This window comes from Sphaerodactylus townsendi, linkage group LG08 (assembly GCF_021028975.2).
Source record: "Sphaerodactylus townsendi isolate TG3544 linkage group LG08, MPM_Stown_v2.3, whole genome shotgun sequence".
In the NCBI taxonomy this organism is placed as follows: domain Eukaryota; kingdom Metazoa; phylum Chordata; class Lepidosauria; order Squamata; family Sphaerodactylidae; genus Sphaerodactylus; species Sphaerodactylus townsendi.
This window is the reverse complement of record NC_059432.1, coordinates 41,360,264-41,504,442: the sequence shown is the minus strand read 5'-3', so window position 1 is coordinate 41,504,442 and position 144,179 is coordinate 41,360,264.

Below are 144,179 nucleotides of genomic sequence, written 5' to 3'. Positions count from 1 at the left end.
GAAAAGAGAGCTATAGAATTGGTGTCATCAGTAGGGATGCCAGCCTCCAGGTAAGACCAGGAGATCCCCCCAGAGCTATGGTTCATCTCCAGGCTACAGAGATCAGTTCCTCTGGAGAAAATTGATTCTTTGGAGGGTGGACTCAGAGGCATTGCACCTCTCTGAATACCTTCCCACACTCTGTCCTGGAGCAATTTTTTCTTGGCCCTGTCATATAATGAGGTAAGGTAGGCGCACCCAGTAAGATTGGTCTCCTCTCACCTGTACACCTCTTTCATTAGACTCCTGCTTTCTATGTGGATGTAACATAAATGCAACAAAAATGACTGTTGAGTTAGTTTGTTTCTACTATGCCTCTTTATTGCCTGATGATATGAGGATAGATGAGCAAAATCTTGTAAAACATGTGTTACAGTAAAAAGGAGTATTAAAAATGATAATTCATTTAGTTAATGTCTTCTGTTTTGTGAACAACAGTGGTTACAAATACACTGTTCTTATCTTTCTCATCCCCACCCACACATCCCTCCAGCACCCCCGGAACTCCATAAATGAGAGTGATAAAATCTATTGAAATAAACTATATTCCTTGAAGAACATATAGATTCCAGTTTCACATAAATGGGGGAAAAGATGAGATACTGAAAGGCTAAGCCATGGATATCATGGGTTGTCTAAGGTTATCCTGCAGTAGGAGCAATTTAAATCCCTTTTTCCTCAGTATGTCTCTTGGGTTGGGCTCTTCAGATCCTGGTTGGAAAGGTAGTACTAGCAAAGTGAGTAGCAGACCGCTTGCTTTATGAGCAAGAAAAATATCTGCTTGTCAGGAGAGACAGGCTAGACAGAGATCCAGAGAACAAATCAATTTTAACACCTCTGAAATCTATGTCTGCAATAAGTGCATTGGTGAGCAAGACCCTGACATACACTGAGCCATCAGGAAGAGCTGCAATGAGGGAAGAGCCTATTACATTGCTAACTCTCTGTTCACAAAAACAGAAAAGTCTTTCATATTTGCATTTTAGAGCTGTTGACTCAAGATTTTTCTCAGATCCATGTTTTGCCCTTGCATTAACTAAGCTGTTGTTTACAATGGGGATATGTATCAGTTAGGATAGCAAAAATTGCACAGTCATAGTACCAATATAATGCAAAAAGGTAAAACTTATTTGTTGAAGTAGATTCAATGCACTTCCTTGTTGCAGTGGAAAGGAGATAGAAGCCTTATCTAAGGAATGTTATTCCCTATTGCAAGTGGCTGACAAATGCAATATCATATGTGTGCAAATAAAATGGCACAACTTTTATAGGCAACACTTGTAGGTGTGTCCTACTCCTTGGAGGTTCAGAAGAAAAGAGAAAAAACAAAGGGCACAAAAAGTAGAGGAGGAGTCAGAAAGAAGCTCCCAGGTTAAACAATAGCATTTTCCGCACAAACTATTCAAAATGTTTGCCAAATGTTTTGAAAATAATAATTTTTGTAGGTTTTGTCTGCATAGCCCAGATGAAAATGGTTGTTTTAAAACACATATACACACACATGTGGCTTTGATGCTACAAAGACTCGATCTCCTAAGCCTCGCCAATTTTGATGTTGAATCCACGTAGCATCGAATTCACAACACAAACACAAAAAGGAAAAAGGCATGTTTGCATAATTGACAGGCAATAATGAATTTATTATTTTACAGCAATGAGAGAAATGGTGGGCAGCCACGATGCCAGATGAGAAAGCGTCTGCAGGACAGCCAGAGAATCTCTGAAGCAGCAGAAAATGGTGGATGGCCAGAAAATGAAAGTAGCTGAGTTGAGTGGGGCATGGGACTTCAAATTCGGGCAGAAGAAATTAATAAAGTCCTGGAGATTTTTGGGGGAAAGAGCCTGAGGAGGGCAGAGTTTAGAGATGGAAGGGATTACAGAGAAGTATAATGCCATAAAATCCACCCTCCAAAGCAGTCATTTTCTCCAGGGGAACCTATCTCTGTTATCTGGGGAACAGTCATAATTTGGGAGGATTGCTGGATTCTGCTCAGAGGTTGGTAATGCTACAAAAATGCCCCTCCCCTAGCAACACCTTCCAACCCTCCCACCACCCAAAGCCTTACCTTTCAACCCTCCCCTCTCCACCCCACCCCTCACCTTGCCACCCTGTCTCATGCAAACACTAAGATGCTAACCCTTCCCACCCTCATGCTCTCCTACAACCATCCCACACACCTAGCCACATCTTCCATCCACCACCACCCTAAAACTTACCTTTCAACCTTCCCCATGCCTCACCTTGCCACCCTGCCCCACCAGAACCCTTACCTTTCTTACCTCCCCCACCTGAAACCTCCCAAGCTTTTGTCGCAGGAAGACCAGCAGAGCAAGAACAAAGTCCTTCACATTTTGGAATATTATGATATCTACCTTTTGTATAGGCAGTTGGTAAAACGTTCAGTCAGGCTAACATGAAATATCGGTGAAGAGAAGGTGAAGCCAGATTGCTCATGTATTTTGGTATTAAGCCCGGCAAGGGTGTCTGGATGCCATCGTGCATTGGGGAGCAGATTCTCCTGGCACCTGCCGTCAGCATCTGGCCTTCTATGTCCAGGGTTTGCTGTTTCAAGACCCTGAATGCTTGGCCTTCATCTAGCAGAAGCAGTGTTTAATCTATGCATTTTTATCAGTGGTCTGAGTTTATCAGTGGTCTGAGTTTCCCCGTTTTCATATGACTGTCAGGAACTACACTTTCAGCAGATTGTTGTTTCTGAGGCACATTTGCCAAGGTGCTATCAAAAACCTGGGCTGTACAATCACTCCTCTTTCTAGCTTCAATTTGTTGTGAATAAGGAAAGGTGTTTCTCCTGTTATTAAAAAAAAGCCTGCAAGATTTAGAGGGATATGTTTGAGGCAGAGAAAAGAAGGCAGTTGCTGGAAAACTCTTTTTTAAAATCGCAACTAGATCAGGTCAGCATTCATTATCTCCTGAAAGAACTCTGACTCTTCTGAGGGGCTAGTTGCAAGGTTCTTCCTGTTCACATGATAAGTGAGAACAGAGGATCCATCAGGGTAATTGCTTTCTTGTTATATACCGAGACTAGCTAAACAGTATTAAGACAGCACAAGGGGGTTACAGAGCTGTAATTTTATACACTGTGTTGATCGCTGTGGCACATTCTGGCTGAACTCTGAGCAGATTGGCCCTAATTTGTTTTAAAAAGGCTTGTGTGCCCTGTGCTAAATCCTTGTGCAACATGCCTTAATTCTTCTGAAAGAATTACTTAACATTTGGACTTTTGAATGCAGTTCATCTGATATGAAAAAATTAAGAAGAAAAAAGTGAAGACAAAACTATGCTCTTTCAGCTTGTAGACCTGGGTAAATCAGGGACAGGCAGCCCAATCCACAGCCCAAGGCTGCTGTGCCACTCCACTGCTCAGAGGGCTTTCCAGTAGCATGAGGAGGCATGGAAAATGAGAAAAAAAACCACTGCCAGAAAGCACTCCACAGGGTCAAATGATGTAACTCCAATCCCTGTGCCACGATGTTCCTGGCTGCAAAGCCCAGGTGGAAGCTGGCTAATATTAGCTCCATCCCTTAGAATACCCCATCCCCCACACCTGTGTTGGCATCCAGTGTTACTCCATGGTGCCCTGACTTCTGGGATTCACTGCTGCGGAGGTGAGAAGCTGCCCAATGCTGGTGCGTCTGCTCCCTGCACTGGCGAGGTTGCCCTTTACACCAGTGGAGGGGGCAAATGCAGTGGCGCAAGGCTGCTCCACTCCCTGGAACAATTTGAGCCACCCTCTGGATTGGGTCATTAGAAGAGGTGAGTTGTGACTCACAGAAGCTCATATCCTACTTGAAATGTTGTTAGTCTTGAAGGCTACTGAACTCTTGCTCTTTTCTACCACTCTCAGGGACTTAGGATACCTTATCATCTTCACAAGTTACTCTATGATGCAGTTATAGTGGTGGATTTTGTCTCTCCTTGTCCTTCCCTTAGCAATTCTTGAATCCTAAAAGTCAATTCTCTTTGTGCTAATTGAGAGCTGGCTTTCTTGTTCTTCCTTTTCTAGGGACTACGCGGTGGGTGACTTTGCCCAGTTTTCCTTTCTGATTGACTTCCTGAGGAGTGTTAATGAATTGGTTGAAAGGCGAGAAAGTGTCTTGCATTTGTAGTTGATAGGATATACTTCAGTCTTCCCTCCATCCCTAAACAAGACCAAAATCCTGAAGACTTGTACAAGGGTGGATATGTGTGTGTTTGTGTGTTCTCAGCTGTAGTAATGAACTGAAAATTTTAAAATCCATACTGAGCATAACAAATTGATTGTTATCAGATGACTGTTTACTCTCTGGGAAGGATCCTGACTAACCTGTTGGGTGGAAGGGGAAGATTTTGCCCCCTTCATGAGTTCGCATCCCCCGGAAGCATCATTCTGAGCTGTGACAGAAAAGAGAGTGTGTAAAAAATTCATTCTCTGGTGGCAGGAATCCTTCCATCAATGGTATTTTTTGGTGGGTTCTGAACTTCTATCTTTAGCACAGTGGTACAAATATGGTCTCCACTGAAGTAAATTACCAGCTTGCACTGGATATATTTTCCCTGAACCTTTTAGGCAGATTCAATAGCTAGAAAACCTATACATAATAGCCATATGCACCCTACTATCTAAAAATGAAGAAACTATCTGTGAGAATGTAGAAAAATGGCAGTTTCAAGCTAAAGAAGCATAGTGTGTAGTAGTTACAGTGAAAGATTAGGATTTGGGAATCCCAGGTTTGAATACCCACTCTGATGTGGAAACTCGCCTGGGGACTGTGGGTTAGTTATGCTTTCTTAGTAAAAAACCAGGCTGTATGTATCTAAAAACATTATCTAAACACTACAGTGTCATGTTGGAAATGCTCATGTTTATTGTTGATGAGCCCCAACCTGGACTGCCCAGGCTAGCCTGATCTTGTCAGATCTCAAAAGCTAAGCAGGGCCAGCTCTGGTTAGCACTTGGATGGGAGACCATCAGAAGTCCAGAATTTCTATGCAGACTCAGGCAATGGCAAACCCATCTCTGAATATATCTTGCCTTGAAAGCCTTATGGGGTCACTATGAGTCAGCTGTGACTTGATGGCCCTTTCCCTACCAGTGCTGCTGATGGTATTGGGCTTATTATGTATGACTGACATAAAGTGCTTTTCAAGTCACTCCTCTAGGGACTAGTTTACAATTCTAGCAAAAAGTGCACCTGGACTCACCCGGGGCGCCATTGCGGCAAGGGAGGATCGAGCGGCTACTCTCCTTCCCCTTATGCCTCGGACGGTGGTCATGTGACAAGGGAGTTGGGCAGGCTATATAAGCTGGTGCCCGGCTCGGCTTGGCCTCTTCACGAGGCTGCGAGTATTGTGTATGTTATTTAATGTTATGCTTTTTGTCGCAGTCTGAGCGGTTTTTTGGGGCATAGGGGCAAATCCTTATCGGGTAGGCAGGCTTGCATGGCAGACCTCCCAGCGGCGAGGGCCTCAATAAGAGGTCTGGGGGTAGTGGAAGGCTTGTCGGTGCAGGCCTGGAGGTCCTGTTTCGAGCTCGCTACCCCCGGCAGGAGGGGGATCACAAAATGGATATGCGCCCAAGTGGCATCTAGTAACCTCCTGCCCCGATCCCCTTGGGGGACGGTGCCAGGTTCAGCGGTTCGCTGCCTGAAGGGCCAGGGGTCAGCCGGGGGGCTTACCATGACAAGGTTCAGCGGTACGCTGCCTGGTGGCCAGGATGTGTCCCGTTTATGCTCATCCAGCTTCCTACATATATTGTTATTAATAAACCAGGCTGCGGCCATTTCTATTCCAACAAATAAGAGTTATCTCGTCATTACTGGGCAAAGCGAAGTCCACACATCTGCACGCAACAGTGTTTTCTCTTAGAAAGCAGACAAATTGATACAGTGTCTTGCAACCTGCTTTCCACCCTGCTCCATACAACATGAACATTAAAAGAAATCTTTTAAAAGCAAATGCGCTGTGTTCACCATTAGACTATATTTAGCATTGCTACTCCATTTGAAGACTGCTGATTAGCTGAACTTGATGTGATATTGGTCACAGCGTCAGGTTCCTATTAATTAGTTCCTAAATGCTACTTCTTAGACTTGAGTTTAATTTTTAAGCAACCCTTTCACTGATAGTGTGAAGTATCACACACTGTTAGCGTGAGCAGCACAGTATTCAAAATCACGGGATTTTCTTAAAATATGCTTTTAATCTTCAAAACATCTAATATAGATTTAATTGCACGTCATGGATATCAATAAGCATACTTAACTTTGTGTTAGATTGTGGTTTGCACTAGGTTGAATTGTACGTGGTAACACAACAAAAAAGGATATTGTTGACGTGTTGATGAGAACAGAACTCTGCTTGAAACTGTAATGGAAAACCCAGCTTCAAAACTTAAAAAAAAATTTAAATAGCAATTTATTTACCTTTCAGCAAGGTTGATTATTGGTTTATAGTTCTCATGCGTTCCCACATCCCCACAGAGCTTCAGGCTTCTAATTTCCAAGCCAAGATGGTGATTGTCTGGACAGGTGTGACTGATTGCTACCCAAACCAAACTGAGCAGTTGCTGATGCTGTTCCACCAGCTGATGGCCATCTTAAGAAAACAGTTTTTGGTTTGTTTGTTTTTTTATCTCAGTTGAGAATAGACATAAAATGGAAGTCCTAGAACTTCAGACTAATTTTTACCTCTAACAGCTTTTCTATTCTATATAAGTGAAACCCAAATATTTTACTAGATCTTTGCAATGAGAGAATACCCTTTATTTCAAATGTAGGGCTGTTGTGTGTGTGTGTGTGTGTGTGGGGGGGGGGTTACGTCTTTTAATGTTGATTGTTTCTAAATTTAGATTACTGTATGAGTTTTTGGCGTATCCTTTGAGATATTTTTTTAAAAAAACTATTTATGATGTTATTCTACAGAATCACAGGGTCTCAACAATATAAGCTTCCATAAATCCATTAAGTGGAATGAGGGCAGTGATAACTATTTTAAAGCAATTAAACAATGAGCATAGATGGAAATCTATAGTCATCTGCACTTCTCAATTTGTTTTGTTTAGGGCAAGGAGCTCTTATCATAGGACAGAGATCCAGAACAGTGGATAATGCATCAGACCAATTTCTCCTTGTGCTACCTAACTTTCACCATCCAGTACAGTGCAACAGTACAGCTTTGTGATGGTTACGATTTATATATTATGAAATGATGTTATTGGATTTAGGTTGTTGTGCTGTTTGCTGTTGGAATACTATTATTTTATATTGACATTGTTATTGTATTACGGTAATGTCGTAATGGATTGTTATGCTGTTGTTGTTATGTTGCTGTTATGCCCTGTGGTGGAATATTATGCTGTTGTTATGCTGTTGCTGCTGTATATTTATTAATTTGTTATAAGTCTATTAACCTGATATAGAATTTATTGTTGAAGGCTTTCACGGCCGGATTCAACTGGTTGTAGTGGGTTTTCTGGGCTGTGCGGCCATGGTCTGGTGAATCTTGTTCCTAACATTTTGCCTGCATCTGTGGCTGGCATCTTCAGAGGCGTATCGCAGAGGGAAGTCTGTTGGGTGTAACAGACTTAGGTTTCATTGTATAACCCTTTTTGGCTCTCTGCCACTGCTCTCCGCTATGTTCAGTTTAGAAGAAGAAGAGTTTGGATTTATATCCCCACTTCTCTCCTGTAGGAGACTCAAAGGGGCTTACAATCTCCTTGCCCTTCACCCCTCACAACAAATACCCTCTGAGGTGGGTGGGGCTGAGAGAGCTCCGAAAAGCTGTGACTAGCCCAAGGTCACCCAGCTGGTGTGTGTGGGAGTGTACAGGCTAATCTGAATCCCCCAGATAAGACTCCACGACTCAAGTGGCAGAGCTGGGAATCAAACCCAGTTCCTCCAGATCAGAGTGCACCTGCTCTTAGCCACTATGCCACTGCTGCTTATTTGTGCAATGCCTTTGAAGTCTCCTTTTCCTTTTTGGGTTTTGAAGTAAGGCGATCTTGCGCCTTCTCTCCACTTCCCTCTGTATTTTCTCCCCATTTCAGTAATCTCTGGTAATCTCCAACACGAATCAGCAAGGGTCTTACAGCTAAGTTGTTTAAGTCTTTGTATATTTTGGCTTAGTTTATTTCTGTAGGACCTTAGTGTTTTAAGTTTGCTTCATTATTTTTTCTTCATATGTTGCATGGTTTTTTGGTCCAGACATGCCTCCCTCACTTCATCACCAGGATCAAGCTGTTCAGCAGGGGTTTCCCTTAGATTTTCCTGGCGAATGCTGTTATCTTTGTTCCTGCTCCACCAAAAGGACACTGGACTTTCGCCCCCTTCAGCTCTGGGGGTTCTGATTCTTGGTGTGTAATGTCCGTTGTATGTTCAGGAACCTGTGGCTGTGTCCGTGACCAGACCGGAAGTTATAATCATAGTCAATTAGTGATCACACTCATTAACCAAATTTTCCCTAAGAACATCACAGCCCTGTTTCATCATTGCCTCACTAGAAGCTACTTCCAATGGGATAATGAATTCTATGAACAGAGAGATGCGGTAGCCAAGGGTAGTCCTCTTAGCCCTATAATAGCAAATGTTTACATGGAACACTTTGAAAAACAAGTCCTGGAAACAGCATCAAAAAAGCCTGCTATATGGTTCAGTTTTGTGGCTGACACGTTCACAATTTGAAGCCATGGAGAAGAAGAAATAAACAAATTTCTGGACCATATTAACAATATCCACCCTAACATCCAATTTACTATGGGAAAAGAAAATTAGAGAAAACTACAATTTCTAGATGTCTTAGTCATCTGCAAATCCAACCAACAATTGGGCCACACAGTCTACAGAAAACCTACACACACTGATAGATGTCTACATAAAAACTCCAATCATTACCCAGGACAAAAAAGGAGCACAATAAAAACTCTGAGATCGTGCAAAAAGAATACATGAACCCAGATCAAGGAGGATCAAGATTGGTTAGTGAACACCATCCAGACACAGGATGTCTCTCTGCAGGAAACAATTAAATGGATTAAAATGCCAGGCAACTGTTATGCAGATGCCCTCACTAATTGATTATGCAACTTCAGTGTTACATACATATGCTAAATTGGGTGGATTCCACTTAACACATGCAAATTACACTTGCAAATTGCACCCTTAACACTTTTAACCAATGCAAATGGTTTCTTCCCCCACCCTGGACATTCCACAGGTATATATACTCCATTTGCTTTACTACCATCAGATCCTCTGAAGATTCCAGCCACAGATGCAGATGAAACGTCAGGAGAAAATGCTACTGGAACACGGCCATACAACCCAGAAAACCCACAACATCCCAGTGATTCTGGCTGTGAAAGCCTTCAACAATATTCAACATTCTTTTTCATGTCAGAACATTATGAAACTCATGGGCCTTTTTATCTCTACTACATTTCTTAATGACTTTTCTAACAATTAAACACTCAAAATAACATTAAAAAATATGAAAACTGCCAACATCCAGACAGCAAAGGTATCAGAGGGGAAAAGAAGCTGTTTCCCGCTTGACTATTTTTTCTCTCTGGTCATTTTTACCGTCCTCTTTCACCCAACATTTTATGTGCTGGTGAAGAGATTCTCCCTACTGCCATTTGCTGAAGACTGCCCCAGAACGTTTGCTCGAGGCTCCAATTCTGGGTTCCTTTTCAGGCCCAAAAGTACATAGTTGTACTCAGCTGGCCTTTCGATTCTGGCATATATAGTTTTAAAACTATAATTCAAACTATTTTTTTAAAAATTTTTCAGTGAGCTATCTCCATAGCAGTGCAGACACAAATATGAGAATCTTGGCCACTTGGAAGACCCATTTGCCTCCCGCTGAGAAGCACTGAGTTGGCTTGCCCTCTGTGGACTGAGTCGATCTGCGGAGGGAAGATCTACCCAGTGTTTTACCTCCAGATTCCTCATTTTGCATTGTGGTGTGATAGAATATTTTGATGAAAGTAAAAACAGATGATATCTAAATTAGTGCCAGGATACAACACACATGTAGGGCATATGATCTAAGTAGTTGCTGCTAGATTAAGTGCTGACATGTTGGACTCTTACAGGCTCTTCGGCAGTCACTGTCATGTTCACAAATCATGTGCAATACATTTCATGAGAACTGACTTCAATAGCTTCATACAAAGGAACGCTTCTCACTATCTTCAGATTTCTGTTTCAACTGCATTGCACGCACACATAAGCTTGTTTTGTTGGCTGCTTTGTTGAACACTGATGAAAGAATCAGAGATAAATCAGAGAGGTAGCTATAAAATAAGTGTGAAAAGCAATTTTAAAGGAGCACATTGTCCTCTGATGTCTCAAATAAGAAGTCCATTTTTTCCCTCCTGAGACCCACAAATGTCAAAGTGGATTTGGATGATACTGTATTAGCTGTAAACTCTATTGGAACGAAGATGCATAGAACGTGGTTGTGACTGGTGTAGAATTTCAGTTTTGGCAACCGTTTGTACAGTCTTTTAGAAGTTGAAGGGACACTGGAGATTTCAGACATAGTCATGAAATATTTTCTTATTTGCAAATAAAGGTTGATCAGGTGTTTAAAAAGTAAAAACAGCATGGAATACTAGCATAAGTTTCAAATTTGTCCAAGATGTGAGAAAGTTAATTTTGTTGTCAACTACACAATGTACACAGAATGAGAATCTCCTTCCCTTTCACTACTATTAGTCAGTAGTCATTTTATGGACAGCCCTATTGTAAATGCTTTGTTTCTTCAGTTAATGAGTTTCATTAACCTGAGTGAACCAGGAGGCTCTATCCTGCACAAAAGAAGAGGCATTATTGCAAGGTAGTTTGCTCAGTAATTGCATTAAAATAGCGGCACCCAAGGTAAAGTAGAATTGTCTTTCTGAGATACACATTTCTGTTGCCAAGAGCATGTTCATGTTCCCCATAAGATGCTGCAGATAGTGGATGTAAATGTGGCTCTAACTTCTGCAGTTAATAGAAAATAGACCTGATATTCAGTATTTCTGTTGCTTTAATGAATGCAGTGCTTAGAGTTACTTTTCTTCCTTTCAGGTTCAAATGTAATACACACGAACTACAGAACAGAGAAAAGTAATGTTCCTAGTTTCTTGGATGAACATAAGCTGATTCTTTAGCAGTACATTCTAAGCTTCATATGATGAAATATGACACAAATCCAGGGATACTTATACACATCAGTGGTATGTATGACTTTAATGAAATCGATGTTTATAGTAACTCTTCTGATTGATGAATTATGCTCCAGTGTTTTTAGTGTTCCTCTGATCAGTTATTACAATCTGTAGAATTCCCCTAGTAAAACACTACTCCATCATCAAAACTAATCTTTTGACAGAACCAAGTCAAGTTTGTTTAACAATTTTTTACTGAGATTTGCTTCCTGTAGTTTCTAAAACTTTTCATTGGCTTCCTTTCAGAAAATATCTTACCTCATTGATTTGAAAAAGTTGTTTATCGTTTTTAGTAGTAAGCAAGAAGTTAAATGTTGGTGCATGGAGTACATTTTTCCCAGAGATGCTCATATGAAGACATAATTGTTTTGCCCAGCAATCATCTAATATATTTGAAATAAAAATATAGATTAAGTAGTTTTAGATGACTTGCATCAGAATCTTACGATTGAACAATTACACTGGCAACATGACAGAGAGGAACCCTTGTGTAGAATGAGCCATGAATTCTGAGGAGGGCATTCTGTAATGGAAATTTGGCAGAACTTCTAGCAAGATTTTTAAAAAATCTGGAAGTTCTTGGTGGCTTATTATAAAACACTATGCAGACATTAATTGTGAATTAAAAAATAAATGGCAAGTAACTATTATGATAATTGGACATGTGGAAATAATGAGTGGGGCCAAAACGCCATTGGTAAGAATGCTACGCCACATCTGTACTATGTAAAATGATTTCTCTATCAAGTAAGGACTATATAAGGCTTTGGTGAGGTTTATTGTTTTCTGCATATGTTGCAGGGGGAGAAAGAAACCAAGACCATTTGAATCTAACAATGTAGGAAGGAAAAGGAATTTAGGAATGAAAGATTTAATGATCTCTCAAAGATAGTAGGTGGTATGCTGTCAGTCAAGGGCTTTGAGGGAGAAAAAACTTGTATGTCAGATAATTGCTATAAATTAAACATCTTCTGACAGATTGGTGAGGCAAGCACTTGTTATTAAAGTAAATTTTATGGAGTGTTGTGGAGCAAATGTCACCCATGACAAAATATTACTGTAAAAACAGCAAAACCACAGACAATCTAGGTTTAGTTGATTTAGGTGCATTTCAAAATACTGTGGGGAGTTGCTTCGATATGCCATATATCACATCTTATAGGTAAGAGTTTCTGGAACAAATGAACTGTACAGCAGAGAGAGTTAGTAATGGATGGTCTGAAGAAGGATACTTTTTTTTAAATAAAGTTTTTCTCCCCTGAAACCATGATAATATTTAGGAGGTATATATTATATGGTGCTGTGTGATTTACCTGTTATCTGTCAAAGATCAATGCAGTTATGTTTAGTGAGCTGTCGTGATTGTTGTCATGTTTCCAGTAATCCCATTTCGGCATGTTTTCTCTGAGTAATATGATTTCTCTTTGATATGAATTCTTTAGGCTGAAATGTTTTTAAAATGGCTTCACTTGCATTGCGACCAGTCTCTTCAAGACTTTTTACATAAGACTTTTTACACTTTTAACTTCTTCGTTGGTGGCATTTTCTGAGCTCACTCTCTGTTACCCCTCACCTGTTTTTTAGACCATTTCTGTGATTTTATTTTAAAAATTGGGGGGTATAGAGGGTTGAGAAAGAATTCGGGGGAGGGTTCTTGGAAGTTGGCTGTGCTGGGAGCCTTTTTTCTCTCCTGCTGAATGCTGGTTCTGTGGGATGGTTGTAATAACTGGTTAGGCCACAACCAGTTTGCAGAAATAGCAATAGGGTTGTTCTGGATAGGTGGGATTCATTGGCAAGCACCCCGAGAAATCTATGTGATGGAGGATATGTCCAAAACAGGCTTTCACATGCCTTGCTGCTGGGTGTCCTGTGAAGGAGCATCCTTGGAGCTGAGCGAAATCTTTTGAACCTTGTAGTAGCCTTGTGACACACAAGGGGAATGGGTTAAAACTGGGCATCTCTCTGCATCTCTCTCCCCACCCTCAAAATCTTCTGCTTAATGAAATAAGCATTGATGTAAATCAGCTATTTAGATAAACTGAATACAGTTACATAAACTAGTTAAGCCAGTGCTCAGTATCTCATATCTTTATTTGGGGGGATCTGGGGCAAATGAAATCAGTAGTACATTAGAGTGGAAGGATAAGCAACAGCTCAGATGTTATTTATGTGAAGATATCCTCCATCTTAACACATAGGAAAATATGTCTATGCCATATTTCCTTTTCTTTACATTTCTGCACATGAACTGGTTATCCAATCACATAACTAGTACATGCCATAGTTCTGAATCAACTTCTAGGTAATTTGTTTTTCAGCACTGATCAATATTTTTATGTTGTGTATATTCCTTTGACTTTCAGTTCTGAAAATACAGCTATCTTGTTTCCTGTTCTTGTTCTTCACTGGAACTATACCAATTAATTATGGTTTGAGCAGCTTCCTGTTTTTGTGATTGATAAACTCCTACAGTTTACTTGTTAGTCTTCAAAGTTGACCCACTTCACTGAAATCCTTAGGGAGAATGCTTAATTTAAGCCTCTCCAAAGGCCTACATTCGATGTTCTGCTGAAGATCAATGATAATTGAAGGACAAATTTGAAAAACTACTATTGGTTCTTAAAGCATAGTGCAGATACTCTGTTTTACAAATAGTGTGTGGAATCCAGGTTGAAAAATTTGAACCTTGAGGTCAAAGTTTCCACCAGTGGTTTTTTGGTAAAGCCAGGGCTGATGGAAATGTTCAGAAACTGGGAATTTTTGCTGCCTTTCAGGATCTGATTTGCACCACCTCTCTAATTGTGTAGTTGAAAATCCACTTTCCATAAGAAACTCCTTATGGGCTTGATAGGAAATGCGAAGGAGAGTGAGTCAGATTCTGCATGTGAGGATCAGTCTCCCACTTACATTTCTCAAGCCCTGCAGGTGTGCTGGTGGGGAAAGTTCTCTTCCCCTATCATTTCCCCCCACAGGGGGGAGGGGAAGAACTGAAAAAAATTATCCTGAATATTTTCAATAACAGCTAGAACAGAACTCTATGTGGCTTTACTGAGTTAAAAAAAACCCCCAAACCTGAAATTTACCAATAGTTTCTATTGGTGCTCAAGCCTACAGCAGAACAGTGAATGTATCTTTTTTTTGCAGTCCCTCTCAACTCACTTAGCCTTTCTTCAGACATTGTTGGGAAAATATTATTAATCACTTTTATTATTTCTTTAAAACATTTTATGTGATGTTTTCACCTGATCATGGTCCACAAGGCAGCAAACATTAAAAAAATTTAAACAATAAAAACACAGTTAAAATTATCAAATAATTCAATTAAAACACATTAAAAAACACTAGAAGGAGGGCCAGTAACTGTTTTTTTGGGTATGGTCGACAAAGCAAAAAAGCCTTCACCTATTTGTGAAAGACAGCAATAGAGGGAGACAGACAAATCTCCTCAGGGAGGGAGTTCCAAAATGTTGGTGTCAAGGCCAATAAGGTCTTTTGCCCAGCAAGACTTGCCTGGCCACTGGAAATCTGATTATCTGTCAAGAGTTGTTAAAAGTTGCTTCAGCAGCAGCTGCCATCACAGCACAGGAATCTTCATTGTGTGATTGAAGGCAAACTATGTGTATGCAAAAAAAATGTTTACACAACATATTCAGTTTAAAAACCAACCTGTTAAATGCAGCTTCTGCCTTAAACATTGAACAGTTACAGAGTTCTGCAAAACCTCAGTCTCTCACATGTTGCAGTTACATCTGCTGCCCTTTCTCAAAATTCCAGTGGTGCCTGAAGGACCAAAAAGATTGGGGGGGGGGGGGCTGTTCCAGGACATGCCAATCTCTTATACCATTAATCGGTCTCGTTTATTGACTATTTTGACTGATAGCGGCTTTCCTAGCTGTGTTAACTGGTGATGCCTGGGATTGATACAGGACCGTCTGCATTCACACATGTGTCCAGAATACTGAGTAATGAACATCCTTAACTTCTACTCTAGTCTAGAGTGTATGTGAATTAATACTTGAATGATAAGTTATAAGTGGTGCATTTTTGTTGCTTTTTTCTGCTGCAGGAGTGGAGAATAATCTAATATAGTACATTTTAAAATATGTTCAGTAATATAATAGGATTTTCCACTGTTCTTATTAGCCTATTGCCTGAGAAACCTTCACCTTTCTTCACCCTGGATTCACTTTGGTGGACATTAAATTGGCTGTTTTTTTTTCATAAAGGAAAGCTACATAAATGAGAAGTCAGTACTTTCCTATCAATTATTTATCTCTCAATAGATCAGGAGTGCTTCCCTTCATACTGATGCTCTTTTCTCTGTCCATTTTGTGGTGTGCCTTGCCAGCAAAATCACTTTGCATTGATAGCTGACAAGGAGGAATAATTTTGGAGCACCTAGCAAATATGACCTTTTGTGTTCACACTCCACAAGTGTAGACTGCCTGGGAGGCAATTGAACCTTTTACCTTTTGCTGCATACAAGGAACCTGGCGGAGTTCCCTGTCATAAAATTAGTGAGATGCTACAGGAGCCTTTTCTGCTTCTTGATAATCATGCATCATTCAGTCCCATCAGCAGAGACCTGCTCTATAGAAAAAGTTTCATGTGGGTTATCAAGTAGCCATTGGTATTGATCTGGATGGTATTGATCTGGATGGTCTGGTATATTCACCGACTGTCTAGGGGAAAAAAAAACCTGGGGGGGAAATGTCCTGCATTTCTTCAGTGATTTTTTCTGAATAGTCTGGGTCAACTGATAACCTCACCAAGGCCAAACAGTATGAAACAGTATGAAAAAGTATGAAACAGTATCTTTGGCCTGGGAAGAGGCATTGCACTTTGCAAGCCCGACTGGAAAGCAGCAGCTTAGACTCAGTGTGTCTGGTACCCTTGCTCAAAAAGCTCTGCACATTTCATACCCTTCACATCTTTTTCATAGTCTTGAGCTTCAAAGCAGTTCCTCGGTTTTCAGATCACTTCCCACTGGTGAGCTGTAAAACAGTTAAGCAGGTTCTTTTTTGAGGGAGACCCTCAAACGACTTTCTTTCCTGCAGGCATTTGAGGCAAGAGCTTTTTGCTAAAAACATGCCGAAGAAGGGTGGCCAGACTGAAGGACAGTGTTTGTATGACACCAATGTGAGAATTGGAAGCAATACTGAATGTAATATTTTCACAATTCTCAGCATTTCTCTTTCAAAGTGAAAAAGAGAACAAAAGAGACACATAATGATCAGCTTTGACTAGATGATTTACATTGTAAACTTCATATCTTTCTCCAACAGATTGTTTGGGGTACAGTAGCAGAAATTTTTGCTGAGATCACTTATCCCTTTTCCACAAATCAGAACCTTTGTTAATATTTTTCTCCTTTCATGCCATCCAAATCTTTTATTCATTAAATCAGACATTGCAACCAGTTAAATAGACCAAATTGTTGGAAGGCAAATGTAATAATGATTAAATTTACCATTGCTGATTAATGGAGGACTCATTAACAATTCTAGTGTTACTGGTTGTGCAACAGTCATATTAACATAAGAAGCTGCCTTATGTGAAGTATTTGCCTATATAACTTTGTATTGTCTCTCTGATTAGCAGAATGTAAGCAGTGCGTTTCTCTCATTGCTGAATAAGCAGTCTTGTCTCTCCAGGGTCTTAGGCACAGAAAGATCATTCCCAGCACCTGATTTTTTAGGTTATTTATTTACTTCATTTGCAGCCTACTTTTATCCCAAATCGGGGAACCTAAAGCAGCTTACAGTGCTCTCTCCTTCTCCATTTTATCCTCATAACAAAACCTTGTAAGGTAGATTCATAGATTCATAGTATCATAGAGTTGGAAGAGGGGTGGGGCAAACCTTAACTCCTTCCTTGCTCACTTGCTGCCTACCTCTGGGCCAGGCCAGGCTGTGCCAAGTGCTCCAAGGCTGAGGAGGGCTGCCTGGGGGAAGAAGGAGCGGTGTGGGGGGCGATTTTCTGCCCCCCCCACATGACTAAATGGTGGCTGCTCGGGAACATTTGATCCCATAAGTCCCTCTGGTTGGTACACCCCTAGTCTTGAGCTGTGGTGGCAGCTGCTGCCACAGCAACATTAAAAAAATATTCTCAGCCAGTCATAAGCTTTGCTGGGGAAAGCCCTACATGGCCCTGCCCACTTCCCCAAAACACTTGCTGAACACTAGGAGAGGTGTCAGCAGGCACCTTGGAGTCTATGGATTAGACTGACTTAGTAAAATAAAGTAGCCTATAATTTTATAGCATATTGGTCTTCCACATTTGCAGGTACTTGTTTCCTTCTTATTATAATCTTGTTTCAGTGATAGGAATTTCCCTCCCTCGAACATTTCAACATCATACCAAAGAACAGTTGATTTATTAAAAGTCTGCCTAATGAATTTTTAGCTGATTTTTGTGCAGAGTTGTGATAGACAGAGCACAATATCAGCCAGCACTTGGGCAGTGACAAGGTAAATATAGACTTAAGATAAGCATTTAAAATGAGTTGTTTTGTAGAAGTTGAAATGTATGACACTAGTATTCAGAGGTATCATTAAAGTTAATTAAGGATCTTATAGTACTTTTAATGTGAACCTTTACCTTGTGGACCTGATTGCTTTGCAATATGTAAGAACTTAGGTATAGCCCTAAGCAAACTCCTGTAAAACAAAGTCACAGCTTCAAGCTTAGGAAAAAGATTATGGTACTGCTGTTTGAGGGGTATGAAGCACTTTAGTGAGGCCATTTATACACCTGTGGTCTTCTTTGCATTGAGTGTACATTTCCTTGCAGTTTGATTCTTGGTTATGATCACTGCTTCCCCTCTTTGGCAGTCACCCCAACTTTAGATCAGAAAATAACCTTGGTTTCCGAAAGCTCTGAAAATGAAAGCAGGGAAAGCAAAAAAGATCAGTATGCATTCAGCTTTCTTCAAATTTTACCTGTCCTCTCTGCCTTCCTTCGCACACACCACTGCAGTTCCTTCCACTCTTTGGACCACCATTTCAGAAGGATCAGAAGGTATTTTTAAAAATTCATGCTGAAATTGACGAGAAATTGACATGGGCCCACCATGCATGGACCACTTCCTTTGGGGCTCTTCATTCTGTAATGGGTCATAGTGTGATCTCCTCATGTTTCTCTGTTTACATGCGAGGTGCCACAATTCCTTCCTGGCGTACCTGCCCTCACTTTAGGGTCACTTCTAATACTTGCAAGATTGCCAGTATTGTTTTCAAAGCCCTTTAAATGTTCATATAATTACTGCTGAGTTATATTGATATTTCGTTGCTATCTCAATATTGTAGTATTATTTCTGAGTTATATTGATATTGTAGTGGTTTGGTGGGAACAGGAGGGGAATTACCAGGAGATGCCAGGGGGTGGAGACTTGGGAGGGTGGAGTTTGAAGAGCTGGAGAGACCTGAGCGAGGCATAATGCCACAGGCAACACCCTTCAAAATAGCCATTTCTTCTAGGGGAACTTTGGTTGCCAACTTCCAGGTGGAAACTGGAGATCATTTGAAATTACAACTGATCTACAGAAGAGAGAGATTAACTCTCTTGGAGAAAATGTCTTCTTTGGAATTGGCTTCTGTGGCATTATGCTCTTCTGAGGCTGCTTCCCTCTTCAAACATTGCCTCCCTAGGCTCTACCCCCAAATCTCCAGAAATTTTCCAACAGGGAGCTAACAACCCTAATAAGATGTCAACATCAATGCAGGATGTGGGGAATCTCCCAGAATTACAAACTCATCTCCATACTGTATAGATCAATTCCCCTCCCCTTGCCCCATAAATGATTGCTTTGGAGATTAACTATATGGCATTTTACCAGTGTCACAGTGGAGCTGGCCAACCTAGGAGGGAACTGATGTCTGTAGTTGGGAGATTCCAGGAGATCTCCAGGCCCCACCTGGAATTTTGTAACCCTAGAAGGAGAGAACAAAGCAGAAAAAGGGGAGAGGCTATGGGGCTTTCAGAAAAGTGAAAGAGGGGGAAATGAGATGCCTCCAACGAGTCCCCCAGGCCCCTTTGTGTGTGTGTGTATGTATATGATTCTATATATCTTTAATTATTCTAAAATTCAAGATGTATTTGTTTCAAAATGTATAACTTACCTTTCTGCCCTTATCAGCACCACCAAAGGTGGATAACGGGTTGAAAACAAACTCTTAAGATTCAGATGCAACAACATAAAATCAACAATTGAAACAAAATTGTGTAGACCTAGCCACTTAGTCCTATTTTTAGGGACATCAGGTCTCAGTCTTGCAAATGGTTTCAGAGAATCTCACTATTTGACAACTCTGTGAAGAATTAATGAGCCAGTCTATCTGAAAACAAGTTGTGTTTCCTAAACCACATTCTCTAACATTATATAGATGGTGTGTGTGTGTGTGTGTGTGTGTGTGTGTGTGTGTGTGTGTGTGTGTGTGTGTGTGTGTGTCTGGGAGATTGAAGCTAGTCATGCAGGCTTACTACTCCGATTTCTTGTGTATTTTCTTTGGCACAGATAAACTCTTGATCAATCAGGTAAGACTCTTCAAAGTGCATCCCCTGCTAAGTTTTTTAATCAAAATGCAAGGTGGAGAGACAAATGAGAGAGAGAGAGAGAGAGAGAGAGAGAGAGACAGAGAGAGAGAGAGAGAGAGAGAGAGAGATAGAGATTCATTATCAAGTAATCCAGAATTGATTTTCCATTTTTCCTGTGTTCCTTCCGAACTTTTTCCAGCCCAAAGTTCCCACTTAAGTGTACACTTTACAGTCTAATATGTTTTTAACAGTTGGCATTATGACTAGTGAACAATTTTATACATTAATATTAGCCATATACAAATCAGCAGCATCATGTGAATTATATTCACATTTCCTCACATGAGTGCAATTGAAATCAAGGTGTGCTGAGTAGATAACCAAACTTTTATGGGCATGAACTATAACAACTTTAGTCCAGCTGAACTGGAACCAAACCAAATAATATAATGTTTTGGTTTTTTGGCTGCTGTCCAGTAGAGCAGTAGGTCTTGATTTATCACAAAGTCTCTGAATTCCTTGGTTAAAAATCTCTAGCAGGCCCTTAAATTCTGCTTTTTTTCTTGACAAGAATGAATGCTGCCCAGCATGTGTTCTTTTCCCCCACAAAGACAACTGCTAAGTAAACATGAATTAAGGGGGAGCTGTATGACTATGCTTGGGTACACACTTGGGGCATTTGTCAATAGTAGCAGAGTGTGGGGTAGTGGAAAAGGAATGCAGGGCCAGCGGGTTGGAGTGGGTTCAAGACCTCTGAACTTGATTGGAACTCAGGTGGCTTATCCACATCCTAGAGGCAGCTAAAGATTTAGACCACACTTAGCATTGTATTCAGGAGAGGAAAAAATATACTCCATGAATATGCTATGTAGGGTTTTGAACAACAGAAAAAATATATATCCCAGAATACACTGAATTCCTGCTCTTCGACTGCCCCTGACATTAATCTCTGCATAATGAGCTTTCATGCCCCAAATCAGCTCTAAATCAATAAACTAAATGAGTTATCCATGTCCCAGTACTGAAGTAGCCGACTCTCGTTCAATTTGTCCAGCGGTTAGAAGTTTTTGTATTCTGTTTATGATGAGTGTTCCATTTAGAAAAGGGTTTTGTTTTTTAGAACTAAAGAAAGGGAGAAGTGTAAGAAGTTGCAGTTTGTCAGTTTTTGTGAATCAGAGTTAGAAAGTGGAGTATGTGATTTAGCTAATTCTTCTGAAGGAATAAAATGCTGGAGAAATAGGAGGCGAGAGGAGAGTGGATGGCTCTTACATTAAAAACCCCCTGTGCAAAAATTGAAAGACTGTTTCTTTGAAAAGGGCCATTTTCTGTGCATTTATGTCATTTTTCACTCTGTTGCCATTTTGATAATTTGTTTCTCTAATACAGTAATACTGAAAATGGGATTCTTTTTCTTAAATCAAAACTGCTGTGAAGAAATCAATGCAGTTATGACAGCTTATTACCTTTACTTTTCAGGTCTTGATGAATTTGTATATGAAAGTCAATTATAACAAAGAATATCGGTTTGGAAAGTATTTTTCTGAAATTCAACAGAATGCAACATTAGATTTCATTGCAACAAACCTTTTCATAAAACGGAAAAGCCCTTTTTTTGTAGGCAACATATATGGGATAACAGTCTAAGGATTCCTGAGAACTCTGGGGAATAGGTTGGCGCTCCTGTCAAGGCTTTGGTCTCGCTTTGGAATAGTGGGATCAAGAGGACCATCAATATGATTACTCCTGAGATCCTTGCCCCTCTGACAGTCCTTTGGGCCCCATGGTTTACTGGGGATCTGTATTTCTCCACCCTCAGTGTGTCTGCAAGTAGCCAACTAGAAGAGTTATTTAGGGTAGTTAACAGCTGTCCTCCACTTGGACGACTTCAGCTAGGGTGATCTCTAGTATCTGCTGTGATGATTTTGCTGCACACTTTTGTGATAAAGTTGCTCAGATCTGCATGAGATTGGACTCCACCATTGAACAGCATCCTAAGGAGGTGTCTGGAGCACTGTCTGGTCCAGTTGTATTGGATCCATTTCAGGTGTTGAGGTCTCAGTTTGTGGCCGACTGTTAGTTCCCTGAACCCTTGTCTATCCTGGCCAATAGAAGCTAGCAAGTGGAGGCTGGCCCAGTGGGTTCAGGAGGTGGTAAATGCCTTTTAATGGAGGGGGTAGTGCCAGCACTTCTGAAAGAGGCAGTGGTCTGCCCCCTTTTGAAGGGGCACTGTTTGAACCCTATGGTGCTGGGTAATTATTGCCCTGTGGCCAATATCCCATTTTGGTTCAAGGCACTGGAGAAGGTGGTGGTGGCTCAACTGCAGGCTTACTTTGAAGAAACTGATTTTCTGAACTCATGTCAATCTGATTTCGGGTGGAGTTATTGCACAGAAATGGCCTTGGATACACTGATGGACTACCTTTATTGAGAGACATGGGGGAATACTACCATGTTGGTTCTCCTTGATCTCTAAGTGGCTTTTGATTCCATAGACCATGGTATTTTGCTGGACTGGCTCCAGAGAATAGGGTCGGGGGACATTGTGTTACTGTGGTTCTCCTCCCACCTTCAGGGTTGGTTCCAGAAGATAGCATTGGGGGACTTGTACTCACAGCCCTGGGGGCTCCCTTATGGGGTTCTCCAGGGCTTGGTTTTATCCCCTATGCTATTCAATATCTTCATGAAAGTTGTCAAGAGATTTTGAGTCAAGTGTCATCAATATGTGGATGACACCCAGCTCTATCTCTCCATTTCATCAGAGTCATGAGAGGCACTCTGTGTGCTGGATCATTGCTTGAAAGCAGTTATGGGCTGGATGAGTGTCAACAAACCTGAGACTGAATTCAGACAGGATGGAAGTTCTGTGTGTTTCAGGCTCCATGAGATCATGGTTCTGAATGGAATTGTATTGCCCCAGAAGGACCGGGTGTGAGAACTAGGGATGCTCCTGGATTTATCGCTGTCCTTTGAGGTTCAGGTGATGGAAGTAGTCATGAGGGTCTTCTAGCAGCTCCATCTGGTTCACCAGCTGCACCTGTTTTTGGACAAAGGGGATCTGCCACAGTGTTAAGTAACTTATTGTCAGGTGCTCTATGTGGGGCTATCCTTGAAGATAGTCTGATTACTGGATCTGGTGTAGCATGCAGCAACTAGACTTTTAAATGGTACATCTGGCCAGACACACATCACATTCTTAGGGAACTGAACTTGATCCCAATTCACTCCCAGATCCAATTCAGTTTGTTGACGTTGACATATAAAGCCCTAGACAGCTTGGATCCTGCATATTTGAAGGAGCACCTGAGCTTGTATGTACTTGCCTGTGCACTGAGTTCACAGGATAAGGCACTCTTAGTGGTACCTCCTCCTGCCAATGTACAGGGGGTGAAGGCACATGGGAGGACTTTCTCTGTGATTGCTCCGAAACTCTGAAATCCTCTGGAGATTCACCATATGCATTTATCTGCTGCCAGAGCAGACTGTAGCCTGGAAATGTAGCAGGTAAAGGCCATTTTAATTGGAAAAATGCATATGAGTGGATCACATCACTGAAAGAAACTGCACATCAGGGACTGGAAAAACAAAGCATATCGTTACTTGGTTAAAAAGAAGTTGTACCAGGGAAAAAATTATTGAGTAGTAGAGTTCAAATTTATTAACATTTTGGAATTCTACTAAATACACATGGAATGGTGGTGCTCTAATGGGACAGCCCTTTTCTAATGAACTGACCATTGGAAGGTGAAAACTGATGCTTTAACAATGAGCTAGCTGTACACGGCCTTCTTTCATGCTGGCAATCCACTTTTATGGAACTCTCCATCATCCTTGTGCATCTGTTAGGATCCTCAATGACGGAAAGAAACATTCAGCTTTTATAAAGCTGGATCCAACCAGCTTTTTCATTCATTTTGACATCATTCCTTTCCATACTGTATTCATGGCTATATGATAGCACATGGCTTGGTTCTCAGCATAACCATGGAGGATGCCTCCTTCCTTTTTTTTAACCAAAAGACAGATGGTTGGATCCAACCCATGATTTTTACAGTGCAATCCTGAACAGAGCTATACCCCTTTCAATCCACTGAGGTCTTTAGACTTCTTAGATTTGCACTGTTAATCTTCTTTCCTCACTAAAATTCAGAGCAGGCAAACAACTGTATGTAAAAGATAAAGAACCAGTAAATAAAACTAGCAGAAACCACCTATCATTTCACTAAGTAATGCAGTGCAGGCAAAACAGGAGGCTTGTCATGTCTTCAGTAACAGAGGATGACATTTAGAGTGCAACACAGCAAATATGCTTCCTCTACTACAAGCTTATTCTAAGAGTTACTTCTTCAATATGAAGCTTATATCCCTTGGTGCCTTACTGGATAAGAAATTGTAACAAGCTGTCTGTTAGAATATATTTTTCACTAGCATATGTTCTTGGAGTGTATAGGAAATAGACACAGCACTCAGTAAATTGCAGTGGAAAACACAGGAGCAATTACCTCAGAAAGCACTGACAGAAATCACTTAAGGTTTCCCCCCTCCTTCCTCTTATATGGCTCCCTTTTTCAAAAGAGCAGAAAACTGTTCCCATGCCTTAGGGATATATGCTTCTGCTCTGCTTGCCTTTTGCATAGCTGACTTCATAAAATCCAGTTGTTTATTTACATTTAGCAATCTATTACTAGATTTTAGCGCTTTTTAAAAGGAGGTAGCGTGGTGCAGTCTGGTGTAACAATATATTATAAATACTGTTGTAAGATTTCATACAAGTTAAAAAGTGTCCCTTTTTGTTTAATACATTAGCTGAATAATTTTTTTTAGGATGGTTGTGTATTATCATAAAATGTATGTGTGTAATGCAGCTAAACATTGGCATTTATTAGTGAGAGCACAGCTAAGGCCAAATTACACGAACATTCAGGATCTGAAAGTAGGGTTGCTAAGTCCCCTCTGGTGAGGGGGCAGGGTTGCTAGGCATGGGTTTGGATACTTCTTGAGATTTGAAGATTGAGTCTGGGGAGGACAGGGACCTCAGTGGGGTAGAATGCCATAGAATCCACCCTTACAGTTGTTAAACCAGGGGCACTTTTGCACATGCAGAATAATGCATTTCCAGTTCACTTTCACAATTGTTTTTGTGGATTTTGCTATTCCGCACAGTAAAATCCAGCTGCAAAGTGCATTGAAAGTGGATTGAAAGCGCATTATTCTTCATGTGCGAAAGTGCCCCAGAGTGCAGGATACCACATCTAACCAGGTGGCTTCCCTGTTTCTAAAGCTTATTCCCCACTCTGAAATGTAAACAATGACTTCTGACAGATCTACACTTAACCTCACATGTTCTATGAAGTCCATCACAGGAGTTTCACCATTCTTTTGGGTGGTGTAAGTTCTGAACCCTGGCTGCGGTGTCTACAGGCTGAGCTGAAGTCAACTAAAGTTGGACAATTAAAGTTGTCCTGGTCTGCCCCCCCCCCTGCACCAGTGACCAATTAGGCACCTGTGTTGCTCTGCAGCAGCACCCACTTCTGAGTTTGGCTGCCACTGAGCTGTGGAGTGCCTGGCCACTGGCACCTATGCCCTCTCCACCAGTGGAGGTGCTTCTTAAGCTAGGGCAGAGGGCACAGCCCTTTGCAACTCCCTATGCCCCTTCATCTCCCATCCGGATTTGACTGCCTGTCTATGTGTGTAAATTCCAGTGAGAGTAGGACATGCAATCTAAATTCCCTTCCAAAAAGATGGATTGCATGAGTGGGACTGGTTCCTATTCAAAGTTCTACACAAGGTCAGACAAGTCCAAGTCAAGCTCTGACATAATATGCTTCTTATTGCCAATCCCAGTAGGGCTGAAAATGACTGGGGGATTTAGCATGCAATCCTGTGGAAACTGGATTCAAACATGACTGTAGTAATGTGGAGTCACAACTGTGTAGAAATTATTTTTGGCAGCCTCACTGAAATAATGTCTAAATCTACCCTCAGAGCATCTGTAATGGATTCATAATAACCCGAAGTTCAGTAAGTACTTAGATAAAGCTTTTTATAAGTATTAAACATTATTGCTCTGTTTTGTGTAATGAAATGAGGTGGGAGAAAGGTGCTGAATGCTGATACTAATATTGTTCTCAAAATGACTTTCAGCAATGAAAATGAAGAGGGAAGAACAAGAAATTTAAAGTTAGCTTTCATATTTCACCATTCTAAATCATTCAAAAACCCTACTTTACATTTGGAATCTAATTACTGTTCCATTGCTTGTGTTTTGATGAAGAGGTCTGTGCCCTGCTCATTATAAAAAGAAAATCAGAAATGTACTTGCCATTTTAAAAAAGGAAGAGTTCCAAAAATATTTAAAGATAAGATGGAAAATGTACAAATATTCATATCTACTGGTGTTAGATATAAACAGAAGTGGGGGTCTAAAGTTTACATGCTTTGCAGTCTTTCTTTATTCAAGGAATCATCCAAAAATAAAGCCTCTTTCGAACAAGGAAGCAGGAGCCGTATCTGGAAACACCTAGAGAGTACCAGGAGACAACATGTTTTAAATCTTCTGGTTGTGCATTACCAACTCACTTAGGAATATGCTGAGGGTCTTCTTAAGTAAATACAGTATAACTTTATTCAGAATAAAGAAAGAAAGAAATATTAGGCTTACCAGAGTGCTTCATAGCAGCTCACCTAGCCAGTTTACCCATAATCATAAGTAAAACCTGGTCTGAAATTGCTCCAGGTTCTGGTACATTCTAATGGAATATGAAATACTGGCTTTTGATTATTGCATCTATCTTTTATTCCTGCAAAACAAAATCTTAGTTTAGTTCCTTTACTGTAGCTAAGAAGCTTACCAAATAAGCTGTTGTCATACATTTAACTATTCTAGACAACAAGCAAATGTGAGCCAGAGGGCAGAGCAGAGTCAACCCAGAGCTGTGAAGGCAAAGTAGTAATTTGAAGCTCCACTACAAGATTGGATATAGCCATGGTACCCACATTTGCATCAGTGCTCTTAGGTTGCATCAGTGTCACAGAGGCATTCCCAGGGGTGTAGCCAACCTTATTTGATTTGCACTGCCTGTTTAGTCCCCTAGCACCAGTGGAGCTGGCCTTAGAGATATGTCACAAAATAGTGGCATACCTCTGCTTTCCCGTATGGGGGATTCTTGAGGTTTTGTTTTTTAAACAATTTTTTGAACTTCCTGCATTGCAGGAAAGCCTTTTGGAGGGTGTGGGGCACTGCCAGAGTAGTGCCATCTCTGCCCACCTAACAGCTCTGAATTGGGCTGTCAGCTACCTTATTGCATGTCAAATGCAATGCCTGGAGACATGCTTGATTAAAATTGAGGCCAAGGTTTGCCTTGCATCTATCAAACTTTGGTGTAACTGGAATTTTGCTCTTCAAGGTTTAATATAATTGATTATTAAAGATAGCTTTCAATCCTCATGGCTTGTGTTACGGCCTTAACAGGGGTAAGGATTTTATTAAAGGGATTCTCCACCATCTGCTAAAAATATAACAGCACAAAAGTAGCAAAGGGGAATGAGCTCTCACGTTGGCAGCGAGAGGGGCCGAGAGGGGATCTTTTAGACTGTATCTACGGGGAAGGAATTCTGGCAATGAATATTCCACAGGGAAGCAAGAGTCCAAATTGAATTTTTATATAAATTTGTTTAAAAATGTTTATATAAATTTGAATGTTTATATAAATTGTTTATATAAAATGTTTATATAAATTGAATGTTTATATAAATTTGTTTAAAAATACACACACAGTGAGACATAAGAGCGCATACATTCAAGTTCCTAAGATATAAAAAAGGTTTTAAAGATAGATTGGATGATGATAGAAATGGAGGGGTTTTTTTGTGGGGTAATACATTACCTACTTGATTCTTAGAAGAGTAGAAGTGGAAGGCAGAGGAGTTCCATGCCAGCACAGGGAATAATGAAGGACCAATTCAGGTGTGTCTCAAACTGACCAGACCAAGGAAGGTACAAAAGGCTAGTAAGAGCACATGTGTTGGGAATTTGAATTGATCTTTTTTTATACTCTTTTGCCCAGGAAGAGGCTGGGGAACAAGAGAGTTTAAAGTTTCCTTTTTTCCTAGAGATTCTCTGGAATTTCCCATGCTGGAGCTTGCTGGGTGAGCTAATTAGCGACTCTTCTATTGTTCTACACCTTGGGACAATGGGAGTCAGTTGGTCCTAGATTAAGTCCAGGAAGCACAGACTGGCTTTATACAGAAGTAGCTCTTACAGTCTCTACCTTAGCCAGTATTCAGATTTGAATGAGGCTTGATTGATTCAGGATGAGGTGGTGGTTTAAGGACAGTCATGACAAAAGGGAAGGAGAAATGCAAAGAAGCAACCCTTTGTTGCTAACTTGGTTTCCACAAGAGAATGGGGAGATACAGTACTTGATAGCCAGTTGGCTTTCCATATTCTTTGTCTGTAACAGTCTCTATAGCAAGGTGTGGTAATCAAGATCCTTACAAACAGAAATGGGAGCCTCCAGGATATGCTGGGGTAATTCATTAACTCAGCTTTTGTTAAAGTAGTTTTGACCTTTTGGCTGTGGTCTGCCTTCAGCTTGGACACTCTGCTAACCACACAAAAATATGAGAGGTGGCTTCTGCCTATGTAGTTTAACAGGAAAATATTATGAAATAATATATATATATATTATAGGATTGGTCAGAGGGCTTACACTTGAGACCATTCAATATAAGCTGGTGAGCCACGGCTTTTCTTCACATTTGGTCTTAGAAATGGAGTATGAGCAAGTGAAACCAGTCCTTAAGCATCAGGTGATGTGAAGATGATGTAGTAGGGCAGTGGTGGCGAACCTTTGCTCTCAGATGTTATGGTTATGAATTCCCATCAGCCCCTGTACAGTAATTGGCCATGCTGGCAGGGCTGATATTAACAATCCATAACTATCTAGTGCAAAAGGTTCTCCTGACAATAGAGGATCTTGCTTTTTTTTGTCTGTGAATAAATTTCCACATGCAGTCTTTCCCTACAGTCTGTCGTTTTCAGCAGGAGATCTCTAATCATGGGAAGCCATTTTCACTTGCCAGAAGTAATGCTCTTCCTTCTGCAGTTATGGACAGTTGTTATAAAAACATTAATTTTGTGGAAAGGTTGCGTCCCTGTGAATTGAGGGAGATTGAATGTACAGAACATGTTTTACTCTGCTGCCCCTTTTGCCAGAAGGTTTGCTTAAGGATGGTTAAGTCTGTGCAAAAATTTTTTCCAAGACATTGTGATTCAGACTTTATTGAACTGTTTCTTATAGATGAAAAACTATTGCATACAGTAAAGGCTGCACAGTTTTGTGTGACCATGTATAAAATCAGTCATTCATTGGTGAGTTAATACATTTTTATGCAAGGGAATTTTACTGATGTTTTAAACATTTTTCATGCTTCTTGTTTTACCTCATGCAATGTTTTGCTTGTATATGACTGTATTAATAAACTGAGTACTGATGATAGGGTATAGCAGTTCTAGTTTCTCACAGCAGCAGGTTTGTCAGTTCCTGCTGGATTCCCCAAAATACTTTAAAATGGCTTGGTGATTGGATGTGGAATTGTCAGTAGTTGGGAGAAAAACATTCTACTGTCCATCTGAATTGTAACTACATTCTGTAAACAGGGATCTCTTGCGCCTCTCTCTAGTGTAATGCTCTTCCTTCCTTTGTGAATTCATGAGTTGTAAGGAAAAATACACAAACTGCTACAGGTTCTATGGTAGTATGAATGACTGAAGCCTGAGTGCAAGGATATCTTAAAAAATAATCTAGTTGCCCTTGCTAGGATAATACATCAGTGTGAAATCATATCCCTGGAGCAGCAGCATCCAGTGTTCACTATGAGCAGGTGGTTGGAATGAAACTCTGGTGAAGACAGTGGGTTGTGATCAGTAATATAATTAAATGATGCCTATACAGGAACAAGAGTCAGAGGGTCAGACTAAGATCTGGGAGAGCCAGGTTGGAATCCTTACTCTGCCATGGCTACCTGCAGGGTGATCTAGGCTAGTGACGCACTCTCAACCCAACCAACTTCATAGGGTTATTTTGAGTATAAAATAGAGGACAGAATGATGTAAAATGGAGGGTAGGAGAATGTGGGTCCACACTGGGGAGAAAGATGGGACGTAAATGAAAGAAGTCAATAAATCTATTCAAATGAAAATGTAAAGAACCTCACACAACAGTCAAATCTTCACGTTGTATTTGTAAATAGCAACATTCAACTGCTGAGAGTGCTTTACAAGCAAGTATTAAGGTTAGGGTTGAAATACTTGGAGATTTTGGGGGTGGATCCTCAGGAGGGTGGGGTTTGGTGAAGGGTAGGACATCAGTGGGACATTATGCAATAGAATCCACCTTCCAAAGCAGCTATTTTCTTCACATGAACTGATCCTACGACTACCTGGAGGTTGGCAACTCTAATTAGGTTGAATACATGCCCACTAAAAAATTGGAATACTTCCAAGCCCCACTAGGCTGCTATCTGCTATAATTTCAGTGTTTTTCTAGAGATCAAAATATGCCATTGCTGAATTACCAGAAAGGATGGAGAGATTATCCGGCTTCCTGATGTTTAGTCATGCACTTCCTTGCTTTATTTTTGCTGGTGATGGGAAAGTGACCCCCAAGAGACCCTCTTCCAATAAAAACATGCAAACTAAGGAGGAAAGGGAAAAATATAAAGAATGAAGTGTTTTGCTGTTTGCTTATTTTTAGAACAAGTTGCCCTACATTGCAAGATTTATAATCTTACAGAATGTTCATGTACTAAACCATAACAGATAATAAAGCTTGAGGCTAACCAGACTCACTGGTACTAAAAGTTCTCCTTAAAGATAATAGAATGTTCTGCATTTTGTTCTGCATTTTGTAACCCATGGAAGCTGGCTGCTGACACCAGGAAAGGATTAACACATGGAAGCAGTTATTCCCTTTGGAGAAAATATACAGAACTAGCGGGCCCGGCCATGCGTTGCTGTGGCAATTGTCCTTCTCATCACACTCCGCAACCCACACAGATGTTCATGCAGGTCCAATGATCTACCCAGTATATAGCCTTTTGGGGTGGTCAAATGGAATCCCTCTTTCCCTTTTCAATGCACATTGTTATATGGTGCTGTCTTTTTTTTTAGTATAAGGTAACCCTTCCCATTCCACAGTGGAACTGTCAAGAAGTGTGAATCCCCGCTGTCCATGAGGCTGGTTGACATGCACAGTCCTGGCTTGGGTAAGGCAGAACTGAGGCAAGCAGGCTATCCCAGTCAGGCAGCAGAGGCAGGGTGGTGAGGTGCTCAGATTGATGTATGATGTAACATTGTCACTTTATGGCTTGGTTGGGCGATCACATCTCCATAGACTCTAATTTTTCTGGGTTGTTTGGGTTTGAAAGAATCCACAACCAGAAAAGACCCATGGGACTGCCTACTGAATGACACCAGAGTTTCTGAAGAATCCCAGTTCTTTTTCACACTTGGTTTTCACACTTTGAATAACGCAGGTATCACAGTGCTATCAGTGGCCCATTATATATGGAACACTTACCTCTGATGTCTTAGCTGTGCAGTGGGGCTGTAGTGTGGTCTCCTTGTGTTTCTCTGTTTACATGTGAGGAAGCAGCCCAGTGCCTGCCCTGCTGCTGCTTGCTGAGGCCTTTGCTTTCCTGGTTCCCTTAACCAAACCCATCACTTCCCTCTTGAAGGCACAGATCTAGTCACACCCGGTAGTTGCAAGATGAAAGGCTTTGTTAAAGTCCTTTAAATTGCAATTATATTAATATATCTTTCCACCACCACCCCCCCATGAAAGAGGCAAAGCAATTATTTGGACTACACCAGCGGTAGGGAACCTGCGGCTCTCCAGATGTTCAGGAACTACAATTCCCATCAGCCCCTGTCAGCATGGCATTGGCCATGCTGGTAGGGGCTGATGGAATTGTGAACCTAATTTATCACGTCCCTAATGAACTTTAGCTGCTGAAGAAGGGAACAATGTCTTAGAGCTGGTATTCTCCGCCCTTCCCTTCCCTTCCCTCCCCCCCGCCCTCCTGCCATTGCTGAGAAGAATATTGCTGAGGAGGAATATTGCAGTCCAATATTGCAGACCATATGAATAAGATTCAGTGGATAGGTGAGAAGGTTATCGCTGCTGTCTTCTGCAACTAAGAAAGTAGCTGCAGCCTGGAAGACTTAAAAATGTAGCTACATTATATGGAGACAAGTATTTTGACACATTGTGTATTTGGACATCTTGTCTCTGTGCCAGTGGCATGTAGTAGGGGTGAGCTCATTGTTTTAGAGGTTTTACAACTATTTCTGCTCCTTTTGAAAAGCAGTGTGGGTTTCCATTGTCTATGGATTTGTGTCTCTGCTATTTCATAGGCACAAACTGTGTCTAAGCACATAACTGTCCATCTATGCTGCTGAATTCACAGGATACATCTAGGTGTCTCAAACAGTCATGACATTCATCCATGCATTCTCCCTTTTTCTATTATACATTTCAAGATCAGTATTCTTCTTTGGGGTGCCTCTTCAACTTTGATGTCATTTTCTTTACCTTTGCCTTCTTAAGAGTCCACCTTCTAAAGCATCCATTTTCTACAGGGGAACTGATTTCTATAATCTGGAGATGAGTTATAATTCCAGGATATTGCCAGGTCCCACCTGGAGGCTGGCATACCTATTGTTCTGTGAAGTGGCTGCAAGCAGGTAGACCATAAAAAAACAGCCACTCCTAAGGAATGAAAACCAAGTACCTATGAATGACCAGAGCTACTGATTTGACAGAGACAAGCTATTGACAATTTTGATTGTTTGGCTGAAAAGGGAGGATTTTCTCAGAAAACTTAACACTTACATAGCATATTACTTAAAGAAAAAAAGACTTCTAGGTTGCAGAGGTGTGAATCAGACACACAGACATACAGCACTCACATATCAGTAAATAGCTTCATTTAAACTAGTAAGCGAGAAAGGCTTGGTTGAGGTGTGTAAACAAAGTGCAGATAACGGAATGTTTTCAATTCAGCTTGTAAAAAGTTGGGATTTTGTTATTAATAGTCTATATAATTCTGTAGAGACAATATGACAATATGCTGTCCCATAAAACTGCAATAGAATTTAAATGGGTGCATGAGAGAGACAGAATACACAACAAGCTATAGAAGACTATAATAAGAATTAATAGGCAATTGCATTTCATTTCCAGGCAGAACATATCTCATACCATAGCCTTGTTTACACATGTGAATAGAAAATGCTAGCTTTATCATAGCAAAACAAAGAAGGTTTAAGCCATCAGCAGAAGAAGAATTCTTCCAGAAGAATAGAATGGGAAAAAATCAATTAAGTAGTTAGATTACTTTCTTCGCTGTTTTCTTACAAGAAAATTAATAAAGTAAATACTAAGCCTGCCAACTATCGGGCAGAAATGTTGTATTATTACTGTATGTTGATACCATAGAGAACTTACATTGTGCAGTTGAGCAGCCAATAGTGTGATTTCCTTTGCAGACAGAAATAAATTTCTTTAACATTTCTGGATGTGTTAGCACTCTGGCCCTATTAATATGTAAAGGTGTCTACCTTATGCTGATAGTTGGAACTGGTATGGGTCAGTGGCTGACTGCATTCAGGTATCACAAACAAACATGTATTATTGATAGTGGGCGCAAACCAAGCTTGTTTCTGTGATAGCATGCTCCCTTCCTCTTTCTTTTGTGCACAGAGCATGATTGAAGATTTTATGGTTTTCAAAGCCTTGAATCAAACCAGTGGTGGAGCTACAAGGGGACAGGAGGGTGCGCTGTGCACTGGGCGCACGCCTGGAGGGTGCAGAAAACAGTTAGCCCTATGAGATCAGCATTGGTAGTGTCGCTGTTTTAGCATACTATTCACTAAGGCCCCTTCCGCACACGCAAAATAATGTGTTTTCAAACCATTTTCACAACTGTTTGCAAGTGGATTTTGCCATTCCGCACAGCTTCAAAGAGCACTGAAAGCAGTTTGAAAGTGCATTATTCTGCATGTGCGGAATGAGCCTAAGAGATGACACAGCCAAGAACAGGAACCTAAGTTGAACTGACCTCCATGTAATGGGACTCCAGTGAGGCTGTCTTTGGAAGCCAGTAAGCAGAAGACCAGTCTTATTTAGGAATCAACCCAACAAAACTCATTTATTTGGCTGCAAATTCTGACATGCATAGGACTCAAATAATACTTCACAGCTTATGAGAGTGTACCTCTGTGAACACTTTTGCAAATCCCCCCCAAACTGCTTCTATGAAAAATAGCTGTGCTTAAGAGTCTTTTTCACTCAGCAGAAATACATCGTCTGGATGACATTGTAAAAATCATTTTAGGGAAGAAGTTCTCACATCTCTCTCCCACAAAATGCGTTCAGAATGTTATATTTCTCTCAACCTGGGTTTTTCAAAAATTGCTAAACTACTGATCTTTTACCCCCCTGAAAATGGGTTGAAGACATCTCCTGCTTGTTTTTGCAAACAAATATGAGAAAATGAACAAGCATGTAGATAACAGTGACATTATATACTTGGATTTTCAAAAGGCTTTGAATAGGTAACTTACCAGAAGCTCCTGAGCAAATTTGGCAGTCATAGGATTAGAGGATGGGTTCTTTTATGGATTAAAAATTGGTTCAATGATAGAAAGCATGGAGTTGGAATAAATGGACAGTTCTCACAAGGAAGGGGAATAAGCAAGGCATGGGGTGCCACAAGGATCAGTACTGGGGCCAGTACTATTTAATTCGTTCATAAATAATTTGGAACTAGAGGTGAGCAGTATAGTGGCCATATTTGCAAAAGGCACACAATTATTCCTGATGGAAAAAACCAAGGATGACTATGAAGAGCTCCAGGAGGAGCTCCACAAACTGGGTCTTGGGAAACAATATGGCAAATGACATTCAGTGTTGGTAAGTGGCATCTTCAGAGGTGTATCACAGAGGGAAGTCTGTTGCACACTGTGTAACAGACACAGTGTGCAACAGTGTGTGACAGATGTATTGTCGAAGGCTTTCACGGCCGGAATCACTTGGGTGCTGTGTGGTTTCCGGGCTGTATGGCCGTGTTCTAGCAGCATTCTCTCCTGACGTTTCGCCTGCATCTGTGGCTGGCATCTTCAGAGGGTCGTCTGAAGATGCCAGCCACAGATGCAGGCGAAACGTCAGGAGAGAATGCTGCTAGAACACGGCCATACAGCCCGGAAACCACACAGCACCCAAGTGTGTGACAGACTTCCCTCTGTGATACACCTCTGAAGATGCCAGCCACAGATGCAGGCGAAACGTTAGGAACAAGATCCACCAGACCACAGCCACACAGCCCAGAAAACTCACCAGAACCAGGTGAATCCGACTGTGAAAGCCTTTGACAATACATTTCTAAAATATTTTCAGTTCCCCTTATAATGATGCATGTCTTCACTCGCCCCCTCAAAACGATTACATGATTCCCCCCTTTTTTGAGTTCTCTGTCCAATTGATGCTTCAGTGTTTTACAGATACAAAGATTTCCCCCACCCCCCATAAAATTCAGAGAAATGCTGTAAATAAACAGGCAATGGGGAACTGAATGAGCTCAGAAAATGGCACCGAGGAAGAAGTTCAGGGAAGCAGAGAAGCATGGGTAACAAAATAAATAGATCACACAGCAACTGAAGACATTTTGAAAATGTTTAAACTACAGAAACTTTTTACAAGGGGCTTCATTTAAACCATGTTGAGACTGGAAATAAAATGTTTGGGGGTAAAAACGATATGGAACTCCATGGAGAAAATGTTTTTTTCCTGCCTCAAAATGTTTTAAAAGGTTTGTGTGGAAGGGGACATTGTTTTTTTCAGGCCTTAGTCAAATGCACGGTTTGATCACCTACACTACACTGACTCTTGGAATAATTTCAAAAATAAACCACCAAGTAGATTTACCATTGATTTATATCATTCTACATTTATTTATTTATTTATTTATTTATTTATTTATTTATTTATTTATTTATTTATTTATTTATTTATTTATTTAATATACCGCCCTATTCCCTAAGGGTGTTGGTGAACCATGTATAGCTTTCATAAAGGAGTTGGCCTTAATATGGTTTTGTTTCATTTTCATCATGCTGTTTCTATGTTCAAGAGTGTGTATCATTCCTGTAATGTAATGAGGGATGTTGGTGATTATGAATGAATTAACATTAAATTATGATACCATAGTAGTGAAATGACATAATCTAGTTTACAGTACCAGCAAGATGCTATATATTATTCTGGAGCCATAATACTTGTGTCAGCCCATTAATTGACTTATTAATGTGGTGAGTTACAGGAAGGCTATTAATTATTTTCTTTTGTTCTTTCCTTGCAAACTTCATGAATTATGGCATCCCCACTGAACTCATTTGATCTCATACCATTGAGCAGTGTGGTACTGCAGCTTTCTCTGCCCTCCTGCATTTACAACTCTGAAAAGACTCTACAAAGGTTATTGTTGTATAATGGCTATATGAAACTAGGGTGCCCCCATCTTCCACTGAAAACAGTTGAAAACTCCATTGTATAGATGGGGTCATGCTCTTTAAGGCCTCAAAAAATTTGACTCCCTGGCCCAAACTTTACCAAAAGCATGGGTTCTTCTAAGGAGAGTCACTTACAGATATGCTGCAAATTTTGTTTGTCTACCTTGAAAAACAGCCATCCAGAGCTGCAAAAAATGTCCCAAATACATTGAGACCCCACATACTTTTAAATACCCAAAATTCCCACATACTTTAAAATACCTATCCCACCCCCATTTACCGTATATACTCACATACAAGTCGACCTGTGTACAAGTCGAGGCACCTAATTCTACCACAAAAAACTGGGAAAACTTAATTGACTCGTGTATAAGTCGAGGGTGGGAAATGCAGCAGCTTCTGGTAAATTTCAAAAATAAATACCAATAAAATTACATTAATTGAGGCATCAGTAGGTTAAATGGTTTTGAATATTTATTTCAAAGAAAAACAGTAAACTAGCTCTGTAAGTGGAAAAGAGGTATCAACAGTAACTTTAAAAGCACAAAAACCTTAGCTCAATCAGCAACCAAGCTAAAACCCAAGAGTTAAAATCCTTCACAACTGGATTCCTCCTCCTCATCTGCATGTCCAAATGTAACCCAACTCAGATTTTAAGAGGGATATTATCAGACATGTTAAAGGAGTTCAGGTCTTTGACAGTGTGATCCCACCTTGTGACCCTGAACATTCACCAGACTTACAACAAAAGAAACTATAAATCTGTTTTCTGTTTCAGAAACAGTAGTGTGCAGTATAACAATTAAATATGGCAAACCAATACAGAAACCATAATAGCTCTGGCCTGCTATGCCAAACAGACCAGTATGGTCTCAGTCCTGCGGTTCTCTCTAGCTGTGTCCAAAACCAAAATACAAACGAATAGTCAATCAATATAAACACAATATCCCCTTCTCAACAATTAATACAAACATTCTCATACCTGAAATATGTAAATACAGTTCATAACAACTGAACTCTGTGAAGTTGAGGCCTGTTAGCAGTTATGAAGCCTATTCTTCCTTAGAGGAAATGGAGCCTTCTTCCTTATATGGAAAATCTGAGCTCTTTAGCTCCCCCTAATGGACCCTGGGTTACACAAACAGAGCTTAAGCCATAGAGAACAATGGAATAGAATTACCGTATTTCCCAGCGTATGACCCACATATAAGTCGAGGGAGGCTTTTTCAGCCTAAAAAAAGGGCTGAAAAACTCGACTTAAACACGAGTATATATGGTACTTGAGTTTTTTCATCTTTTGAAAAAAATCTTCATATCTAATAAACCTGAATCCATATAAATACAAAAAATGTGCTAACCCCAGTTTACTCTAGTTTTGCCCAAGCTGAAGAGGTGTGACTGATCACATTTAAGCATTTCTACCTAATATTATTATAGCAACATGCTGATAGCTATGAAAAGCATGCAAACTCCAGAGCACTCTGGGGGGTGGGCAGTATAAAAGTTAAACTGACCAACCGACCGACTGACTGACTGTTGGAAGATGGAACATGTAGTTTAATATTATACAATTTTAATTTGCTTTCAGTTGATTTCCAGGCAAAATTCAAAGTTCTGATACTTATCTTAAAACTTCTAAGTGGATTGGACTAATATGAAACTACTTGCATTCATGTCCACACTTTAGGCTCTACCTTTTTTCATAACCAATATTATGGGAGTGTAGATATAAGGGATAAGGCATCCATACTGCAACATTCAATTTCCAGGGAAAGCCTTTTTGCTTTTCTCATTTATTAGTTTCTGTCAAATATTTACAGCATTGCATTTCCAGACCATATATGACTAATAAATTATATATTTGGAAATCACAGGTATGTGTGTGTGTTGTATATTATATTTATTTTAAATTTTATGATCAAGTGTTTTGCTTTCTACCCTTTCATTATCTGCCTTATATGTCCAAGGCCGTTTCCGCACGGGCAAAATATGACGTCGTCGCAACGGAAAAAGAAGCGTCAGAGCGAGAGCGTTCGCACGCGCAGCGGCGGAGGTGCGCAGTCGCGCCGTCGCGAAAACGCTAAACCGGCGCGAAGACGGTGTATTCAGAGAACGCTTAAAACCACTCTTTTTCCCCATGGCAGCGCGTCGACGCCGCTTTCGATGCGAACAGCCATCCCGCGGAGCTGTATGGTCAAAAGTAGGCGTCGGTTGCACGGCTTCGCCAAGTGCGCGGAAGCGCCCAACATCGTGAGACGCCGCTTCCGCAGCGCTTCCGTGCGAACCGTCACATTTCTGCGGGGCTGCGGACGCCCGCAGCTCCGCCTGTCTGTGTGAACGCTTTTTTTGGGATGCGTCGCAATTTGCGAAGATCATCGCTGTCGCTAACAGCCGTGCGAGGAAAGCGGTATTTAGAGTGAGAGAGAAGCAGAGTGAAAATAATTTCATTAATCAATAATTAAGATAGAACACATATGGGAAATCTTAACCCATTGTGTTGGCAAAATTAGTCTTTTGGATATTCAAAAAAACTTCAGCAAGATGCAGTAGTACCTGAGCTCAAACACATTTTATTTGAGCTGCTAGGATAAAGGCTTTGAGATAAGCAGCTTGGGTTTTCTTTATGTTAAATAATGGATGACAAACAGCTTCTTTCATATTATTAAATATTTATTCATATGAATGTAAATATGATAAATAGTTTCTTGAAGATCTGATTCTCTATGAAAAGAACAGGATAAGAAATATTAGTTTATTAAGTTCATTTAAGTCTTGATTGACCTATAGCTATTTGGTGCAGAGGGGCATTTGTTATATACCACTTGAAGGTTAGTAACCTTAAGCCTAAACCATATACCACTTAAGCCAAAGCAACAAAATGGAACCAAAGTTGATTTTGTTCCACTAGTTTCTGAGCGACCAAATTTAAGTAAAATACTTCAGTTTAACTTAATTCTGTGTCAGGCATATGATTTTCCCTCAATCTTAGCAACCAGAGGGGTGGAAGGAAAAGGGGAAAAGTGCTGAATCAGAGACATGATATCACTGCTGGAGAATACCAGAACTGTCATTATACAAGCACCAGGAGATGTTCTAGGATTTGTACAGAACTCTATCGTAAAAGTATGATTCCCCTCCCCCTATTGTTAGCCCTCAGTAGGTTTTCAAGCAAGGAATAGGGGGACTGGGAGGTCTCCTGCTGAAGCAAGAGACCTGGTCTCTTTAGTGGAGGTGGGACAGGGTGGTGAGTTGAGTGACAGACAGAATGATGGGTTATATTTTTGAGATGCATTGCAATTGTCAAGTTTGCAAATTCAATTTTAAAATTATTCATGAAAGTGTACACATTCTAGTATGTAGTTTGCTGGGTTCTTGCAATAAAATGGCAGCTGTCAATTGATCTAATGTATCCTTATTGTAAAAATCAGTACAAAAATCAATCCCAAAGGAAATGAATTTATTACAGACCCTCCTTTCCATTACTATATTGTTTTTCTTTAAAAAATTATCTTGCATTTTAACACTATTTTTTAGTAACATGTTAAAAAAGGTTTTGCTGTATTCCAGTGATTCTGTGGTATAAAATAATATTGGATTGCACACCAAAATGGAAAGCTGTGTTTAGTCTTACATTTGCTAGGAAACAATATAAAGTCCACCATTTTGAAAAGAAATACAGAAAAAAAAGAAATGTACCATTTTGAAAAGAAATACCTCGTGTCAAAATTCAGAATGGATTGTACTCTGGATAAAAGTAAATTCACAAATTCAAAGGCTTTCATGGGCTTGTTTCTTACTTCTCTTAATCACAGGGGGGTTGTTTCAGTCCCTTGCATAAAACACTATCATTGTTTGGTACAATCCTTTTCTGAAGGTCCTAATTCTCTGCCCCACCTCCCCACCCCACACTTTTCCTCTATATAAAATTTCCTCCCAGAGAAACAGCCTGTTACTGTTGTTGTTTGTTTAAAGTTAATGATACCTTACAATTACTCATTTTTCAAGGCCATTTATGTCATAACTAGCGGACCCAGCCACACGTTGCTGTGGCAGTTGTCCTTCTCATCACAGTCCACAACCCACACATATGTCCATGCAGGTCCAATGATCCCCAGCATAGCCTTTTGGGGTGGTCAAATGGAATCCCTCTTTCCGGTTTAAATGGCTCATGTGTGTTGTCTGACAGCAGGAGGTACATAAGAACACAGTTGGGGGAATGAGTGAAATTTTCTGTGAAATTTTCAGAGCGTTTGGGCCAGCAGGTGCGGGGTTATTCTCGAAGCAACAAACACACGGTTCAATTTTTATATATATAGATATATTGCCCACTGTACAATATATATATATTTCCCACTGTAATTATATATATTACAGTGGGCAATTAAGGAAGCTAACCACGGCTGCCCCTGCTGAGTGTTTCAATGAGTGACCTGCAAGGAATACCAGGGTTGTGAGGCAGGCAATGGCAGACCATTTCTGAACATCTCTTGCCTGAAAACCCCACCAGGGATTGCCATTAGTCAGATGTGATTTGACAGCATATGCACGTGTCACCCAGCAAACTTTGTGGCAGAATGGGGATTCAAGCTTGAGTCTCCTAGATCCAAATCCAATATCCTTACTATAGTTGTCTAATATCCAATGACAGGTTTTGTGTTTACTGAACATATTTTAGTGCTTTTTCCACCTATTTGTCCCTTCCCAAACTGTAGGCTCTATCCCTTCATTTTTCAAATCATGCAGTTATTTTTTAAAAATTGGAAAGCAGATATCTTCCTTTTTATGAACACTTTCTATCAATTTGAACACTCAATCAATTTATTCCAACTGCAGAATCTAGTGGTTTCTAAATCTCCAATGTAAAGAATGCTGTGAGATATTATAGACTTCTTCCATTTAGACAGTGCAGGAGGTTCCTACTGAAAATGAATGCTGTGAACAGTTGCAATGATTTCACCCTGCCATTTGCTTCTGAATAAAACGGATACTCTGATATACTCTGATAAGGCTAGAAAAGGTTGTCTGTTACATTATAAAGCATTTTAACATGTAACTCTAGTTATTTCTTGCTTTTGGCATGCATGCGTAGAGTTTGAAATATTCTGATGAGGCCATCTGAGGTCTGTCTTTGCTTCTAGCAGAAATTCTGCGGCGTTCTTGTTTATCAGAGCTACCCTTGCCTCTTGTTCAAAGTAATATATTTAATCTTGCTGGCAAATTGCCACAGACTCATATTCAGCACAGTGAAACAATTCAAGCTCTAAGAAATAATTATGTATTTCTAGCAATCTTTGTCTCCTTGAGTCTTTACCTGCATATTGCAGGAATAAACTATGTAAGAATCCTTTTTTATTTTTAAAAGAACCGTAGTTTCCCCACTGTTGTATGTTTAGAGCATGAAGAACAAGGCATGTGAAACAGCTGAAATGAATTTGCAGGCGCATGAAGAGAGAAATCAGAGTGTAATATAGAGAAATATGCTTGAACCTTAACATCTATGCAGTCAGATTTGAATTACTGTATCTAATTCCTTGTCCTCATTAATTTACTCAAGCCCAGTAGCACAGCAAAACATGTTTTCCCATTACATTTCATGTTTGACTCTGTTTTTTATTTAAAAACTATATGAAGATTACACTATTTAAAAACTATATGAAGATTACATCATAAATGTGCACACTTTAACCTTCTATGCCCATTTCAAACAGCATGCCATTTAACATCTTCAGAGCTTCTTATGATATATTTTAAACTTGCAAGATGTATCTGAACAGCTACTCCTCTTTTTGAGATTAATTGCCAACCTGTTGTTTCAATGAACAAGGCAAATGGTTTGGTGCCTCTACCTTTAGAAATGTGCAGCCTGCTTGCACACACCCAGAAATGTCCCACTGGCTGCAATGGAGCCAGGCCAGTTCAAAAGAAGAATCTGGGGAAATTTCTGGTGGGGAGTGGGGGATGGGTGTCAGCGGTGCATTTTTTCAGATAGCACCAAAATTACATGTCTTCAGGAGACTCTTTTGATGATACCACCCAGGTTTGGTGAAGTTTGGTTCAACGGTTTTACGGACTCTCAAAGTGGTAGCCCCCATCTCCTATTAGCTGAAACATTGGGAGATGGGGCACCCCATTTTGTGGATCCATAAAATTGGACCCCTTGAACCATACCTGGAGGATATCACCCAGAAAGTCTCCTGAAGACACCCTGCAAGTTTGGCGCAGCTAGCTTAAAACATGTGCCCCCTACAGGCCAAAAACCATAAAACACCAACAATACCTAAAAATTCAAATCGACCTGGATTTTTTTAGGATTTTTAAGGAAAATCCTAAAATATTCAGGTTTATTGAATCAGATATTCAGGGATTTTTTTGGGTTTTAACAATAATTTTAAGCCAAATAAAGCTTAATCTGAATTTTAACGATTTTTTCAGTATTGTTCAAGCTTAGTCAGAATGAGATCTTAGTTACCATTTTATCATTCCTCTCCTCCAAACTCAAGGTGGAGAACACCTTCCAATTGGTTATCCAGGGAACTTTGATTACTCTGAAGCTGATAGATACTGTCATTTCAATGGACTTCTATGCAGTTGGGATGTTGCTATTTGGCTGCATTTCTGAAGTGTTGCTTAGTTTCCCAAATCCTCTCAAATGAAATTACATTTTTAAAGCTCATACATGGGTATGCCTTAACGTTCCTTGGAAACTGTAGCATTAGGCTGCACTGTAGCTTCTAGGCATGAGATCACCTGCTTTGAGATAAAATAAAATAACACAGTGCTTAGTTTTATTGCAAATAACATGTAAATTACTTAAATACATATATAATAGGATTGTTGTTTTGCTAGAGTGAAGCTGATCAAACAAATTCAGGATTAGGAATAATTACTTTGGCGCTAGAGTTACTTCCCTATTCATGACATGCTTGCAGCTTTGAAAGTCAGGAGCAGTTTGAATAGTGAATATCCTTCCAATGAGAAAAGAAGCACTTAAATGAATTAACTGAAACAGAAATTATGAGGAACTTTTAGGGTGCCTTCTTTAGCAGAGTTATACCCCTCTAAGCCTAGTGAAGTCAAAGGACACAGAGAGGTGCAATTTAGCCAACAACTCTGACCAACTCATGTGTTAGGCACAATTCACAAATCAATCAATCAATCAATCAATCAATCAATCAATCAATCAATCAATCAATCAATCAATCAATCAATCAATCAATCAATCAATCAATCAATCAATCAATCAATTTCCATTAATGGAATTTGTGCATATTGATCAGCATTTTACACTTCAGTTCTTGATTTTGATGATGCACCTTGAGTAAATCCTATAAATCAGCATACAGATTTTCTGAAAATCATAAATTCAGAACTTGGGGGTATAACAGTTTGAAATGCTCCAATTGCTCCCCAAAATTGATCATTGCCGCAATGCTCATAACACTACAAGTTCCAGAGGCAAATATATTTGCATATCTATATTCACAAAATATACTCCTTGCTGCATGTTATCGGTGACCCTGGGCTCATTCATGTCTTCTCCCAAAATTGGATTACTCTCAGCAGTATGTGGAATGGCCTCATTGCTACCTGGAAGCTGGAAAAAATGGGGGGAAAGGAGAATGAAATATAAAGTTGAGGCACAGCAGACACATGTACCCATATCTATAAGCATGGAACACGTATGTCTTTGTGGTTGATGGTCAGTGGATTGTGGGTGAATAGTTCTTTGATGCACCTATGCACTCCATGGAGAGCCTTTATTCCTCTGTCATCACTTGCAGATTACAGCTTCTGGCCATGCGCTTCAACATAATGCTGATTCCCTCTGAGAATGCAATGAAACTCTTTGTAGAAAAGGTAGGTAGCTAGTGAATATCTGGATCAGTTACAATGTGCTGCAACCTGCTTGTATTGTTGCCATAGGACTTTGTTTTTAGTATGGCACTCCATGGAGCGCTTCTGTCCTCTGGCCTTCAACTGCTCTGCAGTCCTCTCAAAGAGATCTGTGCTTTATTCAAGACCTCCTGCTGTTTCTCCTCACCCCACACTAAGAGCAGATCCGGCATCTCTTTCTCATGCCAGGAGACTCCACAGTCACTGTTTGCCTTTTGGTTGCTGCCGTTGTGTAAAAGCTAGCAAGGATTGAATGAAACAGGAAAATCACAATTTGAACATGGCACTTCTCAGCAGCTTGTAAAGCATTCTTCTCCCATGCTCAAAGCTCAAAGCTACTACCCTCAGCCAAAGCAGTTTCTATCAGATAGGTACCCCTGCCACTGGACTGGCTGAACAGTGAGAAACTGATAGTTCCAGTTATTGTTCTATTGCTAGTTTTATGAAAAAAATCTATGTAAAAGAAAAAAATGGTGAAAGAACTGAGCCGAAAAAATGGAGGGGGAAAACCTGAAACAGTTGAGGACTGGAACTGATGAAACCACATGTGCTAAAAAGCTCACAGACACAAGGACCCAGATTTGAGTCTAGTAGCACCATAAAGTCTAGTAGCACAAGATTTGTAAGGTATAAACTTTTGAGAGTGAAGCTCCCTTCATTAGATACATGAGATGGATCCACAGGACCATGAGCAGAGGTCTGATCACATACTGATCACTACTTATTCCCTTCCTGCTGTAGCTCCCTGAACTCCCACAAAAGTGTTTCTGGGAATTACAGGACTTAGCAGTGGAAAAGGAGAGTTAACGAAGCTCTCTACTTCTGCATGAGCTGAGGTTCCCAATAGCCATACTGGTCCAAAGCAATGTCTAGAAAAACAGCCATCCAATAACAACCAAAATGTCACAAAACTCTGTGCAAGTTTTGAGTTCTCAAAAGCTGTCCATCAGGCTGGATGTAAAAAAATGAGGGTCGATTTTGCAGGCCATGGTTGTAAGGCTTTTAGTATGTTCCTGTTTGGAGATTCTGCAGAATTAGGAAGCAAAGGTGGGATTTGGATCTGACCCTTGAACCCAAGGCTACGCAGATAGATCTTAAAAAGCCTCTTAGTGGCTGTCAGTGTGTGCCAAAGAACAAATGATGACTATTTGGTTAATTTAAATTGCTAGGTTGTCCCCATATTTTTAAGTATCAATATTTTACTAGACCACTGATCTTCAACTCTTCCAGATTCAGAACTGACCTTTCATCCCTGTATGGTGGCATGGAATCTACTGAAGTAATGTGTCTGGAAGGACAGAAACCTGAGTTATAACTTCACTGGAAGGCGTGCTGAGCAGGGATAAGAAGGGAAAGCAAAGTTCTTGTGGGGAGAAAAGGGGACCTGTATTAAAAAGGAATGTTTTACCTTATCTTGCCTTGCCAACTTGTTCTTCATCTCATTTAAAAAGGTACCCTTGCTTTCTGTGCCTGTACAGGTTCTTCAGAAAGCCTCGTAAGGTCAATGTGAATAGAAACTGGTTTGAATAGATGTATTTTTAAATGACACAATAAATCAGCTTTTAGGTACGCTTCAAGCCACCCACTTTGATAGAGAATGAATTTGCTTACTCTAATCATTGCACCTTGGGCTATGTGTGTATCAGATTTCTGATTTTTAGTTCATGCAAAGTACTCTTTGATAATTTTAAATTTTTCCTCCATGAGTGTGTAAGCCCCAAGCATCTTTACATATGCAATGTGTTATAAGATTTATTATTACCTGCCCAGAGCTTTGAAGATGAGGTGGCCTACAAATCTAGATACATGATTTGAAAAATAAGAGAGAAAAAGTGAAAAATGTATTACTTTTGTGTGTGTGTGTGTGGAGCATACTAAGCACCTGGGACTTCAAAATGTTTATGAACTTGGATGTATATTTACGCCTGATCAATAACTAAAGAGTAGCAATGTCCCCTTTTACTGTGATTTTTCCCCACTGCATACTTTCTGACCTACTTGCAACATAATTCCATGCAGAGTTACTATATTCCAGGCTCTTTGAAAACAGTGGATGTAAACTTGAGTAACTCGGCATAGGATTGCCCTGTCAGAGGCCTATCTGAGAAAACCACCAGTACCTTCTCAACAACCTTAACATTGCTTTTATCTATGTGGCATGCCTGCTCTTGACAGTTTCCTAGACCATTCAAAATACACTGCAATACATTCTGGAGTTTTATGATCCTTTTTTTGTGTGAAATCACAGATGTCCATGTATTTTTGGCGAGTTGCATCTTATGGAAATTAGGTAGCACAGTTTTTATCTTTAAAATATGCCACTGAGGGGAACGATCAAACAGTAAATTATTTGCTTTCCCCAAACAAATACAATTCTTTTTTAATTTGCCAGTTTCTGGAAAATTAACAGCTTAGTAGATGTGCACAGGAACACAGAGATGCTGCCTTATTCTATACCACCTACACAACTGAAGACCCTTAGTTTGCATGTCTTGGGAAATGATAGCTTCTTGCTCATGCAATCTGATGAGAAAGCAAAATGCACTATTGGTCTTCTCCCAAGCAAGTCTGGCTAGAAAGGAAGCCTATTGTGTAATTCAAAAGGTTCCTTTTCAATTATTGGGTTTTAAATATACAGTAAACGTGTTACAGCTCCATTTTGCCAGTAGGGAAAGAAGAGTAAGTTGACAGTTTTGTATTCATTGGGAGTCCTTGGAAGAGCTATGATAATGAAGTGCAGGGCTCTGATTACAAGAACATAGATTAATAATTTACCATGCTGCTGCATTTCTGTCTACTGTTGTTGTCGCAAAGAATTAACTTTCTGTACGAAGCAAGTACTTGTGTTTTTATTTGCTGATATTTTGTTTCAAATAACAGACTGTTGGGTTACCGGCAAAGCCATCTTAGGGGGAGAGGCTACAGAAAAGACATCTTTTATCCACGATGTCTTTCAGAAGGTGTTACTTTCTCTCTGCTAACTAATTTGCATAATCAGTTATTAATCGCTGATAATCATGGGGGCTGTTTAAATAAATTAGTATATCACCACATATACACACACAAACACACACAATCCTGCTCATAATGAATCAGTCCTTGAATTCCAACACAGCAGCTTCATTTAGGAGTTCCCTATGTTTGTTAAACATTCAAGCAGGCTTGGATCAATAAGGTCTGGGAGAAGGGTTACCAACCTCCATGCAGGTCTTGGAGTTCTGGAATTACAACTGATATCCAGGTTGCAGAGATCAGCTCTCTTGGATAAAATGGCAGCTTTGCAGGGTGGAGGGTATGGTATCACATCCCTGCTGCATTCCCTCCTGTTCTCAAACTCTGCCCATCCTGAACACCATCCCCAAATCTCCAGGAATTTCCCAAGCCATAGTTGGTAACCCTAGCTGTGGGTTCATAACTCACTACCCTGTATGGCATTAATTGTCACTCTTTAGAACTTTTCTGGACACTATTCATTTTGCATTGCCAACTCATCATGAATTGTGAATGCTACTCATCTATTCTGATTGGGGAATTTGTTGTTGTTTTTAAATTGAATCTGCTATCATCTCTTTTTGGTGTAGCACTGAGAACATTCTGTCTTCATTCTATAATAACTTTCCCCTTCTGTTTGTGTTCTTGTGTTTTTTTAACTGAAAGTAATACTTCATGCATCGGATGAGATGAGCTCATAAAACTTATGACAAAGTTAATGTGTTAGTCTTTAAGGCCCACAAAAACTTGTTCACTGCATGAGGTATTAGGTTATTTAACAGATACTGTGAATTTGGATTGCTTGAACACTTGTATTGAGTGGTCAGGGCTTTTACCAAAGAATGCTGCTTATGGTTCTGGATGGTCTCAGGAGTGGACATTTTACCTTTAAGACTGGAATCTGAGTCCAGTGCTTTGCAGACGTATGTCTGAAAATCAGCAACAGGCAGTTTAATACAGAGGAGAAAAGCAAGAGAAGGATGGGAGCTCTGAGTGTGAGTAAACTAGAATGGGAAGGGTGATATTTAAGATGCCTTCCTGCCTGAGGAAGGAAAATATACCATGCCTTATTTTCTAACCTGCCTTGCTTTCATATCTTTAAAGCAAATATAACAAAGATGCCGCAAGATTCCAGTACTCATCTGCCCCTGGAATCTTTCACTGCTTGGCAGTGGGATGCATTACTGAATAAAACATTTTCACGTGGATTAATATTTAATCTAATGTAGAAGAAAAATGACCAAACAGAAAAACAGAAATAGTAAAATGACCAAATAGAAATCCTAGCCTCTAAATGCTTGCTTTTCCAACTCAGGACACTGTTGCTCTTAAATTGGCCCCCTAGGGAGCTTACAAACATTGCTTCTTCAATCAGTTACTTTGGTTACTGCATGTGAATGTTGAAAGATACCCAAAAGTTAGAAAACTATTTGAGGCTTAGTAGGGGAACCTGCCAACTACACCACAGCAATCATTATATTTCTTATATAGGTAAAGCAAAATTTAGATGTTATGCTTGCATTCAATGAACTGCCAATAGTGCAAGCTCACAGAATGGAATTTCCCCCCTTCTCTTGGAGCATCCCAAAATTTTGGTCCCTTATCTGAGGAGCAGGATGTGTTCAAGATGGGGGTGGAAGGCTGGACGTGTTCAAGATGGGGGTGGAAGGTTCCCATTGATTGAAAAAAATTACAAGATGCAAGCAATTTTTTTTAAAAAAACTATAAGATGTTTCTATGTTACCTCTTCAACATCCTTCTTGATGTGTCTTAATTAAAACCATGTCACAATATTAAAATCAAACAATTGTGCATGAATAGCATGAAAGACTCCATAGAACAAACCATTAAACGCTTGAGTAAAAAAGATCAATTTTGGCTAGAGGTCTAAAAGAAAATAGGGTAGACTCCAATCAATATTGGCGATGATCCATAGCAGAGGGTTTTCTGCGGTCGCTCGCTCCGGCCACCCGTCAAGCATATGAAGGGGCGCACACTCAGATTATTTAAAACCTATTATTTAAGTCATTGGAGCAGCTCACTCACCCCACACCCCCTTACTCCATCTGTAGCACACAGTCTTTACCAGATCCCTCTGCTAACAACGACAAGAAAGGATACCCCTCCCCAAACAGTCTCCAAATGGGTCCACAACAGGCAGCGCCCTTATGCCTCTGCCACCCTTATGCTGCCATTCTTATGCCTTGGGCTGCTGTTGTGGCTGAAGTAACTGTCAGGCCCCACCCCTTGTAGGTGTTTCCACTGAGGTGGGAGGGACTGCCACTCCCTCTGGCTGCAGACCCCTGCTCACCAGGTGCTGCTCTCAATTCTCCTGATGGCACAAGGCAGAGTACTCTAGCAGGCAGGCTGGCTCCACTGTAGGCAGGACTGACAAATTAAGATGTTGCCCCTTTTTAAGACATCACCCCAACATCTTATTTGTGCAGAATGCGTAGAATGGATCAATGTTTCCTTTCCAGAGTTTCCTCCATAAGCCCTAATAAAAAGGCCTCTTGTCTCATTTGTACATTAAACTTTAAAATCTTTTGGATTGTTGAATGATTTATTCTCCAGAATTCTCTAGCCCTGTCATGGTCCACCATAGCTGATAGAAAGTCCCATTATGGTGCTCACATTTCCAACATTTGAGACATTTTTATATATTTTTGCTAATATATGTGGGGTCATATACCATCTATATGCCGTTTTATAAAAATTCTCTTTCCGATTAGAGCTTAATGTATATTTAAGACCCGTTGAGTACATATTTTCCTATTGAATGAATGTTATATACAAAATTCATAGCCCATTTTATCATATGCTCCTTTACTTGTTCTCCTTCTGATTCTATTATTAACAATAATTTATGTATTTTGGCAATGATGTGTTTGTATACAATTCAACCTCAAATTCCATCGCAACATCATCAAAGCCATTTATCTTTTTATCTGTTTTAAATATCTCAATTGTAAAGAAGTAAACCAGTCACAGGAGATACCTTTCAACTGCTCTCTTGCTTTCAATTCCCATCCTCCTTACACATGATCTAAAATATTGCGATATACAATCCATTTCTTTTCAAAATCCATTTCATTTCTAAAAATTGCCTCCTGTTGTGAAAGCCACTTTGGTGCTTTTTTTTTTCTTGACAAATTTTAGGTTTGAATTTATCCCATATTGTCAGAATGGCTCGTCTAGTATAATGATTCTTAAAATCCTTATTAACTTTAGCTTTATTCTACCCTAAATAGGCCTGCTAAAATGCCTCAATTAAAATTAAATTTAAAAAGACATACTGGTTGTTCAGCCTCTGATATCTTGTGTTTCTTTGATCCACTTCTTTGTCTATAGATCAATCACAGACATTTTTAGAGCAGGTTTGTTGAAACATTGAGAGTTTGGCTAAGTATTATTTCACATTAACTGAACAGTTTTTGTTTTGTTCTATATTAATTCATACCAGAGAATGATTGCTTTATGTGAACTTGTATATTTTTAAAATGAACAAAGATATGTGTATTTGGATTGTGGTAAAGGCTAAGACTGCCTTGCACATGTTACTTTTCTGATATCTTTCCAGTGGGTATTTGAATGTATGTTTATCTCTGTATTTAATTACTGTACAAGACTAAAGAAGAGTCTTGTGACAAAAAGACCAAGACCTACAAAACATTCTTCCAGTGTGAGTTTTGTGGTCTTCAGTCTACTTTTCAGGCACAGTGTGGCATTCTGGTGTCTGCCAGTTCTTGTTTACTGCTGTCTCCATCCTGCCAGGGCTCTTGTTTCCCATTGGCAGCCTCAGACTTGACAGGGCAATTGGAGCTGCACTTCTTTAGTGCTCACTTGTCCTAGGCCTTTGCCTATCTTTTCTCTGTGGCATAGACCTTCTGTCTGTACCTCCTGGTTGGGCCTTTCCTCACCCTTTTATTATCCACCATGACTCCACCCCCTTCTTCCTCTCAAGTCCCACCTCTTCTGCATTTAGTGAATTTAGATGGGTTTCCTATTTCACTGGGTCCCACCATTCCTGAGGATGGGGCTGGGCTTACCCACTGCCTCCCAGTTTACTCTGTAGGAGCCCTGCTGATTGCGGACTCTATCCCAGTTCCACTTGTGTCAGCTGCCTTCTTGGTTCTAGGAAGGCATTCTGACACCAGCTCTACTCCCCACCTGACAGCCTTTGAGTTTTGGAGTCTGTGGATTTGCTGAAGTCTGGACGGATGGGTTATCTGAACTGCCACAAGGGCTGGGTCCACATCCCTGTCACCCCTGCTGACCTGTCATTTTCTGGAAACTTCATTCCAGGTAAGTTGCAGGTCTGGTGGTGGGGAAAAGACTTAGTTGTTTATCTGTGTCAGTGGCAGGCTTGGTTGCTGCTGGAGGCCCAGGTGGCTTTCTAGGCAGGGTTCCCCCATGTCATGATGGTCATTGGTCCTTTTTACCAGCTCCCAGATTCTTCCCTCCCTTAACTGTTTGGTAGTTTGGCCACTGGGAAGGGTAGTTGGGCTATGGCTGAGCATGATTTGGGAGGGGTGGGGTGATGTGGTATGTTCCATATCCCCTCACAGCCTTATAGACAGTGGTGGGATTCATCAGGTTCACACCACTTTGGCGGAACCGGCTGTTAAAATGGTGCTTGTAAACAACCAGTTGTTGAATTATTTGAATCCCACCACCAGAACCGGTTGTTAAATTATTTGAATCCCACCAGTGCTCATAGACCCTCGAGAAAGTCATCAGGAACAGGCCTTGCTGGGAGGCTCCTGTCTGGGCTGGACCCTGACACAATGAATTGATCCTCACATTGTCTTCATAGGAAGGATCTACTCAGTACATCTGAATCTAGTTCACAACAGCTCATACTAGAATAAAATTTTGTTAGTCTTACAATACAGGCAAACACCTCTTCATTTCTGCAACATGTCTGTAAGACTAGTGGCATGAATGTGTCTTGTAGTCATTAAACACAATAAGTATGAGGTAATATAAGGATATATTAACGTTATGTGATGGCTCATTAGCTCATTTATTATTCGATGTCAAGGAGTGAACAGATATGCTTGAATCAACCCCTGTTTATGGGGTAAATCTCTTGTATGAATGAAACTATCCCATGAATTCTAATCATCTAATTAATTAACTCAAGGCATGGAACCTTGCTGAAAATAATCCAGAATGGCATGGAGACCATCTAAGATTCTGATGTAAGTCGGATATAATATAATTTGAAATTCATTAAGCTAATCAGATTTTTTTGCTATGTTGCAAGCCTGCTGTCATTTTTGTAAGTTGATTGCCAAAAATATTACCTCAATTAATGAAGATGTTCCTTAGGTTCTTTTTACATTAAGCATAATTTTTCAAATAAACTACTGATATTATGTTAGTGTCATTATATCAGTAGATGTAGTAGAAAATGTACACAATGATGACTCCATGGAATAGATTTTGGAATGTAAAAAACAAAGTCTAGCTTGATGGTATTTGGCTTCATTTCCCTTTCTTTCAAGAGTGGTTTTGGAGGAGGACATTAAACAATCAGCATGGCAGCTTAAATTATCCTTAAATCGTACTTCAGATGAAAAGTTAACTCATCACTCTTAACAGCATTTTAATACCAACATCTGTAGGTGTCCATACTTCCTGCATTAAATTGAACACTTTGCTTGGCATCACAAATCAATGACTCTGTGTGAATTTTATTTAGTAATGTAAACAAATTGCCTCACTGCTGTTAGCTTCCTTGTGCCTTTGGGCAGCAAAACCCATCCAAAGAGCAGGGAAATGCCTGCTTGAAGCTGGGAACTTTTTTGTTGATTGATTTTGGAACTCTGCCTTCTCTTTAATTAACACAACACCTTGCAACATGAGGGATGATCCTGTATGGCAATAGGTCACAAATGGGATAGGATGGACGATTTCCTAATTCTTTAGGAAGAAGGCAAGCAAGAAAATTTTTGATTTGTCACTGCCTTGCCTCTTCTTCAGTGCCCTACTTGTTTTGAGTCTTTATTTGCTCCTGTTCCCCTCCCCTGACTGCTGTACAGTTCTGGTTACTGAATTCCTGAATTTAAACTCCACTGGGAAATATTCCAATACTAAGTGTAAACATGAGCCACCGGTTAAGTATAACTTACATTTCTTCATGGCATTCTCTCAAAGTACTCAGAACATGGGAACTACTATTTCACCCACATCCTTACAGATAAAGTGTACTGGTCCATACTGGATTACTTTCACCACTGACATGACCAAACAGTTGTAGCTTACCAGCAAAACACCAAGTTCTCAAAAATATTACATATGTTTTCAACACCATTAGAAAACTACTTCTTAGGGGTAAATTCTCAATCCAGACCACAGCCACACAGCCTGGAAAACCCACCAGAACCAACTGTTTCAATTACTTTCCACCCGCATGAAAATCAAACCACTGATTTTTTCACACCATTTTCTACATCCCTGTACCAAACTTCCTCTATAAAATGTACATATTTTTTGTTGTTGTCTGTACATTGATAAAAATGTTGCTACTCTAGACAGTGCTCATATCTGCCAAAAGAAAGGTACTTTGCATAGGCTTAGAGGCAATAGTTAAAGACTAGATCCTGGTTGTAAAATAGCACAGGGTCAAATTATTAATCTGACATAACATGCAACAAAATCAATTTAAAAGTCTGCTTTTAAGACCACAGATGGTTTGCGACAATTTGCTGAACCTGTATGTGAGTGCACATGTTTTCCTCCCTATCACTAGAAGCAAAGAAAAGCAAGAGTGTGAGCATTATATAGGCTCAGAGGGGCAGTAAGAGTGAATATGGATGCACACACCTTCTGGCTAGTCGCTCTTGCACTTTTGATGAAAAGTGGCTGCAACAGCTCTCCTCCAGACTTCCTCTTCTGTTTCCATGAAGCTGTATAACTGTCATAAGCTCTTTTTTTCTTACTGCTGGATGCTTTTTATGGTTTTTCACAGCAAAGTAAATTTTACATGGTATCATAGGGTGTATTGCATTAACTGAAGGTAGAAAGGCCATCACTGCTTTGTATGATGCTGCCTATAAAACGTTATCTGTCTTACAGATGGTCAACTTGCTTCTGTCTTTCAATTTTAAATTAGATCCCAGGGGACAACATGGCACAAATGATCTAAAAATCATACCATAATGTATTTTCTATGCTACCATTGCTCATTAAGGTTTGCCAGGGTACTGAAATGCTAACATTAATTAATATATCTGGGATCAGCACCAATGGCCAATTCAAATGATTAGTTAATATTTTCCTGCAGAAATAATAACATCTCCCACTGATAGCTATTGCTCAGTTGTAATTGAAAGGCCACCATTTGATGGGCTGGCTTGCAATAGAAAACCAGCCACATTATGAATACAGTTCTCGTGTGAACTACCCAAAGGCGTGCATTTTCTAATGGCCTGTGAGTATCTCATTAGGGAAGTAAGCCCCATTGAATAGGCATAAGTAGGGTTTTGAACAGACATGCTTAGGATTGCTATCAGTTGATAGGTTTTGAGTGAAAGAACTGTGCAGAGGATTGGACTGTTAATCCTGTTTCTGCAGGATTGGCTAACAGGTCATACATATAATCTTTGGAGAGTCATATCCATCTATTATCAGATAATGAGGTTAGGAGTGTGTGAAAGCATGATGCTGGACAGGATGCTGAACTTTACACAGTGGTTTTTGAGGTGGTGACCATGACTTCATTTTCACATGGGCAGATAATTGAATGAAATGGGTAATATTTTAACACTATCACTATGATTTATTGATTTAAGATGTGCAGGTCACTATACGTTTTAAACTACAGTACAAAATCCTAAAATTTAAAAAAGCAAAAATATTTTAGTCAGTGCTAAACCAGAAAAAAGTTAGCAAAACTCAGAGCTGATATACTGAAATGAGCCTTTGAAAATAGCATGATCTTCTCTTGACATCTAAAGTGCTGCAGCGAACTGGACTTGAAAGATAACTCTACATTCTGAATGCATCCTGTGAAAACAGCCTGTTTCAAGCTATCTTTGGGTGATACATTTACTTTCAGATTATGGATAGTACTTTTCCAAGTATTGTTGAAACATAGTACTGTGAACTCAAGCTAATAACTTGCTTTAGTAAAAAGTTCCTTTCATCAAATTGTTTTTCGACAGAGATTATTTAATTAGAAATCCCTTGTGATCTGTTCATTCTGCTCGTGTTCTTGCTGGGCATGCTAGATTACATGTGAGGTCTTGCATGTGGTTTTCTTGCAGTGCAATTCCTTGTAGAGGCAATGCTGCAGGATAATTATGATCAAGAAGTAGATGGCAACACTTTCTTTCTCAGGGGATGGGTATGAGAGTTACAAGAGCTTGAAATCCTAGATCTCTGAAAAATAGGAAAGGATGCCTAAAAAAAGCTTGATTGAACATTTATTTATTTTAAAAATTTATGCTCTGCCTTTTAATCCATGATGATCTACAAATGTGCAAAAAAATTTTTTTGCCACATTTGTGGTTCAAAACAATACACAAAACCCAGCACTACACAGAGCATGGCTCTAGCTTGGAGATATCTTGAAATGGAATGACAATTGGACTGACTTCCTAATACTACCACCTTTACTTCTGATATTAAAGAGTCCAACTCAAGGCTTTAAAACATACTAATTAAAATCTCATCTTAAAAGTCATTAACTGTGCAGTCCAAAGGGACTGGGGGCTGAAACTGCATTGGACGCAGTGGGAATCCTAAGCTGACGTCTGTGCCCACTGCACCATGGACACTGGTGTTGGGTCACTTACCTCAGCGCTGGACTGCCATGAAGTTGAATGAAAGCCAAACCTGGGAGCTGGCACCTGTGGTGGTGGGCCTCTGCCACAAATGTTCACAAAGACATCATGAAGGGGGAGTATTCTGAGAGTATTCCCATAGGCAGCATACTTTCAGCTTGTACTTTCAGCTTGAGAATGCCCCCTCCCAGAGGCACAGACTTGCACCACCAAAAAGTGTGGCATAAGCACTCTCTGCTATGGACTTTTTCCTTTCTCCCCCAGTGTCCATGCCACTGATTGCCTCTTTGGCATCCCTGTTCCTTGCTGCTCTACTTCCCCCTCCTTTGGATTGGACTGCAAAGCCAATACATAGTGTAGCAAATTAAAATCAATGATTTAAATGATGCAAAGATTAAAAGCAGCAATAAAAACATGCCATTTATATAAATGATTAAATTAGTGCAGTCTAATGGATATTTTGTTGGACTTACTTGGACTGGGAGGAGGGCTTGGGCTAATTTTAGACATGATCTCTCTCTCTCTCTCTCTTGAAGAAGAGTTTGGATTTATATGCCCCCTTTCTCTCCTGTTGGAGACTCAAAGGGGTTTACAATCTCCTTGCCCTTCCCACCTCACAACAAACACCCTGTGAGGTGGCTGGGCTGAGAGCACTCTGAAAAGCTGTGACTAGCCCAAGGTCGCTCAGCTGGCATGTGTGGGAGTGCGCAAGCTAATCTGAATTCCCCAGATAAGTCTCCACAACTCAAGCGGCAGAGCGGGGAATCAAACCCAGCTCCTCCAGAGTAGAACGTACCTGCTCTTAACCACTACGCCACTGCTGCTCTCTGACTTCCTGTCTTATGTTAAAGATGGGAATAGGAAGATATGATGATGGTATGGTGCTGAACTAGCTATAAGGATTCCAGAACATTTCCAACATTTTAAAAATTCTTTGGAAATGGTCAGAATGAATTAATGCAAATTCAGTTTCTGTTTAGAACTGTCAAACTATTTAAAAATCATCTATACAGAGTAAAAACAGACCACAACAACAGTTTTTAAAAAGAAAATTATTCCAAAAATGTCCCCCAAGCTGACTGTGTGTATGTGTGTGTATTACCTGCCATCAACTCATTTCTGACCTATGGTGACCCTAGGAATCAATAACCTCCAAAACATCCTATAGTTAACAACTTTGCTATGTCTTGGAGAGTGAGGGCTATAGTTTCCATGTAGAGTTAATCCATCTGGTGTTGGGTCTTTCTTTTTTCCTGCTACCTTTAACTTTTCCTTGTCTTTTTCAGTAAATTTTGTCTTCTCATAATGTGACCAAAGTATGATCGCCTCAGTTTAGTCATTTTAGATTCTAGGGTAAGTTCAAGCTTGATTGGATTTAGAACTCACTTATTTGTCTTTTTAGTGGTCTATAGTATCCACCAACACCAGATTTCAAAGGAAAACTGATAATGGTTTATAGCAAAATGCTAACATTTCATTGGTTCCTGGTTTAGTTCAGAACTATAGTCTATAAAGTATTTCTGACTTTTCCTCCTCCCATGTTATATGAAATGTGGATATTTACTCAGTTAAAAGGAACAGAGCAAGAAGTTGTTTAGCCATCTTTCAGTTTATGGAAGCCAGATTCAAAGGCAGAGGAAAGAGAGGTGGCAAAGGAAAGCAAGCAGGGTCAGTGGTTAAAACTAGCACACTTGGAACAGCTACATTTATTGAAATACTGAAACAATGAAAGTTGCATTTCTTTGGAAAGGACCTGTCATCTTTGGCTCTTATTGGTAACGGTAAGCAGGACTTCTGTTCAGCATGACCTGGCTTTATTAAGTCAGAAAAGAGCAGACTTTAGAATTGTTTGAATGCCCTTGAGGGTAATTCTAAGGAGATCAATAGCTTGCTTATTTATTTGTTTGTTTGTTTGTTTGTTTGTTGAATTATGATCCTGCATTTTCACCAAGGAATTTCTCCTTTATCCTCTCAACAATCTGTGAAGTAGGTGAAGCAGAGAGACAATACTTGGCCCAGAGTCACCTGGTAAGATAACAAATTAACCTGGATCTTCCAAGGATTAGTACAGCACTTTAAATGCTACATCATATTGTGTCTAATGGGGTCCCTGAACCCATGACAAATTGTTTATTTTCCCAAGAAGGGAGAGTCAGGAAAACAAGAACTTTGGTTCAGCCATTTGCGCCTTCCTGCCAAAGGGATCTGATGGATGTGCATTATAAAATTCAATCAGAGAGAGAGGCGGGGGAGGGGGGAGAGGAGGGCTACGGGCTAGGGGACCCCATTGGCAGAGAACCCAGCAGCTGCAATGAGGGGCAAGATTTCTAATTCTGGACTGTGGGGAGGAGAGGCGTTCACCTTAGCAGGTAGAAGTGTTAAAAGGTGAACTCTTCCCTTGTTCTGTGTTCAAACACTGCTCATATGTGATGACCAGGGATACATTTGCTCCATCTGAAGGTAACTATCATAATGTACAGTTAAATATATGCTTTCTTTTTATTTCCATAGATCACTATTTTCCTACGATTATAGCAATTTTCCATGTATCTGCTCTAGTTTAATATTTTGTAATAAAGTTTCTTTCCTGTTTAAGAAAGCAGCCTGTGTCTGAAATCTCACCCAGATGCCATGACCACTCATATGTGCTAAAGAAATGCATTCACAGGAGGAGCTAAAGTAAGTGGCAGTTCTGCGTTTTGTACTTGCTCAGAGACAGCCTCACCAGCATAGCCCAAAGTGCTGATTACTCTGAGGCTGGAATTTATATCTTGGGGTGGTGGCAAGAAGAAGAAACATGATTTTACATGCCAGCAACATGCAACATACATGTGAGAACATACAGACCCAGGGCAGGAATGTGACATTTTATACTTAACTGCATGTGATATCTTTCTGGCTAGAAATACAGTGGAGTGCAATCTAAAATCAACCAGAGTCTTAGAAGGGTGTAATTCTGCTTAGAATTGCACTGTTAGTTAATTCTATGAGGTCTTTTAAGGGTGGGAAGGAGCAAGTATAAATACCAAAATGATTAGTAGAAGCTTTGGCTTGATCTTAAGTGACAGAATGCATCAATCTTCATTAGCAAGTCACTTGTAAGACTTGCAATATGAACAATGAATTTTATTCGTTGCTTGAGGCTGAAATAAATAGGATACTACTGCTATAAAAGACTATGAAATTCAGGGCAGGGGTGGGGTATGAAGTGTTGCAACAGGCACACACAGAGAGATGACTTATGGAAAAAGATAGCACAATGTGGCAAGTACGGTAGTCATGACTGCTGGTGCATATGATATGTTTGGTAGTGCACCAAGGTGCTATGTTGCACTGTTAAGGCTGTGTTAATGCATGTTTATGTGCATGTACAAGTTTATGTACCAGTCATTTGCTGCAGGGTACCTACCGGGGTCTGCACTTTGATAGATCAATCCAACTCTGTCCCATCCGGCCTGATCGGGGAGAAATGTTCACAAATAATAGGTATTCAAGCCTTTTCTCAAGTAACAACAGAACACCAAAACATTGATGGAATTCTTTAATTCCCTGTCCTCTAACATAAATATCAGTTCCCTGCAACCTCCAGCTATCAATATTACTCAGGTACTATGAAGGGATAGGAGGGTTTCATCCTGTCCCCCCTCCTTATGTACTGGATTTCCAGGGTTCTCATCTGTTCTCTGGTCTGCTGGCCTCTGTCTGGGCTGTGATTCTCCCATCTAATGTCTGCTTTTGAGACTTGCCTGTTACCTGCTGGCTGTCCTCTTTCCTTCTGTTCAGCCAATATATATAGTGAGTTAACCCCCACAACCTGCTCCAGGTTCCCGTCCTCTGTCTCCAGGCTTCCATGGGCGTTTTCCCACTTACCAGTAGCTGCGCGGTACTGTAGGCAAAGAGCACGGGGTCCCCCGGCACTCCCCACTACAAGGTTGGCGACAACGCAGCTGCCCTGATGCTGCCGCTGTCGCGCCCCCTCAGTGCGCATCATTCCTGACACTTTTCCAAACGGCGCCTTTTGATGATCCCACGTAGAACGCAGGGTCATGGAGAAGCCCGGGCGCGAGCCAGAAATGACACGCGCTGAGAGCAGCGTGCGGCATAGGGGGGTCATGGCAAATGGAGAAACGCCCCATGTCAGCCTGACAGCTTCTGTCTTGATGTGGTGGCTCATGCTGGTGCTGCAGGATGTGTTTCTGTCACCTGGGACCTCCATTCTTCTTTTCCCTGTAGTGGCTTTACCTATCTGAGGCTCAGCATCTGGGGCAGGGGGCTTCCTACTGAACAACAACATGCTAACAACATGTTGGTCTGTGGTGGGAGTTGTCTCTTCAGTGGTTCAGTCACAAATACTATTGCTGCAAAAGCCCAATAGGTGACTGCTTGACATAGGCTGAAACAGCTATAAGATAATATGGCTCTGTTTATGCATTATGAAGTTGTGTTAATTAGGGAACAACATATGGCCTTTGCATCAGGTGAGTGACAGGAGAGTTGTACCTCCTAGATGCACACCAGTTCTTTCTGTCTGCAACCACAACATGCAGAAAGAAAAGGTTTTAGTCTTAAAGTTGCCAACCTCCAGGGGGTGGCTTGAGATATCCTGGGATTACAACTGATCTTCAGGTGACAGAGATCAGTTAACCTGGAGAAAACAACCACTTTGGAAGATGGACTCTATAGCATTATAACTTCATGAAGTGCTTCCCTTCCCCTCTCCAACCCCACTCCACCCAGGATCCACCCCCAAATCAACAGTCATTTCCCAACTTGGAGCTGGCAACTCTGTTTAATCTCCCCCTCCCCATTTTCACATCTGCGAACCTCTCCACTAAGCTGGATCCATTGTAAAAAAACTATTCACATGGCTACAATTAAGTTTCACAATGGAGCTAACAGCGACTACATGGGGCAGTCTGCAGTCATGAAAACAGAGTGGGTGGAAACTGAAGCCTTTGGAGAATCACACTCAGTAGATAGGCGCTGAGATTCACTCTTTTGGGAAATCATGTGGGTGAGATCTTCACTGAGCTGTTCGCTTGGATAGGCTGATGATACACTGCAGGGTTAGCTTATAATTCAGCACTTTGCCAAATCCTTTTTTAAAATAAAAAAGTCTTTAGAAATAATTATTTTGGAGGTCAACTTCAAAAGTGTGATCTGCTCTTGAATAACATTTGAGTTACTACTCTTTTTTATAATTTTTTATCGATATTTTGGATCATTACATGCTTATGCTATACATCATTATATTCCATCCTCCATATCCTTTCCCCCCCTTTTCCCCCACCCCACCCCACCCCCTTCTTCTTCTTCTCTTCTTTAAATGTGCAGCAGCAGGTTCATTCTTTCTAATCTTCTTTTCCAGTTTTCTTCTGTGATTCCAATTTCATTTAACCAATCTTTGAATTCAGTCCAGATCCACAACATATCCTTCTGTTTTTCTTGCCATATTTGATTTCTTGACATTATATCGAAAATTTCTAATTGTATTTGTTCCCATATATATTCCATCCATTTCTGTATAGTCCAGGTTGTTTTATCTTTCCAGCCCAATGCTATTAATGCATGAGCCGCTCTGATCATAAATTTTAATAACATTATCTTTCTTTGGTCTATTATTGTATACTCCATTATACCTATGAATAATAGATCTATGTTTATTTTTACTTTCACATATTTTTCGATATACAATATGACATTATTCCACAATTGTTTTACCTCTGGACATTCCAGCCACATATGGATATACATTGCGTTTTTATCCCCACAATGCCAACACTTCGGACTGAATCCTCTAATTATATATGCCAATTGTTTCGGTGTTCTGTACCATTTTAGCATTAGTTTCTTCTCCAATTCAGCATATTTTTCAATTTTTATCTTATTTAAATTTTCTATTGTTTTATAGAATCTATGGCTGATTCTTCAAGGGCCAAAAACAGCGGTGTGAAAATGGTGTGAAAGCAGTATAAACCCTTTTACCCCGTTTTAAACCCTTTTACACCATTTTCACATCGTTTTCACACTGCTGTTTTTGGTCCATGTGGAATCAGCCTATGTCTTTTACTCCATCTTGTTGCCATTTTTCCATCACCACTCTTTCCATAAATGCTTGATCTTCAATCATATGTTTATATAAAACCCCTAATATTTTCCCTTTCATTTCATCATATATTTTTATACAATTCTTCATTATACATTCACCTTTAATCCGGGATGTTTTTATCTTCTCCCAAATGCCTCTTAATACCAACCAGTTCTCGGTACCTCCTTTTTCCATAAAATTTGGGAACGTAATCAAATCCCCTCTTTCATTATACAAATGTGCTACTTTATGTATTTTTTATGTACTCTTAAGTCAGTGACTTCTTGTCCCTTTCCCCCCTCCTCTATTGCTATCCACTGCTAGAGGGGATTTTCATAATGGTATTTTTTTAAAGCATTCATTTCACTGAAAGAAAGAAAATGTTTTAAATTATATTGTTGAGATATTTAATGTGATTCCCCACTCCCAATTTTATAGGCACCTCCAATTGACATCAGTGGAAACACTTTTGTATGAGGAGTTTTTAACACAGTTGGTGATGTGTTGCAAAAGTTTATCTGGCAGAATATAATCAGACTGCAGAAGTTCATCCAAGATCTGAGGAAACGGCGGGTGTCCACCCAGATGGAGAATCGATTCAAGAGCTTGCTTTTTCAAAAATTTGAATTGGCAACCCACAGGCTAGAGAGGTGGAGAAAGCACTAATTTTGTACTTTAGATGCTATTCTTTTGCACAGGAAAATTTTGCTCTATTGAAGAGATTCAGTCTTCAAAGTGCTTTTTGGATCTAAATTTGTCTCCATCCTGGAGGATCATTTTATCTGACAAGCTGTGAGTTAAAGGAAAGATATTCTTCTTATGATGGAGCATGTCATTGCCTCTCTAGACAGGGCTGATAATATGGTACAGGTTTTTGTGTTTTATTTTTGCAAAAAAAATTCAAAAACACTGAGCTGGCACTGCTCTATCTCAGGAGGCAGCTATCAAATTATATCTCCCATCATTTCAGTGCTAAATAATTGCTCTGATCTAGTTATTGTACGGTAAGAAGAACTAAAGGTTGTTTAAAGGTGAGAATCAGGGACTCAGGAGCTTTATTACAAACAAGATAAAGCTCACTTGAGCACAGGAATGTGACCATCCTGTGCTCAAGTGATACACAAACCAGAGCCATATGAAAAACTAGTTTCATATGCTAAGCCATAATGTATGTCCCACAAACTTTTTTTTCTGCATGGAGCACATTCAGAGCAGTGACAGATATTCTTATCTCTGTCCACACTACTGTAACGGGACATTTGTTCGGGTAATATGGTTAAGCTTGTGTTTTTGTTTTTCCCCATAATAAGCGTGAGATGGCACTATATCTTTTTCAACATAAAGATGACACCAGATTTAAGAATTAATTTGCCATTTCCTGGACTATAATTGTTCTAGAATGCTTGCCTTGGGTTCTAGCACCTTGGGGACAGAGTTAAATAGGAACCAGAACAGGGGTGGAGAGAGCGGAAAGTGCGCTGAGCCCCTGCTGCAATGCCACCTTGCCCTAGACCCTTGAATGAACTGAACCACTTCAGACAGCAAGGTGTGTGTGTGGGAGGGAGGGAATTTATATTTTAAAATTCCTTCCTATGTAAAATGCCCCCGCTGTGGCCCAGCCATGCCCCCGATGCAGTTTTGCCCAGGGCGTCGTGCCCCCCCTGTCCCATTGGCGCTATGCCGCTGACCAGGAACCAAATGGAGCACTCTAGAACAAAGACAGTCCAGAAATGGTGGATGGGTTCTCAAATCTGGTGTCATCTTTATGTTGAAAAAGGTATAACCAGCATGAGCCATTGTACACATGTACAAATACAGCAAGAAAAGACAGTAGAATGATGAGACCCTTGAATGAATTGAACCACTTCAGACAGCAAGGTGTGTGTGTGGGAGGGAGGGAATTTACATTTTAAAATTCCTTCCTATGTAAAATACTTCTTGCAAATAGAAAACAAGAGAAAAAGGCAAAGATTTGGCCTAGAACTTGGGCTAGTTTACTATTTTCAGAAGAAAATTCAGAAGGGGCATATTTTACCACTGCATGAAATGACATAGTCTACTACATTGCCTGCGCCTTTTGATACCTTCTTCCACCTTATTTCTCTGCACCTAAAGAGCCAGCCATAGTTTCATCTAGTGCCTGTACCAAATGGCACTCACAAATTCTCAAGCAAACAGGTGATCAAGCTTGTTGTGCTGCCCCAAGGTGCTCCTTGTTTGACTTGAACAGAGAACTGACCCTGACAGGCTGTTTCAATTATCTTTCTAGGAGCACAGATTGACAGTCTGCTTTCAATGAGCTGTATTAGCTCTCCATATAAGTGGCAAAGGGATTTACACAATGTGCACATTACTTCCGCTCAGATAAAAAGACTACAAGGAATGCCAAACAAACTCAGTTTGTGGTTATATAATTAGGTCCTCTGTGTAAGGAGAACATGTTAGTGAAAAGAGCAAATAAAGTCTGGCAGTCAAACTTTTTTGTCATCTTGGGACATAGTATACAGTCTGAAGCATCAATGTCAATAATTGGTTGCATCCCCTGGTGCTAACAACTTATAGTTGGCTCCTGTATTGTTCAAGTTCCATTGACAACAATATATATAAAATTGATCCATTTTCACATACTAAATTGACATTATGAAATTGAGAAAAAAATTTTTTGCGGAAAGCTTGGAATGACAAGGAGATTTTTTTTTACATTGCACCAATTGACAGCTTGTGCCGATGAGTTCTTGTCATTTTCTCAGAGGAGGTCTAGATACAATGTGTTGCCATCTGTAGAATGGCAATACTTACAACTGCCTACATTTGTTGGTATCTGAATTCAGCTGCCTGACTTTAAGTGTCTCAGGATCCACTTTGCTCCTTGAAATTCTAAGTGAATCAAGGACAGAAAATGAAACCTTTGCCAGTTGACATCCAGAGGCAAAGTAAATATCTTGGCAACCAGTTCTTGCTCAAGTTCTTGCCTAAAATTGGTGGAATGTCAAAATGTTACAGTAAAAATTTTTTTTTGGGGGGGGGGTTGGCAACGATATGAGGAGGAAACTGGAACGAACTATTTTTATTTTGAATTATAAGCCAGAAAAAGTAGCAGGCTAAACATCTGAAAGATTATCTGATTTTTTGGAACTAGAAGGTGGTCCATTATCGTCCAGGTAAAACTAGATATGTAGAAGCTGAATGAAGCATCACAACTGTTTGCTAAATCTGCATTTTAATTGCATATATTAGAATACTAAAACTACTGACTTTACACCCACTCTTTTGTTTTGTGATTAGAATTCTAAATCCTCTTGACTCATTTTGAGCTACTTGCTCAATGAAAATTTCTCACTAGTTCTGATGTAGGTCGCTTAACTTGTTCTGCTACTTTAACCTTTATTTGATCTTCACTAGCTTTAAAGATTATGATGAAGGCTGTGTAGCTGGAATGAGTCACAGTGCTACTGCATCAATGCTTGTAGGGCTGGAAAAGGAACAAACATTTCCCCCTCTCTCTATAAAATCCTAAATGACAGCACTGCCTGCTGCAGTGCTCAGATCAAGATACATCCACATCTCATTAAACTGGCTTCGAATGGGGGAGTTCCGGGTCCTAATTTCACTTTACGCAGAGCTAATAAATGTGGGGAGGAGATGATGCTGGTAATATCAGCAACTGGCTGCCAGGTGACTGTGTAATAGTAAGCTTACATAATAGTGAATGCTTTTATTTTATTTCATTGTAAAAAAAGGAAGTGCAAGCTACACATCTTGAAAACCTCTGGGTTCTTTCTGTAAGTGCAAATAATTGGTTATTCTACAAAAGCAGGGGAAAGTACAGTGTACAATCTCTTCAGAATGCAGATGTGGGGATTACATGGTTTAGGGAGCAATCCTAAGTGTCTCTGCTCAGGAGTAAGCTTTATTCATTGGGGCTTACTCCAATGAAAGCAAGATTTGCTTTCCCCTTGCTTTCTGTCTTCAAACATTCCCTGTTCGATAGCAGGATTAGACCAAGAGTGTAGGGTCTGGCTTTCTATGCACGTATTCCAATGTGGGCTGGGTGGAAGTCCAAATATGGGCATACTTGCTGAGGCAAAAGGGAACAGCAGTCAGGATACAGAATGATATTGGCAGACTGGAAAATTGAACTAAAACTAATAAAATGAATTTCAGTGGCCATAGGTGTAAAGTTCTACATTTAGGTAGGCAAAATTGAGTATATTGTAGGATCAGGAAGACTTGTCTCAGAAGTAGTATGTGTGAAAAAATCTAGTGATCTAAGTGGACCATACACTGAGCATGAGTAAAGCCATGTAATGTAATAGGTAAAAAGACAAATGCAGTTGTGGGAAGTACCAAAAGGAGTTTAGTGTCAGGATCACACGAAGCAATGGTAATGCTTTACTCTGCTCTGGAGTATTGTATTCAGTTTTGAGCAACACAGCTGAAAAGAAGAGGGCGACAAAGATTTGAGGGATCTGGAGGAAAGGTTGAAGGAGCTTGGTGCATTGATCCTGGAGAGGTGCCAACTGAGAGGTGACATGAAAAACCATCTTCAAGTATTTGAAGGGCTGTCATACAGAAGATGGTGCGGAGTTGTTTTCTGGTGCCTCGGAACCAACAGGTTTAAATTAAATCAAAAGGGTTTTCAGCTAAACATGAGGAAGACTTTCTTGGCAATTGGGGATTTTCTGGACTATGTGGCTGGTGATTTTAGCTTCAAACATTTCACCCGCATCTGTGGCTGGCTTCTTCAGAAGCATGCCACAGTAAGATATGTTTTTCTCTGTGGCACAATATGGAGTGATTTGTGTGGTGGGAGTCTGTTTTGTCTTCCTCTCAGGTGGGAGGGAATGAGGTACATTTGAAAGTATCCAAGTAGAGTTCATTTGCAGTTGCCTTTGTATATGTCCTGGTGGGTGAGGCACAGGTGGCAGTGGCATACTGCTAATGGGGACATGGGGTATCCCATGTCCCTGGGCGCATGCCATGTGATCATGGGGGGGGGGCGGGTACCAGCAGCTCCCTCAGTGCTGCTCAGGTGAGCGCCTTGGCTGCAGGCTGGCTCCTGCACTCCCCAGCCTCCCTGCTGACAGGGAGTCTGGCTGCGGCCGCAGTGCCCACCTGAGTTGCCCGCCGCCGAACCTGGCCATGTCAGGAGGCAGCCAGTGACTCAGATGGGTGCCTGATGCTGGCTCCTGCATTCCCTGGCCTCCCTGCTGACAGGGAGGCCAGCTGTAGCCATGGCGCCTGCCTGAGCCACCTGCTGATGAGCCATGGCTGCAGGTTGGTTCCTGCTCAAGATCTGACTTCCCTGTCAGCAAGAAGGCAGGGTAGGGCAGGAGCCAGCCTCAAGTGCCCACCTGAGCTGCAAGCTGATGAACCACGGTCGCAGGCTGACTCTTGCCTGAGAGCCAGACTCCCTGTCAGCAGGGAGGCCAGGGAGGCAGGAGCTGGCTTCAGGTGCCTGCCTGAGTTGTGAGCCTCGGCCATAGGTTGGGTCTCGGGCAGCAGCTGGCCCATGGCTGTGACTCAGTGGTGAGTGGCTCAGGAGGTCAGCTCCTGCCCTCTTCAACCTGTCTGCTGAAAGGGAGGCCTGCTATCAGGGAGGAGCTGGCCTGCAGCCATTGTGCCCACATTAGCCACCTGCCACCAGGCCCGTCCCCACTGGCTAAAGTAAGTGGGAGGTGGGGACGGGAAGGCACCTTGAGCAGGTGTTGCCCCCAGGCACCATTTCCCCCTGGTATGCTTCTGCCAAGTGGAATTCATTCACAGTTGCATTTGTATTTTTCCTGGTGGTATGAATGTGTATGATTCATCTTAGAAACTGATGTGTGGTGAGACGATGGTGGGGTGGGGAGGAGGAAAGGAGTTTGTAGTATCTGGTGGATTGCTGAATGATATTTGAAAAGTCTCCTGGTTTTTGATTTTTGTGTTTTTTAGTACAGGTATCCATAGAATCATAGAACCGTAGAATCATAAAGTTGGAAGAGACCACAAGGACCATCAAGTCCAACCCCTTGCCATGTAGGAATACACAGTCAAAGCACTTCTGACAGATAGCCATGCAGCCTCTGTTTAAAAACCTCCAAAGCAGGAGACTCCGTCTTCATCATGCTCTGAGGCAGTGTATTCCACTGTCAAACAGCTCTTACCATCAGGACGTTCTTCCTAATGTTTAAGTGGAATCACTTTTTTTGTATCTTGAATGCATTAGTTCTTGTCCTAGTCTCTGGAGCAGTTGAAAACAAGCTTGCTCCCTCATCAACATTATATCCCTTCAAATATTTAAACATAGCTATCATGTTACCTCGTAATCTTCTCTTCTCCAGACTAAACATACCCAGCTCTCAAAGGCCCTTTCCGCACGGGCCAAAAACGGTGGCCTGGGGACGGCAAAAACACCGCCCCCAGGCCGCCGTTCGCACAGGCGCAGCAGCGCCAACCTGGCTCCCCTTCCCCTCCCTTCTTCACTAGCTTTAAAGATTTAAAGGGTTTTTTTTGAGAAAACAGCGTGTTCCCTGAGGCGCGGTGCGAACGGCACCGCTGGGAACACGCTGTTTCCCCCGTCCCTCTCTTACTTGCCTCGTCGCCGTCGTCACCCTGTTGTCTTCCTAAGCCCCGCCCATGCTGTCCACCGACCCCTGGGGGTCAGAGGGCAGCGTGGGCGGGGCTTAGGAAGACAGCAGGGCGACGACGGTGACAAGGCAAGTAAGAGAGCGACGGGGAAGAGGCGGCTCCGCATGGGGGGCGGAGGAAGAGGCGGCTCTGCTGGGGCCGCTCGCACGCTTGCGTGCGAACGGCCTCCACCCCCACGCCGGCAGAATTCTTGCCGGCGTGAGGGCGCCCGGAGGCCTGTGCGGAAAGGGCCTAAGTCTCTCCTCGTAGAGCATGAATTCTAGAGTTTTTATCACGGTCCTCTGGACTCATTCCAGCTTGTCAATATCCTTCCTGAATTGCTGTTCCCAGGACTGGTCACAGAATAGAGAGGTACTATTACATTCCTCAATCTAGACACTATACTCCTATTGATGAAGACCAGAATTGCATTGGCTTTATTGGCCGCTGCATCACACCAGTGACTCTTGTTTTGTTTGTGGTCTACTAAGACTCCCAGGTCCCTTTCTGGGAGGTTTTGTGTATGTTCAGACTTTTTTCTTTTGTTGAACCCGTCTCAGCATTTGAGGATTTCAATAGGTTCCCAGTGCAGTCTGACATAGTAGCTGGCAGAGTTGCTAAGAACTGCTGTGCCTGAGTAGGGCATAATGTTTAATGTATCTGGATAACCAGAAACAAATAGGAATCTGTATTTCTCATGCTTTTGGTAAAGTGGATATCGCATCCATTTATCTCCTACACACTCTAGTCTGTATCCCACACTGAGTGCTCGAAACTGTGAGCAGCAAATAATAACTTTGTGGGGAATCTATATCTACTCTGTATGATGGTAATTGCTTTATGTTGCTGCAGACACATAACACTAGCCATTAGATTTGAATCTGATTGCATGCTAATTCATGTTTACTGCAGTCAGTGGGCTTTCTAGGGAAAGTTGATCCATTCTGGGGAAAGTTGATCCAAATATTTGGTGCCATAACTGAGAAAGCCCTGTCTCAGTTCTATTGATTTGGGCATATGGAGCAGGCCACCTGGCAGATCTTTATACATGAGCGTATGGATCGATGCAACCTTTTAGGTATCTGCAATCCTCAGCTTTAAGGTCATTATTTTATTTTATTGTGTTTTATTTACACTCCACATTTCTCCATAGTCAGGACCCTATCATTTTCCTCTTTTCCATTTTATCCTCATAGCAACTCTGTGAGGTAGGTTAAGCTGAGATTATGTGGCTGACTCAAGGCCACCCAGCAAGCTTCCATGGCACAGCAGAGATTTGGACTGGGGTCTTGCAGACTACACCACACTGACTTTCTTATCAGCAGTATGAATTAGATTAAGCAGCAAAAGTTTAAATGAAACAGTGGCATAATGTGCTTCGCTTGGTGGTCGCTTGTTGCAATGCTTGCAACCACATTCTAATCATTTTTTTCAAAGGCAGCAGTAAATTTGGATGTCACCAAGGCAAGTGTAACTATGATAGATTCGACAGGTCTGAACCTTTCCGCTTTATCAAGCTACATGGGTGTTTTTTTCCCGTTCATGCAGTAAGTTAAATTTTGTTTAAAAAATACAACATGTTGTCAAATCAACATGATACATCAGCAAGTGGCGGTGTCTGTCAATACTTTTAGCCATTTGTTGTATCATAAATCCAGCTTTACGAATAGTTCTTAGAAGCCAGTATGCTATCACGGAATAAAATAAATGATATACAAACTTCATACTGTAAAGAACTCATTATTTCTCCTCAACTGGAATGACTGCCTGCAGCTTTATTTTACTTTCCAAATGTTGGAAATACTGGACATTGCTGTTAGCTATAATACTGCATTAGAGAGCTGAGTGAATCTCATGTGTAGGCTTTAGACAAAAACCTTGACTTGCAATTGATGGCTTGGAAGGTTGTATATCACCTGTCAGTGACAAAGAATCTGGTTTACAGCCATAATCTGCATTATCCCCAAGTGCCTGTGATATAAATAAATATTATATTGCTTCCTTTGCTTTCTTGTTTATACCTCAATGAAAATTTTAATTCTCAGCAGAGGGCTGATTCAGAGGCAATCTATATAGGCTGTTGCTCATCTTTTTATGCAAACAACTGGACCCCTTGGCTTTAAATTGTGATTTTGGATTTCAAATGTGTGTCTGCTGCTATTCTGGGATGCAGTCAAGTCTTGCAGGCTGGAGATTTATATGAACAGTAAATGAAACAGAACACTTGTTTTCCATCTTTGTCAGGGGCAGTTTTGTTACAGCCAGCATGTATTGTGTATGACCTACTCTCAGTTTTTTTCCTGAGCTCAGTTATCCACCCATTATTCACCTTTCACTTAAATGTTGCTTCCACTTCTAGTGTCATGCCTGTTTTTAAGTTGCAGTAGCCTTTGGCAGAATTGTAAGAACTGACAAATGTGGGCATATAAAACCAATTTGCCCATGGATGATATATCTTTCCTTTAGTCAAAACATTACTCAGAGAAATTCAGAGTGCCATTACTTTCCTGCAATGTCCAATTTGGAAAGTTTAGAACTCATTAGAGGGAAATGAAGCACACAAGCTGACAGCAAGTTTGTTTTGCTTTCTGTGGTATAAATGACACACAGATAATGCACAAATGAACCAGCCAACCAAGTTTTGATTAATATTTTTGATATAGGTGCTCAGAGGGGGAAAATGGTTTTGATTAATTCGGCGTTGTTTCTAATGAGTATACAGACTTTGACAGTTCTGATTACATTGGTGGATCTATTAAATGGATGTTAGTTAGAAATGGGATGAAGTGCAGACAGCAAGCTGGACACTAATATATGTTGGAAAAACTTTGCCATAAATCCCTTTTCATGAGTGACCAGCTAACTTACCAGGCAGGTTCCATTATGGTTACCATTGCACCTTAACAGCTGGCTTCATGCTGGCAGGACCCAAAAGGATTACTAAAGGAGGGAAGGAAGAAGATATAGCGTATCCCATCTATCATCTCATAAATGTGACAGATATTACTCTCGTTTAACACAATTTAATTTTGGGGAATGTAGGACCTTGGAGGGGGTGGGGCTGATTGATCCATGCCTATATTTGGAAGGTGCTAGGATGTGTCTCCTCTGTGCTACTGCCCCTCTCCATTGAAGTGTATGCAGTTAGCTAAAAATACCCCCCCCCCCTCTCCAGGTGAGGCTGCCTTTGTCTCCCAGAAAGTTATTTTGGGAAGCTGGCAGCTTCAAGCTGGCAACTCCCCCCCCCCTCCGCCTTGCTTCTCATGTATTAGATGGTGTAGGGAAGGCAGGAAGGTGTTGGTTGGACTTAGTGACAGTGGTGTTTATCTCTGTTGAACAGGCTGCAATTTGACTCTCCCCACTTCCCACTAATTACAGAAGCAGGGGTTCGGCTTTCCTACCACCAAAGGTTATATTGCTGGAAGCTGTTGAAAGCAGTTGGACGCAAACCCATCTCTCTAATCCCCAAGCTCCCTGCACCACTGGAAAGCCTTACTGGAGGTGATGGAGTGGTGCTGCAGTGACACTGTGTCCTGCCGCCTCCAGGTTTGGATGGGGCTACCCTTTGTTTAGTGTTCAACCTAACAGTGCAAACGCTGCTAACTTTAGTTTCTGGATTTACAAAATGTTTTGTTCCCAGCTCATATACAGTCTCCACCCTTATCTATTTCTTGTTAATTGCTAGTTTTCTCTGAAGTAAAACAGAAGTGTTTCAGTGTCCAGTAACTTATGCTGTTTCATTAAAGAGAGCCTAAAGCAAAGACGCTGAGATGCTTGGGTACTTTAATTAAGCCATGCTTCAGACATGTCATTTGGTCTGCTGTACAAACAGTGAACATGTTATTTAAAACAACATTTGATAGACCTGCCAAACTATACAATTGCAATTCAGGTTGCAGATTACTCGCTTGGTATAATATTTTTTTCTATTTTCTTGTATCTGCCTTTCTACACATTTTTAAACATAAAGCTCTAATATGCTATGTCAGTACTTGATCTGATGAGGAACACTCTGGACATTATCCTGGGTGTTTTTATGTATAACAATTTCATGAGCTAATGAGATAGATCATGTAAAAATAAATTACAGAATTTTCTTCTTTTTTTAATCCCCAGACCAGGCTGTTGCTTTTAATGGCTTTCTTTTGATCAACTTTAGATGGAGCAGAACTTTTATGTTTTCTGGATGGGTGGCAAATAACGGAACTGATCCAAAATCCCACAGGAAGAAGCAACTGCTTCTTTATTATGAAGAAAAATAACATCACAGGGAATAATCCCAAAATGTATTACAAAAAGTACCTATAGGTGATGTGCATTGGAATATTGGATAACAGTCTATGTGTCCAGAAAGAAAGGCATATAGTTGAGATATTTCAAAAGCTATGTTGTATGATATTTTTTATCAGAACCAGTAAAAATATCACAAAACAGTGTAAAGTCTTTCAAGTTCTGTTGAGGTCTACATCAGGTAATGATTTCTAGAGAACTCACAAACTTGAACATTGTTTTGTGATATTTTGATTGGTCCTGATAAATACCCATGTTGAGAACTTCAAAACAAGCACAATCACCTAGTGATTTTACCTTGCTCAATTTTCATTGATAACATGCAAGGCAAGCTCCCAGTTGGGTCACCTTGAATATTCTCTGGGAAAAATCTTCTTGATCAAAGTACCTTAATGAACCACTTTTTGTTTGTGTAGTAGACAGTTGTACCACAGGGACAATTATTTACAACTAAATCAGAAAGAAGGCAGTATCACTTATAGTCATGACTAAGTCATTAGTTTGAATATCTTCTATTGCAGAACACTTGCATTTTATTCCTTTATATCTGCACTGTCAGTAATGTTTTGGTCATTCTTTAAATAAACAAAATTGGTAGATTCCATTTTCTGCTTCTTCAGAGTCGGCAGCATTTATTTGAGAAGTAAAAATGGATTTCAAGATTTGCTGTGTTCATGGGCGGGCACTGAAGGCCCACACAACCACCTAAGTAGCAAGTGTCAATTCATAAGTCCAAAGTAGTTTTTTTCCTTACTGTGTACTTTTTAAAATTTTAACAGCAAAAAACACAATGAAGGCTAAAGAGTTAAGAAACACTGCATGCAAAGATGTAGCTAAAAAAGGTTGTGCCCTGATCACAAAAACTACCTATTATATTCCATGACAAATTTTTGTATCAATAAATATTGTATGCATAACACCATAGAAGTACTTATATATGGAAAATACTTCTCAACAACAGTAAAACAGAACCAGCATGTGAGATGTAAAATGAATCCATATTTTAAAGGAATACATCTTACAGTTTAACAACAAAATGTGGCAGCAAGATTTTGAAGCAGGGGGTGGCAGGGAGTGGTTTCTGTGGAAAGAACACAATATAATTATGTTCATTTCACATATCTGACGGCTTAGATGCATCTAAACAGCTCACTGAATCATTAGTTCCCTGCTTGTGATTGGTGATCAGGACATGAGCCAAGCTGGCAGGTGATTGAACTTAACTGCTGATAAAAGATATATGACACCATGTTTATTTTTGGAATTTTTCTTTGGACCAAAGCAGCTACTTTCAATCTTCCTCTATAATGAACAGCAGAACAGACACTGATACTAAACCATGTTGATAGATGATGGTTACATCCTAATAACTGCGTGCCTTTTATTTATTTATGATGGCAAAGTGGTTTACCTCAAAATCCTGTAATCTGACTCTTATGATTACGGTTTCAAGGATACATAAAGGAAAGAACAGCAGGAACTGGGGGGAAAGAGAAGGACTGCAGTAACTGGGAGAAAAGGAAGAGAGAGACCCTTGTAAACTAGGGCTGTGTCCTCTTGGTTTGAAACAGTCTATAATAATGTGTTCCAAATGCTAGTATTTGAATCACTGTTATACTTGGGGAGCAAGAGCTGAAAGTCATGATGTGATGACCATAGTGGAGGTACAGAGGAAAGGATTAATGCCATAACACTCAAAAAGGAGGAACAAAATGTTGTGAAGCTCTTTGAGGGTGATCACTGGAAAAATCACTTCTCCGGTGGTGTGTTAAATGTCTTAGGGTAGCTTCCAACTTATCACAACCCTATGAATTAATGACCTCCTAAATGACCTATCATTAACAGCCTAACTCATGTTGAGTCTTCCTCTTTTCCTTCTGCTGTCATTTTTTTCTAGATTATTGGCTTTTCCAGTGTTTTCTCATAATATGAGAAGTATAACCTAAGCCCTTTCGGGGAGGGCAGCATATAAATTGAAACAAACAAACAATAAATATAGCTTCTACATTGGTTTTTTCACACAACTCATTCAGTTGGTACATTCCAGTAGGCGTATCACAGAGATCACTACCACATAGTGGCAGGAGGTTTATCTTCTGCTTGATTCTGGAGCAGCAGGCTATTAGAGCAGGCTCTGAATGTAGCTCTCTTGCAGCCGTTAATAAGTCCCTTGATTATGTTCAATCAAAATTCTAATGTAAAATTATGGGGATGATGAAATGTGCTCCATATGCAGCTCTTTGAATTGAAACTGGTTAGAGTAGGTTGGAAATTGTAGCGTGGCTTAAAACATTTAAATATTGACTATGAATTCACTACAGAATCCAAACTTTCTAACTGGTTAGCCTCTATTGAAATAAGAATTAGCTCCATAGGTTTACACACTGATTCATAAGATGAGGTTTCTGCTACTGAGGCCATTAAAGCCATCCAGGGCTTTTTCCGCACGGGCCAAATACAGCGTCCTGGGGACAGCAAAAACGCCGTCCCCAGGGAGCTGTTCGCATGGGGGGCACAGCTGTTTCACAGCCGTGCCGCCCTTGCTCCTCCCCAGCGGCGCAAAGCCGCTGTTTCCCAACTTCGCTCCCCGAGCGAGGTTTTTGAGAAACAGCGGCTCCCAAACGCTGCTGTGCGAACGGCAGCGGCTGGAAGACGCCATCCCTCCCCCCTTTCCCAATCGACTTACCTTCCCTGCGACCGTCTGGCGCATTGCCGAGGCCTGGGGACATCCCTCCTGCCCTGCGACTCCGGAGCGGTTGCGCAGGGTAAGGGGGCATGTCCCCTGGCCTCGACAACATGCCGGATAGTCTCAGGGAAGGTAAGTTGATCGGGCGATGGCGCAGCGCGGCACCATCTTCCCGGTAGTTTTTGGGACCATTCGCACGAACGGTCCCGGGGGGGTTGGGTTGGCGGGGGGGGGGTTAACTTCATGCAATGTTGTATTGTATGATATCTTTTATTTATTTTAAACAACAAAAACCTTGGATAAAAATTTTAAAAAATAATTTAGCTTCTGTCAGGCCAGACCCTTATAAAGACTGGTAAGGAAATAATACCAAAAATCAGGCTTTAAACAAAAAGATTTGTTTTTACTGTGCAGAATTGGATCTCTGACAGGGTGCTCTCTAAGAGAGGCACCCCCACCAGACAAAGACATTAATCTTTTATAGATACAAAAATACATATGTCATAATTCATAATCATACCAGCATACATAACCCATATAATCATATTTCTCCCACATAGGCTATCTTCCTTAGCATTAAAATTAAATTGGCTTGTCTGTTTCTTTACACACAAGCTGAAAATTTCCCTTCTCTCTGCCCATATGCAAGGGGCAGCAATAAACTGAATTCTGGTTTTCTGGTTTTCAATCAAGATAACCAGTTCCCAACATTCCTAAAGATCGGTAAGAATCAGAAAACTCCCTCTCACAGGGTAAAAGATTTCACATATAACTTACCGGTATTCACTTTAAAAGGTTAAAAATGATTTTGACAATTATAGAAATTGAAGAAATAAAATAAATAAATAAATAAATAATTTGTGATTCTTATAGAATACATGTTATATATGTGTACTTTTCATATATTTCACTATTGTTTCAATGTTCATAATATAGAAAAATACATTTTCAATCATCTGACCAGATTCCTCTCTCTTTTTAACCTTTGATCTTTTCATTTCTGTGTTTTTTCACATAGCCCATCCTATACAGCTAGTAATGCCAAATAGGTCTATTAGATATGCTCTCTCTCACATCTCTAAACCTGTCCCGTTATGTTATACATTTCTTAGTGATAAAATCTTCTCTCCTGTGTAACTGCAGACCAGCTGGCCTTTATAGAGAAAACCCTCTTGAATCCTTGGTTTTATAAATCCCTTATTCTTTAATATAAAATACAACTTTTAGGTCTATTTTCCTGTTCCACACTTCTATGGAGAGTTCAGGCTTGATTTAATTTAGAACCCACTCATTTGTTTTTTGGCAGTTCATGGTATCTGTAAAAATCTCCTCCAACACCATATTACAATGAAAACTTACTTTTTGTCAGCTTTCTTCATAGTCTGATTTTCACACCCATATATAGTAATGGGGACTACAATGATATGAATTAGCTGCAGGTAACACATCCTTACAGTTAAGGATTTTTGTAACTCCTTCATGGCTGTCCTTACCTGACTTAATCTCCTTCTGATTTCTTAATTGCAGTCTCAATTTTGGTTGATGGATCCAAGGAATCGAAAATTTTGGACAATTTCAATTTCTGGCTAAAACTGCCGCCTCCAGGGCCGCTTATTCAAGGCATTAGGGTGGCATGCAGCTGCCAGATCGCGAGCCGCTGGGCCGCTTCAAGTCTCACCCGAAGTCAGCATTTCCCCAGAGCTCGGAAGCACTTTGTTGGGAACAAGCCGAAGAGTGAAGCCGCTTGCCGAAGCTGAATGGCAGCGGCTTTCACGATGCCTCCCCACCCGCACTATTACCTTATTTGTCCCCGGGCTCTCTCGGGCGTAGTCGTTGAGGTTTGGGACACGCCTCGCCCTGCCCCAAGCGCCGGGCTGGAGCAGGCGTGCAGAGCCAGGGGGCGTGTCCCCAGACCTCGGCGATGCGCCGGAAGCCCGGGGACATGCCGGGTTGGCTGGGCGCCGGTGCTCTGGCGCTACCGCTGCTCCGGCTGTTTTCAGTGGGACCAGCCCTGTGTGGACGGGTCCCAGTGTCGCGTCGGGTCGGGTCAGCGTAAATGGGTAACCGGGACCTAGCGGTTTCCGCCTCCGTGCAGAAGCGGCCTCTGTTCCCTAGAAATATCTGTAATAGTGGGAGGTTTCTAACTACCACCTAACCAATCAGGCTCCATCCCTGAAGACTGGAAGATGGCCAATGTCACACCAATCTTTAAGAAAGGATCTAGGGGGACCTGGGAAATTACAGGCCAGTCAGTTTGACATCTGTTCCTGGTAAATTAATAGTAGAATCTATCATTAGCAAGATAAAATTATAAAACATGTAGAAAGAAGCAAGACCTGCTGAGAAAGAGTCAGCATGGCTTTTGCAGAGAGGCAAATCCTGTCTTACAAACTTACTAGAGTTCTTTGAGGGTGTAAACAGGCATGTGGGACAGGGTGAACCGGGTGGACATTGTCTACTTCTTGGATTTCCTAAAAGTTGCTTTTGACAAAAGTTCCTCACCAGAGACTGGGTTGGAGAAAAACTCCAGCAATGAAGGAATAAGAGGGGAAGTCCCTCCCATGGATCAAAAAACTGGTTGAGAAACAGGGAATCAAAGAGTGGGTGTAAAATGGGAAGTTCTCTACAAATGGGAGAGATGTTGGGAGTGGTGTCCCCTAAGGATCCGTTTTGGGACTCGCCAGTGCTCTTTTAACCTATTCATAAAATGACCTGGAAGTAGGGTGGGTAGCTGTGGTGGCCGAAGTTCTTGCAGGATGATACCAAATTAAGTGGTAGGGTGGTGGAGAACCACAAAGGATTGCTAAGAGCCTCCAAGCCGGACCTTGATAAATTAGGGGTGAGTGGGCTCCAGAAATGGTAATGCAGTTCAATGTAGCAAAATGTAAAGTGATGCACATAGGGGCAAAAAAATCCAAACTTCACATACACGCTACAGGGGTCAGTGTGCTATCAGTCACAGACCAGGAAAGGGATTTAGGAAGGCCTTAGTTGGATAGTCTCCAATGGGAATGTCAACTCAATGCAATGGCAGCTGTAAAAAAAGCAAACTCTATGCTGGGGATCATTAGGAAAAGGGAATTGGAGAATAAAACTGCAAAGATTGTCACATGCCCCTTATATAAAGTGCTAAGTGGTGGCGACCAAGCACTTGAGTACTGTGGGTCCAGTTCTGGTCGCCACATCTTAAAAAAAGGATATTGAGGAGATAGAAAAAAGTGCAGAGAAGGGCAACAAGGATGATTGAGGGACTGGAGCACCTTCCCTATGAGGGAGAGAGGCTGCAGCCAGCTTTGGGACTCCTCTTTAGTTTTTTAGCTTGGAGAGGAGGCTGGGCTGAGGGGGGATAAGGATTGAAGTCTACCAAAATTATGCACGGGTAGAAAATGTGTTGACAGAGAGAAATTTTTCTCTCTTTCTCACAATACTAGAACCAGGGGGCATACATTGAAAATGCTGGGGGGAAGAATTAGAACTAATCAAAGGAAACACTTCTTCACGCAACGTGTGATTGGTGTTTGGAATATGATGCCACAGGAGGTGGTGATGGCCACTAACCTGGATAGCTTTAAAAGGGGCTTGGACAGATTTATGGAGGAGAAGTCGATTTATGGCTACCAATCTTGATCCTCCTTGATCTGAGATTGCAAATGCCTTAACAGACCAGGTGATCGGGAGCAACAGCCGCAGAAGGCCATTGCGTTCACATCCTACATGTGAGCTCCCCAAGGCACCTGGTGGGCCACTGCGAGTAGCAGAGAGCTGGACTAGATGGACTTTGGTCTGATCCAGCTGGCTTGTTCTTATGTTCTTATGTTCTTACCTGTAGGAAGGCAACACTATTTGCAGAACAGCAGGCAAGCAGGGAACTACAGTCTACAAGGGAATATTTGGCACAGCAGCATAGGAATTGGGCGTAGAATGGAAGTCAGTCCTACCATTGTCTTCAGGAATGAAATATCTCACACGTGTATAATCCTGACTATACTTTGCAATCAGTCAAGAAAGCTCAGCACCTCTCCTTGCTCCTTCAGTTAAAGAACACAAATTATGCTCCTAAGCTTGCTGCCTTTAAAACTGAAGCCAGTAGAGTCAGAGAAAGACAAGACTACAATAATGAAAGAGAAAAGAAAGAAAATTGTATCTTATCTCTTTATAAGCTGTTTCATTTTCAAATTAATTACAGTTTTATTAATTACAATAGTTATGAGCCATGCCTTCAGTGTTAACCTGTATCAAGCAAGCAAAGATGGATAAAACTAGGAGAACAATCCAACTCTAGGTGGAGATTCTCAGCAGTGGCCACTAAAGTGTTTTCAGGCCTGAATGGTGTTGGGGCTGTCCTTCCCTGGCTTGCTGAATCATTGCACATAAGCATTGTTGCCAAATTCCTGCTCTCATTAGTGGTTTTAGTACCACTACAGGAGACAAATGGTCAGCACCTAATTTTCCTTAACATGCTGTGGATTTATTTAAGAGGTGGGTTTTACTATCTCTGCCAAGTACAATTCACTCAAATTCCACTGGATGCCATAAACGTCGCCTAAATGCAAGAATAATTTGCAAGAGCAAGGGCAGTAAAATGAGCTCCATGTAGTAATAATTAAAATGGACTCTATTTCACTAAATCATTGCTGGGCTAAAACAGATGTTGGAGGAAGTAAACTGTCATATGCTGTGCCATCTCTGTTTTTTTATATCCATGATGCTAACATACAAGCTGTAGATCACCTCTAAATATCTAAACACCATGCAAATAGCTTTAAGGCATAGGAAAACAAATGCTCTTAATTGTATTCCCAGGCAACCACAAGTACATTAAAGACGCACTTTGTATTCTAGATGAAAAACACCTTGGGACATACCAGTAATGTTGGCTAACAGCTGTGAATGTGCACACAATAAAAGAAAGGTCACAATTTTATAGGCAGCACTTTCATTCTGAGTGGAAGAATTAACTTTTTTTCCACCAGTATAATACCTGCAAACACCGACATATGGTTTCATGTTGAATGTATGAACAGATTTTAAGCCAGTAGGCATTTACAGTTCCAGTTTGAATGTACTGCTCAAGAAAACCAAAAATACATTTTTAAAAAACATGCATCTAGGTTTTTTTTAGGTTTTTGAAAAGTAATGCATAGTTTCATTAAGGGTTAAAATACATATTTCCGCTGTGGAGTTTAAATGCAACTTGTTTGGTACAGAGAATCACATTACGTAAAAGCTGGATGAACATGATGGCTTCAAGGCCATTGATGGTGGATGAATTTGTAAAGTCTGCAGGATTTTTGACTGGCAACACCTAGGTTTTTCATCTCTTCTTAACAATGTTCTAGATGCCATGTGGGAGAGTGGTGAGCTGTATTCCAGCAGTCCAAGCTCTGCCGATGCCCTGAGTTTGATCCTGATAAAAGTCATTTCAAGTAACCAGCTCAAAGTTGACTTCTGAGGTTGGTAAAATGAGTACCCAGCTTGTTGGGGGTAAAATTTAGATGACTGAGGAAGACAATGGCAAACCATCCTGTAAACATAGTCTGCCTCGTAAATGTCATGGTGTGACATCACTCCATGGGTTAGTAATGATCTGGTGCTTGTGCAGGAGATTACCTTTTGTTTTACCTAGTTGCCATACTTGGCACACATGCTTATAACAGAAGTTATTTCTCACATTAAGCAGAACTGAACCTGAGTTTGCCACTGAATACACTTCCAAAGTTGAACATCAGCTGATTGCAGCTCATCCATGTATATAGTGAAAGTATTTTCAAATTTGCCTTGTCTCGTTGACAAACTGCATTACTAGGTATGCATTTAATGTGAAGGCATATATCTTCCCTCCCAAAAATGAAGCAACCTATTCTCAATTGAAAAGAGTACTTACTAGAAGATCAAAATAATCCTGCTCTTGGAAAACTCTTATGAAATGCTTAGGGCTGAATGGCAAATGATGTAGAACAAAAATTTTGCAAATATTTATGTTGGGACTTGTTTCCATCACTCCTGATTATTTTACACAGAATAAGCAAAGGATGCTTTGTAGAAAGCCATTGTGGTTCTACTGTCCACTAAAGTGTCTAATGGGAACTGATTAATCTAGATATGTACATGCTCACAATTAATGAGAAAATTAAAATGAGAGCTGTTATTAGATTAGCAGAAGGAATGGACTGGCTTGGGACAACATGAATTAGCAACATACTGAATCTAAAGAAAATGGTGTATAGAGAAATGAAGCCTCCAGCTGGTTATGGTGCCTTGTACATTGTGTGTTATTTCCAGTGGTCTCTGTAGTGATGGATAACTGTAACAAGAATAAAGCAAAAGCAGCTCAATGATAAACAGAAATATATGGGATATTTTTAATGTCCTGGTTTGTTTTGTACATTTTACTTCCTGTGAATTTTTCCAGACTGAAACCAGCACATTGCCATACATACATACATAGTGGCCATTGCCTATAGCAATTTATTTTCGCGAATACTGTATTAACTTTGTCATCTTAGTGGTGAATAGTCTTCATGTTCAATAGTAACTTTTGAAGAAACTGCAGTGGATTGTTGGCAATCCCTTCACAAGAAAGAAGGCTATCTCTTTGCACTGCTGAACAGCAGAGCCCCCACCACTGGATTTTAGTTGAGATTAAAAAAAAATGGTTGTGATCATTTCTGCTTATCTTCATTGTACATTCAGGGCAGGTTTGGAAATTAATATGTTTTTGATTATACAAAGTTGTCGATCCAGTTCTTTCCCCTGGAAGGCTTAAAATGAATCTGCATATGTTGTAAGGGTTATATTGTCACAATTAAAATATTGTAGTCTTGTAACTAGCCCCTTGGCTAGATCTCTGATTGAAGGATTGTGAAGGGTAAAACTAATTAAACTTTATGATGGTTTTCTTAACAAGATTTTGGGTTGGAGAACAATTGGAACCAAGGCTTTTGGCTTCTCATCCCCCGCCCCCTCCGGTTAGCTTCCATTTAATAAAATAATCTTCCCTCTTTGATGTGTGCTTGGCTTGTACAATAACATTTAGATCATTTATTTATATTTCTTATTATAGGCATGCTGTTGTACACTCTTGGGAACGGTGCCAAAAATATCTGAACTGCAACCACATTAGCATTTATTTTTAAACATGATGTCTGATACAGTATCTTCCAGAGTTATGCTCACGTTTAAGGAGGTTATAGGTAGATACACTGACACAAAGAAAAATCCAAAGATACAAGTCATGTAACACCTTTTATTACCGTATATACTCGCGTATAAGCTGAGTTTTTCAGCCCTGTTTTAAGGCTGAAAAATGCCTCCTCAGCCTATACACGTGTAAGTCACTGCTTTTCACCTCAGTTTGGTCCTCTGGGCTACAGGGGCCCTCTGCTGAGGTTTGGGGCGTAAAGGCCGGGACGACATCTTCCTGTTGCTGCAAGGCGCTAGTTCTCCTCCTTGGTTGCTGCCCCCCCTCGAGGGGGGTGAAGGGGGAACCCTGGCTGGGCTTCCTCAAACTTTCGGAGGCAGAGGGAGCTCCTTATTTGGGCAGTGACTTCCCCTGATGTCATTGCCCAAATAAGGAGCTCCCTCCACCTCCTGGTTGCCTGGGCTTCCTCAAACCCACCAGGAGGTGGAGGGAGCTCCTTATTTGGGCAATGACATCAGGGTGAGTCACTGCCCAATTAAGGAGCTCCCTCTGCCTCCCGGCTTCCCACCTTCGGCTTATATGCGAGTCAATACGTTTTCCCAGGTTTTGGTAGTAAAATTAGGTGCCTCGGCTTATACACGAGTCGGCTTATACACGAATTTATACTGTAATTAGGACCTAGAAAAATGACACAGAACAGTTTGCAAACCTTTGAGGGGGGTAAGCCATACAGTCCATGAGGGGTAAGCCATACAGTCCATGAGGGGTAAGCCATACAGTCCATCCATGAGGGGTAAGCCATACAGTCCATATATATATGAGGGGGGTAAGCCATACAGTCCATGAGGGGTAAGCCATACAGTCCATCTTCTGTAATCCCAGAACCCCTCATGGAACACTTATCTCAGGACTGGCAGATATGTGGTGGGGCTGAAGTGTGATTTCCTCATATTTCTTTGCCCAGTGCCTTCCTTGCAGCTACTTGTTAGTCTCAACCAGCCTTTCCTTTTGCTGCTTCTCTTGATTTTGCCCATCACTGGTTCTCTGAACTGCACTGTTATACTGTCCCCTTCCCTTCCCCCACACACTCTCTCTTTGTGTGTCTCTCTCTGCTGCTGCAAGAAAAAGAGAGAGTAAAGGAGGCTTGTTTTTTAAAACAAATAAAGTTATAAAAAGGTCATGCTGATCATCAGGGAGGACAGAAACGGAGCAGGGTGAGGTGAGATGGAGCCAGAAAGAGACTGATTTATATCAAAATCTCATATAAGCACTTAAGAGAAACAGCAAGGAGCTGCCAACATGGAGTGGGGGTGAGGGGAAGGCAGTGCGAGGGAATGAAAAGGGTGGACTGGCCATGGCTGAGAGAAGAAGTCCAGGGTAACTGGTCATGGGCTGAGGGAAGAGGTCCAGGGTAACTTGCCAGACTAATCTTATCTCTCTTTTTTGATAGAGTGACAACTTTGGTAGACATAGGGAATGTTGTGGATGTAGCATATCTTGAGTTTAGTGAGGCCTTTGACAAGGTGTCCCATGGTATTCTTGACAGAAAGCTACTAAAATGTGGGCTAGATTATACTACAGTTAGATGGATTTGTAATTGGTTGACTGACTGAACCCAAAGGGTGCTCACTAATGGCTCATCTTCATTCTGGAGAGAAATGACTAGTGGGGTGCGCAGGGTACTGCTCTGAGTCCAGTGCTATTCAGTATTTCTAACAATGACTTGGATGATGGAATAGAGGAAATGCTAATCAGATTTGCAGACAACACTAAATTAAAATGGGTAACAAATACCCCAAGGACAGGTCAGAATTCAAAATGACTTGAACAGATTAGAGAGATGGGCCAAAACTAACAAAGTGAATTTCAACAAATATAAATGTAAGATACTACACTTAGGCTGAAAAAATGAAATGCACTGATATCGGATGGGTGACACCTGGCTTGACAATAGTACACGTGAAAGGGATCTGGAAGTCTTAGTAGACCACAAACTGAACAGTGTGATGCAGCAGCTGAGAAAGCCAATGCAATTCTGGGCTGCATCAATAAGAACAGGGGTCCGCAAACTACGGCCCGGGGGCCAAATGTGGCCCCCTGAAGGCATTTATCTGGCCCGCCAGGCATGGTGGCGATGGCTCCATTCATGTGCAGTGGGGGCTCGAGGGAGAGGAGGAACCGGCCCCAACGGCTGTTGATTGCAGTTACATGATGGCACCCCCAAATCTCCATGAATTTTCTGACCCAGAGTTGGAAACCTTACATGTGGCTACAACGCTTCGCTCCGCCTCTTCCCTCCTCAGCTACTCCATGCTGTTAGCTCTCTAGGCTTTCTGTTCATGCACCTACCACTCCCTCTGTTGGCATCAGCCAGGCTGGCAAATCGCTTGCTGGCTGCTAGGGAGGAAAGAACCCAGGAAGATACCTGATCCTGGGTTAGATGGAATGTTTCATTGGGAAAGTTCTGCTTTTTTTTTTTTTTACAGGGGAAGGTATTCCACAGCCTCCCCAACAATATTTGGAGTCCACCCTGTACTTGACATACTTGGCCACTGTTCTAAAAATAGACCATGACAGAAAGGCTGAAAGGTGAAATCAAACATTTTACAATCATTTGTGCATAGGAATTTGTTCATAGTTTTTTTTTAGTCCGGCCCTCCAACAGTCTGAGGGACAGTGAACTGGCCCCCTGTTTAAAAAGTTTGGGGACCCCTGAATAAGAATATTGTATCTAGATCGGTGGATTTAATAGTACCTCTCTATTCTGCATTGGTCAGACCTCACTGTCGGTGTCCAAACATTGTGTCCAGTTCTGGGAACAGCAGAATATGGACAAGCTGGAATGGGTCCAGAGGATGGTCTTAAAAGGTCTAGAATCCATGCCCTCGGAGGAGAGACTTAGAGAGCTGTGTATGTTTAATCTGGAGAAAAACAGATTAAGGAGTGACATGATAGCCATGTTTAAATATTTGAAGGCATGTAATGTTAATGAGGGAGCAAGCTTGTTTTCTGCTGCTCCAGAGACCAGGACAAGAAGTAATGGATTCAAGGTACAGGAAAGGAGATTTCACCTAAACATTAGGAAGAACTTCCTGATGGTAAGGACTGTTTGACAGTGCAATACACTGTCTAAGAATGTGGTAGAGTCTTCTTCTTTGGAGGTTTTTAAACAGAGGCTGCATGGTTATCTGTCAGAAGTGCTTTGATTGTGTATTCCTGTATGGCAGGGGTTGGACTTGATGACCCTTGTTGTCTCTTCCAATTCTAACCATCTAAAGTATTGTGTTAATGCCAGGTAGTATTATTATTGCTCTTTTGTGTGTAGTATAAAAAAAATAACATTCTAACTTATGAACAAGTCTCTAAAAATTAACCTCCTGCTGTCATTGTCTAAAGGGGGTAACATGCTGTTCAAATGTGTTCCAACTTACAAGGGTTAAAAGGCATTTAGTATTTACAAGGCTTGCATACTGCTAACAGTAAATTTGTGCAAATGGTAGACCCGGTTTACTGATCCCTGCCCTGAAGCTGTAGGATTTTTCTGTATCCCACAGGAGGCACTTCTAAAGCTTTTAGGTTTTCTAATAAGTGGATGAGAGATTATGATTTTCTTAGCTGCTGGGAAAATATATACAGGGACCCTGTGATACAGGAAACACTTGAGGAAATGCTAATAAGTGGACAAAAAGTGTTTGTCAGGAGAGAAGGAAAAAGCATAAAAGTATAGTGTATTCACAAATATTTATACCATTTCATAGGCGGCCACATCAGCAGGTGGCATTCAATCATCATGACAAAAAGATGCTTTTGATCAAGATGTAATTAACACACCTTGGCTCATTCCGCACATGCAGAATAATGCACTTTCAAACTGCTTTCAGTGCTCTTTGAAGCTGTGCGGAATAGCAAAATCCACTTGCAAACAGTTGTGAAAGTGGTTTGAAAACGCATTATTTTGCATGTGCAGAAGGGGCCCTTGTTGTTTCTGCCTCATCTCATGCCAACACACAACTGAAAGATTCTGGGTTTTGGAAACCTTGAATCAAACTCCTATTCACCATGATATCTAAATGCAGCTGCCTGGTTGAACTAAGGTAGGCAGCCAGCAGCTGGTACCAAGTCAAAGGTCATTGTCACATCAAAGGCATGACATCACTTCCAAGTTTGTCCCAGAAATGACATCACACTGGTGTTTTATCTTCAAGTGGCAGTAGGATTTGTAAGGCTCCTGCTATAATGGGAGACCTGACAACCCTAAGGAAAACTGAAATGTATTCCTTTCCCACAAACCAGTATTCTAAACATTATTGTAATAATGTTTTGAATCAGTTTGTGTGGAGGAAATAAGTCCAGCTTTCCCCAATACCTGCATGCGTTTGTTATTGATAACTGAAGCTTCATTCAAGATTTCATAAACCCAGAAACCCTCAATTTATTCCATAGGAAGCAAATGAGCATGGTGACAGGCTGTATTTGTGCCTGTCATAGACAAACCTGTTTACTGTGATGTCTGACTATGTTTAATTCTCCATAGGCTAAAGTGGAACCAATTTTTTTTTTCAGGTTTCTTAGTACAGATGTTTGAGGGGATTTTTTGGCTTTACCAATTATTGGCTTTATCAATAATTTTAAAGCAAAAAAACCTGAACTCGAGTTTTACTGAATTTTTTTTTGCTTTTGCTGAAGCCTTTTTGACAAGGTGTTTACTCAAATGCATGCAAAATTGTCGAGAGAAGCATTATGCTGGATTTCATACTAGACGCTGTAGGCTATCTTTAAGCAAACGGAAGAAATGGTCTTTCAAATTATAAATAAATTATCACGGCTATCTTGAGATCCAAGACTATTTGAATAACTTAAAGAGACCTCTTTGCTAATAACAAACCAATATCTAAAGATATTGTCTATATATAGAATGTGAATTCCTCTGATGACCTAAGCAGTTGTGACAAGGAGTAGCTTTTGAATTTTCCTAGCACTTATTCATTGTATGAGTTGATTGGCAATGCTCAGCACCTCTAGGCTCTTCATCTATAAAACTCCATTTTAAATAAAAAATAAAGCAAAACATTTTGCTACAACATGTCCCTTATGCTCTCAATTTAGTATTCTCTCATTGTTGTCACAGAGACTGCTGAGGGAAACATAATTTATTACTTGCCCTTGTGGAATGTCTGTTTAAACATCCATCAGAGAAGCCTTTTAAGAACCTTGATTTCTCCAGTGATTCCCATCCTAAGCAGTTCTGCTGGATATAATTTAATTATTAATATCACAAGCAGTAAGTGAGACATGCCAAGGATGAAGACTAACACCCTACTTTTGCAACAAAAAAATGTACATTTCTAAATAATAAAACAGTTCTGGGTTTTTCCATCCCTGAGGAGAATTCTTTTATGCTTGTGAAGTTGGGTGTAGTTTAAATCTAGGTAATGGTGCTGCTATACTGACAGCTGATTCATACCAGCTTGGTTACCACCTGATGAATGCAACTAATCTCTCATCTTGTTGTGCCTCCAGTTCCTCCCTTTCCCCACCTGCTTGTCCTTTCCACCTTCCTACGATGTAACATACCCACTCACATGGCAGTTCTTCTCCCAGAAGCTTACCTACCCACCCAATGTTTATTCCTTACCCAAATTGCTACTTCTTTGGACATTATCCTCCCATCTACTGTTTTTCCTTTCCCATTTCTGTGGATTAGGTGGCCACTTGTCTATTGTACCAGTTAGCCACCATGACTATAGTTTTGTATGGCGTATTGAATTGCAAGGCAATCCAAAATGGTACCCTGGCATTTTTCTGTTTATCTTTTGGAACTTGTTTTCCCCCTCCCCCCTTTTTGTATATTTTCTGGAAACCTATAGATTTTTCTGGTTATCAAAGTTACCTTCAGTGCTGTGTGCCTCTCACCCCCAATAGATATTTTAATCTACACTGGGCTATATGATGGTAGCAATCGTGTTTGCTTATATTTGTATCCATTTCATTTTTAAAGGTGAAGCAGGATCTAATTTTAATATCAAAATGGGTACACTCTTGACCTGAACAAAACTCTTCACTACTTCTGCTTCCTCTCAATTGTTAACTGATGCTGGATCCAGGCTCCTTTTCTCAAGTGCTTCAGTTTCAAGTTCAAGTTCTGACTCCAGTACTCAATAAATAACATTTTGTTGTTGCCAAAATGTGATTCTTTCCAGTTCTAGTAATGTATCCTCTTTCTATGACATATATGTATAACATTGTGCCATTATCTCTGTGGAAGAATTTGTGATACAGTTTCATAAAGAGATATACGTGGTTGATACTTGAAATGGCCAATTATGTGGAAACACTTCTTAAAATCTGTACCTGCAGTCAGTTGTTTACTTAGATTAACTAATGTGGACTTCATTGATATTTGGTGCAAAACATTATTGACTTCATTGCAGGATCCCCGGAGCCCTTCGGGGATCGGGCGGTATAAAAGCCGAATTAATAAATAAAATAAATAAATAAATAAAAAACATTCTAGTGTTCTTTAAGTTCTCAGTTTGTTAAAGCTTTCTTGCCTGAGAAAACTGGAAAACTGAATGGCTGAGTACATGCTAGAAACTTTCTATGACACAATAGAAGTTAACTGCTTTATCTGACCATTGAATTTTATTATCTGTAATGGCAGAAACAACACTTTAACAATGTGAAAAAGAAAAGAAAAGGCTGTCCCCCATGCCTGGATTAGACATTCGTTCATATGATAACAGTGCATCACTGGCATGACAGAATGTAGAAGACCTGTTAGGTAATTATCAAGGAGAAAACTGTATAGCTTCAAATGTTTTGTCAAGTAGCAAATGGTGATCTGGCAAATGAATGTTCTACTTCTTCTACTATATTTTCGCTGAGATTGTGCAGCAGATTGTCTGTAATTGTTCATTGCTCTCCATTAGTGTAACACCCTCCTGGCAACATGCTAATAGTTTACATCTCTTGGGGCTTAAAATAACTATTTTAATTAAAGCAATTTGTTTCAAATGGGTATTCCAAATCCCAGTATGATGTTTCAAGAGCCTGGGGCAAAGAAATGAAAGAAAGAGGAAAGTGAAAAGCCGCAATTGTTGCAAGACCTATTGTAAAGCTTGAATACACATGTTGATTTAACAAATAGAGGGACCTGTGTGGACAGCACAGAGCAAAATTAGAATTTTACTTCTACTTACTATGTTTGCTTCAACTAAGTTTTTGAGTTTAGATCTGATGGAGCTTCTGCTTGTTCAAATGTTTTGTATACCTGTGTACAACCTGAGGATGCAGATAGGATCCTTGGAGAGCTGAGATCTACCACTTGTACGTTTCACCTTTGCCCAGTCTGGCTTGTTGGAGCTGCCAGAAGGAAATGGGTGACTGGTTGAGAAAAGAATTAATACCCCCTTAAAGTAAGCTGAGGGAAGACCTACCAAAATACTTTCAGCATGTCAACTGTCCCACCAGAGGCAAGAATATCTTAGACCACTGCTATACAACACTGAAAGATGCTTATCGGTCTTTACCACGAGCAGCTGTAGGCCATTCTGATCATGCAATGATCTTCACCTTGTACCCAAGCTTTTACAAACAAAGATTTAAAGCCACAAAACCAATAACTAAATCAGTGAGAACTTGGACTGAAGAGGCAAAGTTAAAGCTGCAGGCTTGCCTTGACTGTACAGATTGGAATATTTTTAAAGACACCTCTGCAGATTTGGATGAACTCACAGATACTTCGTAACATCATATGTCAGCTTCTGTAGAAGATCTTTGTATACCAACCAGGAACTTCATGCGTATATATAGTGAACAACAAAACCTTGGTTCACAGCTAAACTTAAGCAGTTACTGCTGGATTTCCAAAAGAAGAGAGGCCTATAGAAAAGGTGTGATAGAATGCTGTACAATCAGGGCCAGTGAAATGTTTCTTAACAGGGGAAGGAGATCAGAGCAGCAAGAAAAGAAACTCACTCTGAAAAGCTAAAAAATCAGTTTTCACCAAACGAAAACAGCAAACATGTGGAAAAACTCTCAAAAATATCACCGGGTTACAGCAAACCACCTTCCCAAGCTGAAGGAGAATCAGCAATTGGCAGACGACCTGAATGTGTTCTACTGTAGGTTTTGAAAAAACAATCTACAGTCACCTTCTTCTCCACACAACCTCTATTTCAGATGCACCAACAATAGCCAAACTTCCTACAACTGGAACTCCATTTCCACTGGGTTTACAAACCCCAGGTGATCTCCTTGTGAAAAGGAAGTGCAAGATCTATTTTCACAGACAGAAGCCTGGAAAAAGCACCAGGCCCAGACAAGATAACAACACCTTCCTTTGGCTTAAAAAAAGTCTGTGCTGTCCATTGATTGGCCCCTCTATCTTCACCCAAATCTTTAACAAATCACTAGAGATGTGCTTAGTGTTCCTTTCCCTGCTCTTCAAACACTCCACTCATCGTCCCAGTGCCGAGAAGAAGCGCTTCCATCAAAGGAACTGAACGACTACAGACCAGTTGCTCTTAACATCTGTAGTTATGAAAACTTTTGAAAGCGCTAGTGGGATGTACCATTTGAAAACCATCAATGGATCCACTTGTTGGACCCCTTTGCAATTTGCATACCGAGCAAAATAGGATCGAGCAGATGATGCTGTTAATATGGTTTCTTTGCACTCATATCCTACTAAAAGCATCTTTGAATCGCTTTCAAAGAACCTATGCAAAGGGTCCTCTTTGTTGACTTTAGTTCAGCATTCAATACTATCAGACCGGACGATCTCTTTCTAACCAAACTAAAACCAGCTAGCAAGTACCTGGAGCATATTTGTAAGTGGATCGCCAAGCTTCCTAACAGATAGGAAAGCAGCAGGTGAAGCTAGGAAAAATTACATCAGACACCTGTAAAATGAGCACAGGGGCCGCCTCTAAGGCTGTGTGTACTTTTCAACCACTCTCTGCTTCTCTCTGTATACCTTAAATGACTGCATCTCAAACGATCCATCTGTTAAAATATGCTGGAAATTTTGCAGATGATACTTAACAGTGATTGGTCTCATCTTCCGAGACAACGATGAAACCGCATACAGACGGGAGGTTGAACAACTAGCCTCGTGGTGCCACTGGGAACAATCTAAGAACTGAACACACTTAAAACTGTAGAAATGGTGGTAGGATTTCAGGAGAAACCTCCTCCCATCCTACCTCCCTCTCACACAATACTAGATACAACACAGGTATCGTAATAACAATAGTAGAGACCTTTAAATTTCTAGGCTCATCATCATATCTCATATGACCTAAAAGTGGTCACCCAACATCATCAAAAATGTCATCAAAAAAAGCACAACAAAGAATGTTCTTTTCTAAGTGCCTAACTCAGGAAGCTCAAACTGCCCAAGGAGCTGCAGTTGATACAGTTCTAAAGAGGAATCATTGAGTCTGGTCATCTGCACCTCTATAACTGTGTGGTTTGGTTCCCTGCAACTCAACAAGATCGGCTACACACAGACTTTCAAGAGAATAATCAGGAACTCGCAGAAAAACAATTGCTGCTAACCTGCCTTCCATTGAGGACCTGTATATTGCACGGGTCAAAAAAAGGGCTGTGAAAATATTTACTGACCCCTCGCATCCTGGACATAAACTGTTTCAACTCTTACCCTCTAAACGTCGCTACAGAGCACTGCACACCAAGACAACTAGACATAAGAACAGTTTTTTCCCGAATGCCATCACTCTGCTAAACAAATAATTCCCTCGATAATGTCAAACTATTTATTATATATTTATTATATAATTACTGCACTACTTTTTCATCATTCCTATTATCTATCTCCTCCCACTTATGACTGTATGACTATAGCCTGTGCTGACATTTCATTTTATTTTATGATTTTACATTTTATGTTTTCATTACTATTGATTGTTTCCTGATTGCTTACTAGACCTATATGACAATCATTAAGTGTTGTACCTTATGATTCTTGACAAATGTATTTTTCTTTTATGTACACTGAGAACATATGCACCGGAGACAAATTCCTTGTGTGTCCAATCACACTTGGCCAATAAAGATTCTATTCTATTCTAAGGTAGGATGAGGATCCCCAGGCACTTGAAGACAGATGCTTGGAGGTAATTATTTAAGAAGCCCTTGAACCATCCAATCAGTTTGACAGATTTCTACTCTGTATCTAATATTCTGTCCTTGAGCAAAGTGAGTGTATATTAAAAGTACAATTCTAGAGATTTCTGGATGATACAAAATATTGAGATCCATTTTAATCTAGAATCTACCTGGCTTTTCTAATGAGCTTGCTTGGTCATCAGGGTAGTTGATCTTAGCTGAGAGGTGAATAAGAAGACTATATTTTTGTTGGATCATTAAATGGGTTTGATATATTCAATGATAATGATAATATCCTTCTGGATCATGAGCTACATTGCAGCTGGTTGGCATTGCCTTTAGTTGTTCCAGCAGCGTAGTTCTAAGAAAAACAGTGCTGAGAGACCACTGTTCTGCCCTGGGGCCATTTGATGGCAAGCTATCACAAAGTTCCACTATTTTTCCTTAAAACAAACAAATAAAAAAATTATGTGAAACCATTCTGGGAAGTTGTCTGGAGATTTGGCTTCATAGTCATTAGTGTATATGCAACACTAATCCCCACCCCCCCTCTCTCTGGACATGCATTTTCCATTCAATCATGGGAAGGCAGTTGAAGTTCTGTATGGATGAAGAATGAAATGATCTGGATGAAAACTAAAGAACTGAAACTTAATGCAACCATGTCATAGGGACTTTAGGTTGGAAATATAATGGGGGTAGCAGATGTTGTTCATGTTGTACCTTTACTAAGTAGTTTAGTTAAGTAATTTTAGCTCATGGATATAATAGCCCTGTTAAATGGCAGTCTACACTTTAACTGTGAGGCTACAGTTAACTTTTGGGGTCCCCTCCTGACCTCATAAGCTAGGGCCCAGGACATCCAATCCAAATCTGCCCCCAACAGCACCATTGCCTTCATTGATCAGGCTTGCACTCTACTTGAAAATAGAAGTCTGCACTATGGGAATGCCTCTGGATCTATGGCTGATCCTGGATAATTAGGAGGCAGTTGCAGTCAAAAGACATTTAACATCTTGAGTTATATAGGAAGAGACCACTGTTACTCATGCCTTGGTGGCATCCTCACTAGATTTCTGTTATATGGGATTGTCTTTGATTAGTGTGTGAAGCGAAGAATGTTGCGACAGGCTCAAATGTGGCTGCCAGATTGCAAGTACGGGTAAGCTACTGATAGCATATTATTCTCATTCAATTTAAACTATACTTCCTGCTAATCAGGGCTGGTTGTAATCTTTCAAAGCCTAAACAGTCTGGAATAACACTATCCAGATTATTGGGAACACCCGCAGAGGCTGAGGCCTGGCAATTTCTTCAACAGCAGCGGGGCTGTATTGTTATTTAACTTTTTATTAGCTTTGTTTTATCTTGTGGGATTTGAGGGTCAGCTGGCATTTGGGTAAGAGGGGGACTGCCTCCATGGGTCCCCTAGCCATCTTTCTGCTTGTGAGTGGGATAGAGCTCCTGGGGTGTGGTGGGAGGATGCCCTGGTCAGAAGATCCCTATTTGGAGTGAGAGTCCATTCACCATGGGGTCTTTCCATCGCTCTCCCTCAGAGTGAGAGACAGAGGACCCACTCCCAAGGGCATAGTTGGGGACATAGAAAATTAATAGGGGGCAAGGTCACCTGGGGGGATGTGCCTGGGTGAGGGGAAGGGCAGAGAGGCTGGGGCGATTCCAGTGCTTATGGGCAAGGACCTTATGGTGTTGGGGGTCAGAAGAGAATGGTTCTCAGGAGGCACTTTGGATGTCTTTAGGCCATTGCTCCTTCTGCTCCCCTTCAAAAGGGAGGTATGGAGGTCAGTCATCCTGGCCACTGGCCTGGTGCTGCTGCTTTTGAATGGTAGGTCAGCCCTGAACAAGGTAGCCCTCATTCAGGATTTGATTCTGGATGAGGGGGCCGACCTGGCTTGTATGACAGAAACCTGGGCAGGTGGGCTTAGGGAGGAGGGTTAAAACTGACCAAGCTTAGCCCCCCCAGCTATCAGATGCAGCACCATCTAGACTAGGGGTGCGGGGTGGTGGTGTAGCCATAGTCTACAAGGAGTCATACACATTCACTAGATGTCCCTCTCATCCTGTGTCCGGAGTTGAGAGTTTGTGTTTGGCGATTGGCCAGAGATAAGTTGGGAATGTTTCTGGTGTACCATTCACCCCACTGCCCAGCAGCCTCCCTGCCTGAGCTGGCAAAGGCAGTCTCAGAGGGGGTGATGGACTCCCCTAGGACTGTTGTTCTGGGAGACTTCAACTACCACACTGAACATGTCTCTGATGGACTGGCTCGTGACCTCATGGGCACCATGGCAACTATGGGTCTATCTCAGTTTGTGTTTGGACCAACCCATGTAGTGGGGGATACTCTTGATCCAGTGTTTGCAACAGGGGGAGTGGGGATTGACCCATTGATTGGTAGGCTGGTTACCTGCCCATTGTCATGGACGGATCATTACCTGGTGAAGTTTGGACTGTTGGCTGCTGCTTCCTACTGCAGGGGTTATGTCCCAATTACAATGGACTGCCCCTGGAGAAAAATGGAGTCTGATGGATTCCTGAAAGCTCAGGGGGAGTTTCCAGGCAACATGGCTGGTGCTGCTGTCAAAGCCCTGGTTTCATTGTGGAATGAAACAGCACTAGGGGTTTGGAGCTCGTTTCCAAGTTTCATATCTTAACAACTTTGCTGATGTTCTATGAAAGGCTTAAGACTGAACTTTTGCAGGCAATACTCTAATTGTTTTGGATTAGATCCAGATTTGTATTGATTGTGGTTATATTTGTTGTCCAGTGTGGTAGAAAGGTACGACAGAAATACATATTTGAATATATTACTCTTGGTTTTAATAGTGTTGTATAAATGCAGGAAATTTTATAAATCTTATTGACAAGAACTGTTTTCCAATATGCTTTTAAAAAAAGAAAAACTGTGGTAGTCGCATCTGCTAAATATCATGTGTAGAAATCAGCTCATCTTCATTTGGGGGGCCTTTTGTTTCTAAAAACCCCATGTGAAAAACTGAACAGTTACAACAGTACAAAAAGAATCGCTAGTTTTCAAACATTTTCTCTTATGTGGTCATTTTCTGGTTTATCAGTGAGAGAGATGTTTTATCAAATGACTCCCTACATGAAAATGGAATGTTTGCTAGCTTAAAAATAAACATGCAAATTGGCCCTTAGAGATACAAAATGTCCAATTGAGCATATATCAACAGGCTGCTGCAGCTGTCGAAATGTGTTGCACTGGAATTGCTTGGAAATGGCTCTCTACAAACTCTAGCTGAAGTGAAAGGGTAATAGTAATGGAGGAATTGGTAGTTTGAGTCCTTTGAGGCACAGGTGATTAGTGGAAAGGATGCAGCAGCAGAATAAAGGAACATTATTGAGGAGTGAGTGAATGCAAGAAAAACCCAATGATAACAGAAATGTTTCTGCATTCTTCATTCTACTTTGTTGGACATGGCAACTTTCTTCTTCTTTATCAACCTCTTTGTCTGTGTATGTAAAATGTTTAGAGATGGATATAAAATCTTCTCACTATTCCCAACAACTTATTTTCAGGATTTAATTTCAGTTTTTAAGCTTGAATTTAATTGTTGTGCATTTCCTGACACAAAATGCCTGTGATTTACAATTCATGTTGAGGGTGCAATGAATCATGATGACTGCTGATAAGAGCCCTACATATTTTTTATCAAATGATAAAGGCAATTATCACATGAGTAATGTGGCATGTGAATTTGACTTTAGGCTCTTTACAGTTCGAATCATAGGGGGAAAAGGACTTCCATAGTATCTACCTACTTTTCCTCTTTCCTTAATTGCTTGCATCACATTTTGCTCCATACATTTTAGATGTTCAATTTCTATCAACTAATTCAGTGTGAATAGGCTTGGAGATTTGGCATGGCCAATTTGCAAAAACAGCCGAATTGGGCCGAAGCGGCCAATTTGTCTTGTATTCAGGCTGAATTCAAGTTGCCCGAATAAAAGCCAAATCTGAATCCATTTGAATGCGTGATCCGAATCACAATTTGGGCATTTAAATAGATTTGGGAGGGGGGGGTTTAAACAACTTGAAGGTTTTTTCTCCTTAAATTGGGCTTGGCTGTGGATTGGGGGGGGATTTAAAGGGAGCCTGCCTAACATCTTGCTAAAGAATCCCCTCAGAGAATCCCCCCAATATTTACCTTGCATTGTTGTCTGTGTTGGGGGGGGGGCTTTCTGGTGTGATCTGGGGTAGCAGCCTGAAGTAGCAAAGGTGTCTGTTATGGGGAGAAGAAGGGAAGGAAGCTTGTAAGCCCTTCTGAGTCTCCTTAGACCTGCAAAGGAACAGGACAGACAGAGGAGGAAGTGCAAAACTAACCAAGACTGGGATGATTTTCAAGTTCCATTTGGGCTGCTTGCCTATCTGGCCAAATATATAAATTGCAGTGCTGGACTGGTTCTTACCCAGCCCATTCTGTGCCTGAGACTCTAGACATAGAGAGACAGTTCAAGAGAGCCTTGAACTTGTCCTCCCTCTATCTGGTGACTGGCCAGAGCCTGCCTTCGTGGGACTAGCCCTGCAGAAGAGACCTGCTTGGAGAGGAAAGGACACTGAAGGGGTTAATTTTAACCAACTAAGTTTCACTTTACGAAAACATTTGGTTTTACTAACAGTTGAAAGTTTATTGCTTTCCTGTTGTTGTTTGGGGATGGGGTGATGGTGGGGTGTTGAAGGAAGGGGTTAAGGACATAGGCCCTAAAGACCCAGGGTTTTAGAGTTCAGGCTGTGATTTCTTCAATTGTTTTACTGTTATGTGCTGCTAGCATTTTCTTTGTTTCACTTCAGGTGGTCTTTTGGGTGCACATGTGTGTGTGTGTGGGGGGGAGGGGTTAGGCCAAAGCCACACAGCCTTACTTAAGCAAAGACTGTGATTTTGTGATTCTTCTTGTTTTACTGTTGTTAAATTGCTGCTAGAAACATTTTCTTTGTTTCACTTCAGGTTTTTCATTTTCTGTGTATATGTGTGTGTGTGTGTGTGTGCGGGGGGGTGGGTGGGTTTAGACCTTAGGCCTAGACCACACAGTCCTTCCTTACTTAAGCAAAGACTGTGATTTTCCCTTGTTTACTGTTGTTAAATTGCTTTCATTTCAAACTGTTTAGAAGAAGGAGAAGGAGCAGGAGAGGAGGAGTAGGAGCTTGGATTTATTACCCCTCCCCTTTCTCTCCTGTAAGGAGACTCAGCAGGGCTTACAAGCTCATTTCCCTTCCTCTCCCCACAATAGACACCTTGTCAGCCATGTGGGCCTGAGAGAGTTCTGAGACAACTGTGACTCGCCCAAGGTCAACCAACAGGAATGTAGGAGTTTATCTTGTAGGTCTGTCTTTTCTGTAGGAGTGGTTTCTGTTAGTTTCTGTTTGTTTTACTGGTAAGTGTTGCTGTGAACTGGGCAGGTCTGTGGTCTCCCCACTTTAGTTTACAGGTTTTTTTTGGGGGGGGGTGATGGTGTTGTATTTCTGTTGCTGTGATGTAGTGCTTTAAATAGTTTAATAGGAGTTAGGGCTGGCAAATGTGCCTTCTGGATTGATGTGTTGTGCCTGTGCTACTGGATGCTGCCTGGGTAGTTTAAGGTTGCTGTGGTGTATCTAGTTCATTAGGTTTTGTTATTCTACAGTGGCTTCATTTTAAGAGATGGAGGTGTTGCTGAGGGTGTAGAAGGCATTAGTGAAGGGAGAGCATGCCACTGCTGTTCTTCTGGAGGGAAAATGCTGCTTTCCCCCCGCATTTGAAACAGTGGGACGGCTTGTGGCCGTCAATAATCACTGGTGGGGGTGTCTCCGATGGGTTGCGCCAGGCATCCGAATCTGGAGCCCGCTTGAATAAGCTAGAATGAAACACAGGATGAATGTTACTCAACGAGTTGGGTAATTCTAAACGAGCAGTCACATAATTGATCACGTGTGTAATCCGAAAGGGCCCTATAAATTTCTTGCCCAGCTTGGAATATTTGTGCACATCTCTGAGATTCTTTGTGGACAAATAAACCCATGCCCCGACATGTAGAGGAAACTCAGATCGATGTTTGTCTGCCTGAGTGTTTTGCGCTTCTTGCGCTTGTGCAAGTGAGGATGACACCAACTTCCATCCCTCAGATAGTGACCGGATCCAGTCGCCAAACTCCGGTGGCTGCAACGCCTGATCTGGCAGATGGGGCAAGGGAGGGAAGGAGTGTCCCGACACCACTTCAAATGGAGTTTTGTTGGTACTACTGTGAACTGCATTATTATAGGCGTATTCAGCAAAAGGCAATAATTCAAACCAGTTATCCTGATGATAGTTGGTGTAGCAACGTAAATATTGTTCTAGTGTTCTGTTGGTCTGTTCCGACTGGCCGTCGCTTTGCACGTGGTACGGGGCAGCGACTGCTGAGGTGGTTCCCAGAAGCTCCAGGAACGCCTTCCAAAATTTTGATATGAACTGGGGGCCACGGTCGAAAATTACCTTCTCAGGCGAGGAGTGCAAACGGTAGATATGTTGAATAAACAACTTGGCTAATTTAGGGGCCGAGGGAATGGTGGGGCATGGAATAAAATGTGCCTGTTTCGAAAAAAGATCCACCACCACCCACAAAACAGTGTTCCCATGGCTTTCCGGGAGATCCGTAATGAAATCCATGGAAATCATTTGCCAGGGCTTGGAAGCTTATGGGATGGGTTGTAATAATCCATGAGGCTTGCCAGGGATAGATTTGGCCTCAGCACACGTCGGACAGCCTTTTATATATGCTTCAATGTCTTTGCGCATGGTGCGCCACCAAAACTGATGTCGGAGCAAGTGCAGCGTTTTTAAAAATCCGAAATGTCCCGCTTGCCTGGCATCATGGCCAGCGAAAAGGACCTGCTTGCGTAGCGTCGGCGGGACGTACCAACATTCACCCCTTCTCCAGACCCCCCTTTCAATTGTAGGAGGGGATCTGAATCTTCCGTTGGGACGTCTCGCCGCCTCCGACAACAATTCCGTAGTCTTTTCAGGTTCCTTACATTATGCAGACTCTACATTATGCAGACCCTCCGACAACAATTCCTCCGTGATGTTACAGTCCAGGATAAGGTGATGGAACAGTCCAGGCTCGACCTCCAACATCAGTGGGAAAGCTTGAAAGCCCTTCACACCCAGGGTGAGGTCGACTCTGCGATGCATCAGGCCGAACATGTAAGATTACAACGTGAAAGAGACGCCCTGGATTACAGATGGAATGCCCTCGCACGTAAGGAGAGGGAACTTGCAGAAATGGAAAGAGTGCTCCAGATGGACAGGTTGGCAACCCGGTCCGCCCCAACTCGAGCAGACGCTGCAACGAGGGCTCGATCCCCCGTCGCCCCAACTCGAGCAGAAGCTGCAACGAGGTCTCGATCCCCCGTCGCCGCAGCCCCTCGAGCCGCATTGGTGGGTCCACCTCGTACAGCAGGCCCCCAGCCACAACCCAGGGTTATTCACCCCCCGGCACCAGCTCCACCGCTGGCCCCAGCACCTACTCCCGCACCACGGATTGCGCCGGCTCCAGGTAGGGGCTATCCTCGACCTCGCATTCCAGCACGTTTCGACGGGACCGCTTCTAAGTTACCTTATTTTATCCTACAATTGGATGCCCACATGCAGGAATTTGATGATCTTTATCGATCAGAGGCGGAAAAAATTCGGGACATCAGATCCGTGTTGGATGGAGAGGCTGCTGAGTGGTTCAGGGAATTATATGAATTGGGTGCTGATGAACTCCAAACCGTAGCTGAATTGCTCCAGGGGCTCCGGCTTTGTTTTGAAGATAAAGACGTGGTAAACAAGGCCAGTAAGGTTCTTAAAACCATTAAACAAGGCAACCGACCCTTTGCTGACTTCGCCCGAGACTTCCGAGCAGCGGCCAGCAAACTTCCTGATTGGCCGGTGCGCATGAAATGCGAATATTTCTATGAAGCTGTGGATCCCGAGATCTGCACATGGGCAGTAATGCACCGGGAACCACGTACTATAGCGGAATGGATTGAAGTAGGCACTGCCATCGCCACTCGCCTAACTCGTTCCAAGGCAGGAAAACAACCAGAGTCTATTAGGGCGCGCGCAAGGATGCGCGTGTGTTTAGTAGGGTTGGCCAAAGAAGTCATAATAGTTATGGGGGCACCTCCGTCACTCACCGCGTCTGGAGCAGGATTCTCCACAACCTTACAATGTGTATTGTGTGGTAGCAGTGGGTGAGGAACAGAGAGTGAAAGTTACCTGACGTCTCACACAGCAAAATGTGTATGTGTTTCATTTCCACTCGTATTACTTAACAGTATTACCTATGTACTGTTTTCACTGCTCATCTCTGCCCATCTTAGGTAGTATATCAGATCTGACATATTATTATTAAATAGCTGACCACCTATTATCCTTTGGGGAATTTTTTTCAATAAACCAAGGGTTTCCCTAAGGTCAAAGGTCTGATTTCTTATTCTGCTTTCCTAAATTGTCACAAGTATCAGTCTCCATGATTACTACCCAAAGATTAGCCACAGTATTTATTGGCATTGGAAATATCATCTAGTCAGTGACTTAAATGCAGTAAGGAAAATATGGTCTCAGTTTTATGAAAACCATAATGTCTGTTGTCTCTGGCAAAGCCAGATTACACATATAACTTGTTTATACATTTAAATTGTTTTTAAACAAAGCATAGAATTGTTGCTTTATTAATTATAGTTTGTGTGAAATTATTTTGCTCAAAAACCTAACACAAAGTCAAGCACTTTCTTCCGGTTTGGTATGCTTTAGATGTCCTACTTGAAAGAGATTGCAAGTTTTGACAGTGGGAATTTTGTCTTCATTATGGCTTAGCAGGTTTACAAAGGTCAATTCCTTTCTACAAAGAGACACTTTGGACTTCTTTGATGGCAACTTCAAGTAGGGACTATATAAGTAACAAAAATGAAAAACAGTGATGAATGTTATCACTGAGATTGTGCTCTGGATGTTATCTGATCTAAATTTGTCACATTGTAGCATCCCAAATAAAATGCTATTGCCTGGACTTTAAGTTGAGTGGAAAGCCAGCACAGAAATGCTTTAAATAAAATAAGTATTTATTAATTTAAAAAATAATTAATTTCCTAGAAGCAAATTTTTTACACTTAACAACAGAAAGAAATCTGTACCCTATGCTGCATTAGCAGATGTGCATGTGTCTTTAACATCTTAGCTGTATGGAAAAAGAAAACTTCAAATAGAAAACATAAATTTTCCAGTAAACAAAAGAAATGGTACTATTTTGGCAGTCAAAATAGCACTAAATTATTGAAGTCATAACATGACTAGGAGTGCATTTGGATATCAAATTCAATTTTATAACATTGAACTATTCAGTCTAATATTATCAGTAGACACATATATCATATAAACTATTAACAAAATTACAGCCCAGTACAGAGCCCTGGGACATCCAGAGACAAAAGCACTGTGGTTCCACTCTAGAGGGCTTTTTGGTGGTGTGGAAAATTAAAAAAAACAACAACTTCCCCTCCACCAAAAAGCCCTTTATTTGACTCAATGGGCTCATGACACTCAAAAGGGTGGCATAATTCCAAGACTGGGGTGCTGGAGTTCCAGGAGGCAAAGCTTGGGTGGAAGCCTACTAACATTGGCTTCCCCCTCAACCATGCTTCTGGAATGCCCCTACTATGCTTGTGAATCTGGCAGGGCACAGGAGTTCTAACTCAGTGCTCTGGATTGCGTCTGGCCTTCATGGAGGGCTGCAGCCACTGCCCACTGGATAATTTGCTCCTCCGCCAGGGTAAGTGTTCCAGGAAGGGCAGATCTGCCAGCATAGGGCTCTGCTACTTCCACAACTCCTTTCAGCCTCTGCATTCTGGATTGGGCTATTAGTTACGTTGAGCAACATGTATCCTTGAAAATATGTTATACAGTATACTTCAGAATTGTTTATGTTTATGTTACTATTTTATTTATGCTATTTATAGTATGCCTTCCTCACAGGGACTCAAGGTGAATCAGTAGTGAATCAATAGTGAATCAATACAGTCAACAAAATCGGGCATCCAATAAACATTTTAGAATTCTGGAACCACCAGAAAGAACTGAGGCATAGTTAAGTATTATATAGATTTGCCTTGAATAAAAATGTAGATGCTACACATTTTGAGTAGGTGAGAAACCTTACCTTTAAAAGAATTTCATTCATTTAGGAAGATAAAATATTTCATGGTTTCTTTCTGTGCTTCTCAATTTTTCTGTAGGAAAAAATAACACGCCCTGGTGGAATATTTCCCTCCAAATTTTCTGTTCCCTCAGGCCTTTACATCACTACATTATGAGGAGACTAGGACAATACAGGCATACTGTAAGGAATTCCATAGAAGCAGAAATAAAAGGCTTTTTGGTGTAAAAGACCGTTTATTCAGACATCCTAGAAAGCTCATCGCATCATCGTTCCGGCGGCAGGAAGGAATAAAGTCTCCCCCGCCATGAAGCTATTGTGGTTATAACTCTGTCCATCCCATCCTCCCTCCCGGTTTCCTCATGGGAACGGTGTTCTCTATCTCCCTCGAAAGAGATAAGGCCTCCACTCATTAGAGTCTCCGCCCGCGAGGATGCTGGCTCCATCGTACCCGGATTTTGGAATTCAGTCAAAGGCCGAGAGGCGGCTAGTTCTGAAACATCAAACACTCATTGAAACTCCTTACACTCTGCCTCCCCTTTAAGAAAAACTTCTCCCCCCCAGGTTTGAAAGAAAGCGGAAAGGTCGCGATTGGGAAAGCAGAAATAAGTGGAAGGGGCGTCAATATTTCTCGGAATAAACCCATTGATTATACCCAGAGGAATATCCCACCCAAGAGACTAAATATTGCAAGCGTTAGCTATGATTAAAGCGATGAGTCCAAGGATGGCGTCAATTTCAGAATAATGTTTGTACGGCCATCAATTATAGTCGGCGGGAGGTATCTCCGGAGGAGGTCGTGCCAGGCATCGGAAAGCAGTTCGAGCCTCCTTTGAGTAAACTGGAAATGAAAAGACAGGATGGATATTACTTAGAGAATTAGGCAAGTCTAACCGGGCAGTGACATCATTTAATCACTTTAGTAATCTTTAAAAAGGTCCCACGTAAGATCTTTTTTGCTCCAGTTTTGAAAAAAATTCTATGTACGCCCTCTGAGATTCTTGGTAGACAACAAATATACCCAGGCGCCCACACGTAAAGGGAAATCAACAGAAGCGGTGCTTTTATCCGGGCTTTGAAGCTTTGGGAATCTTTAACTTGTTGTAAAGGCATGGTCTTGGACTGTTTTCCACCCCTCGGCCAGAGATGAAATCCACTTTGTTGGAACTCTGGAGGATTCAACGCTTCAAGTGGTAGTTGTGGCAACGGAGGGGAAGGACCCGGCCAGACACAATTTCGAAGGGAGTTTTTTTTTGTACTGCGCATGAACCGCATTATTGTAAGCGTATTCTGCAACCTGACCAAATCGCACCAGTTGTCTTGGTGATAGTTGGTGCAACAACGTAAATACTGTTCCAGGGTTCTGTTAGTTCTCTCCGGACTCCACCGTCCACTTTGAAGCGATGATGGTAGGGTGACATCACGGTAGGGCGGCCCCCAACAAGCCCAGAAAAGCTTTCCAGAACTTTGAAATGAATTGGGGCCCGCGGTCGGACACCACCTTGACGGGGAGGAGTGGTAGACGATATATATGCTGAATGAACAGACGCTACTATACTTAGGTTTTGAGGAGGGATGGAAGTACATGGGATGAAATGGGCTTGCTTGGAAAATAAATCCACCACCACCCACAAGACTGTGTTGCCCTGGCTCTCTGGCAAATCCGTAATAAAATCCATGGAGATGACTTCCCAGGGACGGGGAGGCCACCGGGAGAGGCTTCAAACAAGACCATGGGGCTTTCCCCGGGAACGGATTTGGCTTCCGCGACTAAACAGAGCATCGCTTTGATATATGTCTCAATGTCTTTGCGCATAAAGCAAGCGCCACCAAAATTGACGGGCGTGGGCCAAATGCAGAGTCTTTAAAGGAAGCCAAAATGTCCAGCCCGAAGCGGGGCATCATGGACATGCCTCGAGAACTTACTTCACGGAGGGGAGGCAGGCACGTACCAACAATCCCCGCTGGCTTCCAAACACCATTCACCAAGCGTAATTGGAGGGTCACCTTCCTCCGCTGGTGGCTCGCGCAGCCCACGCCTCCTCGAAGTTCCCCGTGAGGGAAAGGAGAGACCAGGCTGGGAAATGGGCGATGAAGGAGGAGCCGGACGTCTGAGATCGAAGTGACAGCCAGCCCCAATTGGGAGGGGGAGAGAACAGTGCGCCGTGGATATCCTCGTAAGGCAGCTCCACCCCCTCAGACGCTTGGCAGGCCGAGAGCGCATCAGCCAGTTTATTGGTTTTTCCAGGAAAAAAATGGACGGTGAAAGAGAAACGAGAAAAAAGAAATCGACCCAACGGAGTTGTTTTCGCGGACATCCTTGAGGGGGGTGGAAGAGTACGGCCAAGTTCTTGTGATCCGACCAAACTCTTAGAAAGGGGTGTTTAGCCCCCCCTCCAGCCAGTGGCGCCAAGTGGAGAGCGCTACTTTGATGGCGGCAGTCTCTTTATCCCCTACAGTCCAGTTGAGCTCAGCATCGGATAATTTTTTTTGATAAATAAGCACACGGAACAAAGCCTATCATCTTTATTTCTCTGCAACAGGGCTGCACCAAGCCGCTTTGTGGTCCGAGGCATCCACGTGAACCACAAAAAAGGAAGATCTGGGTCAGGGTGTTTTAGGATAGGTTCGATTGGTAAAAGCTGATTTCAAATGTTGAAAGGCTGTCCTGACATTCCTGTAGACCAAGAAAGGGGGGCCCCGGGCTTGGCAGCCTGTGGGTCTTTTACCAATTTTAGTGCGTAAGAGGTCTGTAAGTGGGAGGAGCTCAGTTCAGCGAATTGGGGTATAAAGTCACGATAGAAATTAGCAAACCCCAGGAAGAGACTGGAGTTCTTTCTCGATTGGTGGGGAAGCAGGCCATTGGAGGACTGGGTTTCGATCTTAGCAGGATCCATTTTTAACCCCTGGGAAGAGATCCGGTAGCCCAAATAGTCTATGGAGGATTGAGTGAAAACAAACATTTAGAAGAAAGTTTTGCAAAAGAGGGAGTTGTCGAGCAAAGCGTTTTAATACGCTTCCCGAACCAAGGCTTCATGCTCCCTCCATGGTTTGTGAATAAATTCAAAACATCATCTAAGTACACAACTACTCCCTTTGTATAGTAAAGTCATGTAGGAACTTCGTTGATGAGGGCCATAAAAGCTCCGGGGGCCCCACTTACCCCGAATGGCATTATTAAGTATTCATACTGTCCAAATTTTGTGTTAAATGCAGTCAAATGTTCATAGCCTTCCGCAATCCTGACTCCCAGTAGTAAGCTTCTCTTTAAATCCAACTTAGTAAAAATACGTCCCTTTGCCCAATGCATCTAAAAAGGTCCTTGATCAAACAAGCAAAGAGGTATTTATTGGACAGGGAAACCGCATTGAGTCCTCGGTAATCCGTACAGAGCCTTAAAGACCCGTCCTTTTTTTAAAACAAATAATACAGGAGCAGCATGTGTGTGTGTTGGTAGCTCGTCGTATGAACTACGCGAGCAAGGTTCTTGTCTAAGAAGGCACGAAGTTCCTTCTCCTCATTGGGACTCATATGCGTTAGATCTTCTACCCTTGGGCAGTTGGAGCCCCTGGCTGTACCATCTGATTTTGCAGTCAGTGTCTCTATGGGGTGGCAATTGATCGCATTCTTGCCTCTGAAATAATTTGGCTAAATCCTGGTAAGCCGGGTGGAATGCCTGTGGATTGGGGAGCAATTGGAGCGTGCACAGCTGACGAAGCCAGGGGGTGTATGTCATTAGGAGGTGAGTTATCCCCCCAATTCATGTGATGTTCCTCCTTACAGGGGGGGGATCAGTGAATTCTAAGATCCGTTCTTTCCAAATGATATTTGGTTCATGCAACAACAACCATGGCATGCTCCAGGACAATGGAAGGTGTTTGGCCACTGGGGCCAATAGAATAAAACTAATGGTATTTTCTCCCAATGGTCAGCGAAATGAAGGAGAACCGGCTTGGCGTTTTGAACTGGGCCGGTCCTTCGCCCCCCCGAGGGGCTGCCGTCCATTTGTTAATGAACGGTATGGGCTTAGCTAGGGAATCCCTTCGGTCCAATCCAAGTTCTTCAGCCACTTGGGGCCGCATTAAGCAAATGTGGGAGCACCCAGAATCTACAAGGGGACTGAGGCTATAATACGAAAGTGTGCTTAAGCGGGGTTGGGCTAGAATACCGGCTTTGAACCGTATTAATGGGAGCCGCTGCCTTCACTCACCGCATCTGGAGTCGAACCCCATATCCATGGGCGTTGATGATAGGCAAACCGCCACTTCCCCCTCTTCTGGGTCGCGCTTCGGTAACCGCTTCCGCTTTAGACGAGCCCGTCGGAGGCTGCCCGGATCTCACGTGGTGAAAGCTTGGCAGATGGAAGTCTTGGCTGCAGAGTCGAGAGGTTGGCTTCTGCTTTTTTCGGGCAGTTGGCAGCTAGATGACCCGGTCCTCCGCAGTAAAGGCGCACAATCCCAAACGGCGACGGCGCTTCGGAGGTGGTTTCAGTAGAGACTGCTGGGCTTGACCGGCGAGTCGCAGAGGTGAGTCGTATACCAGCGGGTTTTGGGCGCGGGCGCTCGCCGAAGCTGCGTAATCCAAACGGTGGCATACGCTTCACTCTGAGATCCCCAGATTACGATCCATTCAGCAATAGTGCGTGGGATCCGAATAAGGAACACCGTTTCTACGCAGTTTGCCGTCGACGGCATCCGGAGAAGTATTCACATTTCATGCGCTCCAGGCCACTCATAGGAGGGAGTCGAAAGCAGCCATGCCGCACTCCAAAATTCACGGGCAAATTCGGCAAAAGAAGCGGTTGCCTTGCTGGAATAGATTTAATGAGTGCGGATGGCTTCATTTTCAGCATCCGGATCTTGGAAGCGCAGCCCTTAAGGCTTGGAGGAACGCAGAGCACCGCGGCGCAGTATCATCCCCTTGCAGGAGTCAAAAGAGTCACAAACCAGTCGGCTGCCAGCTTCCATCCAAAGACGGAACCGATGTCCCGTGATTTTTTTCTCGCTCAGACCGTTTTCAAAATCGTCATAGTCCTCCATGTGGGCATCGAGTTGCAGGATGAAGTAGGGGAGTTTGGAAGCGGTCCCATCGAAACGGGCAGGTATCGGAGGTCTGTAGTATCCTCTCTCCACGGCCCTCGGAGCTCGCTGGGGCGGCGGTTGCGCAGGTTGAAGTGGCGGCGCAGGGAGAGCCGGAATCGGTGGAGGTGGAGGCACAGGTGCCGGCGCCGCTGGTGCTCTGGTGGGAGCAGGCCTTTGGAAGGTGGCAGATACGCGAGTAGCAGGACCCAGAAGCGTCGCCCCTCTGGCGTTTATTCCTGCCACAATGTAAGGAATTCCATAGAAGCAGAAATAAAAGGCTTTTTGGTGTAAAAGACCGTTTATTCAGACATCCTAGAAAGCTCACGTACACGACGTGGCAGGAATAAAGTCTCCCGCCAGAAGCACAGGTTATAACTCTGTCCATCCCATCCCCCCTCCCGGTTTCTCATGGGAACGGTGTTCTCATCTCCCTCGAAGAGATAAGGCCTCCACCAGAGTCTCCGCCGCAGATGCTGGCCCATCGCCCGGATTTTGGAATTCAGTCAAGGCCAGGCGGCTGTTCTGAACATCAACACCATTGAAACCCTTACACATACCTACATTAATTTGTCAACTATGCATTCACAAAATTATCTGGAAGATCAATGGAAAAACTTATTATTAAAGTACAAAAACTTTTGATTTAATGACTGCCTTTTTATTTGTTGTTCCTAACTTTTCCTGTATTCTGTAAATGTAAACAGCAAGCCGCTTTTCTCTTTCTTTGTTGCAGTGCTGCAAAAGTGAAGTAAAGCTGCCATTAAAAAGTGCTAGAAAAGTCAACCATTCTCCTGTGTATTCAATTCTAAAAAAGCTATTTCTGTTTCTTCACTTGGCTTTTTCAGTTAAAAGTTTAAAGAAACCCTTCTAGGTTTAAGTTAGAACATAAGAAAGTCATGTTAAAATCCTAAAATGTGATATTGGTATGTATGAGAAAAAGAGTCTGAGAGAAACAGAGGCATGTAGAGATAATAAGGTTTAATATCCTTGAAGAAAACCAGGCACTGACAAGCATTCCCCATGGTCAGAGACAAATAAATACATTACTGTCAAGTGCACTAAAAACAAGCTCAGCATCACTGTCTAACAAGCACTAGCAGAGGATAGGGTGCACCAGCTGTTTATGTGTCATATGTCCATGAATATAGTGAGACTAGCAGATGCATCCTGAACATCCTTTTGAATCTAGTTTAGAGAAACCTTTTAATGAAAATCTCATTTTCAAAAGTATGATATAAATGTGACTCTGTTCACATTTAGCACTGCGTTTTTCTTTTAAAAATAAACCAACTTAAAGAATAGTTGACAGTCCTAGGCAAAGGAAGTGAATAGGTATAAAAAACATATAAAGCATAGCACTGAGTCATCAAGAAACAGCCCCGATGTAAAGAAGACTGACAAGGAACAGACAAAGATGGGGTTCATGAATCAAGAGTGAAGTCAGATGAAATTACTATTAAGGATTTACTTGGAATCCATTTGGAGCTCATTATGAACTACTTGGACCACTGAGTCTTATGATGGAAACCTGATGGATAAAGATCGGTAACAGGGCAGAATATTCCACAATTAGGTTAGAACCCCATAAGAAAGCATTTCTTAGCTAACTATCAGATTGATGGAAGTCTTGGAAACTGAAAGTGCTGGTGCATTACAATGAAGAAAGCTGGCAGGAAAAAAATGATTCCTTTGAAATGTGATCTTGAAAGAGAGTTCTACAGGTACCAGGAACTTCCAAAAAGACAGATCAGTGGGCCATAGATGCAATCAAGCCTGAACTCTCCCTAGAAGCTAAAATGACTAAACTAATGTTGTACTTTAGTCATATTATGAGAAAAAAAGAGTTTTCTCATATTATGAGAAAAAGAGAGTTTACAAACTGGAAAAGACAATAACGTTAGGAAGGCAGAAAAGAAGCGGAAGACCCCACATGAGATGGATTGACTCTATAAAGGAAGCCATGTCCCTCAGCTTGCAAGATAGTGTTACCAATGGGAAAATAAATAAAATATTTTCCTGAAGTCAGGTTGCCTGGCTACACTGGCTCCCTGCCCGGATACAGAGACCTGTGTGGTTCAGAAGCCTTCATAAGGTTCACAAAGAATGTATATGCATGATTGTGCCAATGCTATATGATTTCCCTTGTGTTTGTGTCATTCTAGGATGTAGTAAAAGCTCCTCTTAGTTAAGTTTATGCCTGCAGTTTAGGATTTTAATTTAATAAGGTTCTTCAGTTAGGTTAAGGTTCTATTAGTTTTAAGCGAGCCCTGCCAGTAGGTAGATGTACAGTCCTGCCTATAAGTATAAGTATGTGTGTTTATCCTTTAAGGTTTTCCTAATGTTTAAGTTAGAAATGTTATTTTTGAAATTTGTGTCTGAGAATAGAAGCAATAGCCAGTTAAGGTCTGATATTAAAGAACCAGGGAAGTTGACTCTGGAATGCAGCTTAGACCAACGCCCAGCTGACCCTTTGATAAGAACAACGACCCTCTTTGGACTTGCTAATTGAATCTGTTGTCAGCACCCAAGGGTCACCCAGCCGTTGGAAGATGTCACCCTGTTTTGCTATTGGACTGTTTGAAGTTTTACTCTCAGGATCCAGAAGCTCATTGGACTGTTCACATCCTTACTTTCAGGATCCAAGAATTAATTGGATCATTTAAATTTGTCTTTGTCTAACACTCCCAAGGAACCACCTCAGGCAAGAAGGTGTAAGCTTTTCTTCTGGGATTTGATCTCACCATTATGTGCAAAGAGATTGTTTTCTCCCTTTGGTGTTCTAGGATATTTTCTCTGTATTAGATGGAAGGAGACCGCCCCCTTCCTGGGTTTTGCACTATGGGGGTGGGACTACCCCACACCCCCTTTCTGGGTTACTGGGAAATGTATAAAGGGGGCTGATGCACAGCCATGTGGGGTCCTTTTGCTGAGCTGTGCCAAGAAATCACTTGCAATAAAATCCTTCCTGCTTTGAAGAAACGCCCGCTTCCTGCGCCTCATTAAGTTGCTGAGCTGAAATCACTTATTGTTACTAGCAATTCGCTGTAACAATAGGACATTGATTCATAGGGTCACCATGTGTCAGAAGTGACTTGACAGCACTTAATACACACTCTGTCTCTCTCTCACACACACATTGCTTTCTATGCTCCTGCAGTGGCAGGGTTTAACACATTTTGGAATCTTTGACTCTAGGTCCCAGTTGAAATGCCATGATATCATATTCCCTCACCTCTGCATGTCTTCCAAGTCTGCAAAGGGTCCTTATTTGCAGAGCAGCACCATTTTGGATCAAGTGTCAGGTGCATCTTTTAGATAAAACTTAGTCTTTTTCCTTTAAAAACTGGATTTGGTGCCAGTGACTTGTAAAGAATGTCCTGAGGTTTGCTTTACTTTTTTCCTCTGCTCTCACACAATTGCCTTTATGATATGAACAGATCATGTGATCACAATGCTGTTTATTGTGGAAACTTTCCCCTCATAGTGGATTGATTGTCACTTTTCTTTCATGTTTGGCCAAATGATCAGGTTACACAGTGTACTACATTATTCTTTTGGCACTTCAATGTTTACCATATATACTCGTGTATAAGTCGACCCAAATATAAGTCGAGGCACCTAATTTTACCACAAAAAACTGAGAAAACGTATTGACTCACGTATAAGTCGAGGGTGGGAAATGCAGCAGCTACTGGTAAATTTCAAAAATAAAAATAGATACCAATAAAATTACATTAATTGAGGCATCCGTAGGTTAAATGTTTTTGAATATTTATTTCAAAGAAAAACAGTAAACTACGGAAGCTCTGTAAGTGGAAAAGAGGGTCAACAAGAACAATATGGTATCAACAATAACTTTAAAAGTACAAAAACCTTAGCTCTATCAGCAACCAAGAGTTAAAATCCTCAAAACTGGATTCCTCATCATCATCTGTATGTCCAACTAAACAAATCACTCTCCACACTGCAACCTAAACCCCTCACACCTACCACTAACCTCAATCAGCTGTGGCTGCATAAAAATTAAGGAACAGGGAGAAAGATCACAGTATGGTCCATGTATGCACAAACACACCACAATCTTCCACATTCAGTCTGACTTTGTAGAGCCCATCAGATCTCTACTACAGCAGTCACCTCACTCCCCTGCATACAACGAGCAGTTGTCTGCTTGGAAAATTTTTGGCAGTTCAACAATGAAACTATTTTCTGCTGTTCATTGAGATGACTGGACCCACCTGAAGTGATACTGTTACTGTCACATCCAAAACATTTCTAATGTGAAAGCTACTGCAGGTGAACAAATACGAGAAATCCACAAGCCAAAAATGCTGGACAATACAGGAAGTGAAACAAAGGAACCCCTTTGCTAGAAAAAAGGTAAGGAAAGTGAACAAATTGTCAGAAGAGTCCATGAAAGAGAAGACTTCCCAGGAAACATTCTCTGAACTGCTCCTGTCACAGCAGTCAGAAGAGAATTGAGTGGGATGATGTTTGCATTGTCAAGGCGGTCAAGAGAGTCTTCTCAAAAGATAGTGGGATTATCCACTTTCTCGTTTTAAAGTATTCCTCATTTTAAAGTAGGATTATTACTTTCTCATTTTAAAGCATTCCTAATTTTAAAATATTCACTGTATCACCAAATAAACTATCTGAATAATTCTGCATACCTGAAAAGATCTATATTTCCAACCCAACTGAATCAATCTCATTTTCCATGTTGCGTTGCTTAAAACCAAAGGCCACCATTTGATTGAAGGATTGGAGCACCTTCCTTATGAGGAGAGGCTGCAGCGTTTGGGACTCTTTAGTTTGGAGAGGAGACGTCTGAGGGGGGATATGATTGAAGTCTATAAAATTATGCATGGGGTAGAAAATGTTGACAGAGAGAAATTTTTCTCTCTTTCTCACAATACTAGAACCAGGGGGCATTCATTGAAAATGCTGGGGGGAAGAATTAGGACTAATAAAAGGAAACACTTCTTCACGCAACGTGTGATTGGTATTTGGAATATGCTGCCACAGGAGGTGGTGATGGCCACTAACCTGGATAGCTTTAAAAAGGGTTTGGACAGATTTATGGAGGAGAAGTCAATCTATGGCTACCAATCTTGATCCTCCTTGATCTCAGGAGACCAGGTGCTTAGCAGACCAGGTGCTCAGGAGCAGCAGCAGAAGGCCATTGCTTTCGCATCCTGCATGTGAGCTCCCAAGGGCATCTGGTGGGCCACTGCGAGTAGCAGAATGCTGGACTAGATGGACTCTGGTCTGATCCAGCAGGCTAGTTCTTATGTTCTTATGTTCTTACCATGGCAGGGGGCAGGGGGCAAGGTGCATCATCTGCAGCCGGCTTGGCCGAGCCACAGGCATACAGCGCTCCCCGCTTGATTAGGGGAACGTGCACGAGGTGAGCTGGGTGCCACCTGCACTACCCTCCCCTGTGGCAGGGGGCAGGGTGCACCACCTGTGGCTGTCTTGGCTGGGCCGCGGGCATCCTGTGCCTGGTAAGTGGGACCCATGTATAAGTTGAGGGGGGCTTTTTCAGCACAAAAAATGTGCTGAAAAAGCCGACTTATATGCGGGTGTGGTGCCTCCCCCGATTGCCCGTCCCCCTGGGGCGAGTGTGCAGTCCCACCTCCCTTTGCCTGGGGGTTGTCCTCCCCAGCCAATGTCTTAAATAGTCTCGCCCACAGGACACCTCAGCATTGGGTGTACCCTGACACCCTTCCTGAACTCTTCCCCTTGCTCTGTTACTTCACTGAGCGAGGGTTGGGCCGCCTACTAGGCTTCCTACCATTCCCCCTTCCCTGTTGTACCCTCACAGGGATGGGGCTCAACACAGGTCCCCCAGCTTGTTTTCCAGCACAGCTGGTCTGCAGGACCCTCCCTCTCCCTGCCCTCCTGGACTAAGCAGTCCTCTTTCCCTGCCTCCTCACAGCTCTCCCTTCCACCCTCTTCCCTCAGCCAATGTCCCTGAGCTTCCTTTCCCACCCCCTTATATCCCTTTTCCCCTCTCATTTCCCTGCCACGTCCCAGCTGTCGTCCCTTCTGATCTCCTCTATCACTCTCAGCTGGGGCTGGGCTCAGAGCCCCGCCCCTTCACTCCCCCAGCATGGCATGTCTGCGCCGGCGGGCTGGCCGATTGACCAGTTGAAGGATCGATGGGCCGGTGGATCGGCATCCCATCTAGTTCTCGGGTTGGTGAGTTGTCATGGCAGGAAGGCGGTGTCTTGCCGGGATGGAGAGGCATCAGATCAACGAGGTTGCCTGCCCCGGCCAGCCGGCGCGGCGCCGACTCTTCTCTGAGAGCGGGCATTGCCGCAGCCTCCCGCAGTTCTGTTACAAGTCCGGGCGCCGCGCTGGGGCTCGCGCCCGGACAGCGGGTATATACGGCAGTTACTTCCAGCCTTTTTCAATCTTTGCTTTTAGCATGCCAATTAATGAATTTTGTAATTGCACTTATTCTTTTTCTAGGTTTCCATTCTGTACCTCTCCTTTCCCACTTGTCATCCCTTATTTTTTGAAAGAAGACATTGCAGGCTTACAAGGCTTAGACCATTGCCCATTCTTTCCTTCAGTTTTGTGCTGGATTGAGCCTGTTGCATTTGGTCATGACCTTCAATCACAGCTGTGTAATTTTTTTTAAGTGGAGAGGAGAAATATACAAAAGAACTGAATGATAATCCTGCAATGCTAGAATAGCTCAAAAAGACAGTTAATGTTCAGAGATTACAAGAAAGACTAATTGTGTGGAAAGATGCTTGCCTGTTCTGCCCTACTTTTTATGTGTTATGATTGTAGTAGAGACAAAAACAAATTAAGACTGTGATTTACTGAGAAGCATCTTAGGTGAAAATTTCTGAGAATGAAAGATCTTATGTCTATTCTGAGGGCTGAAATACATTGACGCTGAGGTTAAGTACAATCTTCTAGAGGTTTCTGATATTATAGACTAAGATTTAACCTTTCAAGTAAGGATCGCCCTTAAGTAAGTGATATGTGATATCTATCAACACTGTACAAAATATTGTTTATCTCTGGCCCAATATGATAGCATTCTGTCTTACACTAGGACTTGGTTACTTTTTGCTTTTTCCAATTGCATGTTCTATATTGGAGGAGCAAGCTCAATGTCACACACAAATGCACTGATGTAATAATGTTTATCCACCAATGAAGGACAATTTCAGAAGAGATCAAATTTGATGGATAGTTCTCTTTGCATGCCACCCCTCCCTCCCCTCCAGTAGGGCATGTGGGCCATGTCCAGATGCTGGGCTCCCTCCCCTTTCCATCCTTGAATGCCACCCCTCACTCCCCTCTGCTAGGGCAGGAGGGCCATGTCCAGATGCCAGCCCCCCTCCCCCTCCCCCTCCCCTCCCTTGCATGCCACCCCTCACTCCCTTCCCTTCCTCATCCCCTTCCCTTGCATGCCACCCCTCCCCCTTCCTCCCCTTCGCTAGGGCAGGTGGGCCATGTCCAGATGCCGGGCCCCCTCCCCTTCCAACCCTTGCATGCCACCCCTCCCCTCCACTAGGGCAGGTGGGCCATGTCCAGATGCTGGGGCCCCTCCCCTTCCCTCCCTTGCATGCCACCCCTCCCCCTCCCTCCCCTCACTTGCATGCCACCCTCCCCTCCCCTTGATGAAACTGATATGGTGAATCTGTGTTGCTGATTTCTCTACAAAATTTAAATAGAAACATAACTTAGAACTGCAATTTTGGACAACTCTGTTGTCCACTGTTTTCACATTTAATAGTTCAGTGTTTGCAAGTGATATCTAATGCTTAAGTCTAACGTTTCTTCTGGGCACTGAAATGCAAAATGGTGAGTGAAGAAAAAGTTAAACATTCTTCTTCCAACTGTTCTAATTAATAGTGTCCTCCCACTGAGCCTACATAGGACATTACTATAATGTGAGGAGATGTTGTTCTCAAGGAAGATCATGATGCAGAAATAGGGATGCTAGACTCCAGGTAGGACCTGGGGATCCCTGAATTACAGGTTATCTCCAGACTACAGATCTCCTGGAAGAAAGACTCAGTGGCACTGTACACCACTGAGGTCCCTGCCCTCCTCAGATTCCATCCCAAATATCCAGTAGGGCACTTTCAGTGTAGATCTGCATTGAATAGATTGATGCATGACCTGCCGGCTTTGATAAAGCAATTGTATGGTTGGTTCATCAAGTACATTGTTCAATCTACTTGCAACACCTACTGGGTGGCACTGCGTCAAGCTTATAGCTAGAGGCAAACAGACGTCATAGTGATTCTGCTTCCTCAAGGTCAACTTCTACATAATTTCTTTAGAACTAAAACATTAAAAGGAACCATTTCACATCTGTGTGATAAGATAACATATTGGTGGAGACTTCTTTCAAAGACTGGGCTAGAACCTTCCCTTTGACCTCTAGTTTTCTATATGTATTTATATTTAAAAAGCATTCTTGTAGAGCCCCTAGCTGTCTGGTGTGGAACAGTTTCAGACCATATTTACATCCTCTTCGGCTGTTTGTGAGAAGTAAGTCTGTGAATGTAATGAACCTTGGGAGAAGGAAAAGGTAATGGGGGAAATAAAGATTTTTTGGTATACTTTTTTGTGGTATAACTTGATACGATGAATTGCAACAGAAACTTCATTATATTTCTATGAAAGTATACTTCCTATGGGAAATAAACAAAATGAGGGCCTATTAAAAACAGTTGGGCCATTAAAGATAATTAAAATTGTAGATATTTTTAAAGCTTTTTTATAGTCAGTATTAACTGTATGAAAAACAACCCCAGGGTACTTTCACAGTGTAGTCATCACTTCCGGCATCACATCAAGTAACTGAACTCAGTACAAAGATATACAGATGAAATAGTGAAGCTAAAAATAGAAACTCGCTCAGTTCTCAGTGACTTAGTTGCATAAGAGAAGGTGTCTTGAGCCAACCCCTGGGTACTTACCAGGACATAGAGGACTCTGAGGCAGAACACGAAGGCACAGTGCAGCCAGAGTTGGCTGCTCCTGGGGAAGACCAGGCAGCAGAGCCAACGCCCAGTCCTTCCATGCCTGATGACATTCAGGTGGAGGAGCCTGCAGATCCTCCTAGGCCAGGGGTAGGGAACCTGCGGCTCTCCAGATGTTCAGGAACTACAATTCCCATCAGCCTCTGTCAGCATGGCCTGTCCTAGGCCTAGAAATCTCTGCATCTGATGAGGACTAACTCCCCACAGAATCCAAGGCCCCCGAACAAGGCTCTCTATATAGGCCATGCTGTGACCTTGCTTCTGCCTGGGTGCATCAAGTGTGTTACCTGTCACCGCTGTGTGCCTGGTTCTGCATTGATTCCTAGCCTCCTCCTCGGTTCTCCTTGACCTATTGGACTGTGACCTGACTACGCCTTGCCTGCTGCCTGCCTTAGCCCATTGGACTGTGACCTGACCACGCTTGTTCTTGCCACCTGCTTTGCCCTGCGGGATCAGACCTGGCCACACCCCTGCCTGCTAGCAGCACAGAAAGTAAAAGGACTGCAGTGTTGCCAAGACAGAGTTAAATCTAATATTCACCCCAGTCACTGTGATCACCTGATCATCCTTCAACATCTTTATGTTTACAGCACATAGAATTATATTTGCTTAGATTCAGCAAAGAATTTCCACCTATGGAAGGGAAGCAATTTTTTTACTATTTCTTCCTCCACTCTAGTCATGTGACTATCCCCTCATGGTGTCTGGGAGTGTTCTGTTGCCCAGGAGCCACACTTCAGGGGAGCATAGGTCTCTGGGAACAAGGTTTAGAGATTCATTCAGCTGATTAAGATAAAATGTAGGTAATATTTTGACAGAACTTGGAAAGAACTATGTATCTGAAAAGATATAATAATTCCTTACTTTAGATTAAAAAACATAACTTTTTCTGTTTTGTAAATTCCCCCCTCTCCTTTTTCTAACTCTATTTCCAGAATATCTTTTAGCACACGCTGGCATTTAACCCACTCAGCATGAATCCTGCTAGAAGCAGTCAGTGTAGGTATGATCTTCAGAATGAATATATTACTCTGTATTTCTGGTAATCTAAATTCCATTACAGTTCATGAGACACTGTATTTTTATTTAAAAAATCATTATTATTTGTGTAGAAAGACATTAATAACAAGGTTACATTTCTACTAAATTGATGACTTATTTTGTAATAAACAAGGAACTGCATGGGTATTTTTCAAAGAATCCTTCTATATGTGTTCTTCATTCTTGCACTTTACATAATTACAATGCTATGTATGTACTATATAAATAACCAGCATCATGTTTGCTTAACATCTATTCTCACTTTCCAGATTTTCCAGTAGGATGAGCAGACAAGGTCACTTCAAGAATGATCTGAGACTTCTTCCAGGGCAGAGACTTCTTTCAGATTGTCAGGGTTGCAGTCCCTTAAGTCGAGAAAAGCTATGGAGTCTAACATTGATACAGCTCTTTGAGATAAAAGTAACCAGTTGCTTCCTCATCTTATTACTTCTATATAATTTGTATAAGTCAAAGATAAGATAAGTATGCTCAAACACCTGCCTGTTCTGCTCTGCTTGTGGGCCTGAAAAAGGAGGTGAATTTTCATTGAGCAGGTCAGCTGTTCTTGAGTAGCTCAAACTTATTGGCAAGTTACTTTCCATGCATGGCAGCATTTATGTATGCACATAATCATACAGTCCCCTGGGAGTCCCACTTCACCCAACCTGTCATGATCACTCAGCAGCTAATTGTTTAAATAAAAAGTGAGTAAACATGTCAGCCAATTGGTCATTAAAAAGATATAGCATTGGTCTAATTCTGTGTTCATTGTTGTGGCCTCTATGAAGTCCCATGCGAGACTGTGCCTTTGACTTTTGTCCTATAGGACAGCCTTCTTGGTGACCATTACCTCAGCACACAGAGTGAGTGTTCTGAAAGCCTTCTGTTGTGACCCTCAATTCCCACAATTTTTTAAATGACAAGGTAATATTAAGGCCTAGCCTTGAACATTCACCCTAAGTGTTTTTTCAAGATGTGGTCCTGCCAGTGTTTTTCCAGGACCCCTGGTTTCAGGAGGATAGGGTCATGCACTCTCTGGATGTATGCAGGGCTCTGTCTTTTTGCATTGTTAGAACTAAACCCTTTAGGAAGGACACAACTCTATTTATTTGCTTTAGAGACCCAAGAAGGGCTTTAAGGTGTCTGGTTCTGGTGGGTTTTCCAGGCTGTGTGGCCATGGTCTGATGGATCTTGTTCCTAATGTTAGGAAAAAGATCCACCAGACCACGGCCACACAGCCCAGAAAAGCCACCAGAACCAGTTGAATCTGGCCGTGAAAGCCTTCGACAATACATTTAAGGCGTCTGTTCCCACTTTATCTTGCTGAGTGACAACTACAATTAGATTGGCTTACAGAAAGGCTGGAATTCCTTGCCCAATTGCCATTAGGGGACATTCTAATCAAGCTCTAGCATCTTCAACAGCTTTTAAGAATTGGGTGGAACTTAAAGACATATACAGAGTGGCTATGTGATCTACCCCTTGACTTTCATCAGGAATTACACTGTGGACATTGATGCTGAGATGACTGTGGGTCAAGCTGTATTGCAATCTGTGGTTCACTGACAAGCCACACTAATGTCCATAGCATGCAAGCTTCCAATTCCCACATGTGGGACTGCACAGAGGCCACAACAATAAAAACCACATTGTTTACCAAAACTGTTTGTTCATCTAGTGGTCCTCTGTGCAGGCACACACCCCTCCCACCTTCCCTACTATGTACTGTCATCTAGCAAAAGTGGTGACTCCTCACAGCTGGGAAGGAAGATCTGGAGGGATGGGTGCATCGCTCCTCCCTAATCACATGATCTGGGAGGGGATAGTAGCTAGTCCCGTTTTGTGATTGGGGGAAGGAAGCACCTAATAAACAGCTGAAGTTCAAACTGCAGCTCTGCAGCTGGCCTATGCAAGCACAGTCTCATGTGTGTCTGCACAGAGGATCACTAGGTGAACAAACAGTTATGGTAAGCAGCACTGTTTTTATCAGAGATATATTGCAAATATGTGCTTTTTGTACAGCCTTAGGAGGAGGAGGATAGGATAGTCATGATCTGTATTGGATAGCCCAGGCTAGACTGATTTCATATGATCTCAGAAGCCTAAGCTGGGTCAGCCCTTGTTAGTTCTTGGGTGGGAAACCTCTTAAGTTAGTCCAATGTTGCTGCACAGAGCAAGCAATGGCAAAATACCTGTCTCTTACCTGGAAACTCTTGTGATGTCACCATGTCAGCTGCATTTTGACAACAATTTCCTCCATTGGAAAAGTTATATCCTTCCATGAAGTTTATGAATCTGACCTAACCATACACCACCATGGGGGAGAATCCATTTCAACTGCTGTGCATAAGTAAAACAAGCTATGAGACATAAAAGGAAGCACTTATCAATACAGCTACTGGGCAGCCACAAATAAAGCAAGGCGATCCAAGACTGGGCTTGTGAATGATTGCTCCTGAATTATTGCAGCTGTTTCAGTCAGAAATGCACAGCACCTTGGTGTTGATTGTCTGGTTCTATAATTATGTCGATGCATAAGCCAGGTCGAGCCAAATTTGCAGCATAAAATTTCATTAAAAACTTGACAGTGATGTCATTGATAATTCACAGATGGCTAAAGGGACAGTAAAATTGTTTACCATACACCCACTCATGCCCACACACATATTCAGAAATCCATTTCCCAGTCTTTCTTCTGAAATCATTCACCAATACTTGTGCTGCACTGGCCACAGACTGTAGCATCTCTTTTGTTGATTTTTAATGAAGAAAAATGGTAGCTGTGAACACCAGCAAATGTTACTCAATGTCCTCAGAATGCTCCTCCCCATGCCTACCCACTTTGCCCCAGTTACTAGGGCATCAATTCCATTTGCTTTTCATTTAATTGATGCATGTCCATTTAATTGATGCAGAGTGCATCAATTCCATTTACTTCTAGTTACATCATCATGGAGTCTCATTGGCCAATTGATTGCATCACTATTTCCAGGAGCGCAAGAAGGGTTTTTAAAGGGAAATGCTGCCAGTGGAGCATCTACTAGGGATGTGAAACCATTGAACAACTCTGCAGAAGGTAACCATTTGGAGAATGATTTCCAACCCCAAGAAGAAGAGGAGTTTGGATTTATACCCCACTTTTCTCTCCTGTAAGGAGTGTCAAGGCAGTTTACAAACTCATTTCTCTTTACTGAGATTTTTTTTTCTTCTAACACTAGTTGTGAGAAGATTTGCAGTAATTTTCATTCATATTCTGTACAGGTTGGATAGATGTCAGACAAGGTCCACAGGGGTTCTTCCACCTATTTCCTTCGCGGCATTCACCTGCCAAGCCCTCAGTGTAGAGCTGCCACCAAGAAAACAGCTGGAAGAAGTTCAGTACAAATTCATTAATGCTTGCACTCAAGTTAAATTCTTTGCTGGATTGCAGCCAATTTTGCTGTAATTTTTTAAAAATTTGAATTAGTCTATCCCTTAGGCTGTAGATGTTAACAAGAATCTAAAAACAGAGATTATGTTTGATTCATAAAGCAGACATTAAAATACATATTAAGCAGCTGAAATAACCCTTTGTTTAGCTCAAACCATGACGTTTGCTTAAATAATATGAAAAGGTATGGGATTGCTTCAGGGAAATTCACAGGTCTGAAGATTGTTGCTGTGCTGGCGGAAAGAGAATTCTTGGAGTATGGCATCCTTTTAAAAATCAAGCATTCTTATGCTTTCATCATTTAATCCTCCTGACAAGATCAAGAGACCATCATCTGTGAACAGCAATCACTTTGAGAGACAGGTGTTAAGGTGGCCTTTATCTGATCCGTGCCATTTTACAAGTGAAATGCACCAGGACAGGAATGCAAAACCAGGACTGAGTCTGGAGAACTCTCATATGCTACAGGGACAATGCCCTTCATGTAATCCACAACATTATCACTCTGTACTTCTGTCAGTAATTTGATGCTCATTTTAACTTTCAAAATGTAAAGAGGACAAAATCACATATTTTTATTAAAGGTGAGCTGCCAGGTTTGGGATATTTTTTATCTGTTATCCAAATATGTTCAAAGCTCTGCAGATACTTTTACATGAGATCTTTATAAAAAAAACCCCCAGATGTAATCTGTTTATGGGAGTAAATTAATCCTAATATTTTTAAGTTTGGAAACTGAGTTCAAATAGAATTAACATAAGGAATACCTAATATTCCCAGTAGCCCTGACCTGGATTGCTCAGACTAGCCCAATCTAATCAGATCTCCGAAGTGTAGACTCTGATTAGAATTTTAATGGGAGACTACTAGGGAAGTCCAGGGTTGTGACATAGGTGATTTCCCCACTGAGAAATTAAAGCCCGATACAATCAGGTTTCAAAAGAACAGCACCTTTTCATCACGGTTTCACCCTTCCCACTGCAGCATGTGTATGATGAGGACATCGATGTCTATCATGGTTTCAAACAGTGCGGCACTCCCCACAATCATGCGATCAAATGGACAATCTGCTCAGCGGCTCTTTCTTCCTCATCCTGATTGGCTGTTGTGCTGTGTTGGGGCGGGATTTTGAAAAACTTTTTTTTGCGCAGCTACGTAACCACACACGCAGGTAGATAGAAGCTATATTTATGCGTGGCTTCAACTTTTTCGGCACTCTTTACTCACGCAGCTGTGCTGCCATGAAAGCAGAGGTGGGATCCAACCAGTTCTCACCACTTCTCTAGAAGTGGTTATTAATTTTTTTCTGAGTGCCGAGAAGGGGTTACTAAAGCAACCTCCCTGCCCAATAGGGACTGGAGGTGCGTGTGTGCAGTGGCGTCACTGTTTGAATCCCACCACCATTGGAACCTGTTATTAAAATTTTTGGATCCCACCACTGCACGAAAGTCTTATTTTAGATTACAGTTTTTTAAAAACAGCTATGCGTGCATTGCATACAGCCCATTGTGCTCTAATTGGCTGGTGGGAAAATTCTGTCCCCTGATCCTCCCCACCGATCTGGCTTTGGCGTGTGTTTTTTTTAAAAGGTGCACCTCCATGCAGGTCCTTAAAAAACACGTGATAAGGGGGAGAGGGAGCGCCAGAACTGGGATGAGTCTGTGTTCGGCAGTTAAGCAGTGAGGAGTTCTTGTTGAAACCTTGATATTTTGCGTGAGTATCACGCCACTAATTGACCATGGGAAATCTACCATAGAAGCAGGCAATGGCAAATAACTTCTGAACATCTCTTGCCTTAAAAACAATTTTGATTGTGGAAATCTGAAAACAATAAAAGCAAAAAGGTACGAGAAAGCTGGAACATATAATCAGCATTTAAATGTTTCTTGTTAAATGATACAGAATTACATAGTAGGAACATGCTTACAGCAACGAAAAATATGTACTATATACAGTACTATAACACACACAATACATATCCCTGTACCAAAGCCTATTTCTGAACCATTTCATTACAGTACAGCCCAATAACATGTACAAGAAAGCTGTCTTGAATAATTCAATAACTGCATAGCTTGTGGAAAGCTAGGAAAGCAGGAGCCTTCCTAACCACATCAGACAGGCCATTCCATAAGATGGGGGACACCACAGAAAATGCATATATATGAAAGATTTTTGATTTTCCTCAGTTACACAGGGAGAGAGGTGGCCCTGCAGATAAGAAGAACCAAGGCCTTGAAGGGCTTTGGATGAGATAGCCCAACATGTTGAATTGAGCCTGGTAACTGAGGAGTAAAAGCAATGTGCATGGTCCACTGAGCTCCTAATAACCAAGCTGCAATATTTGGCATCAACTGGAACCCCCAACTTGACTTAAAGTAGAAATCTATGCAGAGTGCTTTACAGTAGTCTAGGATCGATTCCCCACTTGCAGAATCATCCTAGGATTGACCTAGGTTCCTCCTAGGAACTCCCCACATCCTCTGAGTTCAACCCGGGTCTGTTCCAGCGCTGCCCCTTCTTACTATTAAATTTCTGACTCCACCAGGGAGGTACAGTTTTTTTCTGCCAACCTAGGTTGAACTCAGGTCAAAGCTAGTAAAGTGGGGAATCTTCCTCGCCGTGATTCTCCTATTCAGCCAATCACAGATAAGTCTTTTGGCCATGTGCAGAACGGGAGACTCATGGTGGGGAAAAGCGCGCCTTTTAAAAAAATCCTGCTTGTATACAAAGCGATGGCCATACATATAAACAGCGCACGTTTACACACTGCTGATAGCAATGAAGTTGCAACATTTTCCCCCCATAATGACATAATGGCCAATCAATTACACTCCCTCCCTCCCTCCTTTCTGGTGGCATGTTAAAAACGTTGGTCATTCTGAGGGATAGATGCCATTTTGATCTGATAGCTGAGTAAATCAGACAACAGCCAAGCAGGAACGAAGAGAAGAGGCGCCAAGATGATCCCAGCCACTGAGCACGGCTCCAGAATGATGACCTCAGCTGCTGTGGAGAGTGACTGTGGAATTGACCTAGGTCAATACTTTCATGGACCAGTTCGAACCTAGTCAATTCCGCAAGTGGGGAATCGACCTAAGGCAATGTGGTGCAGTCGTTAAGAGCAGGTGCAGTCTAATCTAGAGAACTAGGTTTAATTCCCTGCTCTGCCACTTGAGCTGTGGAAGCTTATCTGGTGAACCAGATTAGCTTGTGCACTTCAACACGTGTCAGTTGGGTGACCTTGGGCTTGTTACAGTTCTTTGGAGCTCTCTCAGCCCCACCTACCTCACAGGGTGTTTGTTGTGAGTGGGGAAGGGAAAGGAGATTGTTAGCCCCTTCGAGTCTCCTTAGAGGAGAGAAAGGGGATATAAATCCAAACTCTTCCTCCTCTTCCTCTTCAACTGCAGACCCAATTATTTTAATGTTGATGTGAATCCTTAGGTGTAGGTTATATCTCTACACAGGGGAGATTTTATTTATGATTTTATTAAATCATGATTTAAATCCCTTATCAGCAAGATTTGATTGAAATCATGGTTTTCAAGATAAAAACTAATTCTTGCTGGTGTAATCTTAATAATTACAACCAGATGAAAGTTTTTCTTTTAGATTAGTTTTACAGCTATAATAAAATACATACATAATTGTGAAATTATTGTGAGGTAAACTATCTTCAGTTTCATTCAAGCAACCATGCCTTGCAATTCTTTGTTGCAGGGTTTGCATTTTGTATGTCTGCATGCCTTACCCATAGATAGAGGAGTGCCTTAATAGATTTTTCTCCTCCAAGAAGAAAATAATATGATAAATCTTAGGCTATAAATCTTAGGCTTGTAGAGTACTCTGCTCAAAAGGTTTCACTTATTTTTTTACTGCTTGCCCCTCCCTCCTCACACTTTGTTCCTTGTGCAGATTTATTCCATTTCAGACAATCTTCTATTCATTGAACTTCTTGAAACTTAGCACTTAAGAGGTAAGGGGTGATTCTGTGTACACAGATTTGCAAAGGAACAATAGGATTAAGGCAGTGGTGGGATTCAAATAATTTAACAACTGGTTAAATTCCGGTGGTGGGATTCAAATAATTTAACAACTGGTTGTTTACAAGCACCATTTTAACAACCGGTTCTACCGAAGTGGTGCGAACCTGCTGAATCCCACCACTGGATTAAGATCTTTTCTTCAATTCTGTATGTTGATTTTATAACTTTTTTACTGTGAAGAAAAGGCATGTTGTCTCTGAAGACACAAATTCATAGTTTTGAGATCTGCAAAACAAATCATCTGTGATAATATCTTTTAGATGGAAAATTTTCCTAAAATAATCTTACAGAAACCTCTGGAAGAGCATGACATTTTGTATTAATGAAATTCATTAAAAAAATTTAAACATTGTGTGAATATATGTTACGTTTGTGTGAATATATGTTACGTCTCATGTTACATAACTAAAAACTAATCCTTAGTTCATGATAAATAATCTTTGGACTATAATGTATCTTAAATAGAAAACTATTTAAACTTTGATTAGATAGAATTTTTCCTCAAAAATCTGCTTTAAATTAAAAAAATCCTTTTTAATTTTTTTAATCATTGATACCTTATCTTAACATCTACAAACATGTCTATGTGAATGTCATCTAAGGTAGGAGCCAAACATTGTTGGATATTGTGGTATCATAATCATTCACCTCTTAGATTTTCTTGGTGTGGACAGGAAAATCCAGGTGGTGAGCACTTAGGATAGCATAATATCCAGCAATGCATGGCTCCATTTCAAGTGTAACCTTTCATAAGAGTACTAAGTTATAGAAATAAAAGCTCTAATGGAAGTTTGGAAGTTTATGATTGGGAAAATATATTCCTTTGTACTCAAAAGTGTCTATTTGGGGTACATGTCTGCTACATATAGGCAATGTGTAGTTTTCTTCTTCAGGTCAACAACAGATTTCCTCATATTGTCGAAGGCTTTCACGGCCGGAATCACTTGGGAATCCCAAAGATTTCCTCATACTTTTCATAAGCAGTGGAAATGAGTTGTTGGAATATATGACCAGTGTTCATGCTCTATGGGTCCCATATGTTTATGATTTCCTTCATTGTCATAGATCACAATCAAGTCAGCTGAAAAAAAATCAACATGAATTAAAAACATTTGTGCCCTTCATACCATTCATAAAACCTGACATATGGTGATGTTGGGCTCTTATCTTTGGTCCGAAACTTTCCCCATCCCATAACTTTCCCCAACGAGTCATCACTGTTGAATAACATCCATAAGAAAGGTTATTGAAATTATTTCATGGTTTGCATTCAGAGTCTTTTCCATAGTTTCTGCTCAGAATAAGTCTTTATTGTTGGAAAACTGCAGCAGACTGTGAAGAACTATTGTTAATTAATTTTGTTTTTAGATAAAGAGCCTTGATGTGGCAACATAAAGTTCAATATCTCTCATCCTGGATTTCTTAAAATCATATCCTTGGCCTAAAATATGAGATTATGCCCATTAAAACAAGATCTGAATCTTGTAATTTCTAATGTATAGTAGTATTTAACTCTTGAAAATTAATGTGGAAGATAACTACAGTATATTGTGTGCCTTATTCTACTGTATTGGGATATATAAGAACATAAGAACATAAGAACTAGCCTGCTGGATCAGACCAGAGTCCATCTAGTCCAGCATTCTGCTACTCACAGTGGCCCACCAGGTGCCTTTGGGAGCTCACATGCAGGATGTGAAAGCAATGGCCTTCTGCTGCTGCTGCTCCTGAGCACCTGGTCTGCTAAGGCATTTGCATCTGAGATCAGCAAGGAGGTGATCTAAGATTGGTAGCCGGAGGATCGACTTCTCCCTCCATAAATCTGCTCCAAGCCCTTTTTAAAGCTTTCATCCAGGGTGTTAGTGGCCATAACCACCTCCTGTGGCAGCATATTCCAAACACCAATTACACGTTGTGTGAAGAAGTGTTTCCTTTGATTAGTCCTAATTCTTCCCCCCAGCATTTTCAATGAATGCCCCCTGGTTCTAGTATTGTGAGCAAGAGAGAAAAATTTCTCTCTGTCAACATTTTCTACCCCATGCATAATTTTATAGACTTCAATCATATCCCCCCTCAGACGTCTCCTCTCCAAACTAAAGAGTCCCAAACGCTGCAGCCTCTCCTCATAATGAAGGTGCTCCAATCCTTCAATCATCCTCGTTGCCCTTCTCTGCACTTTAAATATAAATGTACATGAGAAATGTTTGTTTCAATGGTTTCATGGAATTGTCCTTCTGCATTAGTCAACAAACAGACTTTTATCCAACAGACTTGAAGTATGCATGCCTGCAAAAGTTTGCAGCATGTGCTAAGAGGCTTCAGGGTCTCATACCATTTAACATCACCCAGTTTACCTCTTTAGCACAAATGTTCTTCTTCCAGGCTAATGAAATCACAAGCTTTGTGCTTTGATTGATCCCTCAGTTCTGATTAGAATATTCAAACACTTTCCCCAGATGCAGGTCAACTAATTATTGTGACAGAGAACTGGAGCTAGATCAAATTAAGCAGATGTTTCAGCCTGTGTGGATAATCAATATCAGTGGTGTTTAGGGTGATATGAGCACAAGAGCCTTACTGAGTAAGAAAAATTAGTGGAACAATATTCTTCTACTGTTATCAAGAGTTCCAGGCACTACAGTGTTTAAGCAAGACATCACTCATAATTTCACAGAAAAGCTTTTTTTAAAAAAAATAAATTGCTCACTGACAGCACAGTCTTAAGGCAATCAGCTCAGATGGGAGGAACACTGTTCAATATTAAAAGTCTATCCTCCTTTCTACCCAAATAGGATCCCCATGTTTGGTATATGGTTCTTTTAGTTGACTTGCAGTCCAAACCAGTTGAGATGCTGGAAGATCAATTATCAGATCTTCTCAATTTTTTTTAAAAAAGGGACTCTTAAAAGCTTATCACTAAAACTCTTGTTTGTGTCTAAGATCCTACTGAACTTGAATCTGACTGCAGAACAACTTGGTTATCCTCTGAAACTATATTTTGTTCCACAGAAAGATGATAGTACTGTCAGTTGAGGGGCAGTAGTAGAGAAAATTGTAGTACCAATATGAGAATTATAGTTTATTTTTTATGCTCTGCCTTTGTCAATACCATTATTTTGTTCATTATTGAACATGGTACTTTGATACAACAGCATTTATAGTTCACTGATTGACTTACAAACAGATGGGGGAGCAGCGCTAGGTAGGCACCAGGACTCAGGCGGAGAATTCTACAGCAAAGAAGTTCTGATATGCTTTGCCTGTGGTGGAGGAATCATCTTTCTGTGAAATCAGGGTATAGCTGCTACCTGGGACTCTGATTTGGATTGGGGCTGTGGTACGGGGAGGGTGAGGTCACAAAAAATTAGCAGCTGCCGGTCAGGGAAATGCTGCACAGTTTTGCTAATCAGAGCTGATTCTCTGTTATTTAATGGGGAAAATGAAAGGGAAACCTAGTCCATGGATCAATTGATTGATCTACACTTTTACCCACTAAACAAACCAAGAATATATTTAAAACTAAGGCCCTTTCCGCATGCAGGATAACAATGGGATAAAACTCATGTTGGGGGGAAACTTTGCATGGTTCCTAATGCGGGTCTGACTTGCATTATCCCCCCAAAATGGGTTTTGCCTGAATTGTGCTATCTGTGGGAAATTTCGAAAAGCCCGGTTGCAGCCGCTTGCGTGCTAGCGGCCTGGGCTGGAGGCACTTTCTGCAGCTGCACATTCTTCTGAGGGGTCCCTTGCCGCCCTGTATCTGCATGGCATCACAGTTGCACGTGGCCGTCTGGTGAGGCAGCATGGCTGTGGAGGTCCTGCATGGCCATGAATCAATGGGAGGTGAGTTTTTTTTTTTAAAAAGTGCCTCCGTGCGAAGGTGCGCCAGCAGCTCGCATTGCCTCCATGGCTCTGGTTGCTGCTTGCACAGAGGCATGTGAATGGGGCAGGAGGGAGAGCAGGTTCCTTTATCCTGCCTGCAACCCGTTCTCCCTGTGCTGTGCAGAAAAGGACCTAAGAATAAATGAAATTAAATAAAATGAACCTGCAGAAGCAAGAAGCCCATCAAAAATTGATTGCAGGTTGGGACTAGGAGGTGTGTGAGTAAATAAACTGTTGTCAAGTCACAACCAACTCATAGTGACCCCTCATGAAATTTTCAAGGCTTTAGAGTTTGTTTGCCAGGGTCATAGAGACCCTGAACTTTATTTGTGAGCTCCTATTTTTATAATGACCAGGGCCAGCCCTGCTTAGATCAGAGTAGTCTGGGCCATCCATATCCTCCAGCACCTTAGAATACACCAAAGATTTCTCAGACAGTTTCAAGCATATTCACAATTTATAAGACCCAGAACTTGATTTTTAAGATGAAAACAGATTTTCTGAGAAGTGAATTCTGTAGTTACTTCTGCATGCTTGATGTTCTTGTGTAGGATCGCAACTCTGCCTAAGAATAAAATTCACAAAGGAATCTTAAAATGTAAGAACAACTTATAATCTTTCTTTCCATTTGTGTTATTCATGGGACTGTTCCCGCTTTTGGCTGAACATCTGCAATTATATAAAGGTTGTCAAAATTGAATAAAACAGTCAGTTCGGGTCTAGTTTTTAAAAATGAGAAAAGTGGGAAAGTTTGGGCCCATTTTTTTCTTCTATCTCTTTTTCTGTCTTCTTGCACACATCTTCTCATAATTACTACATGTGGAACAAATAACTCCTTCTGGGACATGTGCCTCTTTCAGTGTGTTATCACAAAACTAGAAGAAAAGAACTGAGTACCTGAACTCACAAATTACCAAGTTGCCTAGAGTTTTGTTTGGCCATTTCTGCCTGACGACTATGCCACTAGGGCTAGGTCCAGTCTTCCCAAGTCATTTTTGTAATCAACTATGACAAGATTGATAGATAACCTTGGGCTACAGATTGGTTGAGTGTAGCTCATCATGATGTGATGAACTATATCACTGAATCAGAATCCAAAAACTACTTTGTGGGTCTACTATCAAGAAAATGTTTACATCAAAATGTGGACCATATGTTTTTGAAAATACGTGGAATGAGCTGGTGAAAGAACAGCACATTTCTTTTGTGATGCTCCCTTCTTGTCTCCCTTTGTTTAAGGAACATTCAGTAGTTAATTTTCTCACTCCTAGGATGCAATTTATGTCATCAGAAGAAAGCTGTATTGTTGACAATATAATCTTGTACTCTTCTAGAAGTGAGATAAATAGAAGTAATGATGCTATTGAAAGCAAAACTTTTTTAAAAATATATAAATTGGTACAATGCAAAAACATTATTTAGAGGCAATTTTGATTCGAACTTTTGGCAAATGGATTTAAAACTAAAGTGTTTCCCTGTGGATTAGGTTTTTTATAGAAGCAATTAAAATCTGTTTGCCAGCCATCATGTCTGCTGGGATTTTTGTTCAGTAAAATACTTTTGTCTTTTCAACTTTTGTGTCTCTTTTTCTCTCTCTACTTCTGAAGCCATGTTGTGCTTTGCGTAGGTTACAACTGAGCTGTCAGGGTAATTGGCAACAGTTAATTAGGTTCTTATTTTCCAGTTGAAATAATGTAGCTTTTTCTCTTCTCTTTTCTCTCGTCTCTTTTCTTCTGAATATCCCTCTTTGCTGCTTGCCATTCAAATATTGACAAGTTTAACATGAGCTGTTAACTTTCATATGTACCTTACTGAATTAGTGGGTTGCACTGGGCTAAACTCCAAAACTCTCCTTCAGAAATGGTCCACTCAACTGTCTTTTTCTGCACTCATTATTGTATGGAAATCCACATTAAAACAAGGTTTGTGAATGATAAATACTTTTAAGACGGTGGCCTTTTCTGCATGCACAGCTTACCTCAGATTTTCCCTGTAGTCAAACCTTAGGTCTAGGAAATGTTTTCTGTGAAATCATTTCACATAGTTTTGAGTTTTTCCCCTTGTCTCTCCAACTGGATTTATTCCACCCACTACTTGAAGGAACAAAAACACTTAGCCCCCACACACCCAAAGGACCATTTTTTTCTGCCAAATTTGATCTGCAGTAATTCACAAATTACTGTAGCAATGTTGAATTACATGCAGCTATTTACAGGCCCAGTGCTTAAGGGGGGGGAGGAAAGAATGGAGAGGCAGAGAGCCCCAGTAATACAGAGTAACCAAACAAATACCTCAGTTGGAGAGAAATGGCCACACCTTTATTGAAACAGCAACTGTCAAAGCCTTGGCATAGCATGGGGCATGGATCCATTTATCAGGCAACCACCTTGTCAGCTGGTAAATATCAGGTGATCCCACTTGTCAGCTGATATCTCCCTCCTGCCCTGTACCAGCCAGCTGGGCCAGGATAGAAGACATCTGGGATGGCAATTATATGGGTTCCACATGGGCTCTGACTACTCAGTATTCCCCTTGGCATTTGAAGTGAGGGCACACCTGACAACCCCCAAATTGGGCATGTCTACCAAACAATCACCATGAAATCCCTTAATGGGACCCCCAAAGTGTGGGAATGGAGTAAGCAAACCACTTTCCACCCAAAAAGAATCCAGCTTCATGCTGCTACCACCACTAGAGCTAGGTATGCTGCCCAGCTCCCACCAATGCTCTCACAGCTGTAACTGTGACAGATTAGGCTTTATCAGGGTTAACTTTAAAAAGTGCAGTTCAGCCAGAGTAGGAGCAACAAGTGTTAACCAGAATACCATCTGATTGGCTGTATGAAATGCAGTAGCCAGGAGCCACAGATAGGATGTGCTGACTGATATAAAAGCAGGAAAAAACCTGTCAGAAAGACAGAAGGGAGATTTTGAACAGATCAGAAAGATCTTGAAAGCAATTTGAGAGCTTGTGTGACACATAAATCATGTCAGTCCTCAGATTCAGTCAGGGGAGATTGTGTCTAAAGGCAAAGAGAGCCACAGAGGCAATGGGAGAATGGCTAGGGGGGCTGTGTTCTCAAAGAGATCTTAGACTGAAAGGAAAGAGCTTTGTTTTTACTAGAGGCTAGGAGGCCTGGTGGTGGTGGAAAACAAGATGGAAGCTTATCTCATGGTGACACTCCTAAGACAACACAGAAGGCTTAGCTATTGTCTCATGAGGAGACCACACCTAGATACAGTGGTACCTCGGTTTTCGTTGATAATTTGTCCGAAAGGAATCGATGAAAACCAAAATTGATGAAAACCGAGGCACCATTTCCCTTAGGAATAAATGTAAATCCAATTAATCCATTCGAGGCACTCCAAAAAGTGCCTCGAGTGGATTAATTAGCTTCCTCAAACCCCAGCCGGGAGGCAGAGGAAGCTCCTTATTTGGGCAGTGACATCAGGGGGTGTCACTGCCCAAATAAGGAGCTCCCTCTGCCTCCTGGCTGGGCTTCCTCAAACCCCAGCCAGCCGAGAGGCAGAGGTAGCTCCTCATTTGGGCAGTGACATCAGGGGGCATCACTGCCCCAAAAAGGAATTCCCTGTGCCTCCTGGCTGGGCTTCCTCAAACCCCAGCCTGTTTTGGTTTTCGTGGACTTTTTTTGGGAAAACTTTTTCTGGGTTTGAGAATGAAAACCGAGGCAATTGACGAAAACTGAGACAAATTTTGCCCAGAAAAAGTCAACGATAACCGAGGTACCACTGTACTGAACTGGAGAGCCCATGAGGGTGTGATTAGCTTAACTGGAAGATGCATGACGTCATCTTTGTTAATCTTATTGCTGTGTTTTAATTTAATTTTAATGGGGTTTTGTTTGTATGGGTTGTAAGAGGAAACTATGTTGCACATCGCTCAGAGCCCTCCGGGGGTAGGGCGGTATATAAAACCCATAAATAAATACATAAATAAAAATAAGTGTGGGTTTAGTGAAACCCCAGAGCTTAATCTGTCCCAAGCCAGTGTGAGTTCCCTTTGGAGTTAAGGGTGGGAGTTTTAGTAGAGTGTGCAGAATTGTGTTAAAAAGGTTTACTCTAAACAGAGACACCTGTGCGTGTGTGAAGTTATCTGAAAACTGAAACAGCCATATTTAAGGGAAGCTATATTCTTGTAACTGAAACAGCTATTTAAGAAAAATCCCCATTTGCTCTGTAACCTCTAAGTAAAACTGCCTAAAAGAAACCAGAAACGCTTAAGTACCTCTCTGTAACAACATGTGAAGAAACCCTTGTAAAATAAAATCTAGTCTTGTTTTTATCTTTTAAAAGCCTCTGTAATTTTCATTTTTACCTCAGAACTTTGGTGGCAGCATATATATATTAATTTTCCTGACATGATTTTTTTACATAGAAGGCCTGTGAGTGCATGTGAGTGAGGTGGGGAGTGCCTAGCTCATCAACAGCTATTAAACCTCCACCCTAGCAACACGCTTCCCTCCCTTCTGGGCCTCTGTCTCTCTTCAGGGAGTGGGAGGTGTTGCAGTAAACAATCCACCAGATCATGCTGCATATAATACAATCAAATGTCCTAGCCCAACTCAATGAAGTTGATCCCAACCAGACAGTGCAGGTCTCACAATGGAAGGAAATGTCCAGGTGGTAAATCTGATATTTGATACCCCCTCCCCCATTCAAATGCCACTGCTATCTAGCCCAGCTTGCAGATGACCTTTCTTCTCACCAGGTCCAACTTCTCTTGTGAGATGGGGAAAGCAGAGTGGAGGTGCGAAAAATAGATGGAGAAGGGGGCCTTGCATGAACTCCAGCCCCACCCCAAGGGTCTTGCAAGAAGCACAGGATTGGCCAGCTGGGCAGGAAGGAGGTCAGCAGCCATGCAGGGGAGGTCCCCTGCCAGACAGCTGGTCACTGGCCTGGAAGAATGACCAGAAGCCAGCTGCTTCTCTCTCTGCCTTGCTGAATACCATATAAGCCACCTACCGGTACTAAGAATGTACACTCTCCTCCTCCCTCCCTGTGGGCCCACAAACGAACCCCCAGGCTACTCCTAGTACTCTTTTCAATTGCTCCCAGCTTCAGAATCATTTTCAGTTGTAATGTTACATTGGTAGATTAATATGAAATTGGCAAAGCTGATCCAATTTTCCATGCTAGATTTTATCGCTCCCTGAATGTTAAGATTGCAAGTTCTGTGTGAAATTGACAAAGCTGATCCAACTAACCTTGCTTCAACATTACATCAGTAGTTCAATATGACAAAGAGATTTTTTTTAAATCTTCTTGAAAATAGATAAGAAAGAGGAGGAGCAAAGTGCCAGAATAACAAATAAATATGAATCCTAACTTTACTTCAGTTATTATACTAAAAACGAATCAAAACTATGCTAATGAAAATATGCCTTTGCTTAGTTATTGACTAGTTGTACCTGTTTACTTCAGCTATGGTTGCCACATCATGTGCCTTCAGACCATTCCTGGGTTTTGTATGACATTATAGTGACATTTCCAATGTGAATGACTTGTTGCACTGTGCAAACCTGCCCTCTGTTACCTGAAATATCAATATGGTGTCTCCTGTTTGTTCATGTGTGGTTTCCAATAAAAAGTAAACTTTACTACAGTTATACCCCACCCATTCCTGATCAAGGCCGGGCACTTTACAAAAATTACATAACATCATTAAACAATTTAACATTAAAACCAATTATCTATGATGGTGCACTATAGAATACAATTCAAACCTAAAAATCCATTATACCCACCCTTGACATAAATTTACTGGTTATTCGGAGGGTGGAGGGGTGTGTGCTGCTGGAGATGTGCAATGTAAGGGAGGCCAGTTTAACAGCAGGGTTATACGGACTCATGGGTGACCTGAACCAAAGGCCCAATGGAACTTCTGTGTCTTTTATTTCATTTCAGTTTTAATTTATACCCCGCACTATCCCTGAAGGGCTTAGGGTGGTTAACAACATGGTGAAACAATATACAATTACAGGCTCTGTGGAACCGATCAAGGTGTCAGCTGATAGAGTGTTCCACCAGCCTGGAGCCAGGGCTGAAAAGGCCCTGGCTCTGGTTGAGGCCAGTCAAATGTCCTGTGGGCCAGGACCGCCAGTGGTTGCTGTTGGAGGAAGAAGGAAAGGAATTAAGCAAATTGTTTTTGTTTTTAAGACAAACCAAATGCTGGAGGTTGGATGTTAGATTAATCTGTTTTATAGTACAAAAATAATAAAAGTCAACTTAAAAGCATTCCACTGTGTTTACTAGCTATCTAATGTGAGCAACATGACACAAGCATTATATGGTAATAGTTTCAATTGGGAAAATGGCACTTTATGGCTGCTCTTGACTTCATGCACTAAAGATATCATGCTCCCATTTGGACAGCCATTTAGACAGGGTTATCTTACTGAAACACTGCATAGTATTCTTGCAATGCTAGTGTAGCGTGCTATTCTGCAATAGCAGTAATGGGATTCAACACTCTTGCATGATCAATATCAGTCCAGCAGATGTTGAAAGAAAAAAAAATCATATCTCATATGTAGCTTCAATACATCATGTGCTGTGGGATAACTCTGCAATTGTTTCTAGTTGCATGAAGATAAAGAAAAAACAATATACTTCTTTGTGGATGGCTCATAACCATTGTGTTTTTCTAGAAGTCCATTCATTACCTCAAGATTTGAATGCATCTTGCCATCTCCTTGCAGCTGGGCCTAATTCCCATGCCATATTTTTCAGGTATGTAACATTTGACCTATTTAAAAAAATATATGAATATATGAAAATTGAATTTTAAAAAAGCTTACAGGGATCCCCAATCTGGATGAAAATACCTGTGTTGAGCTCTATACCGTCTTCCACATAAAAATCTAAGTAAAACTGTAACTTCATCCACCATTTCCTCCCTCCCCCACATGCTCCATGCCCACCACTTGTCACAGCCTGGTCCAGACTAGATGAAGAGTGGGGGGCATAGAGCACATGGATGAGGGGGCAGAAGGAAATGGTGGATGAAGTCACAATTTTATTTAGGCCTTTATATAGAACAGGGTATCGCTCCTGGGAATAAAATCTAAAAAGTGAGTTTAGTTACTAAAACACAATGAGCAGGGATACTGTAACTGTTCTATGTAGGCAAGGTCTAGAAGTATTAGGTTGTAGGGCTGTCGGTCATGTAGAGTCTTTGCAGTAGTTTGGCTTTGAAGTTTATGCAGACATTGCTTAGGCTTAGGGAGGGGCATGATGCCCTAGAAGCTTCAGGTTATGAATATGCTGTAATGACAGTGGCATTTATGACAGTGTCTAAACTGGATTTCTGTAAAATGCTTTCTCACAATGACCCCCATCCCCATCTCCATTCCACCCCAGTGCAGAGACAACTGTTTGGGATATCTTCCAATTACCAGTACTATGCATGAAGATGGTTGAGTGTTGGTTGATGGTATGAGATAATCTCTGCCCCTAGACCCGTAGTGTGTCATTAGAAGTCCTGAACAAGCCCCCTTGGCATTCTGCTACTGCAATCCTAAGCACATCTGCTAGGAGGAGTGACCTCAATTTATATTAGCATAGTGCAGTGGTTAAGAATAGCATGGTGTAGTGTTTAAGAACAGGTGGACTCTAATCTGGAGAATAAGGTTTGATTCTCTGCTCCTCCACATGAGCAGCTTACTCTTATCTGGTGAACCAGATTTGTTTCTTGCTGGGTGACCTTGGGTTAGTCACAGTTCTTTCAGAACTCTTTCAGCCCCACCTACTTCACAAAGTATCTGTTGTTAGGAGAGGAAGGGAAAGGAGTTTGAAGGCTCATCTGAGTCTCCTTACAGGATAGAAAGGGGTGTGTGTGTAAACCAAACTCTTCTTCTTCTACTGCCTTTCATTCATTCAAGGCCAGCTTTCCCCAGAAACACCAGCCAGCATTCCAGCAGTGAGGATGTTTTCATCTTGGTGAAAAACATCCCTGGGGCCGCATGATGTTCTCTTGTGAAACTAAATTTTGCACAAATAAGGCCACTGACTTCAAAATATCGTTTTCTGCGTAGGAAATTGCTGTGTGCATATCTATGTGAATTTTGGTCAAAGACCAAAATTTGCTACTAAACCACAACCTAATTTATATAACAATAGAAATACGTTTTTTATATTTATAATAAATAAAATGATGTGTGCTTATCAGCAGGATACCTATTCCAGACCCTGATTCCACTGGATATAGAGAGTGGGGCTAAAGCAAGAAGAACCTCAAAAACAAGCATTTTGCAGTGGGAGTAACGGTGTAGCCCAGAGTTCATATAGGAACAGCTAGCCTTCCTTCCTAATCCTATGCATATTTACCCAAAATTAAGCTCAGTTGAATGGATTGTATTCATGTGCATACTTACTTGTAAGTGTTAGGATTCAGTTGAGCAAGAGTTAACTACTGAAATCACATCCCTAGAATCACATGAGCTTCTCTAAAGATCTCTCCTTTCTTGTTCCAGCAAAAGAGGAAAGACAGACACACAGGGACAGGTAGACTGCACAGATACCCAGACTGAGCACTTGCATAGATAGTTTAGTGTAAATTCATTTGTTATCTAGTAAAGTTCTACAAAAAAAACCTCACTTGCATCTCTGCCCTATGATTTGCTCTGCTAATTCATTGCAATACAACAGCAAACCCCACTGAGTTCAGTTCATACTACTCTGAATAAAGGAGTGCCCTACAAATCTTCTGTGAGCAAAAATGTTTCATAACTGGATAATCTTTGCATGTTTAAATGTCTTGTTTTCTTTATACTTTTGTTTTGTTTTCTTTATACTTAGTATGCATTGTAGCCAATAACTCTAACCAGTTTTAGACAGAACCACATTGATCCAAAAAAATCATACAGATTTGTTGCATTTTCTCTGGGTACCAGAAGTGCCCATTGATCACACTACTTTTGTACTACCATTGGTCTTAAAACTGACACCAGTCTTGCTACATCTTGATTCAGTCTTGATCCAGACTGAATTTTCCTCTAACAGAAGAGGAGGGCTAATTGCCTCCTACTCCTTCTTCCTGCTCCAGACTTCCAGGGTACCTGGCCCCCCAAAAAGAAATCATTTGGCTGTAGTAGGAAGTGGGGTATGTGGAGGAATGGTTTATTCCTCTGAAAAAGTACCTTGGATGAACAGAAACAGGATCCAACCTCATGTGACCAAGGAATTTCAGTGATTTTGAATGGTCTCTTGTTAATTTCTTTATTAGTTTTGGAGGGAAATGGATCCTCCTAATTTGAGTACTATAATATTTCTTCTGCATAAGTTCCTATCTCAAAATAGAGTATATCATTCACTCCTCTTCAGTTTCAAGCTTCACAGCAGTCCTTAGTTGTAGGTAAGAGGGAATCCATGTAACCATAATAATGATTCCAAATGTCAAGGTTGTTTAAATGTATATACTATTTTCTTCATCTTATTACAGTCAGTACGAGGTTTGATTAGGCTAGGAATTATCTTAGTTTTTACTACTTCTGATAATATTGTGGTGGCACTCAATAAATATAATATCAAGTGCAGACACACCATGTGGACCAAAATCTGTATATACATAGCAAAATAGGCAAAACAATCCATACATTCAACAAGGAAATGCTAATTATGCTTCCACCATTGCAACAGTAGTAAGCAGAGTAGTAGGGGGGGCACAACATTCACATCCCTCCATCCCACTCATGGCTGCTTCCCCGCCCCCACAGCATTCTCTTCTTCTGATCATACTTCAAGAAAATAGACTTACTATTTGCCTGTCCCTGATGGGTAACTGCTGCCCTTTGTTCTAATCCCCCACCCTGAAGAAACTGAGGTGTGGGAGATAAATGGACAGAAAATGGCCTCCGTAGTGATGCTGCAGGAATTTCTCCATGGCCGTTTCCGCACGGCCTCCCTGTCGCCTCCACGCCGGCGAGAATTCCGCCGGCGTGGAGGCGAAGGCCGTTCGCATGCACGCATGCGAGCGGCCGCAGCAGAGGCCGGCAAACGGCAGGCGGCTCCGCACGGAGCCGCCTGTTTCTCCCTGGTTTTATCACGGTTCCGGTTATCGCTGTTGGTCGCTTTCAGCCACACGCTGCCCTCCGGACTCCAGGGGTCGGAGGACAGCGCATGGGCTTCACGCCAGCAGCATGCATGACGGGGACAAGGTGAGTGGACGGCCAGGGATACAGAAGCCTTCGGGCGGGCGCCGGGTTCACACCGCCATTGGAAGACGCTTTCAACAACAACCCTTCTTAAAGGTTAGTTGTTTAGGCGCCTGACGCCGCCTCTGGGGCAAGCGAGTCAGGTCGGTGCTGCTGCGTTGTAGCAGCCGCCAGCTTCGTGTGCTTAACGGGCGCCCAGCGGCGCTTTACCAGCCCCAGGTCAGCCGCTTTGGCCCATGCGGAAAGGGCCCATGTTACTGTGTTTACCATAAATATTAGTATCACCTGAAAGTGACAAAATACCCAAGGTTGAACTTTGAGCATACTGTTATCGGGCTTCCAATTCCCCATAAAGGAAAAAATCCCCATGTGAAAGCTGTTCCTGTCACAAACCAGTGGGGATTTCCTTAATCAAATGTCAAAGAATGTTCAGTCACAAGGTAGCTTTCTGTACCTTCCCTGGCAGACAATTTGAGAATCTAAAAACACCACGGAAAAAGCTGTCAATGTATTCATAATATTGCTGAGTAGATATTTACAGTGTTGGTGTTTTCTATCCACTGTTCCTTATATATTTATTAGATGTGTGCTCTTTGTCCAATTACATGTTTTGTCAAAAGTAGTTTCAAGATTTTAAAAGGAAAATTTTACAAACAAGATTTGTGTTGCACTAGAAGGAGATTATGAAGCTACCCCCTTGTGATAATAGTCTGGTTGTATGTTGTGTAGGTGGGTGGGGAAGAGAAGGCTGCTTTCAGCAGAAATCACGTTGTGCTCATAGAGTTCACTATACAGTGCCATGGATCACAGTAAATTTTGTTCCATGTGATTCACAGTTTGGTCTTCTACTTTTAACTTGTTGGCTAGGTTACTGCCTGCTCTGCAATTTATGTGTCTAATAAGGTATCCACAGAGGAGAAAAAACCCCACACATATATAATATACGGTAGGCAGTTTGTTCAATAGCCATCTATACTGCAGTGCACTGAGAGATTTTGTAAAGATGGTAATGTCGACAAAAACTTTTGCCATCAATTGGGTGAGATTAGTTGGGAAGAGAAGGGCTCTACAATTTCCTTGGCTGCCATTACTGGAATTCTGATATCACAGAAGGGTAGTGCAGCTGAAGGCTGGGTGCTTGAGTGACTAATGGGAAAGGGGAGGGGCAAAGGAAGGAATATAGAAGAAGAGGCTATGAGAAGAAGAGATACTTGAGTAGCTGCCAGTTTAGCATAGGCTGGGTCACTCAATGCCAGTTTAAGTCTGTTCACAGGATTGCTTTCCACACAAACTGACGATCTACTCATACACCGTGGTCCACTAAACACCTCTCTCCTTCATGCTGCTGTTACTTCACTAAGCAGCTTGGGTGGGTAATACAAGCGGGCGATTTCAGCTCAGCAACTTCTAATGAAGCCACAGGAAGCTGATGGTCTTTCTCAAAGCAAAAGGATTTTATCTCGGAAATCGTGGTCAAGCAGGCCCTCGGGTAGGGAGAGAATCGCGGCTCTTGCAACCCAGTGCAAGAACTTTTATTCCCAAACTTCCAAGCAAGCAAAGGGCAGGTAAGGGGAGGTGTGAGGGGGGCAAGTCCCTCACCAAACACCAAATAAGAAAACGCATAATACAAAGTAAGATACAATTACAACTTCTGAATGGGATTACCAAACTCATTGTCAAAGTCTTCCTGGGATCTCTTAAATGGTGCTGAAGGGAGAGCAGATAACAGTCCATTCAAAAACCAGGTGGGCTTGCTACCGCACTCCAGCTATCTTCTTTATCAGGATGGCTGTTTCCTCTAGTAATGCCCCTGAGGCTCCCGGGCCTCATCTTTACAACAAAGAAAGCTTAAACTGTCCAATGGTGGTCCCTGCACATCTTCCAACGGCTGGGACCTCTGGTGTTGTGGATTTGCAAGTCCAAGGGGTCTTTGTCTTTGCTAAAGGAGTGGCTGGGTATTGGTCTGCTTGCATTCCAGAGCTTCAACTCTCTTTGTCCCTTTTAATTATCAGCCTCTTTTACAGGCTACTGCTTTGCTGACAGACAATAAATTTCAAAAAATAACATTTCTAAACTTAAACATTAGGGAAACCTTTAAGGGATAAATACCTATGCTTATAGGCAAGACTCTCCTAACTTAACAATAACAAAACCTTAAACCAACTGAGGGGAGGGGAGCCTAGTCAAACTAAAATCCTAACAGTGGGCACATCATAAATTCAACTAAAGGGGGGCTTAATACGTCTTAAAAGGGCATAAGCAAGAGGGGAACCATATAATATTGGCACAATCATACATATAATGCTCTCTGTGAACCTTATGGAGGCTTCAAACCACACAAGTCTCTGCGTCTGGGCATGGAGCCAGTGTAGTCACGTAACTGGACTCAGGAAAATATTTTGTTTATTTTCCTGGATGGCAACACTGCCTTTCTGCATTTCTTGTGAATTGTTTCAATGGGGAAACAGTCAGTCATGACTGTGTCCTTTTAAAAAGAACAGTCTATCCTCAGGCTTCCTTCTGCCTGTCCAGTTTCCTGCCAGGTGGGCCAGTTACCTACTTTAAATAACTCAGCTCTGAAAAGGTGGGGAAGGATCAAGGCTTACACTAGTGCTTCTGCTGCACTCTTCACCCCAACCCCAGGCTAGGCTTTCTTCATTAGCTTCTCTCTGGCTTTTAAAGGCCATTCTAAAGAGCATATGAAGCTGCCTTAAACTGGATCAAAGCATTGGTCTATCAAGGTCAGTACTGTCTATTCAGACTGGCAGTAGCTCCCCAGGTTTCAGGTCAAGGTGTTTCATATCACCTCCACTTTAACTGGAAGTGCCAGGGATACAACCTGGGACCTTCTACAACCTCTTCTAGGGTTGCCAGGTCCTCCCTGGGTACCAGCAGGGGATGGGGGGTAGGCGTACCTGATACATGTTGGGAAACTCCTAGAAATTTGGGGATGGAGCGTTGTAAGCAGCCAGACCCCTCCTTTTGCTAAGGGGTGTCAAAAAGATATGGAAACCAAAGACTGGCATAAGTGCAAGACACTGCTCCATGCAAAATTGATGCCTCTCAGCAAATTTTGGGATTCCCCCGTGTGTCAAGCTTATGCAGAAAGGTCATTGGCAGCTGAACTTTTCCCCTGGCCCCAAGGTGTGCCTGGCAGGAAAATGGGGCTAGCTAATCTCCATTGCACCACCCTAAGTGATTTAGTCAGTGCTTTGAGTAGACCATTAATGATCCTATCTCCACCCATCCCAGCAATCAATAACCTAAGCATTCTCTTGTGTGCTGATGACTCATTAAGCCTCCCCTGTCTTATTGCTGGAATCCCAGAAAAGCAATCAGTTCTTTGTCTCTGGGTTCTTTGGAAAGAAAGCTCTTGGAAACACTGATCATTTTCCTCTTTAGAGCTGCTTTCCCTGGATGTTTCTTCAAGACTGGTAACAATCATCCATCATGAAACCACATCCAACTTCTACCCTTTCCCCTCTTGCAGTGGCAACAGAAGGCCATTGCTTTCACATCCTGCATATGAGCTCCCAAAGGAACATGATGGGCCACTGCAAGTAGCAGAGTGCTGGACTAGATGCACTCTGATCAGATCCAGCAGGCTTGTTCTTATGTTCTTATGATAATGACACTCCCTGAATTAAGTGAAAATGACAATCGTGACCTCTCTGAAATTGTCATATGGAATTAAAACGGAGTTCCAGGTACACACTTTTAGCCTTGCTGTTTGAAAAACAGATTGGTATGCTGGTCAAGAGTCCTTGGTTTTGCAACTGACTTCCATTTTGAAAATCAGCAGACACAGTCATGTTATTCAAAGTTTTTGTAACCTCATGGCTAGCTTACTGTAATATACTCTGTGTTGTCTTGCCCTTGAAGGCAAGACAGAAATGGCAGGATACAGCAGCCTGATCCTTGTCAGGGGGCAGCCCATGGGAACACATCTTGCTATTTTAACATTGCTATATTGCCTGTCAATTTGTTTCTGAATTTAAATAATCAGAGTGCCAATTATGACCTCTAAAGGCCTTCATGGTTCTTGGCCCTACATATCTAAAGGTCCATCTCTCCTTCTTTGCCCTTGTGACCACCTCTGATTTTCAGGTTGCCACCTACTGGCCTTTTCTCTACTGATGGTAACCTGTATTGCACCAGTGCCCATTTCTTTTCCTTATAGTTGTTCCCATCTTGTGGAACAGGTAGTCTGAAGTGATGAAGGTGTCATCTTGGAGGTACTGGAAGGTCAATTCATTCACAACGGCTTTTAACGGAGTATAGGCTGTAGGCATCTGAGAACAGGGAGTTTTATTATACTTTGAATGTTTTAAATTTTGATTTATGAGCT